Raw genomic sequence first — 144,179 nt, forward strand, 5'->3', positions numbered from 1 at the left:
CAGATTACAAAGAAAAGTAGGGGCTAGGACAATGTCTAGAATGCAAGGGATTTGGGAGACATCTTTTATTATTCCCATTTCTAATAGCAAAGTTAATAGAAATCCATAGCAATGAAATCAAGAGAAGTCAGAACTTCAGGAATGAAATTTTGGGCCACAAAAAATTCTAATAGATAAATAAATACATATATGCAGGCATACATAAACAACAAGGCAAAACAAAACTCCTTAACCTGATGAGATCATGACAGAAGATTGTGGCCAAAGGTAAAGGAAACAAGGAATGGAAGTAAAAGAAGAAAGTTAGAAATACCAGTTATGTGATAACAACCTTGTGATCAGCGTTAGTAATGAGGACAGTAGCAGTATGCATATGGTCTTCCTTGATTTTTATGTGTGTTTGTGTGTATATACATTTCAGTTCCAGTTTCTATTGGTATCTCATTATCTATCCATCCATCCTTATTTACATTTGTGTTTTTTTTCATTTGTATTGAATATTTTTCTTCTCCCTCCTATTTCCTCTTATTTTATACAAGTTTTATTGAGGAATACATTTGTAATGTAGTATTTGGGTAACAAGATATTTAGATGTTCCTGAATTTAAGGGGGAATATATATATTCCAGATGCTGATCTAATGATTGTTGGGATTTTGCCTCTCCTCATTTTGGGGAGAGGTTAAGAATATCTTTATTTGTAGAAAGGCAGTTGAATCCTAAGTTGGAAATGAAACTTGCTTGTTGTTCTTTTGAAGTTTAAACATGGAAGTGTGTGTATATATGTTTTGCAGCCATGAAGCCAAGCAGGACTCTGCATGGCCTTCCTAGGGACAGACCCCACCCCATGCCCCCTTTGTCTCCCCAACTCTTATTTATAGAAATGCTTTAGCCTCCTGGGCCTTCCCCGAGTTCCAAAGAGAAAATTTAATCAGAGAAGTGAAAAAATACAGAAACAAAGGAAAACAATCAAGCAAGACAAAATAATAATAGTTCAGCCATAAAACAAAGTCAATGACCTTTAGTTCCCGACCTCAAGGGCTATAGATAATATTCTGAGCCATATCCTTGAGTTATTTTGCAGATACTGAAACCCCCACCAGGTGGAAAAAGTTAACTACATGCACACCACAAGCACATAGGCCCCAGGTTGGTTGGAACCAGAGGTTGATGATGTTAATTCCTGAAACACAACCTGTTACCTCACCAACCAATCAGAAGGATGTACAGGAGCTGATCATGTACCCTGCGACCCCCTTTCTCACCTTGCCTTTAAAAACCCTTCTCTGAAAGCTATCTGGTAGTACAGGTGTTTTGAACATAAGCTGCCCCTTCTACTTACTTGGCCTTATGTTAGATGCCTCTTTCCCCTACCACAACCCAGTGTCCATAGATGGCTTGTAGCACACTGGCAAGCAGACCTAAGTTTGGTTCAGTAACAGCCAAAGGGTTGTGCTATGCTAGTCATTGCCTCTAAGCTTCAAAGTTATCCTTCCATACCAAGATTTTAGGTACATATTGGAGCTAGGACCTTGTAAACCACATTTCAGTTTTTCTAGCCAGATCTATGTTGGGCTCTGTCAACAGAGGGAGACCAAAAGTACTTCCTTCTTACAGTCTGTTTCCTGTTAGTTTCCTGTGGGTTTCCTATTTCCTTGTGGTTTCTCTAAGCATCACCCCCACTTTACCATTGGAAGGTCCTTTCCACTGTAATATCTGAATCCAGTTTGCAATTTATACAACATTTAAAAGTTAGTTTCATTCTGGTTCGTTTTACCTCTAAACACATTGTCATTCAACCAGTACCCTAATATGGGGCTCCTTTTCAGAAGTTAGAGACAGCAGTACCAGTTGAGCTGTGCTCCTTCTTTACAGGTCTGCCTTTCAGTTCCACAGGGCCTCTCTTCTAACTCTCTACCTGTTAATGATCCTAGACTCTTCTTTTCATTCCTTCAGTTGTAAGGGTACCAGCTGCTTCTGACAGTTATAACTTCAGTGACACTTTATAGTACTCTTTTTACACTTTGTTTCCTATTTAACAATTTTGAATCTAGCTTGCAATTCTTTATGTTATGTTTTCTCTAATCAGATATTCCTCTCGTGTTTTGTGTTGCCTTAGTGGACTCTGGATGCTATAGCTCATTTTAGGGAAAAGTTAAATTGACAGTCTCAACTTTCTATTAATATAGTTTTGGCGTTGGGTATGAATAGCATGGACAACTGTCTTTTAGATTATTTAATCTTTTGTAGAAGAACACTATGGAGATAAACTCATTATATGTTTTTAATAGTTACATAACTCTCCTCTGCAACTTCCTATTTTCAAGAGGATGGTTGGTTAGGCTTTCATAATATCTTCTTATTATGAAACCTACAGATTTTGGATAAAATATTTAAAAAGTTTTAAACAGATGAGAGTATGAGAATAAACTAGGATATGTATTTTATACATATATACATATTTATACACATATATATTGATAAAAATGTATGATGATATATATATCTCATCATCAAATTTTTGATTGAGAGTCACTTTTTAATAGTACATTTACCCAGATTGTTTCACTGAATATCTAAAACCTTGAGATACAATTTCCAATAAATCCCTTCTTTGTAAGTACTAGTAAACTTACATAATTAGGGAAATGCCCTAGTAGTTATCTTACAAAGTATCATCTCGATACGGATATAGATAAATTTCTATAGTTACTTATTTTTGTGAATGTCTAATCTTGAAATAGAAGTCAGATGAGGAAACTGAATCTATGTCTTAGGTTCTGAAGATAAATTATAAAGGAAGTATAAAGTGATTCTGAGATGGGGTTGTATCCTGAATAAGCATCATAAAATCTTATATTGGGGACGGTCTTCCTATGTTAACTTAGCAATATTGTCATAGAAGACACTAAATAAAGGAAGAATCAAGAGGAGGCATTAGAAAGATAGACACCATAAAATGTAGAAATATATATAGATGTACAAGTGACATTAATTGTTGGAGTTGTTATATATATAATGCAGAATAAAAACATTTTAAAATAGTGATAAGGAGGTATCAGAGATTTTTTTTCTTTAAAGATTTGAAGTAGTGGAAATAAAAATTTAATTGTTGAAATAAAAACCTAATAAATGGGTTAAATAGTAAATTAGACATCCTTTCCTCTATTAGAAAGTTATTTATCAATAGGACACAAAATACATGAATCATAAAATATTTTTTAAAAATAGGTGGATTTCATTAAAACTTTTAATAGTCAAAAGATATTGTTAAAATTAAAAAGGCAAACCACAGACTCAGAGAAAAATAATTCTAAACACTTATCTGATAATGGACTTGTATTTAGAATATGTAAAGAACTCTTACAACTCAATAATAAGGCAAACAAACAAGTGAAAATGTCATAAGGACTTGAATGGATGCATAACTAAACAAAAAGGGCTATGGATGACTAATAATAGACATTTGGGTGATCATATGTCCACAGAATATTGTATGTGGATGTTTATAGTGGCTTTATTCATAATCACTAAAACTTGGAAGTAACTTTAATGTCCAAAAAGGGGTGAACAGATAATGAAATTATGGTATATCCATATAGTGAAATACTACTCAAAATGTAAATAAATGAAATACTGATATGTGCAACAACATGGTTGAATCTCAAAATATTATGCTAAGTGAAAAAAACAAGACATAAATAGCTACTTACTGTACGATTCAATTTATATGCCATAATAAAATTAAAAGAAAAATAACTACTGCAATAGAAATCATATTAGTGCTTGTATGGGGCCAGGGTTAGAAATAAGGTGTACATAAAAAGCAGAATGAGGGGCAGCGCCCTGCCCACCATCCCGTACCACAAGCTCATCGACTTGCGCTACCTGAGCCACGGTGCGTCCGGCACCATGTCTTCTGCCCGCCACGCAGACTGGTGCGTTCAGGTGGCCGTGAAACGCCTGCACATGCACACCCCGCTGCTCAACAGTGATTGGTGAATTATTCTCTGTAACCTGACTTCTGCCCATGAGAGGACCTTCCCCAACAATCTCCCAACGCCTTATGAGTAGCCGTGTGGATGAAAGGCTCTTCGTGCTCCAGCCAGGAGTCAGGGCTCTGCCTCTGAGGTAGGAGAGCCAACTTCAGGACACTGGTCAACAAGAGACCTCCCAGCTCCACATAATATCAAACTGCGAAAAGCTCCACTCAACGACCAGCAAGCCACAGTGCTGGACAACCTATGCCAAACAACTAGCAAAACAGGAACACAACCCCACCCATTAGCAGAGAGGCTGCCTAAAATCATACTAAGGCCACAGACACCCCAAAACACACCACCAGATGTGAACCTGCCCACTAGAGAGACAAGATCCAGCCTCATCCACCACAACACAGGCACTAGTCCCCTCCACCAGGAAGCCTACACAACCCACTGAATCAACCGTAGCCACTGGAGACAGACATCAAAAACAGCGGGAACTACGAACCTGCAGCCTACAAAAAGGAGACCCCAAACACAATAAGATAAGCAAAATGAGAAGACAGAAAAACACACAGCAGATAAAGGAGCAAGATAAAAATGCACCAGACCTAACAAATGAAGAGGAAATAGGCAGTCTACCTGAAAAAGAATTCAGAATAATGATAGTAAGGATGATCCAAAATCTTGGAAATAGAATGGACAAAATGCAAGAAACAGTTAGCAAGGACCTAGAAGAAATAAAGATGAAACAAGCAACGATGAACAACACAATGAATGAAATCAAAAGTACTCTAGATGGGATCAATAGCAGAATAACTGAGGCAGAAGAACGGATAAGTGACCTGGAAGATGAAATAGTGGAAATAACTACTGCAGAGCAGAATAAAGAAAAAAGAATGAAAAGAACTGAGGACAGTCTCAGAGACCTCTGGGACAACATTAAACACACCAACATTTGAATTATAGGGGTTCCAGAAGAAGAAGAGAAAAAGAAAGGGACTGAGAAAATATTTGAAGAGATTATAGTTGAAAACTTCCCTAATATGGGAAAATAAATAGATAATCAAGTCCAGGAAGCACAGAGAGTCCCATACAGGATAAATACAAGGAGAAATATGCCAAGACACATATTAATCAAACTATCAAAAATTAAATACAAAGAAAGCATATTAAAAGCAGCAAGGGAAAAACAACAAATAATACACAAGGGAATCCCCATAAGGTTAACAGCTGATCTCTCAGCAGAAACCCTACAAGCCAGAAGGGAGTGGCAGGACATACTGAAAGTGATGAAGGAGAAAAAGCTGCAACCAAGACTACTCTACCCAGCAAGGATCTCATTCAGATTTGATGGAGAAATTAAAACCTTTACAGAGAAGCAAAAGCTGAGAGAGTTCAGCACCACCAAACCAGCTTTACAACAAATGCTAAAGGAACTTCTCTAGGCAAGAAACACAACAGAAGGAAAAGACCTACAATAATGAACCCCAAACAATTTAGAAAATGGGAATAGGAACATACATATTGATAATTACCTTAAATGTAAATGGACTAATTGCTCCCACCAAAAAACACAGATTGGCTGACTGGATACAAAAACAAGACTCATATATATGCTGTCTACAAGAGACCCACTTCAGACCTAGAGACACGTACAGACTGAAAGTAAGAGGATGGAAAAAGATATTACATGCAACTGGAAACCAAAAGGAAGCCTGAGTAGCAATTCTCATATCAGACAAAATACACTTTAAAATAAAAACTATTACAAGAGACAAAGAAGGACACTACACAGTGATCAAGGGATCGATCGAAGAAGAAGATTTAACAATTGTAAATATTTATGCACCCAACATAGGAGCACCTCAATACATAAGGCAAATACTAACAGCCATAAAAGGGGAAATCGACAGTAACACATTCATAGTAGGGGACTTTAACACCCCACTTTCACCCATGGACGGATCATCCAAAATGAAAATCAATAAGGAAACACAAGCTTTAAATGATACATTAAGCAAGATGGACTTAATTGATATTTATAGGACACTCCATCCAAAAACAACAGAATACACATTCTTCTCAAGTGCTCATGGAACATTCTCAAGGATAGATCATATCTTGGGTCACAAATCAAGCCTTGGTAAATTTAAGAAAATTGAAATTGTATCAAGTATGTTTTCTGACCACAACGCCATGAGACTAGATATCAATTACAGGAAAAGATCTGTAAAAAATACAAACACATAGAGGCTAAACAATACACTACTTAATAATGAAGTGATCACTGAAGAAATCAAAGAGGAAATAAAAAAATACCTAGAAACAAATGACAATGGAGACACAATGACCCAAAACCTATGGGATGCAGCAAAAGCAGTTCTAAGGGGGAAGTTTATAGCAACACAAGCCCACCTTAAGAAGCAGGAAACATCTCGAATAAACAACCTAACCTTGCACCTCAAGCAGTTAGAGAAAGAAGAACAAAAAAAACCCCAAAGCTAGCAGAATTAAAGAAATCATAAAAATCAGATCAGAAATAAATGAAAAAGAAATGAAGGAAACATAGCAAAGATCAATAAAACTAAAAGCTGGTTCTTTGAGAAGATAAACAAAATAGATAAACCACTAGCCAGACTCATCAAGAAAAAAGGGAGAAGACTCAAATCAATAGACTTAGAAATGAAAAAAGAGAAGTAACAACTGACACTACAGAAATACAAAAGATCATGAGAGATTACTACAAGCAACTCTATGACAATAAAATGGACAATCTGGAAGAAATGGACAAATTCTTAGAAATGCACAACCTGCCAAGACTGAATCAGGAAGAAATAGAAAATATGAACAGACCAATCACAAACACTGAAATTGAAACTGTGATTAAAAATCTTCCAACAAACAAAAGCCCAGGAACAGATGGCTTCACAGGCGAATTCTGTCAAGCATTTAGAGAAGAGCTAACACCTATCCTTCTCAAACTCTTCCAAAATATAGCAGAGGGAGGAACACTCCCAAATTCCTTCTACAAGGCCACCATCACCTTGATACCAAAACCAGACAAGGATGTCACAAAGAAAGAAAACTACAGGCCAATATCACTGATGAACATAGATGCAAAAATCCTCAACAAAATACTAGCAAACAGAATCCAACAGAACATTAAAAGGATCATACACCATGATCAAGTGGGGTTTATTCCAGGAATGCAAGGATTCTTCAGTATACGCAAATCTATCAATGTGATAAACCATATTAACAAATAGAAGGAGAAAAACCATATGCTCATCTCTAGAGATGCAGAGAAAGCTTTTGACAAAATTCAACACCCATTTATGATAAAAACCCTGCAGAAAGTAGGCATAGAGGGAACTTTCCTCAACATAATAAAGGCCATATATGACAAGCCCACAGCAAACATCATCCTCAATGGTGAAAAACTGAAAGCATTTCCACTAAGATCAGGAGCAAGACAAGGTTGCCCACTCTCACCATTCTTATTCAACATAGTTTTGGAAGTTTTAGCCACAGCAGTCAGAAAAGAAAAGGAAATAAAAGGAATCCAAATCAGAAAAGAAGTGAAGCTGTCACTGTTTGCAGATGACATGATAGTATACATAGAGAATCCTAAAGATGCTACCAGAAAACTACTAGAGCTAATCAATGAATTTGGTAAAGGAGCAGGATACAAAATTAATGCACAGAAATCTCTGGCATTCCTATATACTAATGATGAAAAATCTGAAAGTGAAATCAAGAAAACACTCCCATTTACCATTGCAACAAAAAGAATAAAATATCTAGGAATAAACCTACCTAAGGAGACAAAAGATCTGTATGCAGAAAATTATAAGACACTGATGAAAGTAATTAAAGATGATACAAATAGATGGAGAGATATACCATGTTCTTGGATTGGAAGAATCAACATTGTGAAAATGACTCTACTACCCAAAGCAATCTATAGATTCAATGCAATCCCTATCAAACTACCACTGGCATTTTTCACAGAACTAGAAGAAAAAATTTCACAATTTGTATGGAAAGACAAAAGACCCCGAATAGCCAAAGCAATCTTGAGAATGAAAAAAGGAGCTGGAGGAATCAGGCTCCCTGACTTCAGACTATACTACAAAGCTACAGTAATCAAGACAGTACGGTACTGGCACCAAAACAGAAAGATAGATCAATGGAACAGGATAGAAAGCCCAGAGATAAACCCACGCACATATGGACACCTTATCTTTGATAAAGGTGGCAGGAATGTACAGTGGAGAAAGGACAGCCTGTTCAATAAGTGGTGCTGGGAAAACTGGACAGGTACATGTAAAAGTATGAGATTAGAACACTCCCTAACACCATACACAAAAATAAGCTCAAAATGGATTAAAGACCTAAATGTAAGGCCAGAAAGTATCAAACTCTTAGAGGAAAACATAGACAGAACAGTCTCTGACATTAATCACAGCAAGATCCTTTCTGACCCACCTCCTAGAGTAATGGAAATAAAAACAAAAATAAACAAATGGGACCTAATGAAACTTCAAGCTTTTGCACAGCAAAGGAAACCATAAACAAGAGCAAAAGACAACCCTCAGAATGGGAGAAAATATTTGCAAATGAAGCAACTGACAAAGGATTAATCTCCAAAATTTACAAGCAGCTCATGCAGCTCAATAACAAAAAAACAAACAACCCAATCCAAAAATGGGCAGAAGACTTAAATAGACATTTCTCCAAATAAGATATACAGACTGCCAACAAACACATGAAAGAATGCTCAACATCATTAATCATTAGAGAAATGCAAATCAAAACTACAATGAGATATCATCTCACACTGGTCTGTATGGCCATCATCAAAAAATCTAGAAACAATAAATGCTGGAGAGGGTGTGGAGAAAAGGGAACACTCTTGCACTGCTGGTGGGAATGTGAATTGGTTCAACCACTATGGAGAAGAGTATGGAGTTTCCTTAAAAAGCTACAAATAGAACTACCATATGACCCAGCAATCCCACTACTGGGCATATACCCTGAGAAAACCAAAATTCAAAAAGAGTCATGTACCAAAATGTTCATTGCAGCTCTATTTACAATAGCCCGGAGATGGAAACAACCTAAGTGTCCATCATCGGATGAATGGATAAAGAAGATGTGGCACATATATACAATGGAATATTACTCAGCCATAAAAAGAAACGAAATTGAGCTATTTGTAATGAGGTGGATAGACCTAGAGTCTGTCATACAGAGTGAAGTAAGTCAGAAAGAAAAAGACAAATACTGTATGTTAACATATATATGGAATTTAAGAAAAAAAAAATGTCATGAAGAACCTAGGGGTAAAATAGGAATAAAGACGCAGGCCTACTGGAGACTGGTCTTGAGGATATGGGGAGGGGGAAGGGTGAGCTGTGACATGGCGAGAAAGAGTCATGGTCATATACACACTAACAAATGTAGTAAGGTAGATAGCTAGTGGGAAGCAGCCGCATGGCACAAGGATATTGTCTTGGTGCTTTGTGACAGCCTGGAGGGGTGGGATAGGGAGGGTGGGAGGGAGGGAGACGCAAGAGGGAAGAGATATAGGAACATATGTATATGTATAACTGATTTGCTTTGTTATAAAGCAGAAACTAACACACCATTGTAAAGCAATTATACCCCAATAAAGATGTTAAAAAAAATAATAATAATAACAATAATAAAAAAAAAAGCAGAATGAGGGAACCTTTGGGGGTAGTAGAAATTTTCTGTATCTCAAGTGTAGTGGTATTATATTATTGCATACATTTATCAAAACTCATCAAATTGTATACCTTAAAATGGTAAATTATATTTGATGCAAATTAGACGTCAATAAATGTGAATTAAAAAAATTATTTATACCTAATATTTTTTCCATTATTGGGACATGCATATCAGAATTTTGGTGCTATTAGCACCAGACCTATACTATACCAGACCTATAAAAAAATGGCATGAGCAAAAAAACCAATTTTTTCTGTCATCTATATCTTATTATAATATTTAGAACTAAAAATCTTATTATTTTGACAATTAAATTTGACTTTCTCAATATCACAATCTAAGCTATATGAACTTTATAATCAGACATCTCTGATTAAAAGATGTATAAACATTTTCCCTAAGATAACCTGCTGTGGTAAGATACTTTAGTATCTCTTTTAGCATATGTTTTGTCCTTTGCAATATGGTGACAATGCTGCCTGTATCACTGGATTATTATTGAGTAAATAGGATAATATTTTTCTGCTTCAGTAGAGTATGTGATGCATAAAAATCATGAAAATATAGTTATATATGTTGTTGTCATTGCTATGCTATTATTATTGGCACAGGAGGGAAGGGGGCAGCGCACAACCATTAAAAGAATATCACAGCCATTGAGGACAAAAACTAGTTAGAACCAACTAGGTCCAAGAGGGCAGAAGATTTGACTTCCAGTAGACCTTGAGCCTCATTATATGCTCATTGTAATAAATTAGCATGCTAAATGACACACCTGCAGGTGCCATGACAGTTGAGGCTGACTATAAAAGGCCAAAAAGTGGGCCCAATTCCTGGAATCCCCACCCATTCCCCAAAGTAGTGGGAATAATCCTCCTACTTGTTAGACTCTGAAACTACCCGGACCATAAAAATTATAACCCCCCAACCTGGGGCCATTCTCACCTTCTGAAACTACTGCATTCTGCCTGTGGAATGTGTATCTCTCTAAATAAAACTTGCTTTCACTTTACAATGGCTTGCTCTTGAATTCTTTCCTGCACAAGGTCAAGGACCCTCACTCGGTGGTCCCTCCCAGGAACTCGCCTGAGACCTGTGACATGGTCATCCTCTCACCCCTCATTCTCCTGCAACATTATCATTATTATAGTTACATTACTGACTTAATTCTCATATTTATAACATTTACTCCTTTTAGTTTTTCTTTAACTGTAAATAATTTTAATACTAATTGGACACCTTCAAAGCACTATTAAAACTGTACGTTGTCTGCTCAAATTCTTATTTCTGATGCCGAAAACTCAGCCTCTGTGCACCAGAATCCAACCTCAGAGACAGAGTTTTTGGTGAAGCAGAAAAGAATAGCTTTATTGCTTTGCCAGGTAAAGGGAGACACAGCAGACTTGTGCCCTCAAAACTGTGTGCCCCCCCCACCACCCTTGGGGGGAATTAGTGAATTTTATAACAATGGTTCAAGGATGGGGTTGCTGATAAGGATCGGGTTGTGTTCAGGGCTTGCATTCCTTTAATCTGGCCTCAAGCAGTTTCCTGATGAGCTTTTGTTGTTCTCAAGATTATCAAACTGTGACCTTCTCTCTGGAATGAACAGTTCTTCATCAAGTAGGTAACAGCTTCCATTTGTTGGGGGTTTTAGTTCTTCAGAAGAGCTCAAAGATGTTGTTATGTGTATCCCTTGAGGTGGAACCAGGACCCTGCCCGAGGCTGCACTATTGTTTCTTGACTGCTCCTCCCTTGTCTCTGCATCCCCTCCCTTCCCTGATTAGCAACCGTTTGAACCTGCCTTTGGAACTCAGGGAAGGTCACAGGACTGAAGCCTATTTCCCACAAACAAGAAATTGGGGGACATACAGAAAGGTTTCCATGCCCAGGAGCCTCACAGGGTCCTGCTCAGTTTCATTTGTGAATATTTTAATATATAATATCAAATTAAAGAGCTGTTAGCAAATGCAAGTTCATGTACCTGACACACAGTGAAGCCAAACAACCCAAAACATCAGAGTTTGGAACAGAGAAAGGTTTATTGCAGGGCCAAGCAAGGATAACAGGTGGGTTGTGCTCAAAAAACCCTAACTCCTGGATGTTTCTTGGGGGGATGCTTTCATAGGCAAAATTTAGGGTGAAGACTGCAGGGTATGTGGCTTTCTTCTGAATGGTTGGTGGTGAGATAACCAGGACTCTGGTACTCAGCCTAAAGTTACCATCTTCCACCTGGGTGGGGGGAGGGGGTATTAGTTCTGGTAGAAGAACTCAAAGACACTGTTATGTATATTACTTGAGGAAGAACCAGGACCCTGCCCCATCCTACACTGCTGTTTCTTGACAGCTCTTACTTTGTTTCTGCATTCCCTCACTTCCCTGATTTGCAACTGTTTGAATCTGCCCTTTGGAACTCAGGGAAGATCAAGGAGGCTGAATGAAGACTATTTCCTACAAACAAGAAATGGGGAACACAGAAAGGCTTTTGTGCCCAGGAGGACTCCACAGGGTCCTGCTCAGTTTCAGACCTGGAGAGTGGATAGTCACAGAATAGCTAATGACATTATAATTAACTCCAACAAAAAGAGGGTGATAAGGAAATAGTACTAAATAAGATAGTAAAACAATGGCTTTTGCTCAGAAAGCAACCAATGTACATCTTGCCCCTGCATATTTCAGTAACAGGCTTCAACAATGTGACATTTTTCTGAAGAATTATTGAAGACATTATTGTATTCTGAATCTATTGAATTTTTCTGCTATATGAAACCATAATTTATTCTAAGTTCAAGGAGGAGAGCCTGACAGTTCCATGCATCCCTGAGATGCACGGAAATGTCACTGACGGCCAATTAAAAAGACCAAAGATATGAACAGACAGAAATATAGCTCTCATTAAAAGCAGTAAAGAGAACCATTTGGTAAAAGGCATTTTTATCCACTTGTTTTTTACCACCTTCAACAAAGTCTTTTCATGTAAGTAATTGGGTACAAAATAAACTTCTTATTCTAAATTGATTTTTTAAATTTGTGTCTGCCTAATTTTTACACAATTTTAGAAAAATGGTGCCTGAAAGTTATTGCATGTAGCTTTTCTTTATTAGTTTTGATTTAGGTGCAGTTGAAATATTTTAAAAACTTGAACTTTAAGAAACTGAATATAAAAAGTTTCTGCAAATTAACATGGATAAAATAATCTTTCTGTGATGAATTTGGAGCTTTATTAGAACAAATGTTATTTTATGCACCTCTAGAAATATCAGATAATCATAAAGTTTCTGTCAGCACTCACAAATATCTCCTAAGAAAAGAATAAAAATGATTTTAGTGTTTACTGAGTCTATTAAAGGTGGTTCAACTGTACTGCAGCAATGTGTAGTGAAAAGTGAATTCTGAAAGACTCTTGTGGTAAACAATCACATGAATTCTATGTATGCAAAATAAAAAAAAAATAGTTGAAAAGTAATGTGGGTAATGGTGCAGTGTGCAAGTACTTCTTTAAAAAAAATACAACCACTTATCCTTTTGATGTGATATAGAAATAACACTTTTTTTTTGTTTGTGGATATATCATCGCCTCAGTATAAGAAGATACAAATGAAAACTATTAAAAGTAACTCACATACCTTAGGTTTTTATAGATTTTATTATGCATAAATACCCTTACAGATTTTTTCATAGTTGTTTAATATTGACCAGAGGCATATTAATACATCTTTTGTTACCTGAATGTTGTTGATTGGAGACGTATCAATATCACTTATGTAACAGATCACTGGCCACAGGTGTTAGTTTCTGCAAAAATCCCCCTGTCAATAATGAGTTAAAAGATGATGTAGTTGGGTCTTATTTCTCCACAGCCTTTTCCAAAAGTGCTAGTCATTATTCTGATGTCTTCTTACAAGCATAATAGTTTCAGACTTTCTAATTAGAAATAGTTTACCAGACTATTATTTTACTCAAAACTGTTATTTATTTCAGACCTATTCATTCAGTATTTTTTATTGCATAATTTCTTTTTTTTTAATTAATTTATTTTTGGCTGACTTGGGTCTTCGTTGCTGTGCACAGGCTTTCTCTAGTTGCAGTGAGTGGGGGCTACTCTTCCTTGCGGTGCGCAGGCTTCTCATTGTGGTGGCTTCTGTTCTTGCAGAGCATGGGCTCTAGGCATGCGAGAGTCAGTAGTTGTGGCATGCAGGCTCAGTAGTTGTGGTGCGTGGGCTTAGTTGCTCTGCCGCATGTGGGATCTTCCCAGACCAGGGATCAAATCCATGTCCCCTTCATTGGTAGGCAGATTCTTAACCACTGCGCCACCAGGGAAGTCCTATTGCATAATTTCTTTTATGACATTTTCAAGACCTACTTCCAGAATTAGGAGCATAAATCTTCTCAAATTATGAGGCTCACCTGTTTCTTCATCAAAAATAAACTGCATTCTGAGAGAAACTTAAAGCATAGTTTTATAGTTAATTTTCCTTTGTTCTAAATACCTACATAAGTTTTTAATATTTATTTATTTTGTTGGTACAGTGTCTGTGACATTATACTAATTTTTTTTTTTTTTTTTTTTTGCTGTACGCGGGCCTCTCACTGCTGTGGCCTCTCCCGTGGCGGAGCACAGGCTCCGGACGCGCAGGCTCAGCGGCCATAGCTCACGGGACCAGCCGCTCCGTGGCATGTGGGATCTTCCCCGACCGGGGCACGAACCCGTGTCCCCTGCATCAGCAGGCGGACTCTCAACCACTGTGCCACCAGGGAAACCCCCAACATTATACTAATTTTAACAGGAAAACCTAACTGTGAGGAAAAAATGTTATGTACATGACTCTTGTTATAGGTTCAACTGTATTAGTGTATTAGTCTGGGTTCTCCAGGGAAAGACAAGCAATAGTATACATACATACACACACATACATACATACACCAAATAATAATTGACACACACATCTATATTTACTGCAAGGAAGTGGATCACATGGTTATAGAGTCTGGGAAGTCTCAATACCTATAGTCAGCAAGCTGGATGCTCAGGAGAGCCAGTGGTATAATTCTAGTCTAAGTCCACAAAGGCCTGAGAACCAGGAGAGCCCATGGTGTAAATTCCAATCCTAGTGTTAATCTGAAGGCAAAAGAAGATTGATGCCCCACTAGAAGATAGGCAGATAGATACAGTTCTTTCTTACTCAACCTTTTGTTCTAATTTTGGCTTTCAGTAGATTGGATAAAACCTTCCCACAAAGGGAAGAGCAATCTGCTTTACTATCTACCAATTAAATGTTAATCTCATCCAGAAAAACCCTCATAGACATACTCAGAAATATGTTTAATCAAATATCTGGGCACTGTGACCCAGTCACGCTGACAAATAAACTTAACCATCGCAAATTGTTTACCTCCAAAGTTTGTATGTTGAAGTCCTGAACCCCCAAGACAGTGATCTTGCTTGGAAATAGAGTTGTTGCAGATGTATTTAGTTCAGATGAGGCTATGCTGGAGGAGGATGGGTCCCAAATGCAATATTACTGGCATCTTTATAAAAAGGGGAAATTTAAATGTGTACACAGACATGTACACACAGGAAGAACACCATTTGAACATGAAGGGAGAGATGGGTTGATGCATCAACAAGCCAAGAAACACCAAAGACTGCCAGCAAACCAGAAGCTAGGAGAGAGGCTATCCCTCACAGCTCTTAGAAAGAACAACCTTGCAGACAACTTGCCCTCAGGCTTCTAGCCTCCATAACTGTGAGACAATACATTTTTTGCTTTTTAAGGCACGCAATTTGGGGTACTCTGTTAGGGCAGCCCTAATGAATTAATACAACACTCAGAAGTATGTAAGGGTGCTGCCTCACCAATTCTGGTGTTCTCTATGCAAAGTCTGAAGCATTGCCCATGTTGCTATTTCTTTGATAACAAAAAATTGTAAATCATAAATATAACCATATAACATTAGGTTAACTTAAGTATTAAATATGTCACAACCTCAGTTTGTTGTCCACAGAAATTTAGAAACTCTGTTTCTCCAAAAGTGATATATTAAGTCATATGGACATCAAAACAGCATTTTGTGCTGTTTACACATCCACGCCTCACAGAATTCTTCTTTAATGTAGTATCTCTTCCTGATATTTCCATTTGCTTGAAAACCTCTGATCCCGATGAAATTTGGTTGGGCTATGAAATAAATACCAGGCTCCTTTTTTTCATGCATTTCCTATCTCAAAAATATCTTTATTCCTATGTTCAAGACATTAAAAATGAGTTCTCTTAAAATATAAGTACTAATATTTAAGTGACTGAAGTGTAGTAATTTAAATTTGATTTCAAACAAAATAAAGTCCATCAACTTCATGAAATCTTAAAACCAAATTTCAAATTAAAATATTAATTTTAAGAAATCTGAAAGTTCTCTGGATTATGTGGCTAATTAAGGAGTTGCAGAAATTAAATGGTAAAAATGAAGCATATCTTCAGATTACAACTTAAATTTAGGTCAGATTCACTGACAAAAATATATTTTTAAATGGTAAGATAGGTATTAAACATTCAAATAAATATTGGTATATTCACTGTGAGTAAATTGAAATTCAGGAGTGTAGAAAGGTAGAGTATATATGCATAACAGACAAAAAAAACCCACTAAAGTAAGAGTGTCAAAAAAAGGGGAATTAAAAAGAAAAGAAGAGCAAGCATCAAGGTGAAGCTTTGCCTGTTTGTTATTATTAGTTTTCAAGTTACTTGATGATTGACACATTAAGTAATATACTACCATTCTAGGGCAAAAAAAATCATTATTTTTCTTAACAGTTTCATATGAAAATGACTTAATTTTGATAGATTTGGAGAGTAATACTCACATTTGGAATAGTTTGATATGAGACAGAATTAAGGCAACACATGCAAAATTACCTTTGGAAAGCCCAGTAGATACCACAAAAGAAAGGCACTCATCCACCAAAATCCATTAAAGCTAAGATACAAGGGGTTTGTGTCACCACTAATTGTCAGATATAGTACATGCAGTTAGAAAATTGTATAGAGAAAATGGGGTCAAGTAGCCTGATATTGACAATGCAAGTATTTAGCAATGGAAATATGTAAGAACCTGTTGAATTTTAGACAAACTTTGAAGGTGAAGCCAACAGAGTTTGCTGATGTATTAGATGTGGGGAAGAGTGGTGTGTATAAATAAAAGTAAATAACTCTGAGTATTTTTGTGTTGAGCTATAAGAAAAGAGAAAGATTTACTAAAATGATGAAGCACAAGAAATCAGCAGAATGTTCAGGTTTGTGGAAACAGGGAGTTCATTTTTAGACCCATTTACTTTGAGATACCTAATAGACAAATATATTTGAGGATTAGATGTTAAATAGCGTGACTCAAAAGTTTAGGGGACAGAAACTTTTTAGTTGGATGCAATCCTACTTGTCAATTTTTGCTTTTGTTGCCTGTGATTTTGGTGTCATATCTGAAGAATCATTGCCCAAACCAGTGTCAAGAAGCTTTTCTTTTCTATTATGTTTTCTTCTAGGAATTTTATTGTTTCAGATCCTATGTTTATATTTTTAATACGCTTTGAGTTGATTTTTCATATATTGTGAAATAAGGATCCAGTTAGGGCTGGGGGAAGGGGAAAATGGGGAAATTTTGGTCCAGGGGTAGAAAGTTTAAGTTATGTAAGGTAAGTTTTGGAGATCTAATGTACAAAAATATGATTATAGTTAACAATACTGTATTGTATACTTAACATTTGTTTAGAGGGTAGAACTCAGGTGTTTTCATAAGAAATAAAAAGAATTTTCTTCTGTTGAGGTCAGCTATGGCTTAGATATTTAATGTCAGTGGGTTGAATGAAACAAATGCTTTTTTGTAGTGGTTTAAGAGAGAACGGCAAGAAGCAAGTAGAGGCAGCACATATAACAACACTTTTTATGACTGAAGCAGTATAAGGAGAATGGGAAGGATGAAATTGCTAGAGAGAAGTGTGGGGTCAAAGAATTTTTGTGAATTTGAAAGAAATTATATCAAATGTATAGTAATGCAAATGATCCAATGAAGAAGAATTAATGATATTGGAGAGAACATACATAAACATACAAGTAATTTATCTTGGATGCTTATATGTCCACTCTTTATAGATTTTATACATTTTTCTCTGCAATAATAAATATTATTATTTTTCCACCTAAATGTAAGAATTTGAAATATGTTCAGTTGCAAAAACTATTTTTTTGCAATAGGTTTGTACCAATGAAAACATTTAAACAGTTTTTTAAAATGATAAACCTTAATAAAACTAGGCAATGGAAATACCATGAAGTATGAATTTTTAAACAAGTTGCAAAATGAAGATCTATTAGAGAAATAAGTGATCCAGTGTGGTAGGGCTTGTCAAGATGTATTTCATTGAAAGATGCCTTAATATACAATTTAGATAGTTTTACACAAATGTTCTGGGAGTCAAACATTATTCTTCAAATTTTAAATTCTTATTTGCATATTTTAGCTTAAAATTGTGTTAACTAAGCTTCAAGGTACATTCGTTCTATATTCAGAAAGATATTAAATATAAGTTATGAATGCTAAATTTATTTATTAAATTTGAAATTTATGAGTAAATACAACTAGCTACAATCCTATACTGGACATTTTAATAATTATTTTGTAGTACAAACTTCTCTTTTCTCAACCTCAAAAAATAACCTTTATGTGTAAACTCTACCTGAAAGGTTTTGTTTTCTTTTGTCTTATTTTATTTCATTTTTTATTTATTTTGTTTAAAAATAATGCCTAAATAATCCAAAGATTTTGTTAGAGTAGGCCATCTGTTGATAAAATTTTGCTGTAGGTTTTCCCAGTTCTCTTTGATATGCTCTTCATAAGTGTGTGCTCTGTGCCTGAATGTATTAGAAGTATCTCATTCACCCTCAACCTTATTGCATTATGTTCACAAAGTACCCTCCCTCCTTCCATATAATGTCCCTTACACTTAGCTTTCTGATCTTAGCTTTCTAATATTAAGAAACACCTTTTCAGCACTAGAAGCTGAAATTTATCTTTAAAACTTCTGAATATTCATTGAAATTCCTTTTTCCCTTTATTTGTATATACAAATATTCATTCATTTAAATGATAGTTAAGAAAGTCTAGATGACTATGTGCTGGCATTTTAGAGTCTCTAGACTTAGAAATCCCTCTACTTTCTGACCAGGGCAGTATTTTCATCCCTCTCATTACCCCAAATCTGGTTTTAAAATACTGAATGACACTGGCAGCAAACTTCATGTCATCTACATTTTCCATTAAATCTTCCCAATTCTTTCAGTCCTTTGCCTTAAGATGGGAATTGTCAATAGTCTGACTCATTTTGAACCACAGAATAAATGTTGCTTGCTTGATCGTATGGAGGATAAGCAAGTCTGTTTTGGGTCATAGAGCTACAGCCAGGCCTCATTCTCCTGTATGGCAGATATGCAGTTTTATCTTGTAGAAAGTTGTACAGTGATATTGATCTATTATCTTGAAGTACATATTGTTTTCATGATTTAAAAAAAAACAACTTTGCTGGGCAAGGGATTTCAAAATTTTAAATGGAGATTTCTTGACCCACTGCCATAAAAGACAGCTACAAAGTAGGCATAGGGGATAATGATTAAGATATAGTTCTTGGCAGCGATCTTCCTAACTGAATACATTAAATAGACATAAATAGGTAAGTAACAACATACTTTTGTGAATAATACAACACATACATGAGTATATTTAAAATTAGAGATCTTATGCTTCACAAGTTTCATGATGGTTAAGTTAGACTTGGGGAAAGAGTAAGATTCCATAAAGAAAGAGGCTGAAGGATGCTCCAAGACAAAGCCTTAGTTTATTCCAAACCTCAAGATAAAGTCTGGGCAGTTCCTGATGAATGTGAATAAGATCAGTGAAACAAGAGTCTGAGAAGTTTGGGTGTGGCTGTATTGTGACGAAAAAAGATATCAATTGCTCTTTTAAACTGGAAGGACTTAAGATTTTTAAGAAAGCTACTGGAAAGTTTATATACTGCATCAGATTTTAAATGTTGTTATTTATTTTGAAATTTAACACATATGCATGAAGACGTATAACATTAAAATGTATAATACACCAAATGAAAGAGCATGCATGTGTTCACTGCCCAGGTCAAGAATTAGAACATTGCCAGAAGCCACGATGTGTTCTTTGCCAATCATGATCTTCTCTCCCTCATTTAGAGAAAACAAATGTCTTGATTTTTTGTTAATTTTGTTTGTCTTTCTTTTTAATTTTACCACCCAAGTGTATATTCTTAAATAGAACAATTTATACTGGTTTTGGAATTTTATATACAGTTAAGTCCCCTGCATGTGAACCTTCAAGTTGTGAACATGCGTTGGCATGTCCAATCTCATAAGTTATTTCACGTGTCTGGTGTACACTGTCACGTGCATGCATCCTCTACAAGTGGTTGTGCACTTTACAGTACTGTATAGAGTACAGTAGTACAGTATCTTTATTTCAAGCCTGAGATATCAGAATCTAGCATAAAAGCAGCAGTGATGCTTCTTAGCTGGTACAGTGATAACGATGGAAACAAAAGTGAAAATAATTGAGAGAATGGAGCAAGGTGAAAAGATGGTAGATGTCACTCATTATTATTTTTTTTATTGGCTCATTCTTATAACATGAATCATTCAACCATTGGCACAATTCTAAAGAAAAAGGGCAAGATCGTGGAACATATGAAGTCTGCTGTGCTGCCAGTAATTTTGAAGAAGTGTGGAAAAATGATGGAGGAGATGGAGAAACTTCTCAGTGTGTGGATGCAGGATCAGCAACAGCGTCGAGTCCCGCTCAGCTTAATGCTGATTCAAGAGAAAGCTAAAAGCCTTTATGAAGACTTGAAGAAGAAACACGGTGAAGACTCAGAGGGCACATCTTTTAATGCCAGCCATGGCTGATTTCATCAGTTCAAGGCTAGAGCCAACCTTCACAATGTAAAAGTAAGTGGTGGGAGGCTTCCTTGGTGGCGCAGTGGTTGAGAGTGCGCCTGCCGATGCAGGGGACACGGGTTCGTGCCCCGGTCCAGGAAGATCCCACATGCTGCGGAGCGGCTGGGCCCGTGAGCCATGGCTGCTGAGCCTGCGCATCCGGAGCCTGTGCTCCGCAACGGGAGAGGCCACAACAGTGAGGCCCGCGTACCGCAAAAAAAAACAAAACAAAACAAAAACAAAACAAAAAACAGTAAGTGGTGGGGCAGTGAGTGCAGATACGGTAACTGCCCGGGAATTTACTGAAACACTTTGAGAAATTATTGATGAAGGTGTGTATTTACCTGAGCAGGTTTTTAATGTGGTTGAGACAGGACTTGTACTGGAAGAGGGTGCCATACCAAAGTAACATCGATACAGAGGGAAAGTTGATGCCAGTCTATAAATTCAGCAAAGGATAGGCTAACTCTGTTGTTTGGTGGCAATGTTTCTGGCTATATGAAGCTGAAGCCTCTCTTAGTTCATCATTTGGAGAACCCAAGAGCCCTTAAAAACATAGCTAAGTGCTCTCTTCCTGTTGTGTGGAAGGGTAACTCCAAAGCCTAGGTTACACTGGCCATTTCCCCAGACTGATTATTCCACCACTTTATTCTGGAGGTAGAGAAATATTGCTTGGAGGAGGACGTCCCATTCAACATTCTTTTGCTGCTCCACAGTGCTCTGGGCCACACCCCATTCATGGATGACTTTCATCCCAATGTCAAAGTAGTGTATCTGCCACCAAATACTATGTCACTCATCCAACATATGGACCAGAGAGTTATAGCGACTTTCAAGAAATATTATTTACATCACACTTTTCGTCAGGCAGTAAAGGTGAGTGATGAATCAGGAACAACCTTGCGACAATTCTGGAAGGACTATAACATCTACAAGGCCATAAAAAACGTTGACTTTTTCTTGGCGTGAGGTTACGGCCATCACCAGCAATGGGGTTTGGAAGAACCTTTGCCTAGTTTGTTCACGATTTTCATGGATTTGAGAAGGTGGATGAAGAGTCCAAAGAGGTCTTCAGCAACTTAGTGACCCTCAGTGAGAAGTTGGAGCTAGATCTGCAAGAGGAGAACTTCAGTTAACTCCTTGTTGTGCAACATGAGGAGCTTACTAATGAAGACCTGATGGAATTGGAGGCCCAGAGAAAGGATGGAGGGAGACAAGAGGAAGTAACCAAAGAACCAAAGAGATTCATGACACAGAAAATGGCAAGGGGATTTTCTTTATTTGAGGAGGAACTGTTAGTTTTTGAGGCACAGGACCAGAATGTAGAACAGTACATGAAGGTTGCAGCAGCAGTTCAGAATGCAATCCAGTGCCACCGTGTCATCTATGACGAAAAAAAAAAAGAACTACTACCCAGACATCACTGGATCGTTTTTTCAAGAGGGCAGATAGAATTGAATCCAGCAAGGAACCGAAACTGTGCCGTCTTGCCAGGCATGAGTGAAATTGCAGCTTGCCCTCTGTCTCCTATTGCTGACCATCCTTCAGCTCTACCATCTCCCACCTCCTCTCCCTCCTCCAGTCAGTAACTCTTCTTGCCTGTTCACTCAGTGCCAGCCCCTGCATGCCAGCTGTTGTACTGCACTATTGTACTTTTCAAGGTACTGTACTGTAAGATTAAAAATGTTTTCTTTATTTTTTGTGTTTGTTTTTTATGTATTATTTGTGTGAAAAGTATTATAAACTTATTACAGTACAGTACTATATAGCCAATTGTGTTAGTTGGGTACCTAGGCTAACTTTGTTAGGCTTACGAACAAATTGGACTTACGAAGGTGCTCTCAGAATGGAACTCATTCGTATATAGGGGACTTACTGTAAATGGAATTACACCACATGTATTTTTTTCTCTTTTTTTCGGTAAAATTTTTGTCTGCTAGATTTGTCCATGTTTTGTAACTAGCTCTAGTTTGCTCACTTTCTTTGCTCTATAATATTTTATTGTTTGAATATACCATGGTTTAGCCAATCTCTACTGCTGATGGAGAGTTGGTTTTCAGCTATAGGTTATAATGTTGCTCTGAATATTCTTGTATGGGTGTCCATGTAGATATGTGCACAAATTATTTGGGGATATATATATAAAAGAAAAAGTGCATTTCTGGGGTAATAGGGTATAAATTTATTCACTTTTAATATAAATGAATGTTTTTGCTAGTTTACATTTCTACCCAAAAGTGAATGAGAATTAACATTTTTATAACAATATTGTCACACATTTCAATTTTTGCCATCTAATTATTGCCTAATAATCAATCACTGCTATTTTTCTTTGCCTTTCCTGATTACTAATGGGATTGGTATTGTCGTATGTTTCAATGACTTATTGACCATTATGTTTTCTCTTTCGTGAGATAAATATGGAAGTTCTTTGCCCCTTCTATATTGTGCTTTCTGTATTTTATTAGTGATTTGAATGATCTCTTTATAAATTCTGTATATTAATATTTTTTCAGTTTAATTTGTAGTAACTATTTATTTTCCTCTTTCTATGATAACTTTGTCAGACAGAAATTCTTTATTTTAATGTCAAATTAATTAATTCTGCTACAAATAATGGTTTTATTCAATCTTTTTAAAGTAAATAACCTGCAGAATAGGTATTTTAGAAAATGTACAAATGCATAAAACATATGAAAGAAAATAAAATATTTTAGTATCACGTAGCTAGAGAGTATACCTGAGTATAGGTTTGTTCACTATATATGAGGTACATATGTGTTTTCCATATTATTTTTGGTTTAAAAATGGCAAAGTAATAACTATTAAATCTACTTAATTTTATCACATAAATGAGACTCAGAGCCTGTTGGAAGCTCACATGGTATTAGGTATATTGTAGTATTAGGTATATATTAGTAGTATAACCATGATTTAAATGCAGTTTTGTTGAGTATTGTATTATGTAGTATAACCATGATAACCATCATTTAATCCCAACTTTACTGAGCTCCAAACAGTTAAAAAATATGCTACTAATGCAGCTATTTGTGTTACATGCTACCTCTTTCAGACATTTTACTGGGGCCTTAAAAATCACAACATAAATGTAGACATTTTACTATCTGTCTTCCCAGAACAATAATATCCATGTATGTTTTATTCACACTTTAACCCAGAAGGTACTCAATAAGCATTTAGGGAATAAAGGAATCAATAACTCTATATAAAGGATCAGGACTGAATCAGAATAATAGGAGACATGATAACAATTCACATTTCCCTCAGTGACATGCTGAATTACTCTTGGGTTAATTTGCTATTGCAAATTATTCATCTGTAAAACTACAGATGTGATCACTTAAATATCTTGAGATAACTCTTTTAGAAATAGAGAATGTTCTCATAAATATAGTGTCCGCTGTTTCTGTTTTATTTTCATGTTTAAAAATATGTTTGGAATATGCATAGCCTTTGATAGCACAACACTAAGATAGTATTCAGGAGAATAAACTATTAATTTGACTATTTTTAGTGAGAATCTAAAATTTATACTATTTCAAACTCTGAACATTCAGAAATAATATGAGCTAGTTGGTATTGTCTACTCCTAAGAAACCTTCAAAATAAATGTTATTTTTAAAGGTTTCTGAAACAAACACATTTAATTTTCTTATTAAATTTATCTCTTCTTATGATATTGACAGACTCCTATGACTTTTTTTTTTTGTATTCCTTTTATTTCTTTTTCTTCTCTGATTGCCGTGGCTAGGACTCCCCAAACTATGTTGAATAACAGTGGTGAGAGTGGACATCTTTGTCTTGTTCCTGATCTTAGAGGAAGGGCTTTCAGTTTTTCACCATTGAGAATGATGTTTGCTGTGGGTTTGTCATATATGGCCTTTATTATGTTGAGGTAGGTTCCCTCTATGCCCACTTTCTGGAGAGTTTTTATCATAAATGAGTGTTGAATTTTGTCAAAAGCTTTTTCTGCATCTATTGAGATAATCATATGGTTTTTCTCCTTCAATTTGTTAATATGGTGTATCACATTGATTGATTTGCGTATATTGAAGAATCCTTGCACCCCTGGGATAAATCTCACCTGCTCATGCTGTATGATCCTTTTAATGTGCTGTTGGATTCTGTTTGCTAGTATTTTGTTGAGGATTTTTGGATCTATATTCATCAGTGATATTGGTCTGTAATTTTCTTTTTTTGTAGTATCTTTGTCTGGTTTTGGTATCAGGGTGATGGTGACCTCACAGAATGAGTTTGGGAGTGTTCCTTCCTCTGCAATTTTTTTGAAGAGTTTGAGAAGAATTGGTGTTAGCTCTTCCCTAAATGTTTGATAGAATTCACCTGTGAAGCCATCTGGTCCTGGACTTTCGTTTGTTGGAAGATTTTTAATCACAGTTTCAGTTTCATTGCTTGTGATTCGTCTGTTCATATTTTCTGTTTCTTCCTGTTTCAGTCTTGGAAGTTTATACTTTTCTAAGAATTTGTCCATTTCTTCCAGGTTGTCCATTTTATTGGCATAGAGTTGCTTGTAGTAGTCTGTTAGGATGCTTTGTATTTCTGTGGTGTCTGTTGTAACTTCTCCTTTTTCATTTCTAATTTTATTGATTGGTGTCCTCTCCCTCTTTTTCTTGATGAGTCTGGCTAATGGTTTATCAATTTTATTTATCTTCTCAGAGAACCATCTTTTAGTTTTATGGATATTTGCTATCATTTTCTTTTTTTTCTATTTCATTTATTTCTGCTCTGATCTTTATGATTTCTTTCCTTTTGCTAACTTTGGGTTTTGTTTGATCTTCTTTCTCTAATTCCTTTAGGTGTAAGGTTAGATTGTTTATTTGAGATTTTTCTTGTTTCTTGAGGTAGGCTTGTATTGCTATAAACTTCCCTCTTAGAACTGCTTTTGCCACCTCCCATAGGTTTTGGATTGTCATGTTTTCATTGTCATTTGTCTCTAGGTATTTTTTGATTTCCTGTTTGATTTCTTCAGTGATCTCTTGGTTATTTAGTAACGTATTGTTTAGCCTCCATGTGTTTGTGTTTTTTACGTTTTTTTCCCAGTAATTGATTTCTAATCTCATAGCATGTGGTCAGAAAAGATGCTTGATATGATTTCAATTTTCTTAAATTTACTGAGGCTTGATTTGTGACCCAAGATGTGATCTATCCTAGAGAATGTTCCATGCCCACTTGAGAAGAAAGTGTAATCTGCTGTTTTTGGATGGAACGTCCTATAATATCAATTAGATCTATCTGGTCTATTGTGTCAGTTAAAGCTTGTGTTTCCTTCTTAATTTTCTGTTTGGATAATCTGTCCACTGGTGTAAATGAGGTGTTAAAGTCCCCCACTATTATTCTGTTACTGTTGACTTCCTCTTTTATAGCTGTTAGCAGTTGCCTTATGTATTGATGTGCTCCTATGTTGGGTGTATATATATATATATATAAAATTGTTATATCTTCTTCTTGGAGTGAGCCCTTGATCATTATGTAGTGTCCTTCCTTGCCTCTTGTAACATTCTTTATTTTAAAGTCTATTTTATCTAATGTGAGTATTGCTGCTCCAGCTTTCTTTTGATATCCATTTGCATGAAATATCTGTTTCCATCCCCTCACTTTCAGTCTGTATGTGTCCCTAGGTCTGAAGTTGGTCTCTGCTAGACAGCATATATATGAGTCTTGTTTTTGTATCCATTCAGCAAGCTGGTGTCTTTTCATTGGGGCATTTAGTCCATTCAAGTTTAAGGTAATTATCAATATGCATGTTCCTATTATCTTTTTCTTAATTGTTTTGGGTTTGTTTTTATAGGTCCTTTTCTTCTCTTGTGTTTCCCACGTAGAGAAGTTCCTTTAGCATTTGTTGTAGAGCTGGTTTGGTGGTGCTGAATTCTCTTAGCTTTTGCTTGTCTGTAAAACTTTTGATTTCTCCATCGAATCTGAATGAGATCCTTGCTGGGTAGAGTAATCTTTGTTGTAGGTTCTTCCCTTTCATCACTTTAAGTATATCATGCCACTCCCTTCTGGCTTGTAGAGTTTCTGCTGAGAAATCAGCTGTTAACCTTATGGGAGTTCCCTTGTATGTTATTTGTCATTTTTCCCTTGCTGCTTTCAATAATTTTTCTTTGTCTTTAATTTTTGCCAGTTTGATTACTATGTGTCTCAGCATGTTTCTCCTTGGGTTTATCCTGTATGGAACTCTCTGCGGTTCCTGGACATGGGTGGCTATTTCCTTTCCCATATTAGGGAAGTTTTCGACTATAATCTCTTCAAATATTTTCTCAGGTCATTTCTCTCTCTCTTCTCCTTCTGGGACCCCTATAATGCGAATGTTGTTGCATTTAATGTTGTCCCAGAGGTCTCTTTGGCTGTCTTCTTTTCATTCTTTTTCTTTATTCTGTTCCGCAGCAGTGAATTGTCTTCCAGGTCACTTATCCATTCTTCTGCCTCAGTTCTTCTGCTATTGTTTCCTTCTAGTATAGTTTTCATTTTAGTTATTATATTGTTCATCTCTGTTTGTTTGTTCTTTAATTCTTCTAGATCTTTGTTGAACATTTCTTACATCTTCTCGATCTTTGCCTCCATTCTTTTACTGAGGTCCTGGATCATCTTTACTATCATTATTCTGAATTATTTTTCTGGAAGGTTGCCTGTCTCTGCTTCATTTAGTTATTTTTCTGGGTTTTATCTTGTTCCTTCATGTGGTGCATAGCCCTCTGCCTTTTCATCTTGTCTATCTCTCTGTGAATGTTGTTTTTGTTCTACAGGCTGCAGGATTGTAGTTCTTCTTACTTCTGCTGTGTGCCCTCTGGTGGATGAGGCTATCTAAGAGGCTTGTGGAAGTCTCCTATGAAATTTTGACAGACTCAAAATAAAACTCTTATATAGAAGGATATAAACATTTAATAAATGAATAATAGTAGAGACTTTAGCTCTGTAATAGCTTTATTATTTCATAAATATAAGCATTTTAAAATATTAATTAAATATTGTGCTTCATTTTTATACCAGATGTATTTGTCCTCTAGGATGGTCTAAGAACACTTGGTCTTTTATTTTGAAAAAAACAGGTAATTAGAACTATAACAGGGACTGTCCTGGTGGCGCAGAGGTTAAGAATGTGCCTGCCAGTGCAGGGAACACAGGTTCAAGCCCTGGTCCAGGAAGTTCCCACATGCTGCAGATCAACTAAGCCCATGCGCCACAACTACTGAGCCTGTACTCTAGAGCCCGTGAGCCACAACTACTGAGCCTGTGTGCCACAACTACTTAAGCCCACACGTCTTGAGCCCATGCTCCATAACAAGAGAAGCCATTGCAATGAGAAACCTGCACACCGCAATGAAGAATAGCCTCCACTCACCGCAACTAGAGAAAGCCCACGGGCAAGAACAAAGACCCAATGTGGCCAAAAAATATAAATAAATATATAAATAAATGAATAAAACTATAACAATTCCTTTCAATGGAGATAGTCTGTATCTGTGGAAACCCAGAGCCATGTGAATCAATGTATTCACCTCATTGCAATTCCATTTTAACATAGTTTTAAATCTATGGTAAAATTGTATTTATCAATTTAATCAATATTTATCAAATATTTGATATGTCAGGCATTTGTCTATGCACTGATGATAAAACAGTGAACATAGCTGACAACACACACTGCCGTCCAAGTTTATAGTATGGAAATATTGGAGAGAATACACCCCTGAACAAATATGAAATTGAAATATTTATCATGTCTTATATTAGTGTTATAGACTAGAAACCTTAACACAAATTGTGAGGGCCAATAAAGTAAACTATTTTCTGCTCCTTACATTTTTTTTTCCTACTAGTCCTCTCCCAGTACAAACTTAACTTGGTATACAAAGCAATCCAGAATTTGTGGGAGAAGTAGAAGCTTAAAGAGAGTGAATGAAATAAAAGAGAAATTGGTTATTCCCTACCCCCTCTCCCCCTTCCCCCTGATTACAGGCTCTGGCTTGAAGCAGGCCTAGGTCAGTGGAGGAGAAAATTTTAACTGAAGTTCTGAGCTATAACTATTGAAATGGACTGGATATTTTAATTACTGAAGTGAGAAAAATTTGGGAGCTAAATTGGATGGAACTTCCTTTACCTGCAAATGACTATAAAAGTCTGAGACCCTCTTTAGATTTCAACAAAGGAACAGGTAATTACTACATCTCAGAGTAAGAGACAAATAAAGGTTTTTACTTCTTTCTGTATGTTCTATTTATTCAATGCAATGCTAACAGATGAAAAAGTGGTGTCAAGGATTTCATCATAGAACGTGTGACTATCAAAGTAAAAGCAATAATAAGAACCACAGGGAATCATCTGATTGAAAACCATAAAAAGTGTAAAAGAAGATATAAGCAGTGAAGGAGTACAGTGAGTTGGAACAAAATCTTGGCAAGTAGAGTTATTAGGTTATCCCAGACATTTCCAGGTAATCAGTGGGTCTTTCCAGCTCCATGTCGAGTTCCATGTTTAAATTTGTAGGTTAGTTGTGAAACATGGTCACTGAGTTATCTATTATATCATAGGACTTATCTATTATATCATAGAAAGTGTTTTCAGTCAGGGGCCTCAACAGTCAGACCTGCTTTAATACCTGATCCATACAGTATGGCAGAGAAACCAATGTGAAGATATGCTTGTCTACATGAGTCCAAAAGAATAACAATATTTCTGGTGGGTTCTCTACATACATTTATAATATATGGCTGGGCTATGTTCTGAATTATGCATTCATCAGTGATATTGATGAATCAGTTCATCAGTGATATTGGCCTGTAATTTTCTTCTTTGTGGTAGCTTTGTCTGGTTTTGGTGTCAGGGTAATGGTGGACTCATAGAATGAATTTGGGAGTATTCTTTCCTCTGCAAACTTTTGGAATAGTTTCAGTATAGGTATTAATTCTTCTCTAAATGTTTGATAGAATTAGCCTGTGAAGCCATCTGGTCCTGGCCTTTGTTTGTTGGGAGTTTTTAAATCACAGTTTAAATTTCAGTTCTTGTGATTGGTGTGTTCATAGTTTCTATTTCTTTTTAGTTCAGTCTTGGGAGAATTTGTCCATTTCTTCCAAGTTGTCCATTTTATTGGCATATATTTGCTTGTAGTAATCTCTTACAATCCTTTGTATTTCTGTGGTGTCCACTGTAACATCTCCTTTTTCATTTCTAATTTTATTGATTTGAGCCCTCTCCCTTTTTTTCTGATGAGTCTGGCTAAATAAAGATTTATCAATTTTGTTTATCTTTTCAAAGAACCAGCTTTTAGTTTCATGGATCTTTGCTATTGTTTTCTTTATTTCTATTTCATTTATTTCTGCTCTGGTCTTTATGAATTCCTTCCTTCTACTATCTTGGGTTTTGTTTCTTCTTCTTTCTCTAGTTGTTGTAGGTGTAAGTCTAGGTTGTTTATTTGTGATTTTTCTTGTTTTCTGAGGTCAGATTGTATTGCTATAAACTTCCCTCTTAGAACTGCTTTTGCTGCATCCCAGAGGTTTGGATCATCATGCTTTCATTTTCTTTTTTCTCTAGGTATTTTAAAAAATTTTCTCTTTGATTTCTTCAATGATCCATTGGTTGTTTAGTAGCATATTGTTTAGGCTCCATATGTTTTTGTTTTTTACAGTTTTTTTCTTGTAGTTGATTTCTAATCTCATAGTGTTGTGTTCAGAAATGATGCTTGATATGATTTCAATATTCTTAAATTTACTTAGGCTTGCTTTGAGATTCAGCATGTGATCAACCCTGGAGAATGTTCCATGTGCACTTAAGAATGTGTATTCTACTGCTTTTGGATGGAATGTTCTATAAATATCAATTAAGTTCATCTGGTCTAGTGTGTCCTTTTAGGCCTGTGATTCCTTATTGATTTTCTGTCCATTGATGAAAATAGGTTGTTAAGTCCCCCACTATTATTATGTTACCATCAATTTCTCCTTTTATGGCTGTTGGTATTTGCCTTATATATTGGGGTGCTCCTATGTTGGGTGCATATATATTTATAATTGTTTTATCTTCTTCTTGGATTGATCCCTTGATCATTATATAGTGTTCTTCTTTGTCTCTTGTAATATTCTTTATTTTAAAGTCTGTTTTGTCTGATATGAGTATTGCTACTCCAGCTTTCTTTTGATTTCCATTTGCATGGAATACCTTTTTCCATCCCCTCATCTTCCATCTGAATGTATCCCTAGGTCTGAACTGAGTCTCTTGTAGATACCATATATATGGGTCTTGTTTTTGTAGCCATTCAACCACTCTGTGTATTTTGGTTGGAGCAGTTAATCCTTTTACATTTAAGGTAATTATTGATATATGTATTCTTATTGCCATTTTCTTAATTGTTTTAGATTTGTTTTTGCAGGTCTTTTTTTCTTCCCTTCCATTCTCTTGTGATTTGATGATTAACTTTAGTTTTGTGTTTGGATTTCTTTTTCTTTGTATGTATCTATTGTAGATTTTTGGTTTGCAGTTACCGTGAGGTTTTCATATAACAGTCTATATGTAAACGAGATTCTTTTAAGTTGCTGGTCTTTTGATTTCAAATACCTTTCCAATGTCCTGCATTTGTGCTCTCCTCTTTTCAGAATTGCTGGTTTTGATATCATATTTGTGTGCAGATGATTTCGTATCTTTACTTTATGTTTGCCTATACCAGTGAGCTTTTCCATTCGTAATTTTCTTGTTTCTAGTAGTGGCCTTTTCTATCTCACCTAGAGAAGTTCCTTTAGCATTTGTTGTAAAGCTGGTCTGTTGGTGCTGAATTCTCTTAGCTTTTGCTTACCTGAAAAGCTTTTGATTTCTCTGTCAAATTTGAATGAGAACCTTGCTGTGTAGAGTATTCTTGGTTGTAGGTTCTTCCCTTTCATCAATTTAAATATATCCTGCCACTCCCTTTGGGCCTGTGGAGTTTCTGCTGAGAAATTAGCTGATAACCTTATGGAGGTTCCCTTGTACGTTATTTATTCTTTTTCCCTCATTGCTTTTAATATATTTTTTTTTCTTTAATTTTTGTCAGTTTGATTACTATGTGTCTCAGCATGTTCCTCCTTGGGTTTATCCTGCCTGGAACTCTCTGTGCTTCCTGGACTTGGGTAACTGTTTCCTTCCCGTGTTAGGGAACTTTCCAGCTATTATTTCTTCTTATATTTTCTCAGATCCTTTTTCTCTCTCTTTCCTTCTGGGACCACTATAATGTGAATGTTGGTGCTTTTCATGTTGTCCCAGAGGTCTCTTAGACTGTCTTCATTTCTTTTCATTATTTTTTCTTTATCCTGTTCCAAGTCAGTGATTTCCACCATTCTATCTTCCAGCTCACTTATCCATTCTTCTGCCTCAGTTGTTCTGCTATTGATTCCGTCTAGTGCATTTTTCATTTCAGTTATTGTATTGTTCATCTCTCTTTGTTTGTTCTGTAGTTCTTCGAGGTCTTCTTTAAATATTTCTTCATCTTCTTGATCTCTGCCTCCACTCTTTTTCCAAGATCTTCGATCATCTTCACTATCATTACTTTGTATTATTTCTCCTGTAGGTTGCCTATCTCCACTTCTCTTAGTTGTTCTTCCTGGGTTTTATCCTGTTCCTTCATCTGGGACATATTCCTCTGCTATCTCATTTTGTTTAACTTTCTGTGGTTGTGGTTTTCATTCCATAGGCTGCAGGATTGTAGTTCTTCTTGCTTCCACTATCTGCCCTCTGGTGGATGAGGCTTTCTAAGAGGCTAGTGCAGGCTTCCTGGTGGGAGGCACTGGCCCACTGGTGGGTGGAGCTGGGTCTTATCCTTCTGGTGGGCAAGGCTGTGCTCAGCAAGATGTTAAGCAGCCTGTCTGCTGATGGATGGGGCTGTCTTCTTGCTCTGTTGGTTGTTTGTCCTGAGGTGTCCCAGCATTGGAGCCTACAGGCTGTTGGGTTGTTAGGTCTTGGGGAAGAAGTGGTGGCCTCCAGGAGGGCTCATTCCAATGAGTACTCACCAGAGCTGCCGCTGCCAGTGTCTTTGTCCCCTCAGTGAGCCACAGCCAGCCCCTGCCTCTGAAGGAGACCTTCCAATACTAGCAGGTATGTCTGTCCCAGTCTCTTATGAGGTCACTGCATTGTTCCCTGGGTCCTGGTTTGCATGGTACCTTATGTGCACCCTCCAAGCATGGAGTTTCTGTTTTCCCCAGTCCTCTGGAATCCCTGTGATCAAACCCCACTAGCCTTCAAAGCCAGATTCTCTGGGGGCTCCTCCTCCTATTTTCAGACCCCCAGGCTGGGAAGTCTGACATGGGGCTCAAGACTTTCACTCCTGTGGAGAACTTCCATTATAATTATTTTCCAGTTTGTATGTTGCCTACCCAGAGTGTATGGGATTTGATTTTACAGTGATTGCACCCCTTCTACCATCTCGTTTTAGCTTCTTCTTTGTCTTTGGTTGTAGGGTATCTTTTATGGTAGGTTCTTGCTTTTTTTTTTGTCTATGGATGTTCAGCAGTCCATTGTGATTTCAGTGTTTTTGTAAGAAGGGGTGAGCTCCCATGCTTCTACTTTGTCATCTTGCCAGCCAATCTGTGGTATTTATAACTTAATTGCTGCAGACAAGATACACTTTGAAGTTAATATGCATTATTAATATTTTCTTCATCACTTTCTTAAGCGCATACAATTAACAAACAGTGAATCAAGCCCTAACCGTGTTTTTTTTTTTTTTTATGGTTTTCTTGGTGCCAACACTCCCATTATAGCTGATCTCAAGTAATCAACATAATGTTGCCAAAATGGATTTGTGAAGAGAAATGCAGTAGCACCCCAACATACTGTATTTCCACTAGATAGATACAATGGTCATAACCTCAAGAACACAAATAATAGAAAAGTAGTAAATAAAAGTAAAGTAATTAGAAATATATATATATTACTAAAAATGGTAGAGTCTAGAAATAATACTGCAATAACATAAAACAATAATATATATGAGTTTAAATTTTGTCAGCATTTAGAGAATTTAACGATGTCACTTAGAGTAGACAAAGAGAATACTAGGAAGTAAGATAACTTGATTTGCATTAAAAAAATAATCTGTGGTTTGAACCAGAAAGAGTGTTGCTAGAAAGACAATTCAAACATGTATTAATTCATGGAACATAATAAGCAGAATGAAATATTGTTCTTAACACTGTGGTCAGGGTAAAGAGGGAGATAGATCTCACTATCTGCTAAAAACAGCATGGCAAAATATGAAAGACAGAAACATCAGTATGATTTGATTGTGTCTTTTAAACAAAAATTTACAGTGAAGAGAATGGAAGGTTTATAAAAATGCCATTTAAAAGTAATGAATGTTACTCTTAGGAAAAAGCAAATTTGAAAGCATTTAAATCAACTCAAAAATTAATCACTTCCTAGGGCTTACTTAGAATCATTTCAGAACTGTTGCAATGGTAAGGAGTATCAACACTGGACAAGTGATTTTGTTTTTATGTTTATCCTTTCCCACTCAATGAATCTGGAACGTGGAAAATTTACTTACTCTCTTTGAACAATTTCTGCTTGGGAAAGTGAATGCACAATCTAGTGTGGCAAATGACAAATGATTATTTATTGTTATCAGTAAATGTTATTATAAGTTGAAGAGAATTGAGCAAGTGTCAGCAGACTGGATTACAAAAAAAGAAATAAGACAGAGAACCTACCCTCTGAGTTTGTAGTGCAAAGAGGTTGACAGTTAAACAATAAATTTTACCAGTGTGTCAAATGCTATGACATGTGAAATATTGAACACTGCCAGCTGGTCTGGTAATAATGAGTCAGGGAAAGCTTACTTCAAAAACTAATGTATATGCCTATAATAATTTTGCAGTTGCTAGGCCTATATGGGAGCCTGATCTTGTCACTCAGTAAGGAAATGCTTTTATACAATCTTGAATCAAACTGTCTTAGGTCATATTTTTATTCATATTGCTTGGTTTATAATTTTAGTAAGTTTTCTTTTTAGCATTGTCAATTAATTTCATGTTATAAATTTTAAAAATTAATGTCTAAATTGAGGACATGGATACGAATTATCTAGAAGAAACAGTTGTCAGAGAGAGGGTGGTGGTTCAGGCAGAAGGTATATATTACATATAACTTGAAGATCCAAAGAAATGATATTAAACAGTAAAAGCAAAAGTTAACAACTGAGACTACATGAAACTGAGAAGTTTTCTGCACATCAGAAGAAACAATCAGCAAAATGAAGAGGCAACCAGGCTTCCCTGGTGGCTCAGTGGTTGAGAGTCTGCCTGCCAATGCAAGGGACACGGGTTTGTGCCCTGGTCCGGGAGAATCCCACATGCCACGGAGTGGCTGCTCCCATGAGCCATGGCCACTGAGCCTGCGCGTCCGGAGCCTGTGCTCCGCAATGGGAGAGGACACAACAGTGGCCCACGTACCACAAAAAAAAAAAAAAAAAAAAAAATGAAGAGGCAACCTATAGAAATGGAGAAAATATTTGTAAACTATATATTGGATAAAGGGAAAATATATAAAGAACCAAACAAATCAAAAAGAAGAAAAAAGCCGAACAATTCTATTAAAAATATGCAGAGGATCACAAGAGATTACTACAAATAATTATACACCAATAAAATGGACAACCTAGAAGAAGTGGACAAATTCCTAGACATTTACAATCTCCCAAGACTGAACCCGGAATAAATAGAAAATATGAACAGACTAATCACCAGAAGTGAAACTGAATGAGTAATTAAAAAAAAACTCCCAGCAGGATCAAACAGCTTCACAGGTGAATTTTACCAAACATTTATAGGAGAGTTAACACCTATCCTTCTCAAAATATTCCAAAAACTCTCAGAGGAAGGAGTGCTTCTGAGCTCATTCTATGAGGTCAGCATCATCTTGATACCAAAACCAGACAAAGATAGCACAAAAAAAGAAAATTACAGACCAATATCGCTGATGGACATAGATGCAAAACTCCTCAACAAAATATTAGCAAACAGAATCCAACAGCACATTAAAAGGATCATACACCATGATCAAGTGGGTTTTATCCCAGAGATACAAGGAATGGTCAATATCCACAAATCATTCAACTTGATACACTACATTAACAAATTGAGCAATAAAAATATTGTTATCTCATAAAGGCAGAAAAAGCTTTTGACAAAATTCAACACCCATTTATGATAAAATCTCCCCAGAAAGTGGGCATAGAGGGAACATACCTCAACATAATAAAGGCCATATATGACAAACCCACAGCAAACATCATTCTCAATGGTGAAAAACTGAAAGCATTTCATCTAAGATCAGGAAAAAGACAAGGATTTCCATTCTCCCCACTATTATTCAACATAGTTTTGGAAGTCCTAGCCATGGCAATCAGAGAAGAAAAAGAAATAAAAGGAATCCAAATTGGAAAAGAAGAAGTAAAACTGTCACTGTTTGCAGACCACATGATACTATACATAGAAAATCCTAAGGATGCCACCAGAAAACTAACTAGAGCTAACCAATGAATTTGGTAAAGTTTCAGGTTAAAAAATTAGTGTACAGAAATCTCTTGTATTCCTATACACTGACAACGAAAAATCAGGAAGAGAGATTAAAGAAACAATCCCACCTACCACTGCAACAGAAAGAATAAAATACCTAGGAATAAATCTAACTACAGAAGTAAAAGACCTATGTTAGGGAAACTATAAGACACTGATGAAAGAAATCGAAGATGCCACTAACAGATGGCACAATATACCATGTTCATGCATTGGAAGAATTAATACTGTCAAAATGACCGTACTGCAAATCTGTAGGCAATCTACAGATTTATTGCAGTTCTTATCAAAATAACAAGGGTGTTTTTCACAGAACTAGAACAAATAATTTTAAAATTTGTATGGAAACACAAAAGACTCCAAATTGCCAAAACAATCTCAAGAAAGAAGAAGAAAGTTGAAGGTATCACAGTCCCTGATTTCAAACTATGCTACAAAGCTACAGATAGAGAAATAAGTCAGAGAAGGAAAAATACTGTATGGTTTCACTTATATGTGGAATCTAAAAAATAAATATATTACACATATTATTGACTATATTAATGAGTAATAGTCAATATATAATTAATAATTATGTGTAATATAGTCAATAAGTGTGTGTAATATCTTTGAGTGGTGACATAACTAGACTTATGGTCATCATGTTGAAATGTATGGAAGTATTGAATCACTATGTTGTGTAACAGGAACTAACATAGTGTTGTAGGTTAATTATTCTTTAAAAACAAACAAACTCATAGAAGAGATCAGATTTGTGTTTACCAGAGGTGAAAGGTGGGAGGGGGGAGTTGGATGAAAGAAATCAAAATATACAAACTTCCAGTAATAAGTAAATACTAGGGATATAATGTACAGCATGATAAATGTAATTAACACTACTCTATGTTACATATGAAAGTGGTTAAGAGAGTAAATCCCAAGAGCTCTCATCACTAGGAAAATACTTTTTTCTATTTCTTTAATTTTTTAAATCTGTATGAGATGATGGATGTGCACCAAACTTATTGTGATAATCTTTTCATGATGTATATAAATCAAATAACTGTGCTGTACACCTTAAATTTATACAGTGCTGTATGTCAATTATATCTCAATAAAACTGGAAGAAAAAAATGGACAGAAGAACAAAGCACACATTTCTCCAAAGAAGGCATACAGGTAGCCAATAGGCACATGAAAAGATGCTCAACATCACTAATCATCAGGGAAATGCAAATTAAAACCACAATGAAATATCATCTCACACCTGTCAGAATGACTATCATTAAGAACACAAGAGATAACAAGTGTTGGCAAGGATGTGTAGAAAATGGAACTCTTGTATACTGTTGGTGGGCCTGTAATCTGGTTTAGCCACTATGAAAAACCGTATAGAGCTTCCTCAAAAAATTAAAAATAGAAATACCATATGATCCAGCAATTCTACTTGTGTATCCAAAGGAAATAAAAACAATATATGTGAAGATATATATGCAAGCCCATGTTTATTGCAGCATCATGCAAAATAGCCAAGATATGGAAACAACCTAAGTGCCTGTCAGTGAATGAATAGATGAAGAAAATGTGGTGTATACATACAATGGAATGTTATTCAGCTATGAGGAAGAGGAAATCCTGACATTTGTAACAACATGGATGGACCTTAAGAACATTATGCTAAGTGAGATAAGTCAGTCAGAGAAAGACAAATACTGTATGATATCACTTATATGTGGAATCTGAAAAAGCCAAACTCATAAAAAAAAGGGTAAAATGGTGGTTACTAGGAGCTGGGGTGGGGGAATAGAAGAGATGTTTAAGGGTACAAACTTGCAACTAGTAGACAAGTAAGTCCTGGAGATCTAATGTATTGTATAGTGAATATAAGACAACGATGTTATATTAGAATCATCAAACTTGCTAAAAGACTAGATCTTAACTATTACCACCGCAAAAAGAAATGATAATTATGTGACATGATATCACATTAATAACAATTCTATTAAAATATGTAATTGTACAAAAAATGGAACATAGAATATCTGATGGGGAAGGGCAAATGTGAATTGTAGAAATATAAAAGTCATACAAAAATATTTGTATTTTATTCTAAAGTCTTTGGAAAGCTAGAGTATGGTTTCAAGCACGTAATGCCACTTGGATGCAACAAGGAGCATGGAAAACCTGGAGGCAAGGATGCCCATCAGGATGTGCCTGCAGTAATCTGGGTGGGAGATAGCAGTGCCCACGATTAGAGAACTGTCCTTGAAAATTAGGAGAAATAGATGAATGAATTTCATATATACTTAGAAAACAGACATAAGAGTCTTATTTGAATGTGGAAGATGAAAAGTGATAAAGGAATAAAGCAAGAAATTTCTGTCTGTCTTGAGAACACAAGAGAAGCAGTATGAACATGCCTTATATATTGTTGTCTCAGCTACCATATTCCTGCAACCAGAAAAAATAGTTAAAATCTCTGGCCATTAGTGAACTTATCCAAACACTAGATGGAACAAAATGATAAATACCATCTTCTGCTTTTCCAAATTTCCATTATTGTTCAATTCAATAAATGTATGGGCTTATCAACCGCTGTATTCGGATACTGTGATAAATAAAATTGCACAGCAGGCGAATACGATATGATCCTTATCCTTTAAAAGCTACCATGAATTGCAGCTCTAACAACTGAGAGTAAGAGTTTGAATAGTTTACAAAAGGCAGTTTAACATGGGGACACATGAGAAACAACTTACTCCAATGTAAAAATTTTCAGAAGGCTTCCAAAGAAGCAGTAACATATATGATATAAATGAAAAAAGATGAGTTGAAAAATGGCATTTCCTTCTTATATATTCTTGAAAATTGGAATTTTGAAATTGTGAAAATACAAATATCAAACAATTTCCCACTTCCCTGCCCCACTTGGACAGGCAACCCAAGGGAAATTTTGGCAGTTAACAGGAGATCACTTTCTTCCCTGATAAAGAATTCTCTGGTATAAATGTTAAGGGTACTGAGGTTAAAAAACACCGCTTTAAAGTTACTTAATGAGGTTGAAAGTGTAATTTTAAGTTTAATAAGAATAGTTGGTCTCAGTTCTTTCGACTTTTCTACTCTGTCCAGTTCTTACTATGTAGTGTTACAAATAACTTTCCTCCAGCACTGTTAATTCCTTTAAATTCTTGTTCAAAATGTCAGTGACGAAAGTAGTCTAACAAATTAATTTTAATATTTTAGCCTAATATTCAAAGCATTTCACACATGATTGAGTCAAATTCACTTTCTATTCCAATGTTTACATTAATAGATGGATATTAAAGGAGTAAACAGAGGGATAAGTGGCTTTTATTTGTTCAGTTAATCATATTTTATGCTACCACTTACCACAGTTTACCTGAGTATCTCAACTGATATTTTTTTCTGACACATAAAATGTTCTTTCAGTTAAATTAGGGTTTACTACATCAATATTTTGTTTATTAAATCCAACAATTTACATTTCGTAATTATAAAATGGTACTGAATATTTCTGGTTTCAATAATCAAAATACTATCATTGAAAGTTATGGTACATCTGTTATGAATTAAAAACTCTAGTTCAATTAACTTTGTAAGAAAAAAATTATTTACTTTATTATGTTCATAGTTATTGAATCCACAGTTATTTTCCCTTTAATTTGTCATATTTTTATTAACAATTTACCAGCTGTGTTTAGTGGCAATATTTTTTATTAATTGTCCTTCAGGGAACTTATTTACTTCTGAAAGAACAGATGTTGCTCCATTAATGAAAACTACTCTGTCTCTTCAGAGAGAATGTATGATGTTTATAAGCCTTAAGAAATGGATTAGGTGAATACATCTATGTTACTAAATCATTGTTTAATATATATATTTGGAGTGATAACTCCAGGAAACACAAACTTTTATAGCCTATGTTTTCATCACATTTAAAATGAAGGTAGGTACCTTAAAGTATAAATTGTGTATTTACATTTCTTTACATTATATATTTTTATCATTATCAAGTAGTTTTAGGTGCTTACCTGCACATTACTAAATCCTAGATATTTTTCAATATTAGGAATATGAGTAAATATTTCTCTGCTTTATTAATTTATTCATGCAAGTAACAAGCATTTATTGAACTCCTTATTTAGTAAATATTTTCCTCTTTATTTCATTGAGGTAACAGAAACAATTTAACATACTTCTTCCCAAATCTATAACTTCCCTGAAATTATTGGCATCTAGTTTGGCTTTGGTCTTATTGTAATGAAGGAAACCGCTGATCATGTTTTAATTTATTCATTCATTCAACAAATATTTATGAAGTGCATACTATGTTAGATTTTTTAGTATATTGAACATAAGGTAAACCTACAGAAAAAAAATCTATGATTTCATGAAGCATATATTGTAGAATTAGCAAATAAAGTAAATCAATAAACATTATAATATATTAGTTTATCAGTCAGAATAAGACAAGCTATTTTAACACTAACAACAAAATTTAAAATGCCAGTGGCTTAGGGCAACAAAAGTTTATTTCTAACCATAGCTACTAATAAGACTTGCTTCTTGTCTAAGTTTTTTTTTTTTTTTTTTTTTTTTGTGGTACACGGACCTCTTACTGTTGTGGCCTCTCCCATTGCAGAGCACAGGCTCCAGACGCGCAGGCTCAGTGGCCATGGCTCACGGCCCCAGCCGCTGCGCGGCATGTGGGATCTTCCTGGACCGGGGCACGAACCCGTGTCCCCTGCATCGGCAGGCGGACTCTCAACCACTGTGCCACCAGGGAAGCCCTTGTCTAAGTTTTAATCAGGCTCCTCAAAGCTCTCTGGGCCTCAGCCTTATTTGTCCTTGTTGGGCCTAAAGTGCCCAGTTGTAGCAAGAATCTTGCTACATCAGTTTAGAGAGAACCCAGCTATAGATATCTGATCACCCTCAATAGATATCTGATCAAATTTCTCATTCCTTACCACCCTGATGTGATATCTGATCACCTTGGCCTGCCTTCAAGCATCCTGTCAAGTTGGTTTAGCCAGAATCCCCCTTTTCCTTGAGATATCCTTTTGTTACTTTTCTCTCTGCTCCTTATAAAGTCCCAGTTTTCCTTGTTATATTTGGAGGTGCGCCCAATCTCTCTCCCCTACTACAATAGCCTATAACAGTAGTCCCTTGAATAAGGTCTTTCTTACCATTATTAACCAGTGTCAGAATGTTTGTTTTCCATAACACTACTTATTCAACCTGAATCTTCAAAAAAGCACTGCTAATCCTAATCCTTTAAGTAATCCATTAGGAAGTCATTCTAGCATTTGTTTCAGTGATCACTATGGCAAGGGGAAGACTTAGTTAAACTTAATAATGCTATCAATCAACTGGATATAATGGACATCTGTAGACTACTTCATCCAACACTGGGAGAATACAAATTCTTCTCAAGTTCACATGGAACATTCACCAAGATAAACCATATTCTGGGTGATAAAACATGCCTTAATAAATTTAAAAGAATAAAAATCATACAGTGTTTGCTCTCAGACCACAATAGAATTAAACTAGAAGTCAGTACCATAGAGATAGCTAGAAAATCTCAAAATACTTGGATAGTAAATGAGTAGTGCTGGACCAACTGGATATTTTCATGCAAAAAAATGAATCTAGACAGAGAACTTACAACTTTCACAAAAGTTAACTCAAAATGAAAATAGACCTAAATGTAAATGCAGAACTATAAAACTCCTAGAAGGTAATGTAAGAAGAAAAACTAAATGACTTTGAAGCAACCATGATGTCCTTTGGTAGGTGAATAGATAAACTAGAGTACATCCAGACAGTGGAATATTATTCAGTGCTAAAAAGAAATGTGCTATTAAGCCATTAAAAGATGTGGAGAAACCTTAAATACATACTACTAAGAAAAATAAACTGATCTGAAAAGGTTACACATTGTATTATTCTAACTATATTATATTCTGGAATAGGCAAAACCATGGATACAGTAGAAAAATCAGTGGTTGTGGGGAGAGAGAGAGAGAGGATTTTTAGGTTATTGAAACTATTTTATATGAATTTGTAATGGTGGATACATGACATTATACGTTTGTAAAAACCCATAGAATGTACAGTACCAAGTGTGAATCCTAATATAAACTGTGGAATTTATTATGATAATGATATGTCAATGTAGATTCATCAAATGTAGGTTATTCAATGTAGGTTCATCAATTGTAACAAAATTGTAACACCGTTCTTGAGTGGGATGTTGATAGTGAAGATGTCTGTATATGTGTGTGACCAGGGTTATATGGAAAATCTCTGTACCTTCTGCTCATTTTTCTGTGAAAGTAAAATTTCCCTAATAAATAAAGTCCTCTAAAAAATAAATAATTCACATAATTTACGATAACAGCAGGATGAATGAGAAAACCATATCATCAACACAATGGATGCATAAAAAGCATTCACAAAGAACCAAAATCCATACAGATAAAAAGTTTTCCATACACCAGAAATAGTAGATATCTTCCTCAATCTTATTAGGCTCCTTTACAAAAACATACAGTTAACATAGTACTTAAGGGTTAAATATTGAATTTTATAAACCTTCAGTCTGAAAAATGGCAAAGGGGACTGCTTTCACCACTTCGATTTAACTTATACTGGAAATATCAGTCATTGGGTTGGGGGAAGGGTGAAACAAGGATAAGAAATTAAAAGAATGCTTTTTGGAAGAGGAAAGCAAAATTCTCCATATTCGTAGATGACATCTTTCCTTAGAAATTTCTAGGGAAGTGCTACTACAACTAATAAGTGAATTTAGAAACTTTGAAAGGTTCAAGATCAATTGTATTTCTGTATAGCAGAAACAAATAATTAGAAAATATACATTTAAAAATACCATTTAAGATAACACAAAAACATGAAATAGGAATTAAGTTAACGAAAATGGGCTAATCTATAAAGCACATGGAGAGAAATAATCAAGTCCTAATGGGGGAAGTAAAAGGGAAAGTATATTATGTTTTTGGATTAGAAGATTTAATATTGTTAAGATTTCAATTTCCCCCAAATCATCAAGTAGATTTAAAATAATCGCACCATGATTTTTATAGATATTGAAAAGATGATTCTAAAATTTATGACGCCAAAATATTCAAAATCATATTGAAAATGAACAAAATTGGAGCATTTATACTTATGATTTCAAGACTATGAATGGTGTAATCATGTTAGTGTGTTATTGGACTAAATAACAAAAAGGAGAATGTAGAAATATACCCTCATTTATATAGAAAATGATTTTTGATAAATGGCCCAATGTAGTTAAATGTGTGAAGCCCTTTTTTAAGCAAATAGTTCTGGAAAGTCTGGATATCTATTTAGAAAAAAACAAACAAAAAACTCTTTCCTCACACCATACATAAAAATTAATTCAACGTGGAACTTAGACATGGAAAAAGCTAAACTATTAATTTTCTAAAATAAAACAGAGGAGAATGTCTTTGTGAACATGGGTGGAGAAATATTTATTTTATGCTTCAAAATAAGCACAAATCATAAAAGAAAATAATGATTAATTGGACTTCATCAAAATAAAAAATTCCTGTTCTTTGAAAACCCTATTAAGAAATGAAAAGACAAGCCAGAGTTTAGGCAAACATGTTCCCGATGTGTATCTACAAAAATGACTTGTATCTAGACTACATAAGAAATGCATAACTCTTAATAAGAAGAAAAAAGAAATGGGAAGACTTTTGAACACTCATAAAAATATACATGTCCAATAAGCACATAAAAATTTTTTCTACATAATTATTCCTCAAGGAACTTCAAAATAAAACTACGATGAGCACAATTACACACAGGAAAACCAAGTTTTAAGTGTGGAAAAGATACAGTACATCTGGAAATCTCATACAGTGCAGTTGAGAATTTAAATTATCACCACCATTTTGGAAAAAAAAATTCAGTTTCTTATGAAGTTAAACATATACTTATCATGCTAATACAGTATAATTTATAGGTAACATTTATAATAAATAAATATTATTGAATAAAAATATAAGCAAATGAATAAATATGTAAAGTCTCTGCTCTCATTTGTTTACTGACAAATTAAGTGAACATTCCATTTTTTCCAAAACCTAGTAATTTAAACACTTGTATAAACAACTACTGGCATTCTCAAATTCAATTTCTTAAACACACATTGTGCAAGTTTAATAAATTAAATCTCTGTTCTATATATATTTCTGTTGTAAAGCAGAAAGCACTAATAGAAATATATACTAAGACAAATGAACTATCATGTTGCCTATTAGAATTTCAAATCAGGTCAAAATTAAATGTCTAATTAAATTAAGTAACACTGCATAGACAAAGATATAACAAATTTTAAAGAGGCCAAGTAATGTGCACTTCTTATGTGCATGTTCTATAACATCTTTCTACAGAAAATAAAATTAAATAGAACATGGACTCAATCATTCAACCGTTAATGCTATTAATTAAAAATGTGATATTTTAAAGAATTTAAAAAATATGTTTATAGCTTGGGAACCCCTCAAGGTAACGAAGAGTCAACTAAAGGCCTACCAATTATCATAAGCATTTCTTTTGTTATCTGCAGTAAATTTCCTCAAGGCTTTGAATGCTACATTGAAGTTTTAGATTCTTAATCTTATGTTCTCCTGAAAAAAAAGTATATATATATAACATGTATGCACACATACAGACATGCACACACTCATGAATTTGACAGGATATACTATTATTAGAGGAAGTGATTTTTTCCTTGTTTTACCTAGTTATTTTGCTATGATTTCATTTAATGTTGTCTTGAAAATTCCTTATAGTCAAAACCATCTGTTATCTGTGAAATTCAAACTTTGTTTTAGTAATCAGTAAATGATAAGCAAATGCAGTATCTTAAGCCACTCACCCCCATGCCAAAAACAAAAAATTCATTGATTGCATGTTGTTCTATTTGAAATACAGTGATGAATTTATCACTTTTTATCTACTCTCAAAATTTACTGTATTTAATGATAAAATATCATCGAAAACAAAGTACAACTATGGAATAATAGTGTAGAACCCACTATATTAATGTTTTGAAAGTCATTAAAAGTTAAATTGGGAAGTGTTTAGGAAAATTACTTACTCTTCTGACTCTATATATGAAGCAAATAAATTATTGTAAGCCTTCAGGAATTATGAGAGGTGCTTTTAGTAATTTAGTAAACAGTCTCCCAGAGTGGACAAGTAAATCTAGCAATAAATAGGAAGTGTCAGATAAGTGCCACAAATCCTATGTATTTGTGAGAATTGTCAGTAAGGCTCACAGTCAACAAAAATAATTCATTGAACTGTATGGTCAAGTAGAGATGTGCTTTAGCTAGAAAGTTTAAATTTCATACATATTAAGAAAGAAAATAGTTTTAAGGCATCAGAATTTTAAAGAAATGAAAATTTTTTGTTGTAAAATCTATATATTATTTTTTCCACTGTTAACTTATAGGTTTTGTGCTAGTTATTATATATATATGTATGTATGTATACACACACACACACACATGCATGCACACAAACGTTTTTGTGTGTATATACATATATATAAATATATTTATTTATATATATTTATATAAGCATAGTTGTAAATTAACCCAGGTTACAAACTACACTAGAGAAGAGTGTGGAGAATCTTTTCAACAAATTATAGTGAAATAATTTGATAGATGAAAAATAGTTATTTGACTTCTATATCATACTATAAATCAAAAATCAATTTTGTGTGGCTTATAAGCCTAAATCCAAAAAGCAAAATGATATGGTTCCCAGTATTATAGAATATTTTAATGATTTGTGAAACGAAATTAAAAATCTTAGACTATAAATATAATAAACATAACAGAATACATTTTACAACATGAAAATGAAGAACTTGTGTTTATCATAAGATATTAGGAAAGTGAGCATGCAAGTCACACAATGTCAGGCAGTATTATTAACAAATATAACTGATGAAGAAATTGTATCCAGAACAAAGAAAGAGACTATAAATCTATAGGTAAAAGGAAAAATGCAACATGAAAATAAAAATACAGTATAAAAATGGACAAAACCTATTAATAGGCATTCTAAACATGTAGATATGGAAATGACCAAAAAGCATTTGAAAAGGAGCCTTCCTTATTAATTGCAAGGGAGTAGCAAAAATTTTACACAGATACAATATGAAGTCTTAGTAAAGCATGTGGAGCAATGAGATTTATCATACAATGCTGGTAGAAACAAAAATTATACACCTATTTTGGAAATACTTGATATTACTTGCAACAGTTCAAAATATGCATACCTTGTAACCCAGCAATTCTTCTTTCATTATACACTCATGAAATATATTGGCACATGTATATAGAGAAACATGTACAAGAATGTTAAAAGTAGTATTATTTATAAGGGTAAATATAAGAAAAAAACACAATTATCCATTTATGTACTGGTTAGATAAAGTCTGGTAGTTCATAAAATGGAGTATTATGCAACAGTGGAAGTGGATGAACTATAGCCACATGCAGCAACAAGAATGAATCTCAAAAAAATAATGTTGAGGAAGATCAGCCATACAGAAAACAGTAATGTTGTATAATTATATGCATATAACATTATAAAACTGCCTAGGTACACATGTTTTACATCTAAATATGTAAAGGAAAGAAAGAAATGGATTACCATATAATTTAGATAGTAATTATTTTTAGAAGGAGGGAAAAGAGTGATGAAGGAGGAACTGGGAGAATGCCGTCTTGGGTAATAGCAGAGGTCCTTTTCTTTTTTGAGTGAGGGTTGAGTAAATGAATTTTTGTTAAAACCATTGAGCTTTCCACTTTTAGCTTGCAATTTTTCTGTATGTGTACCATATTTCACAATGGAAGTGGTTCAAAAATTTAAATTGCTAAACAATAACCAGTCATTTGTAAACAAATGGATTTAGCTCCATAAGCTTCTTTCATTGTATTTAATTTGTTTCAGATTTTCCAAATGTTTGTCTTTTAAAATTTTAATAGTAATGCAAAATATATTCATGTAAATAAATCTAAAGTACCTTGTGAGAATACCTTCCGACCCCCCCGCAACTCCACCTCTCTACTTCCTTATACCCTGGCACCTCAGAAATTACAAATAAAATCCCTCTCTTCTGTCTCTTCTTGGTAATTACTATACCTGTTTCTTCAGATCTCATAACATCTTCTCAATATTGAATAATAGAGCTTATTAAAATCTTATTAAATCGGATTAAATCTTTTAAAATCTGATTAAAATCTTGGCCATGATAACCTCCAAAGTAGGGAGAGTTGAAAAAGTCTAGAAAGGACTCTGAAAAAATCTATCTACAACAAGACTAATTAATTCTAGAGTAGAAAAAAAAACTTATACAGTTCATTAAATGTCAAAAATAAATAACTCGACAAAGGTACAGTGCTAAATATTCTCAAATCTACTGGAAGTTCATAGGAACAGAAGTAGAGTTATTATTGGATTTTATAACAAGGATGTCATCAGTGACTTTTGTGAACATTTCTAGTGGAGCAGGGTCAGAATACAGAATGTATAAGACCTCACTTTCTCCAGTCTTCCATTAGTAGTATCCATCTCTGTTGCTATGGCGGTGTGCCTTTTTGAGAGCACTGATGTAGCCAATGACACAAGCTAACTGGTACCATATAGGTGAGTCATCATGTCCATTTTGTTACTGTTTCTTTTGTGGTATCTGATATCTGGTGAGGGATAAGTTGCCATAAAAAGATCTTCACACTTAATGTCACCTCCAGTAGGATGATCCATTTATCTCTTCCCTAGGCTTTATTGTCCTCAATTTTCCAGTCTTTACCCTTCCAGACCACAGATCAGCTTAGTCATTTGCCACTGATCGTGACTCAGTGTATGCGTTTAATTCAGGTCATTTCCCTCTCCTGAGAAATGACCAGGTAAATGTCTAAGGCTCTGATAACACAGAGAATTTCCTTTCATTAACTACCTTCCATGGCAGTCCCTGAGTAAAATTGTGTTTCAACAACAGGTCATTCTCACCTTTCCACCTACATCCCCAAGCAACACATGAATAAACTAAGCCTGGGATATTTCCTCTTCTGTCAGTAATTCAAAGAAACCATCCAGGAGACCAGAGGTATGAGCTGAGTTTGAATCATGAGTACAATAATGCTAGGTTACACAGAGTTCTGTGCCACCTGCTTATGAATTTTACTTATGTGAGACAGCCATTAAGGTGCATGTGATTTATTTGCAGATTGTTCATAAGGGAACCATGTACCCCAATAAGGAGTAATGCAGGAATGTGAAGAAGGAAAAAAGTGGGCAAGAATATTGTTCCAAATAAAGTCTACCCATGGCTAGACAAATTCAATGTGGTGGCCATAGATATGTTGTGAGCCATCGTTGTAGTGCTGCATTAATTCTGTGGTGAACAGACTGATTCTAGTTGAGGAAAATTCTATGGGGAGGTCATGTCTGTAAGCTCTTAGCTGCAAAAAATAATAATAGCAACTGGGGAATGGGTGCATAGGCCTGGCTAAGGGAATCTGATCATGATAGTGACATCAGCCATAATGACCTCTGCACACACTATGGTTTCAATATCTACCAAATGTAAATTTCCAGCTCATATCTCTTCTCTGAGATCATAACTCATGCATTCAGGTACCTGCTTGATGTCTCTTTACAGATCTATCAATGGCACTTCAAACCCACTATTTCCAATATTGGGCTCTTAATCTGTCTTGATACATGGTTTTCTGTTGTTAGTAAAAGGCATATATATATACACACATACACACACACACACACACATATATATTCAGTTGTTCAAAATATAAATCTTGAAGCCATCTTCGATATCTTCTTCTACAAATCTATATCCAACCTAATCTTGTAAGAGATGCTGTTACTTCTCTGTTCATATTCCCATAGCTGTTATCATTCTTATTTATGGTCTTGGCTATTGCAAGTACCTGTGACTCATCCCCCAAAGTCTTCCTCTGGCATATTCAGACCATATGTGGGGCAGGCTAGCAGTGGTAGATAGTGAATAATTTAGAAGAAACTTTCAGATAATGATGGGTAGGATTTGGAAGATTAATTCTCCAGTATCCTTTACCCTTTCATAAGACAATGATGAAGAATTCTCTACACTGTCTTCTAGAGAACCCAGCAGCAATAGGCTCCAGGTGCCCACAGTGGAGTATTTTTTAATAAAACATCTGAAATGGTTTTCATTCCTCTCTCATCTCATCTCCTACCTCAGTGTTTCTCTGAATCACATCTAAAGAAATTCTTGCACTTAAATCTTTGTCTAAGGATTTACCTCAGAGAAAACCAAACTAATAAATGTATAAATCTTACCAATCTTATTCCCTTAGTGTTTTAAAAATCTGTGGCGTCTTTAATTTACATGGTCATACCATAAATACAGTTTGCTATAATTTCTCAGCTTTAACCAACATTGAAAAAACTTCTAAACTTCTTTTTAGAATCCATTCTGCATCTCTTTAAGCCATTCTCCATACAATAAACCCTGATAGTTCCAAAAAGCAAACCTGATAATATATTAAAGCTACTTAATAGATTATATGACTTTAGGATTAAAAGTCAGCATATTGATATTTTGCATACTGTACAGTTTTTGGTGTATTGTCAGTCAGAATCCATTCTCAAACAGCTCCTAGCACCTTCCTGACCTGCAGTGAATCTAAACATTACATTTCATAGGTTAATTAGCAGTGTGGCTTAATACAGGAATTGTGCTTGGTCACTGAGACATGCTTCTGTGAAACAGGAAGGGAGTTTTGAGGCAAATACTTTAACACAGCCTGATGCTGTGATGTTGACAAATAAGTTTTGAGAGACTTTAGTGTTTGTGATGACCAGTGTGGCATTTCATGTCTAGATACATGTTTAATTGAGGCAACAGTACTAGTGTCAGAGGCAGCGTAACCTTCTGGTCTTTGGAAAGCTGCTGTGAAGATGAGCTGCATTGTCATGTGGCAACATGTCTGACTGATATTTCTTCAGTGACTCCAAGAAATTTTAAAGCTCCTAATTTCCTCTGTTAACTCTCTTCATGCTTGAAATATATTGGATGATTTCTGTTCCAAGCACTGAAACTTGATGATAAAATAACCTGGCAGTTAGTTGATTTGTATCTACTTCCCCAGCTCTAGCATCCACAGATCTCTTTATTTTCTGCATTTTAGTCACCCTGAACTCTTCTGGAACTTAAATTTTAGTATTAGGTTGCAAAATACAGACAGTTAACACAATAATAAGGAAATTATGTAGTTGATTAGAAGAAAATTTAATAAAAAAAGAAGACAACACGATACCGAGGTTTTGATGTTTAGAGACAGGCAATGGGTAGAGTTGAGAGGGAACATTACAATTGTAAATAAGGTGCTTATAGTGTGCTTTATCAAAAAGGAGAACTACCACTAATGAAAGGAGATATAGAAGTTAGCCACGTGAATGAATGGCTGGGGAAGAACTCATTCCAGTGAGAGAACATTGCTAGTCAAAAACCTTGTGATGGAGTGAGCCTAGTGTTTTCAAGAAATAGTAAAGAGTCTGATAGGTATAACTGGAGCAGAGTGATCAAGAGAGAATGAGGATGATGAGATAAGAGATGTAACCAGGATGTCAGGATACTCAGAGCCTTATAAAGCAGTTAAAGGATTTGTTTTTACTCTGGGTTGAAATGAGGAACCTTTCAAGGGTTTTGAGCTTATGAGCAACTTGATCTGACTTATCTTTTAGAATGCTACTCTGGCCGATACTGGTAGTAGGTTAGTTAAGGTAATACAGATGATTTGGAATATTATTGCATTTGCTGGTTTTTGGCTTAAAGAATGTGTGGTTCCAACAATTCCTTTTTGAATGGGTTGACTTTCTCAGAGCTTCAGAGAAAGTCTCCCACTCTCATTAAAAAGCACTACCTAAACACATTGATTTACCTCAGAAAAGCCATCTCTTTGCAGGTAAAGTGGTCAGTTCCTAACTATGTCCCTAGGAATGCACTTGCCTCAGGAAATAAATAATCAATTTCTAAAGTGTCTTGTTCCTGTAGAAAATGTCAGTATTTTCTACTGATAAGATGTGTGCAGTTTCAACAATGCAGTGAGGATCTAAACCACCTATCTGTCAAGAAGGTTATTTATGCTCACTTTGGCAGCACATATACTGTCAAGAAGGTTATCTACCAAAGGCTCCACAGAAAGAAGTTGCTGGCCTAGTAGATGACTTAGTGCGTTTAACCCTATGTTACCTGTTGGATGTAGAACACATAAGTAGTCTTTCAGATATAATTGCATAAGAAGATACAAATAGGTCTATTATAAAGAAAACACAAAAATTTTGAAATTTATCTTTTTATATTTCACCTTCAATTTCTAAATAATAAAAAGCAATGAATACAAAGTAATTTTAAAAAGAGAATCTTCTCTAATATGAAAGTAATTAAAACAAAGGAAGTGGAAGAAAATACAGATAAATTAAAAAAATAAAATTTCATCCACTCAATATCTATTTATGATAAAAATCTCTCAACAAAGTGGGTATAGAGGGAACATTCCCCAACCTCATAAAAGCCATATATGATAAACCAACAGCCAACATCATACTTAATGGTGAAAAGCTAAAAGCTTTTCATATAGGATCAGGAACAAAAGAAGCATGCCCCCTCTCACCATTTCTATTCAACATAGTGTTGGAAGTCCTAACCAGAGCAATTAAGCAAGAAAAAGAAATAACCTTTATCAATTCAAATTGGAAAGGGAGAAGTAAAACAGTCACTATTTGCAGATGACATATTGTATATAGAAAACCCTAAAAACACCAAAAAAAACCTGTTAGAACTAAGCAACAAATTCAGTAAATTGCAGGATGCAAAATCAATATGCAAAATTCCGTTGTGTTCTATACACTAATACCTATCAGAAAGATAAATTAAGAAAACAATATCACTGGTAACTGCATCAGAAAGATAAAATACCTTGAAATAAATTTACCAAGGAGGAGGAATTTCCTGCAGTCCAGTGTTTAGGACTTGGTGCTTTCACTGCCAGGGCCCAGGTTCAATCACTGGTTGGGGAACTAAGATCCCTTAAGCCATGCTGCATGGCCAAAAAAAAAAATTACCAAGGAGGTGAAAGACCTGTACACTGAAAGCTGTAAGACAGATAAAAGAAATTGAAGACATAAATAAATGGAAAGATAGTTCATGCTCATGGATTGGAAGAATTAATATTGTTAAAACATCCATGCCCAATTATAACCATTACCTTGTAATAGATTTTAATGGAGGATAATCTGTTAGAGTACTGAATCACTATGCTGTACACCTGAAACCAATATAATGTTGTAAACCAAGTCTATTTTTTTTAAAAAATCCATGCCACCGAAAGCAATCTACAGATTCATTGCAATTTCTCCAACTCCAAAATTCCAATGTCATTTTTCACAGAAATAGAACAAACAATTCTAAATTTTATTTGGAACCACAAAAGACCCAGAGTAGTCAAAGCAATATTGAGAAAAATAACAAAGCTGGAGGCATTATGCCTTCTTATTTCAAACTATGAAACAAAGCTGTTGCAATCAGAACAGTATGATATTGTCATAAAAACAGACATATAGGTCAATGAAACAGATTAAAGATCCCAGAAATAAATTACACATATATGATTAATTAATTTACAACAAAGAAGCCAAAAATATACAGTAGGAAAGGACAGTCTCTCCAGTAAGAGTTGTTGGGAAAACTGGACAGCCACATACATGCAAAAGAATGAAACTGGACCACTATATTACACCATACACAAAAACAGACCAAAATGGATTAAAGACTTGTACATAAGACCTGAAACCATAAAAATTCTAATAGATAACATAAGCATTAAGCTCTTTGACATTGGTCTTGGCTATAATTTTTTTGGATTTGACACCAAAAGCTAAGGAAACAAAAGTAAAAAAAATAAGTGGGACTTCATCAAACTAAAAATCTTCTGCCCAGAAAAGAAAATCGTCAACAAAATGAGAAAGCAACCTACCTAATGAGAGAAACTACTTGCAAATTATGCATCAGATATATCTGATAAGAGGTTAATATCCAAAATATATAAATAATTCATATAACTCAATGGTTTAAAAAAATCTGATTTCAAAATGGGAAAGGATCTACATAGACATTTTTCCAAAGACAACATAACAGATGACCATTAGGTACATGAAAAGGTGCTCAACATCACTAGTCATCAGGGAAATGCAAATTAAAACCACAGTGAGGGAATTCCCTGTGGTCCAGGGGTTAGGACTCTGTGCTTCCACTGCAGAGGGCCTGGGTTCAATCCCTGGTCAGGGAACTAAGATCCCACAAACTGTGTGGCATGGCCAAAAGAAAAAAAACAAGAAACAAACAAAAAACCCACAGTGAGATATCACCTCACACCTGTTAGAATGGCTATTGTCAAAAAGACAGGAAATAACAATTAAAGGCAAGGATGTGGAGAAAATGGAAATTGTGTGCCCTATTGGTGGGAATGTAAGCTGGTCCAGCCACTATAGAAAACAGTATAGAGGGTCCTCAAAAAATTAAGAATAGTGCTGCTATATAAGCCAGCAATTTTATTTCTGGGTATTTATCCAAAAGAAACTAAACACTAATGTGAGAGATAATGGAGAGAAGTGAGCCAGAGATATCTTATACGTTCCTAAATTGGTTAACTAGATAATTGAGATGCTGATGAAATATAACTAATTCATTTTTTTGGACCCACCATATTTGAAATAAATTGAACATTCAAAAATTACAAAGTATTGGGCTTCCCTGGTGGTGCAGTGGTTAAGAATCTGCCTGCCAATGCAGGGGACCGGGTTTGAGCCCTGGTCCGGGAAATTCCCACATTCCACAGAGCAACGAAGCCCCTGCGCCACAACTATTGAGGCTGTGAGCCGCAACTACAGAAGCGAAGCCCATGTGCCTAGAGCCCATGCTCCGCAACAAGAAAAGCCAACGCAATGAGAAGCCCACGCACTGCAATGAAGACTAGCACCCGCTCGCTGCAACTAGAGAAAACATGCATGCAGCAAGGAAGACCCACCGCAGCCAAAAATAAATTAATTAATTTAAAAAAAAAAAGAAATACAAAGTATTGGTCCGGAGTTTGGAGGCATAGTTTTCAGTCTTTAACACTAGGGCTCCAGGGATACAAACAGAAAGATAAACCAGTAAAAAGCACAGCAAAAACTAAGGTGAGTAGTTTGAATGGAGCCAAGAAAACAGACTTCCAAGAATTAATAAGAAGCCAGCTGTGTTATATGCTATTAAAATCAAAGAGAAAAAGTAGTGAAGTGCTAGAGGTTTACATACTAGGTAGTCACTGATATCCTTGACACAGCAGTTTCTTCAGAGTGGTAAGGAGAAATTGTGATTGGAAAGGTTAAGAATGAATTTTCAGTCACAAAGGTTAAAAAGTATTGTTTAAAGGTATTTGTCAGAATAAGAAAGGATAAGTAGAGTGTTATTTTGAAAAAGGGATAAAGATGAGAGAAAGTTTATCTTATAATTTTATAAAGCAGAATTATTATGACATATAAAGTTAATACACTATTTTGGCCCTGTTTAGTCCAGTGTAATTTACTTCTTTTATTAAATAGGCTAATTTGGTGCTATTTGAATTATGCATTAATTCATTATATAAATTTAACAACTCATACATTTATTGCTTCCTTATTTAGAATAATTTAATGTTAGTGATGATAAAAATGTTAAATACTTATGTTTAGCCACACCTAATGTATAAAAATGGCTTATAATACTGTATTTATGATGCAGTCCTGAATTCTATGCAGATGTTTAAAACAAGTAAACTATAAAATAAATTTATTCATCGAAAAGAATGTTTGAAACTTCACTTTAGCAGGTGCCAAGAGCATAAGAAGGTTTCCTTTATAATCATCTTCAGTATTAAACTTTGGTTTATTTTGTTGAAAACTTTATTTAAATAAAAAGGAAGAAAAGTGAAAAGAAAACACTAGAAGGAGGTATTATATTCACCGTCTATAAAGAACTTTAATAGACAAATGCTCAATTGTTATTTCACCTTTCTGTTTTTTTTAAATTCTGAAAACCTAATCATTAAACTAGCAAACAAGAAAATCAATAATGGAAATTGCACTATCAAAAATTTAGTTGCAGTTCTCTGAGGAGTAATCAAAATGTTTGTATAGTAGTATTCTTTATGTAATCCATAGCTCCCCACAAAGTGTGGCAAACTGGTGTACAGGTTATGAGTTACCAATGTGCCAAGGTATTGATGGCCTCATCATTTAGAACACCAGTCAATTAGGCTGGCAGCTATTAGCTTCAGGCAGCTTTGCTAACTTAATATTCCCTAAACTATCTTTCTCTAAGTGTGCCACGATGCAAAAAGTTGGTGCTTTAACCAAAGTCTTTGTTAAATACTACCAATTCAATGATTTTTTTTTCTTGAAGGAGTTAAAGAAAAATGAAATAGCAGCTATTTTAAGTGCAGTATGATTTGATTGTTTCAATCTTTTCACAAGCTAGTTACCTCAGTAGTAGAATATTAAAGCTAACTAAATTTCATTGAAATGTGTTTAATTATGAAAAAACACATTTATTAGATATTTCCATGAAATTTTGCATTTTACTTAGATTTATATTTTTTCCAAAAGATAATCTGGTTAATATAAAAGACAATTTGATTAAGGTCCCTAAACTTCACAGCATCTCAGATAGATAGTGGTATGAAAACTTTTTTTTTTTTTTTTTTGCGGTACGCGGGCCTCTCACTGTCGTGGCCTCTCCCGTTGCGGAGCACAGGCTCCGGACACGCAGGCTCAGCAGCCATGGCTCACGGGCCCAGCCGCTCCGCGGCATGTGGGATCTTCGCGGACCGGGGCATGAACCCGTGTCCCCTGCATCGGCAGGCGGACTCTCAACCGCTGCGCCACCAGGGAAGCCCAATATGAAAACTTTTGATGAGCAGTGTTAGCTTATATGTTATGTTTATTTAATTCAAACAATTGTATTAATAACACATCCGTATTTGATAATTGTCATTCTGAATGTAATAATTCAAATAATTGTGCTAATTTAAAGTATTGGGTCTTTACCATTCAATGGTACAAAGGAACTTAAAGCCCTAGTATATTATGTTAATGATGATAAACTAGTATCAATGATAAAGAAACAGCTGGATGTCTAATCGATGGAATAGTAGTGAACTACATAAGGAACAATTGTAGAAGACACCAGAGAGACGTTTGATGGACACATATGTCAACTTACTGCACTCATTATATATAATACACAGTTGTTATAGTCATTCTTTCTAAGGCTACAAGTACTATAAAAGTCTCATAATTTAAGTTATATAAACCAGAAAGAAGGTGACGAGGAAATGGAGAAATCAGTGTTAAATCCTAGATATCTGTCCTGACTGTCTGAAAAATAATGTTTCTGTGGGGGAGGAAAAATAGATTTCCTGTGCTGGAAACACTAATTTTTGTTTTAGAATTAAGTTTGACCTGCATATGAGATATCTCAGTGGAGCCAAGTAGGCAATTGAATATATTAGTTAGGAGCTAAGGAGAGGTCTTGACTAAAGATGAAAATTTGGAAATGATCAGCATGTAAATGGTATTTAAAGCATGGAAATGAATGAATCATTTAAGGAGAAAGTTCATCTAGAGAAATAAGGGTATATATAATCAATCTTCTCAGACAGTAAGAGTATAAAAATATATGTGTCTAGTAATAACTCTTCCTGAATAGGAAAAAAAAATTGATAGAATCCCTATAGGCTTAGTAGTGGTATTGAGTTTATTTGATATGATTTTTAATCATGCCAATCCATTTTGTTGTGTTTTTTTAAAGAAACTTCCAATTGATTAGATGCAAAAGTGAGAAAATTGACATTTGAGTTGAAACACTATTGTGATTTCAATAGATAGGTAAGATGAGATGAGAGAGATATTGATATTAAGGCTGTTTATAAAGAAGTAGTTAAAATGATAAATCATGTAATTTCAGTTGAGCAACAAGAGAAGTGAAGACAGTTGTGTAGGTCTATAGGTTGGAGAATTACTGAGATTGAAGAACTTGTGCAATGAGATATTTGAATAAATGTGCTAGAGGGAGAGGAGTACAGTTTGAATAGTGAGAAAATTGTTAACAGGACTGAATGTGGAATGTTTGTAATATAGGATAGGTCATCGAATTGGGTTACAAAAGTGCAATACCTGTAGTTGACGGTTCTGTGTTAGGGGGAGAAGAAAGATGCAAATAACCTGCACTTCTGCTATCAGAACAGTTAAGAAGCACATATGGAAATTAATTTTACCCCAAATATTTCATTCGGCATGTTGATACTCGGCAATCTTCAGCAAATTCTTTGGGCACTACCTACAAAAAATCTGGACTCTATTTATTTATACTTTCACTGCTACCACTGTGGGCAAAGTCTCCATCATCTGTCAGATGGATTTCTTACTAACTGGTCTCCCTCCTTCCACCACTGTACCTTTCTACATACTTCTCTCCAGATCAACTATAGTTGTATTTTTAAAAGCCCGATTTTACCTTTTTTTCTGCTCAAAATCTTCCAATGATCCCTATCCCACTCCGTGAAAAACCAAAGTAATAGTGACAGTCTGTTACCTCTTTTCTCATCTTAATTTCTCTCTCTATAATCACTGCTGCAACCAGACTGACTCTTGGACAATCTCCTAGCTCACTAGGCACACTTCTGTCTCACAACATGTGCATTTGCTAATATCTGCCTAGTGCTCTCTACTCCCCAGGTTGGCAGGGTTCATTCTCTTATGCCATTCTAGTATTCACTCAATTATCACCTTCTCAGTTACAACTCTATCCACTCTATTTAAATTGGAACACACACTTATTTTTATTCTCTAACACTCCTATTTTTATTCTCTGTTTTATTTTCTCCAGAACACTTGTATGTAATAAATTATGTCATTTATTAATTATGTTTACTATCTCTTTATCTATACTAGAATCTAAATTCAATAAGGGCAGTGTTTGCTTATTCATTAAATTTTAATGTTTCCTTTACATTACTGTATCATCTGGATCTAGGATGTTAGGATAAAGTTAGTTTACAATATGTACTTATTATATGAATGAGTGGGTGAATTTATTGTGCTATATCAAGTCTATATAAGTTAAGATACTTTCCAATAAGGAACAGTGATATTTATACTTATATCCTGAGCATAAAGTAAAAAATCAATACACTATTTAACAGGGGAGACATTTTGTGGAAAAAATGACTTTTTCATCTGCCTTTCACATGAAAGTAGATAGATGATGACTACTTGAATTACACTGCTTTTCTATTTGAACTTAATGTTTCAGCAAAGAGATTTTATAAGCTGAATTGTATGAAAATATTCTGCTAAAATACTTATACAAATATACAAACATTAATATGTTCAGCTTTAGTAAAACTCAAGGAAGTATAACAATAAATGATGCCCAGTTTATCAATTGTGATTTGGATGTTTTAAAACACCTTGGAATTACCCAAAGTAAAACTGAGGCCACTATCATTCTGACAAATGAACTTTTTTCAATTAATATTTTGAATAAACGTTGTCTGTCTTAGAAAAATCTCCAAAATGCCATGAATGAATTCATAGGCTTATGGCCTAGATTCATTTGGCATTTCTCTTGGAAGCTAAATCTTATTTTCATAATCAAGGCCTCCCACAGAAGACTCTTCTCACATTGGATACATGCCTGGTTCATCTAGATGCAAGCCAACTAATTGCTGGGACAACAGATGGGTCTATTCAATCAATGTGCCTATCTGCCAAGTAAAGCTTAAAAAGTCTCAAACTAAAATAAAGTAACCCCCAAATCAGTGCTTGATCAAGTTGGACATATAAATATAGAAAATTTTAATTTTTATCTTTTCATCTTTCTTCATTATAGAAAATTAGAAAGAGGAAAGTGTCTAGGCTGGGACAAAATTCTGCAGAATCCTGCTACAGGGAGAATGATGGAAACTCAAGCAATAAAAATAAACCATCAATTCCAATGTTAATTTTGTGACTGTCAGGCTAGTCAAAAGTTTTTTGCTTTTTTTAAAAATTTAAACTGTAATGGAAATATGATAGCCAATGAGAACATCACAGTGGTCTTAACCAAGTGTTTGACTCTAAATAATGTTGTTGTTGCTGTTTTCCCATTAGTGACTCTTTTTAGCATCTTATAAAAGGTTCACATAATTTACCTTGCAAAATGCTACACTCTCTCAAATTTGTTAATGCAATCTTGAGTCAAGAGGTCTGTGATGCTCATTCATTTGTCCTTGAACTTTGGTCAGGAATTACTCATTACCCACTAGAGCCTGAATTTCCAAAATAACAATTCTGAATTATCTGATTTTGGTTATTAAAGCTTAAAGTCTGTGCCTTTAACAACAGATTATGAAGAGTGGATGAAAAAATTTGATTTTTCCGAGAAATTAGATAAAGAGATTGGGGAAGGAAGAGTTAGTTAAAAAAAAAAAGAAGAAGAAGAAAACATGCTGAGGGAGACCAAAAATGAAAAACTCAGAACTGGAGGAGTGGGGTCAGAAATCAGAGATGTATCCCACCCAAATCCCAGTCTCTGTATTTCCTGAAGCATAGTGGAAATTAGCTACACTAATGTAGCTGCAAACCAGACAGGGAAACTTGTACTGTTGCTACCATTATTGCTGCCCTGAAAATGGGATCTCCCAAGAAAATTGCTGGTGACCAAACACTATAACACAGAGCCTGGCACCAATAGATACTCAGGTCTTCTCTCAGTTTTTTGCCAGCAGTTACTGAGGAAAAGAAAGTCTGTGTTCCACTACCATCTACTCAGTATTATCTGATTGTCTCTCATTAGTAGAATCTTATATGCATCAAGAATAGGCAGAAGACCTAAATAGACATTTCACCAAGGAAGACATACAGATGGCCAAGAGGCACATGAAAAGATGCTCAACATCACTAATCATTAGAGAAATGCAAATCAAAACTACAATGAGGTAACACCTCACGCTGGTCAGAATGGCCATCATCAAAAAATCTAGAAAAAATAGATGCTGGAAAGTGTGTGGTGAAAAGGGAACCCTCCTGCACTGTTGTTGGAAATGTAAATTGATACAACCACTATGGTAAACAGTATGGAGGTTCCTTTAAAAACTAAAAATAGAACTACCATATGACCCAGCAATCCCACTACTGGGCATATACCCTGAGAAAACCATAATTCAAAAAGAGACATGTACCACAATGTTTATTGCAGCACTATTTACAATAGCCAGGACAAGGAACCAACCTAAATGTCCATCAACAGATGAATGGATAAAGAAGATGTGGCACATATATACAATGGAATATTACTCAACCATAAAAAGAAACAAAACTGAGTTATTTGTAGTGAGGTGGATGGACCTAGAGTCTGTCATACAGAGTGAGGTAAGTCAGAAAGGGAAAAACAAATACGTATACCAACGCATATATTTGGAATCTAAAAAAAAAAGGAAAAAAATGGTATTGATGAACCTAGTTGCAGGGTAGGAATAAAGAGGTAGGCATAGAATATGGACCTGAGGACATGGGGTGGAAGGGCAAAGCCAGGGTGAAATGAGAGTAGCATCGATATATATACACTACCAAATGTAAAATAGTTGGCTGGTGGGAAGCAGCAGCATAGCACAGGGAGATTGGCTCGGTGCTTTGTGATGACCTAGAGGGGTGGGATAGTGAGGGTGGGAGGGAGGCTTAAGAGAGCAGGGATGTGGGGACATGTGTATGCATATAGCTGATTCACTTCGTTGTGCACCAGAAACTAACACAGTATTGTGAAGCAATTATACTCCAATAAAGATCTATTAAAAAAAAAAAAAAGAATACTAGCTGCAAGGGTACTCTGTAAATGTAGCTTTAAATTTTCCAGCCCATCAAATGGAACTGATTCTCAGTCAAAATCTAAACTACACCTTAATCTTCTCAAATCACTTGGTCCTTGACCCCATGAACTAAACTCCCTCAGTAGGCCATGCTCTCCACAGTTATCTGGGCATAAGCATGCTCTGATAGCACATAGTTTACCCTTGGGATCATCACTCTTGTTAGTATAGCAGTGTTTCATAATTTGATATTTCATGCTGGGTATTTTGGGGGCTGTATGTTTGTGTATGCATGTATGTGTGTGTGGATGTGCACTATATGATTATAGCAATGTCACAGAACCTGAAAAACATAGCCTGGGATTTGCTTATCACCCCCTTCCTAACTTAACCTTTTGTCTTTCGTTAGATTCCCTTTCCTTTACGCCCCCATGTCCTAAGAAGGGGTTACATATTGCTCGGCATATATGCCTCTTTAGTGTGCTCGAAATTACAGTATCTCATATGTTACCTGTTGTGCATATGAGTATCAAACTATAGAAAACACTGAAAATATAGCAATATTTGGGGGGAAAAGTAGTCATTTAATCAAGTGTGACCATATTATCTTCATTATTTCATAGGAGATATGGCTGTTGGGAATGTTTTTTGGTAAATGGAATGGTGTATGGCTGATGATAGTGATTTACCAAATATGTGTTAAATAAATGAATGAGTATAGTATTTATTTTTAAAATTTTATGTAGCTTTTAGTATTTTTAATTTTATTAATTAATTCATTTATCTTGGGCTGTGTTGGGTCTTCATTTCTGTGCGAGGGCTTTCTCCAGTTGTGGCAAGTGGGGGCCACTCTTCATCGCGGTGCGCGGGCCTCTCACTATCGTGGCCTCTCCTGTTGCAGAGCACAGGCTCCAGATGCACAGGCTCAGTAGTTGTGGCGCACGGGCCTAGTTGCTCCGCGGCATGTGGGATCTTCCCAGACCAGGGCTCGAACCCATGTCTCCTGCATTAGCAGGCAGATTCTCAACCACTGTGCCACCAGGGAAGCACTAGTGTTTTTAATTAAGTAAATAATTTTTCAGTATTTAACTTTTTGTACATTTACATAAATGAAGGTAATATTCATAAATCTGTTAGTGGAACAAACAGAAGAGATATGTACTTTCCCGTTCATCTTCACCACAGACCCCACTAGACCATCTTTGCTATACATTAATGACCAGGCTAATGTAGATATTAAATATGAAACCTTAGTAAAAACCACTATTTCCTGTTGATATTTAAGTTGTAAGAACTTTACATCTTGATCAACTCTATATTCAATATCTTAGGAGACTGGGCTATCAATAATACATATTACTCTTATTTTTATATTTTGGCTTTTGGAGAAACATTTTTATTGTGTCTAAGAGAGGAACTTTTATCTGAGGAGTTCATATCGCCTCTAATTCTGATGCATCGTATAATAACACTGTTTCTCCCAAACGCAAGACGTTGAAGAAGTCAACTTTAGTTCTGTTGCCTCCATCTTTCACTTTCTAAGTTCTTCAAGTCTAATGGTGGTTCCATACCTCTCTCTGTCTCAAACATCAGAGGGAATATTAGATTTCTCATTTCCTGAAATATCTGAAGCAAAGAATCAAATTCAAATTGAAGGATAAATGAAGCAACTTGAAACCCCAAATATTGTATTATCAGAGGCACTTGCAACCTAGCAAAAATTTGAAACTTTAAAATAATAATAAATTGTATAACATCTGACTTTAGTTTTTAGGCAGAGTTCTATTCAGTACCTCTGAAGTCACATGATATGACTTCACAAGAGTTAAATAAGGCCTATCTGCTTAAGTCATAGAGGCTGTACATGGCTGCATTTTTTCAAGCCCAAACTTAATACTTTGAAACATTATACAAAATAGTGTCATTATTTAATGAGGATCACAACAGCTAGCCATCATGCTTAAGAAATAACTACATGTGTTGGTGCAGCATTCATGGAGTTAGAAAATTCAACCAATTTACCTTGGCAAATTTCTTTGTATGTCTAACAGATGACATTTGGAATAATTAAATAGTATTTTGTGTAATTTAAATAAAATAGTTAAAATCATTCTGAAATTGTCTTATAAATGTACATTCAAATGAGTTTTTAAAAATCCACTTTAAACAATTCTTATGTCCAGAAATCTCTAATATTTCTAATCCCAGCACCTGTTCTGCAATACTTAAGTGAGGTTAAAAATAAGAGATATGTAATTAAACAAATAAGAATGTCAATAAAAAGAGCTCATCTTCCTTATTAAAGTGAGACTTAATATTTCCTATCATTTCTGTTATAATGTTGCAATGCAAATATTTTAAGGATCATAATAGCATGGGTGAACAAAGTGAAAGCTTTTGGGAAACTTTTGCTTAGCTTATGGATTCTTAACTATTTGAGAGCCTGGTATAGAGGACAGACTAAAAAGTATAGGAAAGTCATGATATATTGTGTATGCGTAGTAGAAGTTTATAATATAACTCTAAAGATATTTTTCAAATTTAGAGTAAATATTACTTAGTTACTATTATTCTGAAATAAACCTATAAAAAGTTAAAATACTTTAGTTTAATAGTCTGAGTAAAGAAGAATGATAAAGATGTAAAAATTAATTAAAGATATAATCTATCACATTAACAAATAGTGAACTCTATGAGTTTATAGAGTAATGTTGAACCACATGACTGTATCTTGAAACAAACAATTTCATGAGGTGGACTTTAAGATAAATTCTCTATAAAGTATTTCTGAGATATGAGAAAAATGGAGTACACATTATATTGAAAACCCATAGGAACATCTCAACATTCTTGAATAAAATAATAATAAATTAATAGTTAATATATGATTAGAAATAGGCAATCTTGAACGATTTGACATCAATAATACATAACATAATTTTCAAGGGGAATGACCAGAGTTAATGCATTAAAAATATTTTTAAAGGGCTTCCCTGGTGGCGCAGTGGTTGAGAGTCCGCCTGCCGATGCAGGGGACACGGGTTCGTGCCCCGGTCTGGGAGGATCCCACATGCCGTGGAGCGGCTGGGCCCGTGAGCCATGACCACTGAGCCTGCACGTCCGGAGCCTGTGCTCCGCAACGGGAGAGGCCACCACAGTGAGAGGCCCGCGTACCGCCAAAAAAAAAAAAAAAAAAATATATATATATATATATATATATATATATATATATTTTTTTTTTTTTTTTAAAGTTCGAGAGACGTAGGCAAGATATCATTCAAACTAAGATATGGGAAATTACATATATGTATATTTTAACGTTTTAAGTTAGCCACTAAAAAGCATAAATGGAAAGTATAATTTCTAAACCAATAGAAATGAAATGGTAAAATAAGTAGAACATATTTTATTGATTCATAAAATGAATTTAAAAAGAGACAAAAGAAATATATAAAAATGAGCTCAAACATAAATATGAATAGATATGTCATTAAGGAAAATACATAGAGTAACATGCCTGTTAAATGATAAAGATTAATACTGAGTTGTTTTAAAACATACAAATCTATATGCTGTTTAAAAAAGACACATCTAAATCATAAAAATATTGAGAATAAAATGATGGAAAATTTTATATCAGGCAAATACTAACCAAAAGAAAACAATTATAGCTATATTTATAGCAGAAAAAAATATTCTAAGACAAAAACATCATGTATAGTAGAGGGGATCAGTACTTGATAACAAAATGCCTACTTCAGAAGATCATATAAAATTTTTTAAGTGTACATACCTAATGGTGTACTATTTATACATATCATTCATTGTAATTAAGCCAAAGAATATAAAATAAGTAATGTTATGGCAAATCACAACTATCAAGCTTTATCTAATAAATTTCTGTATTAAATTGTGTATCTAACACTTACATGGTAAGCATTCATTTCAAAGACTCATGAAACTCTTAAAAATGTCACTCAGGTCAAAAGATTTTGTCAACACAGCCTCAATATTAAGTATCACTGAGATCATTACTATGTTATCATGGAATTAAATCAAAAGTTATAGGGGCTTCCCTGGTGGCGCAGTGGTTGAGAGTCCACCTGCCAATGCAGGGGACACGGGTTCGTGCCCCGGTCCGGGAGGATCCCACATGCCGCGGAGCAGCTAGGCCCGTGAGCCATAGCCACTGAGCCTGCGCATCCTGAGCCTGTGCTCCGCAACAGGAGAGGCCACAACAGTGAGAAGCCCGTGTACCGCAAAAAAAAAAAGTTATAAACAAAATGATAAAATTTAAAATACTATTTATTAGGGACTTACAAATTCATGAGTCAAAAGACGAATCTTATTGGAAAACAATATATATGCCTATATAGCTTACGTATGTATAAGCATATCTACCTATCCATCTATCTATTATCTATCTATCTATTTGCAACACATGTAGAAAGACTATTATCTCAAGCCTGAGGAATGTAGCAAAATAGTGCATTGAGGGAAATGTATTGAACTGAAAATTTATAAATAAAAAAAAGAAATAAGTATCCAATGAGTAATCAGGAAAATGGTAAAGAGAATAAACACTAAACAATAAAAACAGGTAATTTTTAAAATAAGAATATATTTTGATTAAAAGTAAAATAAAACTAAATAAAGAGAATCTACGAAATCAAATATTGTTATCTGAAAAGAGTAATAAACTAAACAAACCTTTGGTTTGATTAATCCGGAGAAAAAAAATAAGGCAAAAATATTATTAATAAAAAGGGATAAACAGCAGGATATAGAAAAACTTTAAAATAGAGTACTTATAGTTGAGGCAAGATGTAAAATCTTATATAAATTGTCACTAAACAAAAATACCAAGCAAAACTGAATTGAATAAAATGAAACCTCATTATAGCTTTATTTAATTTATTTTTTTATTAAATAAAAGTACTTATTTTAATATTTTTTATTAATAAAGCATTAAATTTAGAGGGTTTTATAGGTTGGTTTCACCAAAATTTTCAGGGACATATTTTCATCTTATCCAAATTCTTTGTCTAGGCAATAGAACAACAACAAAAAAATATTCTGTAATCATTCTTTTTTTTTTTTTGTAATCATTCTTAAAGTTTGTAAACAGTGGTGTGTTAGTTTCTGCTTTATAACAACGTGAATCTGTTATACATATACATATGTCCCCATATCTCTACCCTTTTGTGTCTCCCTCCCTCCCACCCTCCCTATCCCACCCCTCTAGGTGGTCACAAAGCACCGAGCTGATCTTCCTCTGCTATGCAGCTGCTTCCCACCAGCTATCTATTTTTACATTTGGTAGTGTATATATGTCAATGCCACTCTCTCACTTTGTCCCAGGTTACCCTTCCCCCTCCCCATATCCTCAACTCCATTCTCTAGTAGGTCTGCGTCCTTATTCCCATCTTGCCCCTAGGTTCGTCATGACCTTTTTTTTTTTAGAATCCATATATATGTGTTAGCATACAGTATTTGTTTTTCTCTTTCTGACTTACTTCACTCTGTATGACAGACTCAGAGTCCATCCACCTCACTACAAATAACTCAATTTTGCTTCTTTTTATGGCTGAGTAATATTACATTGTATATATGTGCCACATCTTCTTTATCCATTCATCTGTTGATGGACACTTAGGTTGCTTCCATGTCCTGGTTATTGTAAATAGAGCTGCAATGAACATTTTGGTACATGACTCTTTTTGAATTATGGTTTTCTCAGGGTGTATGCCCAGTAGTGGTATTGCTGGGTCATATGGTGCTTCTAATTTTAGTTTTATAAGGAACCTCCATACTCTTCTCCATAGTGGCTGTATCAGTCTACATTCCCACCAACAGTGCAAGAGGGTTCCCTTTTCTCCACACCCTCTCCAGCACTTACTGTTTCTAGATTTTTTGAAGATGGCCATTCTGACTGGTGTGAGATGATACCTCACTGTAGTTTTGATTTGCATTTGTCTAATGATTAATGATATTGAGCATTCTTTCATGTGTTTGTTGGCAATCTGTATATCTTCTTTGGAGAAATGTTTATTTAGATCTTCTGCCCATTTATGGATTTGGTTGTTTGTTTCTTTGATATTGAGCTGCATGAGCTGCTTGGAAATTTTGGAGATTAATCCTTTGTCAGTTGCTTCATTTGCAAATATTTTCTCCTATTCTGAGGGTTGTCTTTTCGTCTTGTTTATGGTTTCCTTTGCTGTGCAAAAGCTTTTAAGTTTCATTAGGTACCATTTGTTTATTTTTGGTTTTATTTCCATTTCTCTAGGAGGTGGGTCAAAAAGGATCTTGCTGTGATTTATGTCATAGAGTGTTCTGCCTGTTTTCCTCTAAGAGTCTGATAGTGTCTGGCCTTACATTTAGGTCTTTAATCCATTTTGAGTTTATTTTTGTGTATGGTGTTAGGGAGTGTTCTAATTTCATTCTTTTAGATGTAGCTGTCCAGTTTTTCCAGCACCACTTATTTAACAGGCTGTCTTTTCTCCACTGTATATTCTTGCCTCCTTTATCAAAGATAAGGTGACCATATGTGCCTGGGTTTATCTCTGGTCTTTCTATCCTGTTCCATTAATCTATATTTCTCTTTTTGTGCCAGTACCATACTGCCTTGATTACTATAGCTTGTAGTATAGTCTGATGTCAAGGAGCCTGATTCCTCCAGCTCTGTTTTTCTGTCTCAAGATTGCTTTGGCTATTAGGGGTCTTTTGTATTTCCAAACAAATTGTGAAATTTTTTGTTCTAGTTCTGTGAAAAATACCAGTTGTAGTTTGATAGGGATTGCACTGAATCTGTTGATTGCTGTAGGTAGTAGAGTCATTTTCACTATGTTGATTCTTCCAATCCAAAAACGTGGTATATCTCTCCATCTATTTGTATCATCTTTAATTTCTTTCATCAGTGTCTTATAATTTTCTGCATACAGGTCTTTTGTCTCCTTAGGTACGTTTATTCCTAGATATTTTATTCTTTTTGTTGCAATGGTAAATGGGAGTGTTTTCTTAATTTCACTTTCAGATTTCTCATCATTAGTGTATAGGAATGCAAGAGATTTCTGTGCTTTAATTTTGTATCCTGCTACTTTACCAAATTCATTGATTAGCTCTGAGTAGTTTTCTGGTAGTATCTTTAGGATTCTCTGCATACAGAGTCAGCTTTACTTCTGCAAGTAAATCATGTCATCAGCAAGCAGTGACAGCTTTACTTCTTTTCCGATTTGGATTCCTTTTACTTCTTTTTCTTCTCTTATTGCTGTGGCTAAAACTTCCAAAACTATGTTGAATAATAGTGGTGAGAGTGGGCAACCTTGTCTTGTTCCTGATTTTAGTGGAAACGGTTCAGTTTTTCACCACTGAGGACGATGTTGGCTGTGGGTTTTTCATATATGGCCTTTATTATGTTGAGGAAAGTTCCCTCTATGTCTACTTTCTGGAGGGTTTTTATCATAAATGGATGTTGAATTTTGTCAAAAGCTTTCTCTGCATCTCTTGAGATGATCATATGGTTTTTCTCCTTCAATTTGTTAAGATGGTGTATCACATTGATTGATCTGCATATATTGAAGAATCCCTGATTCCTGGGATAAACCCCACTTGATCATGGTGTATGATCCTTTTAATGTGCTATTGGATTCTGCTTGCTAGTATTTTGTTGAAGATTTTTGCGTCTATGTTCATTGTGATATTGGCCTGTAGTTTTCTTTCTTTGTGACATCTTTTTCTGGTTTTGGTATCAGGGTGATGGTGGCCTCATAGAATGAGTTTGGGAGTGTTCCTCCATCTGCTATATTTTGGAAGACTTTGAGAATGATAGGTGTTAGCTCTTCTCTAAATGTTTGATGGAATTTGCCTGTGAAGCAATCTGGTCCTGGGCTTTTGTTTGTTGGAAGACTTTTAATCACAGTTTCAATTTCAGTGCTTGTGATTGGTCTGTTCATATTTTCTATTTCTTCAGCCTCAGAATATTGTGCATTTCTAAGAGTTTGTCCATTTCTTCCAGGTTGTCCATTTTATTGGCATATAGTTCCTTGCAGTAATCTCTCATGGTCCTTTGTATTTCTGCAGTGTCAGTTGTTACTTCTCCTTTTTCATTTCTAATTCTGTTGATTCGAGTCTTCTCCCTTTTTTCTTGATGAGTCTGGCTAATGGTTTATCAATTTTGTTTACCTGCTCAAAGAACCAGCTTTTAGTTTTATTGATCTTTGCTATCATCTCCTTCATTTCTTTTTCATTTCTTATCTGAGATTTATGGTTTCTTTCCTTCTGCTAACTTTGTGGGTTTTTTGTTTTTCTTTCTCTAATTGCTTTAGGTGTAAGGTTAGGTTGTTTATTTGAGATGTTTCTTGTTTCTTAAGGTAGGATTGTATTGCTATAAACTTCTCTCTTAGAACTGCTTTTGCTGCATCCCGTAGGTTTTGGGTCATCGTATTTTCATTGTCATTTGTTTCTACGTACTTTTTTATTTCCTCTTTGATTATTCAGTGATCTCTTGTTGTTAAGTAGTGTGTTGTTTAGCCTCTATGTGTTTGTATTTTTTACAGATTTTTTCCTGTAATTGATATCTAGTCTCATAGCATTGTGGTTGGAAAAGATACTTGATATGATTTCAATTTTCTTAAATTTACCAAGGCTTGATTTGTGACCCAAGACATGATCTATCCTGGAGAATGTTCCATGAGTACTTGAGAAAAATGTGTATTCTGTTGTTTTTGGAGGGAATGTCCTATAAAATCAGTTAAGTCCATCTTGTTTAATGTATCATTTAAAGCTTGTGTCTCCTTATTTATTTTCATTTTGGATGATCTGTGCCTTGGTGAAAGTGGAGTGTTAAAGTACCCTACTATGATTGTGTTCCTGTCAAATTTCCCTCTTATGGCTGTTAGTATTTGCCTTATGCATTGAGATGCTCCTATGTTGGGTGTATAAATATTTACAATTGTTATATCTTCTTCTTGGATTGATCCATTGATCATTATGTAGTGTCCTTCTTTGTCTCTTGTAATTGTCTTTGTTTTAAAGTCTATTTTGTCTGATATAAGAATTATTACTCCAGCTTTCTTTTGATTTCCATTTGCATGGAATATCTGTTTCCATCCCCTCACTTTCAGTCTGCATGTGTCCCTAGGTCTGAAGTGGGTCTCTTGTGGACACCATATATATGGGTCTTGTTTTTGTATCCATTCAGCCAATCTATGTCTTTTGGTGGGAGCTTTTAATCCATTTACATTTAAGGTCATTATCAATATGTATGTTCCTATTACCATTTTCTTAATTGTTTTGGGTTTGTTATTGTAGGTCTTTTACTTCTCTTGTGTTTCCTGCCTAGAGAAGTTCCTTTAGCATTTGTTTTAAAGCTGGTTTGGTGGTGCTGAATTCTCTTAGCTTTTGCTTGTCTATAGAGGTTTTAATTCCTCCATCAAACCTGAATGAGATCCTTGCTGGGTAGAGTAATCTTGGTTGTAGGTTTTTCTCCTTCATCACTTTAAATATGTCCTGCCACTCCCTTCTGGCTTGTAGAGTTTCTGCTGAAATATCAGCTCTTAACCTTATGGGGATTCCCTTGTATGTTATTTGTTGCTTTTCCCTTGCTGATTTTAATATTTTTTCTTTGTATTCAATTTTTTTTTTTTTTTTTTGTGTGTGTGTGTGTTACATGGGCCTCTCACTGCTGCGGCCTCTCCCATTGCAGAGCACAGGCTCCGGATGCACAGGCTCAGTGGCCATGGCTCATGGACCCAGCCACTCTGCAGCAATTGGGATCTTCCCAGACCAGGGCACGAACCCATGTCCCCTGCATTGGCAGGCGGACTCTCAACTACTGCGCCACCAGGGAAGCCCTTTATTCAATTTTTGATAGTTTGATTAATATGTGTCTTGTTGGGTTTCTCCTTGGATTTATCCTGTATGGGGCTCTCTGTTCCTCCTGGACTTGATTAACTATTTCCTTTTCCATATTAGGGAAGTTTTCAACTATAATCTCTTCAAATATTTTCTCAGTCCCTTTCTTTTTCTCTTCTTCTTCTGGGACCTCTATAATTCAAATGTTGGTGCATTTAATGTTGTCCCAGATGTCTCTGAGACTGTCCTCAATTCTTTTCATTCCTTTTTCTTTATTCTGCTCTGCAGTAGTTATTTCTACTATTTTATCTTCCAGGTCATTTATTCGTTCTTCTGCCTCAGTTGTTCTGCTATTGATCCCTTCTGGTGAATTTTTATTTTTATTTATTTTGTTGTTCATCACTGTTTGTTTGCTCTTTAGTTCTTCTAGGTCCTTATTAAATGTTTCTTGTATTTTCTCCATTCTATTGCCAAGATTTTGTATCATCTTTACTATCATTATTCTGAATTCTTTTTCAGGTACAGTGCCTATTTCCTCTTCATTTTTTAGGTCTGGTGGGTTTTTGCCTTGCTCCTTCTTTTGCTGTGTGTTTCTCTGTCTACTCATTTTGCTTAACCTTCTGTGTTTGGAGTCCACTTATTGCAGGCTGCAAGTTCGTAGTTCCCTTTGTTTTTGGTGTCTGTCCCCAATGGCTAAGGTTGGTTCAGTGGGTTGTGTAGGCTTCCTGGTGGAGGGGACTACTGCCTGTGTTCTGGTGGATGAGGCTGGATCTTGTCTTTCTGGTGGGCAGGTCCATATCTGGTGGTGTGTTTGTGGGTATCTGTGGCCTTATTATGATTTTAGGCAGCCTCTCTGCTAATGGATGAGGTTGTGTTCCTGTCATGCTAGTTGTTTGGCATAGGGTGTCCAGCACTGTAGCTTGCTGGTCATTGAGTGGAGCTGGATCTTGGCGTTGAGATGGAGATCTCTGGGAGAGTTTTCCCATTTGATATTATGTGGAGCTGAGACGTGTCTGGTGCACCAGTGTCCTAAACTTGGCTCTCCCACCTCAGCAGCAGAGCCCTGACACCTGGCTGGAGCACCAAGAACCTGTCCTCCACATGGCTCAGAATAAAAGGGAGAAAAAGAAAGAAAGAAAGAAGCAGATAAAATAAAATAAAGTAAAATAAAATAAAGTTAATGAAATAAAAAATAAAAATATTTATTAAGAAATAAAAATTTTATTGTAATAAAAAATAATAATAAAACACACAGTTAGAACCCTAGGACAAATGGTAAAAGCAAAGCTATGCAGACAAAATCACACACAGAAGCATACACATACACACTCACAAAAAGAGAAAAAGGGAAAAAAAATATATATATATATAGTTAATCCCAAAGTCCACCTCCTCAATTTGGGATGATTCATTGTCTATTCAGGTATTCCACAGATGCAGGGTACATCAAGTTGATTGTGGAGATTTAATCCACTGCTTCTGAGGCTGCTGAGAGAAATTTCCCTTTCTCTTCTTTGTTCGCACACCTCCTGGGGTTCAGCTTTGGACTTGGCCCCGCCTCTGTATGTAGGTCGCCTGAGGGCGTCTGTTCTTTGCTCAGACAGGACAGGGTTAGAGGAGCAGCTGATTCAGGGGCTCTGGCTCACTCAGGGCAGGGGGAGGGAGGGGTACAGAGTGCGGGGCGAGCCTGCGGCTACAGAGCCCATCGTGATGTTGCACCAGCCTGAGGAATCCATGTGTTCTCCCTGGGAAGTTTTTCCTGGATCATGGGACTATGGCAGTGGCCGGCTGCACATGCTCCCGGGAGGGGAGGTGTGGATAGTGACCTGTGTTTGCACAGAGGCTTCTTGGTGGCGGCAGCAGCAGCCTTAGTGTCTCATCCCCATCTCTGGGGTCTGTGCTGATAGCCGCGTCTCGCGCCTGTCTCTGGAGCTCCTTTAAGCAACACTCTGAATCCCCTCTCCTCCCGCACCAGGAAACAAAGAGGCAAGAAAAAGCCTCTTGTCTCTTCGGCAGTTCCAGACTTTTTACTAGACTCCCTCCCAGCTAGCTGAGGTGTACAAGACCCCTTCAGGCTGTGTTCACTAAGCCAACCGCAGTTCTCTCCCTGGGATCCAACCTTGAAGCCCGAGCCTCAGCTCCCAACCCCTGCCCACCCCGGCAGGTGAGCAGACAAGCCTCTCGGGCTGGTGAGTGCTGGTCGGCACTGATCCTCTGTGTGGGAATCGCTCCACATTGCCCTCAGTACCCCTGTTGCTGAGCTCTCCTCCATGGCTCTGAAGCTTCCCCCCTCTGCCACCGGCAGTCTCCACCCGCGAAGGGCCTTCCTAGTGTGCGGAAACCTTTCCTCCTTCACAGCTGCCTCCCACTGATGCAGGTCCCGTCCCTATTCTTTTGTCTCTGGTTTTTCTTTTTTCTTTTGCCCTACCCAGGTACATGGGGGAGTTTCTTGCCTTTTATGAGGTCTGAGGTCTTCTGCCAGCATTCAGTAGGTGTTCTGTAGGAGTTGTTCCACATGTAGATGTATTTCTGATATATCTGTGGGGAGGAAGGTGATCTCCATGTCTTACTTTTCCACCATCTTCTATCATAAAATCTTTAATAACTATATGTGCCTGTCCATAAATATGAAATAAAGAATCTTGACAATTTACTTCAAATTCACAAGTATTGTCTTTCTGCAATCCAAAATCTTATCAGATAAAATAACATTTTTATAGATTAGATTTTGTAATGTTTTAAATTCTTCCCAAAACACTAGCAGATATGTTAGTTGAAGAGCCTGAGCAAAGTTTATGCTATATGTTCTAAGTACCAAAAACCTACAGGAAAGTGGTTTTTTTTTTTTGCCCCTGAAAAATTCAAGCCTAGGAATTCCAACAAATTTGGAAGTGCTTCCTGTAATATACCAAATTCAATATACATATCAATATAAGATATTAAGTTTTCCAAAGTGGGCTCTAAGAATAATGTATTTCAGATGCACTTCGTATGTTATATCGAGTACTAACATTATTACAATGACTTTTCTATATTATAGGTTTATGAATTTTAAAATCTTTAAAAGGTCAGTGGTCCTCCAGAATTAAAATAATCTTCTAAAAAACAATTCTCAAAAATTCAGAATAACTTAAAATGTAAGCAGCCATAAACACTATAATATGGAATGAAAAAAAAAGACCTTGAGAATTTTTTTAGAATGTTTCTAGAAGAAACCAATATATTTCTTCAGAGGAACACATAGAAGAGCCTACGAGTCAGAAGGACATTTTTTGTGCTTATTTTCCCTTAAATTGCTGCTATTTCTATAATTATTTCACATTGTATTTCAACTATCCTTTTGATCATCCTTTAAAGAATATCAGCACAGACCTGCCCACTATTTCTTCCAGTAAAAATATAGTTTTATACCTGTTTTACTAGCTACTGATCTCACTGGATTTAAGTAGATAAAGTTTAACACCCAAAGTTTTGAAAACTGTAAGAGCTGATTGATTTACTAAAAATCACTGAATTGGGCAGAGCAGCTCTACAAAGTATTTTACAAGATCAGAATTATCATTAGAAACTGAAGAGCTAAAATGAAGTGTGCATTTTATTTGAAGATAGAATTGATATCTGTATAGATATTTTAATACTCTTTATAAAAGTTTTCTAGTTCCATTGCTCAATCTCTATAGCATTCTGTTTCATGTCTAAAATTAAATTTCATTTTCCAAACCCTAAAATATCATGTAGTGTAATTTATGAGTAGGAGTATTTACAAAAAATTTTAGAAATATTAGAATTCAAAGATGCAAATATAAGACAAAAATTCTACACTGCCCCTTCCCGTTGTTAAACCTTAGCATCCTAAGTGTGTAAGTCAACAGTTTCCTTCCTTTTCTATAGCAGAGAGAGGAGTATCAAGATTTGTTTATAGAAATACAGGTATTAAGTAACTACATTCATGAGAAACCAAAAAGAATTTGTCAAGGATGGAGAGGTGTGAGGAGACAGTGAGAGAGAGCAAGAGCAAGAGCTAGAGGTGGAGAGAGAGAGAAAGAAAAAGAGAGCAAGAAAGAGGGACAGAGGAAGGAAAGATGAAGAGGTAAATCAAGGGAAAATAAGAGGAAAATTCTAGAAATTTCCCATTCTTGGAACCACATACAAAAAAAGAGAAATTGTAAGAGTACTGTTGAATTTAACCAAGTGAGACTAATGTTTCAGAAAATGTGCATACATCAGTTGTTGTCCCTAAGAAGGGGACATCTATGTTATGATAATGACATTATAATGAGAAAAATACACATGCAGATGTGGTAAACAGTAATTAGAGTAAATAGTAATTAGCCTCACCTAGTCTAATTTGATCCATCTTTAGAGAAAATATGTGATCAAGTTTGTCAAAGATTTGTGCCAAAGGAGTAAAGTGCTGAGCAAAAGAATTTCCATTATGTATCAAAGAATTAAGTAACAGAAGAGAAATTCCAAAACCAGCAAAAACCTATTTTTTTTTACCACTGATTTTTCTTTAGGGCCACCCCAGGCTACTGTCTTAGTCGGTTTAGGCTGCAATAACAAATTATGATAGACTGAGTGGCTTAAACAACAGATTTATTTCTTGCAGCTCTGGAGGCTTGGAAGTCCAACATCTAGATGCACTCAGATTCAGTGTCTAGTGAGAACTCTTTCCTGTTTGACAGATGGCTGCCTTCTCCTTGTATCCTCATATGATGGAAAGCAGAGAGAGCAAGCTCTCATTTTCTTATAAGGGCACTAATCTCACCCATGAGGGCACCTAGTCATTCATGAGGGGACCTAATCACCTCCTAAGGACCCCATCTTCTTAATTCTATTACATGAGGATTAAGATTTCAACATGTGGATTTTGTGGAGTGCACAAATATCTAGGCTATAATAGCCACACACATGTTAAGTAGTTTTACTCCCAGGGATTGCTCCCTAAGGTGACACTTGCACTGGAGAAAGAGAGGGAGGGAGCTCTCCTGATTTGGGGTTGAAGAGAATGGGGTGTAAAATTTAGGAAAAATAACAGCTAATATCTTAATTTGTGCCTCTTAAACTTTTTCCAGGGAACTCAAATTCAGACATTCCTATTCTCCAAAAGTGACTGGAGAATGTACATTTTAAAAAAGTAAACAAAGAGGAAATTGAACAATGAGTGTTCAGGGGATTAAGCCTAAAAGAGGTAAAAAGACTCTCCAGTATGAGAAGAATCAATGGAGATTTGGGGAAAAGAGATAGGCAAAAGAGGCAGAGATCAGATTGAAACCAATCAAAAAGGCTCCAAGTAGAAATTTCTTTCTATTAAGGATGACACTATCCAAATTTCTGATGCATTTGAATGTATCAAGATAACTTAGCAGTGAATCACAAGCTGAAACTGTACTATAAGTACACAGAATGCTAATTACATTCTTTAAAATGTAGATAAAACTAACTTCAGATAGGTAAGGAAAATTATATGCTTCGTGTAAGCGGCATTCACACCTTTGTATTATAAACTCTACTTTGATCTTAAAAAAATAAAATAAAAGATAAATACTTTCACTCCAATCTCTACCCTTCAGTTTACATGCTCTTACTGGCTAATGTTTGAACCCTATATTTTTGGCCCACCTTTTTGCCTAGATGAACTTGTACCTGTGTACAGTATTTCTTTATTCTCTATTTTTTATACTTTCATAACCTTTTTCTTGGGATGATATTCTGTATCTTAATATTTGTTTATTAAATAACTCAGTTTTTTAAAAAATCTGAAAATATAATAATTTCATATTTTTGAAATATAATTTCACACATTGTTTATGAAATTCTAGGTACACCATTAGTTTCCCTCTGAAAATATTTCCCACTGGCTTTGGCTTCTATTATCACTGTTAAAAGTCATCTTTGAAGACAACCAAACTATTGCACTTGTTACTTTGAAAATAGTCTCTATAATTTTGATATGCAGTTTTACAAGTAAAATAGGCATAGGTTTACATTTATCTATGCTTCTTAGGATTTACTGTGCTTTAACTATATATATGTATTTATTCTTAAAAAATGTTATTATATCAGCATTCTCTCTCTATCTTCCTCCTGGAAGTTTCATTATACTTATGTTAGTCCATCTCTGTATATCTTTCATGTATCTTCACTTCATATTTTCCCATAGGCCATTAGCAGTCAGCTTTGGATTTCATTCCTCTTCACCAAAACTGTTAAAAATTGATTAAAGAAAACAAGTTAAATGATACAAACAAACTATTTAACACTTCATGAAGTGGGCAGTCTCCATTTGGAGAAATGTGAAAAGGAAGCTCTTATGGGATAAAGAATAAAGAATAAGGAAGAAAAAATAGAAAATATCTGATTGGTTGGGGTCACATAGTCAACCATATTTGGGGTGAGAAGGCTCAGAGCTGGCTTGGCCTTTGGGGATTGGTGGACTGGATACAGTAAGTTCCCTACATATGAACAAGTTCCATTCCAAGAGCACATTTGTAAGTCCAATTTGTTCGTAAGTTCAACAAAGTTAGCCTAGGTACCCAACTAACACGATTGGCTATATAGTACTGTATTCTAATAGGTTTATAATACTTCTCACACAAATAATATATAAAAAACAAGCAAACACAAGAAATAAAGAAAACATTTTTAATCTTACAGTACAGTACCTTGAAAAGTACAGTAGTACAGTACAACAGCTGGCATACAGGGGCTGGCATCAAGTGAATAGGCAAGAAGAGTTACTGACTGGAGGAGGGAGTGGAGGTGGGAGATGGTAGAGCTGAAGGATGGTCAGCAATAGGAGATGGAAGCCAAGCTGCAGTTTCACTCATGTCTGGTGTTGATGGCACAGGTACTGGTTCCTTGCTGGAACCAGATGCATGTTTGCATCATTGAAAGTTCACAACTTGAGGGTTCATATGTAGGGGACTTACTGGTGTTCCTGGTCAAACACAGGGTTTACAGGGACACGAAAGTTATCTAAGTTTCAGTTTGCATATGTGGCACCCTGGGTAGAAGCAGCTTTTTCTTGGACCTAGAAATTCATTTCAACACCAAGCAGGAAATTTGATTTTTTAAAGAAAAACTGAATTTCCTAGAAAACTACTACAATCTTACATTTAGAGCTGCATAATGGCCATCTTGGATAATGTTCTTTCATTGGAAGAGTGACTGAATTTTATTTCCTGTGATGCTGGAAGGTGTTTTTAAAGAACTTTTGTGTATAATTAAAATAATGTGTCTTTCAAATATATGTAAAAAGTCTTGTCTTCAGTGTGAAAAAGAAACATAAAATGGCAAAACAGCCTAAATGAAGTGATGTAAAATTTTTATTTTTTAAATGAATTCACATAAATTCATTAAAAAATGATATCATTTGGAGAATAAAATTCAACTAAAGCATGGCTGCTACACTCAAATGAAGATGAGAAAGTGTGAAGAAATTCTAGAAACCTACTCCAATCAGTGTTACAAAATAACTATTTAAGGGCTTCCCTGGTGGCACAGTGGTTGAGAGTCTGCCTGCTGATGCAGGGGACACGGGTTCATGCCCCGGTCCGGGAAGATCCCACATGCCACAGAGCGGCTGGGCCTGTGAGCCGTGGCCACTGAGCCTGTGCGTCCGGAGCCTGTGCTCCGCAACGGGAGAGGCCACAACAGTAAGAGGCCCACGTACCGCAAAAAAAAAAAAAAAAAAACTATTTAAAACTGATTGTGTGGTAACAGATGTATTTCATAGTTATACTACTATGCAGTAACTATTTAGAAAGATAATATGTATTTTCAAACTTTTTTCCGGGTTTTAAATCCAAAGAGGTGAATAAAACAAAATCATTAGAAAGCATCTTGGCTTCTTTTTGTCTTAGCCAATCAAGTGTTAGGGGAACCACTGACCAAAACCGCCTGCCCTGGCCAGGCAAAATAGTAGCCACTAGCATGAGTTATCTTACAACAGGAGGTCCTGGTAAGGAACGCGGAACTAACAAGCTACCACCAACCGGAAGAATTCAGGAAAGGTCAAACGGAGAGAGGACACCAGTCCATGTGTCCTACCAAACTCCTTTTTTTTTTTTCTAGTTGTTCTTTATTTATAATGTAGGCCGAAGCAACTGATACAAGGTAAAAGGGAGACACATTACACAATTGTTATTTATACAAGTTTAGAACAAAAAACTGCACAGGGAGAGGTCAACTCTCCCTGGAATCCATCTTGCCTGAACGATGCAAGCCCCACCAAGAAGGACCCTGAGTTAGAATGATTGGCCAGAGACAACCAGGAAACTAACTTCATCACCATAAAACCCGAGACTGCGAGCCACGTGGCAGAGCAGTTCTCCTGGATTCCCTTACCCTGCTGCTCTCTGCCCGGGCACCCCTTCCCAATAAAGTCTCTTGCTGTGTCAACATGTGTCTCCTTAGACAATTCATTTCCGAGTGTTATACATGAGCCCACTCTCGGGTCCTGGAAGTGGTCCCCCTTCCTGCAACAAAAGCAACCAAATGGCAGTATCTGAGTTTTATTTCATCTTTCTAGAAGTTAAGAACCTACAGTGCTTATTCCAAAAAATGGTACATAAATATTCATTTTTCCTTTTAAATTTAATAATATTTTCAATTCATATGTGATAAAATACTGTAGATAATCTTAAATTATTGCTTTATTTCTTTATGAATTGTTTAAATCTTCATATACTATGTCAGAAAGAGATAAGTACTTTGGAGAGAAATAAATTTAGGTGAGTGAAATGGAGAATTATGAGAGACTGAGGTGCTATTTTATAGCGTATGGTCAATAGAGACTTGATTGACAAAGTGATGTTTGAACAGAAATTTGAAGGGAGTGAAAGGAAGAGGCATTTCAGATATCTCAAGGGTGAGCATACAGGGAGAGAGAACAATAAGTACAAAGCCCAGAGCCAAACACATGATTAGCACGTAAAAGGAAGAGAAAGGAGGCCAGTACTGGTGGAGCAGAGCCTAAAAATGGGTGAAGGAACAAAGAAGGATAGGTGAGGTCAGAGAGAAAGCAGAGGCCTTAATAATGTATGGTCTTATCCTCCCTAATAAGGACTTTGTTTTTTATCATATTAAAAGTTTTGAGGAGTAACATGAATGTGACATACATTGAAAGGAATAATATGGCTATTCTGTGAAAAATAGATTTAGAAGAAAAAGGATAGAAACTTGGAGATCAGTTAAGAGACAATTGAATAATCTTGGCAAGATTTGATGGCAGCTGGCAACAGGGGAGGAGAGGAAGAGTAGTGAGAAATGGCTAGATTTGTTGTAGTAATGAAGTATCACAGACTGGTGATTTTATCTTTTAATACTTCTAGAGACTAAAGTCCAAAATCAAGATGTTAGCAGAGTTGGTTCCTTCTAAGGGCAGTGAAGGAAGAATCTGTTCCAGGCCTCTTTCCTGGCCATCCTCTCCCTATGTCTGTTCACACTGTCCTCACATTATGTTTGTGTGTCTGTCTCCAAATTTTCTCTTTCTATTAGGATAAGAGTAGTATTGGATTAAGGACACCCTAAAGACCTCGTTTTAACTTGATTACCTGTATAAAGACTCCAAATAAGATCACATTCTGATATACTGATGGTCAGGATTTTAATATATGAATTTTGGGGGAAGACAGTTCAGCCCATAACAGGGTCCATTAAGAAACGGTTTTGATGAAGCAACCAGAGGAACAGAATTAGTGGTTATCTTAAATACTCTTCAAATTATCCATTCATTCAGTATTCAACAAATACTTACCAAGTGGTTTGCTGTGTGAACACTGTTCTAAGCACAGTGAAAAAGATACCCAAACACTAAGCCCACATTAATTCAACATTTTAATGAAACATTCCGTGGGCATACAATTTGCCTCTCCTGAAGGACCTGCAATTCCCTTAGTACTCCAATTAAAATACTTCCCAAATGCTCACAGAAAACTAAGGGGTAAAATTTCCTTTCCTTTACTTGTCAGTTTTGGCAGGTCACTTATCTCTGTGAGTCTCTGTTCCTTACTCTGTATGTTGGGGAGATACATCCACCTCACAAGATGGTAGGGTTAAATAAAATATTATATACCCAAGTTATGCTCAAACATTTAAAGATGTTACTCTTGATGATGAACATCCTTATGGACATTTGATTTTATTGACCATCTAAATGACATGAGTAAATTGCCAATCAGTTTGAGATAAAATTATGTCTGTGCTCTTGAATAAAACGTTTAATAAGAGAAACCAGAAGGAACCTCCACATCTTTGAGTTTGAGGGGTTAATAATTAGGTATTAGGAAAGAACGATTTTGTATCCTCAGAGCCTGGCATAGCGACAGCATAAATTTCAATTACTACACACAAAATTACTTATAAATGTAGGAGAGGGGTTGATCTCTCATTCATGCCCACATTTACTACCTGTGCCTAGATCAGGCCTACCAGAAATCAAGAATACAAAATGTTTGGAAATGAAGCATTTAGGATATTGATAGGACAAATGAGTGGCATATTTGTTTTCTCTGACAAAGGATTCCAGGGCAATTACAAGATGAGAGAATAGGCTATGCTAGGGTTACACAGGAGGCTTTGTGAGATGCATGAGTACTGAGATATTTCCTTATTCATGCAGCAAATACAGAGTGATGACACAGCACCCCACTAGGGATGCAAAGTTGAGTAATATGTGATTCTTACACATAATTAGCTCATATTCTGGTCTCAGAGACAAATATATAGTAATAATAAATAGCACATATTGACCTCCCAATATGTGTCAGGCATTGTTCTAAGTAATTACATGCATTAATTCTTTAACACTGAAAACAACCCTATGAGAAATGAAGGCAGGTACTAAGAGCTTAGGAAATGTGCCTAGGTCATATACCTAGTAAGTGGTAGAGTTGAGATTTGAACCCAGGCAGTCTGGCTCCAAAGCCTGCACTTTTAACCACCATGCCTTTTTGTTAATGCAGTTCTAATGTAGAGTAGTAAATAAATAATAAAGTTGTAAATAAACCTATAAATTAAAAAAGGAAAAGTGATCACATCCATCTGTGAGGTGCTTAAGAAAAATTTCACTGAGGTGGGAACCACAAGGTAGAATTTTGAAGGCTCAACAGGAATTTTCCAGATAAAGGAGTGGTATAGTGTCTTCAGATTAAGGATGTTGAATTTAACACAAACTTTAAATCTGCTTCCTCCCTGGAGTCTACTAAAATAAATGAGATTTTAGTAAACAAAAACTCAGAGGTTTTTGTTCTTTGCTAATTTTGAGTATGGAAGGTGGCTTAAACCCAGAAGGACTAACAATAGCAGAGAAGACAGCAGAAACAAACTGATAGAAGTATGAAAACTCTATTGGATAAGTGGAAACTGTGTTAAGAGACCTAAAAAACCAAAATTTTTGGTGGGGAAATCTGAGAAACACCTGATTTCTTTCACACAAACGTCCTAATGTCCAGAATCTGATGTACCAGTATGGTAGATTGCTAATGGCCATGTATATAGTGGTAATTATTTTCCCACTCCTTGAATGTGGATGAGACTTGTGATTTACTTTGACCCCAGATGTGGCAGGAGTGACATGTTTGAGGCCTGAGCATAGGCACAAGAGACCACAAAGCTACCACTAGTGTCCTCTTGAAATGCTGCTGACGAGTGAACAGGCCTGTGCTAAAGAATGAGATATCACATGGAGAGCTGGTCCAGCTGAGGTGCAAACAAAATAAGGCCAACCAATAACACATGCATCAGAAATAAGCCATTGTAATGGAGCTCCACCTAAACTATTGAGCTCAGAATCATGGGCAAAGAAATGTGTGATATTTTAAGTGATTTTTGACAGAGCAAAAAGCTAAGTGATTCAACCAGCTTTCACTGTAAGTAGAGATGAAGCAAAAGATAAAAACAGGATTGTTTGGAAGTTTATGTCATAAACAGTGTATGCACAGATCAATCCACTTCACATAGGGGGACAGAAGCCTGAGGTTTTATTTTCTAGAGTGAGTGAAACAGAGAATCTTTGGATCTGGCGACACCAGACACAATCAAAGATATAGGGACTACACTAAAATACAATTAAGACAAAGGCGATATATTGAATGTAAAGACTTGGAGGAATTTTATGCGTTTCTCTTTCAAACTCTAGCTCCAGGCCTCTATCCATTATTGAGAAGATCAGAAGAACATTCACTGGAGAATGTGACCAACTCAAAGGAAAGATCCTAAAAATACTACCATTATGTTATGTAGCTATAATTATTGTTCAACAAATAATAATCTCCTTGTCACTATCATCCCATACTACCATCAAGGTTCCTGGTCTTTATGAGAGGAACACATGTCTTCATCCTACTGATGCTGAATTTGCCAAGGGACTTCAGTGTTGTTTGTCACTTGGGTATTTTGGTTGTTTGCCATATAACAATAACTAACTTACACAAAGTGTTCTGTGAGGATTGGGCCCAGAAACATCATCCTAGAATAAGATAAAAAGAGTAGCAGTATAAACACTGGGTCAGCTGTTTTGAAGAAAGTCACAGGGATTGAGAAGAGCACTCTCAGGAAATGACATATCTTCATATTTCTTGATGTCACAAAATATGTCATTGAATGGAAAAATTGGGACATTAAAAATACTGAGTCAGGCACTTCCCTGGTGGCGCAGTGGTTGAGAGTCCGCCTGACGATGCAGGGGACACGGGTTTGTGCCCCGGTCCAGGAAGATCCCACATGCCACGGAGCGGCTGGGCCCGTGAGCCATGGCCGCTGATCCTGCGTGTCCAGAGCCTGTGCTCTGCAACGGGAGAGGCCACAACAGTGAGAGGCCCGCGTACCACAAAAAACTTAAAAAATTAAAAAAAAAATACTGAATCAGAAAATGTTTCTGGAATATATGACTCTGAATAAGAAAGAGTTTTAGGAATCTGTTTACCAGTTTATTTTCCTATTAATATATGCACAAGAGTAAATAAATGATTAAACATATATATGAATATGTATATAAGACCTCTTTTTAAAGTATAAAATGAAATGTTTAAGTGATGAGAAAGCCATTTGTCATAGTTTAACTGTGAGCTCTTTTTTTGTCTTAGTACTACATAAACTAATAGAATTTCTTATAATTAATAATGTCTTAAATTTAATAAATTATGTAAATGATACGTCAGAAAATTAGTGCTATGAAGAAAAATTCAGTTAGGCAAGGCAGTTAGAAGGACAGTGAATAGGAATTACTTCTTTATAGAGAGTGATGTGAAAAGATTTCTCTGATATTATGGTCTTTGAGCAGTGACTTAAGAGGTGTAAGAAAGAATTATTTCAGGCAGGTCGATCAACAACTTTTGGGGCAGGATTGTGAATGGCTTGCTGGTTTTAGAGAAATGAAGCTTTGAAGAGAATAATTGCAGGGAATGTTATAGGAGTTGAGGTCAGAGGGTTAGTAGAGATAGAGTTATTTACTAACTTATGGGCAATTATTAACCTTTTAGTTGGTTAATATGGCAAGTATTTGGAGCACTTGAATTGAAGAGTGACTTGATCTGACTCACATTTAAATGGAGCCGTCTAGCTAATGTGTCAAGAATAGGCCTCGGGATTTCCCTGGTGGTTCAGTGGTTAAGAGTCAGCCTTCCAATGCAGGGGGCGATGGTTCAATCTCTGGTTGGGGAACTAAGATCCCACATGCCGCACAATGTGGCTAAAAATTTTAAAAATAAATAAATAAAATAAAAGTAAACAGCAATAAAAACACTTAAAAATTTAAAAAAAAAAAAAAAAAAGAATAGGCTTTAGAGGAGCAAGTGTAAAGTCATGAAGACGAGCTGGGAGACAACTGCAATATTTCCAAACAAGAGATCATGAGGAGTAGGGTCAGAGAAATAGCAAGTCAGTAAGTAGTTATGTTTCAAAATTGAAATGAAAGTTTTTGCTGATAATTGAGTGTAGGGTATGTGAAAAAGAGAAGAATTAAGTAAAACTCCAAAGTTTTGGCCAAACAACTAGACCAAAATACATTGCCATGTACTGAAATTGAGAAGACATCATGAAGGAGATATTTGGAGGTGGGAAATTAAGAGTTCCATTTATCACTTTCTTAATTATGAGCAGTTTTATGAGGTGAAATGAGTTTCCTGAAAATACTATTATCGTATATGTTTGTGGACTAGATATTTAAGATTCAGATCTTTTTTTTTTTTTACGCGGGCCTCTCACTGTTGTGGCCTCTCCCATTGCGGAGCACAGGCTCTGGACGCGCAGGCTCAGCGGCCACAGCTCATGGGCCCAGCCGCTCCGTGGCATGTGGGATCCTCCTGGACCAGGGCACAAACCCGTGTCACCTGCATTGGCAGGCGGACTCTCAACCACTGCGCCACCAGGGAAGCCCCAAGATTCAGATCTTTTAACAAGTTACACAAAGTTGGTTTATGAGAGCCTCAACTCCCATAAAGACACGCACACACACACACACACACACACACACACACACACACGTATACATACATACATATGCAGATATTAAGGTCAAAAATTAAATATAATGATCTACATTTGGATGAACATACAATTGTCAAGTTATTAGCTTAGGTGAGAGTGTTTCATTCAGGCACATAGAGACCACTGTTTCCCAGAATCTCAGTTTTTCTGGAATGCTATGTGCACCAGATGGTCTTATAACTTGGCTGCACAGTGAGATGATGTGTTCAGAGGATGGGCTGGCAGAATGCAAGACAAAGGGAAATGCCTGGCTCACTTATTCATGATCATGGTCTCTGGGGGAAATAAGTGCATAGAATTACAGGTTCCCATCTCTGCCTATGACATGTTTCTTTGCTCAGTTGCTCAATCTGGGTAAAACCAGCCAAATTTCTAAACATAAATGACTCACTTAATTTCTCTTTTCACATGACAGAAAATTGTTTACCAGGATATCTTGCATTGGGATTCCACTTTAAAGATGGAATGGTTGATTCATGACACTGCTGACAACTCTTGTAACTAAACACCTGTGTGGCATATTTTTCTCCTTATTGCTGAAAACAAAAGGTTCAATTAAGACTAAATTCATAAATTATTGGAACATTTCATTTTGGATACAAGTTTATATATTTTTTTTTAAATTTAGCAAGAATATTTGTATATAAATTTCAGGGCAGGAATTTTAATATCTGTAAGTGTTCATGCAAGTATATTTGAAAATGTAGGTTGTAGTATTTTCATTGCTTTGAGATAAAGGAAATGGGTTTCCTTCCTTCCCCAAATCTTTGGTTTTACTTCTGAAGACCATTATCAGGACACCCATTAGGTTAAAAAAGCCACTGATAGGCACAGTGCCTGTGACAAAGGATACTTACGTTTGTGAAGCTGAACTTACTGAATAGAATGCAATATAGCTCTGAAATAACTGAATGCCAATTGTTGGTTTTTCAAATTAATGATATGTTTAGGTATGACATTATTTAATGATGTATAAACGTGTTATAAACTTTGGCACAGAAAAAAATGATAAATTGTAACTGCTGAATTTGATTACTTTAGATTTACTTTAATTCTTCTGATATGTTCTTAAATATGGAATTTGGCTTAGATGTTTTTATCTTTTAGAAAGAATAAAATCAAATATGAGCAAGCTTTATAGGACAGCTTCTAGTGTTAGCATAATATAGCTTCCAGTTGTTCACCAAAGCTCAACAGAATTGAAAGCTAGAAAAAATTATAGCACTACGCTCTTGATTGACAGGGCAGTACAATTCAAAATCCTAATTTGATGGAAAATGGTGTACATATTTTAAAAAACAAATGTTTGTAGGGAGATAATACATATGTGAATAAATTAATATAATATGAATTTACCTGTTTCTTAAGAACTAAAATATGTATTAAGGTAAAATTGTGTTTCTCTCATATTTTTCCTGCCAGAAAGAATAGGTCATTAATTATATATATATATATATCTCTCCCAGGCTTAATGTTTCATCTTCATATGCAAACAAAAGAAATCTCATGGTATTTTATTTTTCACAAAATGTAAGGACTCTGTTTGAAGTTTAAGAATTTTAATAATTAAAAAAAATAATTTATGTTTTCAGTCATCTAAAGAATATAGTTAATATTTTTATATTCAGCCACAGTGAAATACCACACATTTTTAAGAATTCAACTAATGATATTTCTCTTAAGAGACCGAGGAAACAAGGTACAAAATTACCTGTTATAATTATTCAAACCTAGGTAGAATCACTGCCATATTTATTTTACCATATAGTAAAACACTTCTATAATACTAATCATCAAAATTTTGACCATTTATATTGTTTTCTTTAAGTTATTATCTTAGGTACATAATTCTCTTATGCTAATTAGATTAAACTTCAAAATCAGTGAGATGATTAAGAGTTAAACTGAGTAACCAATACAACAATATTTATTTTTCTGCTTATGCGTAACACATTTTAATATGTTATATAAAGGAATTTGTTGAACATATATTCTGAGATATTTTTTCAACAAAATATCATGTACATGCTTGCATAAGCATAATAAATTGGAACAATGCAATGAATCTATCTTGCCTCTAAATATAATTCATATAACATGAACATTTAAGAATATTCAGATAGGCCTCCTGCAGTTATAGTCACTAATAAGTAATTCAGGTACTTACAAAATTTTAGCACCTATTTTCTCTGGATTTTAGAAAGGTTTTAACTCACTATTGGACTTTAAGAAAAGTTCTGTGCAGGAAATCAGAAGGAAAACAATTATTTTTATCTGTTATATACTAAAATATTGAGTTAAGTTATTTCCCTTATTTTAAAAATGTTCTTAATGATAGTTGATAATAATAGCGTTATTTATTGACACGAGTCTATGGTTACAATAGCAATCATCAGTTGTCTTTATATGCCTCAAACTTGTTTATATGCTAGTAGAAATCACTGTGTTTTTGAAGTTACTGAGGTAGTGAACTCTACTTTAAGATAGATAAATACAGAGACATTAATTAAAGTGCTTTTGTTCCCCCAAATTTAGATTAGGTTGACACAAATCTATGCAGTATGCATTCTCAGTTTCAGTATAGTAAGGCAATCTAATTACAGAGTTTAAATATTTCTAATATTTAAAAAAGAAGAGAGCCACACAGAATGTAAAACAAATCACTAATTCCCTTAATGTTTTATATAAATATGTGCTAATGCTTTATTTGCATTTAGCACTCTACATAAGCAGCAAGGAAAGCAGAGTATTTAAACAAATTAGTCTTCAGAGACCTTTAAAGTAGTTTAGTTTGAACACAATTTCTTAAATTTGAACAACTCTTAAAAAAACTTAGGTGCTGTAAAAACTCATATGAAGATAAAATTATTTTTCTGTATTTAATTTATACAATGTAAAAGACTCTCCATTCTTATATACTAGATATGTATTTTGTAAATGACATAAATTTGGGTTCTTTTAATTTTGTCTGACAATCTTTATTTCTTCCAAAGAATCTTTTAAGCTATTTACAATATGTCATTACTCACATAATCATATTTTTATCTACTATCTTACCTCATTTTTTGTTGTTGTTTTTGCTCTTTTTGAGGGTTGGAGGGTCATTTTTCACTATTTTTTGCTATCAATTTGGAAATTATATACTCTGTTATTATTCTTTTATTAACTAGTCTGAAAAATATAACAAATATACTTACCTAGGTTTGACATTATTATCTATATAGCTATATTATCTGTATTATCTGGAACAATTTGAGTGTTACAATACTATTACATTATAAACAAAAAAACTAAAAACCATCCATGACTCCATATGGATATTCATAAGTGATTAAATAAATAAATGAATGGGAATTAATAAATAATTCTTCCTTACAGAAGAATTCCAATTAATAAATGTAGAAAGAATAAAGGAAATAAAAAAGAAATCACCACTAGAAAGCCTCATTAATGCTGCTATCATGATGCAACAATGAATGCTAAAATTAGTGAGCAAACCCTTGAAGAAAAATAGATATTTGTAGAACCTCAACATATCCTTTCTTCCCCCCAAATATGTTAATTCTGGTGGTAGATTTAATACAATGTCAACAAATTATTTGATACTCTTCCCTCTGGCAGGTAGAGCTTAATGGCTCTTTTTATTTCGGGCTGGACTTAGTGACTCACTTCTAATGACTAGAACATAGACAGGAAAAAAAAGGAAAAACCTGGTTAGTACCATCTTAACCAAGTGGTCGATGTTAATACCACCAGTAGTAATAAACATATTGGTAATATACACCCCCTGCTGTGATATTATGAGGGCACATCACTTCTGTGATGTTCTTCCCAAATTGCATAACTACAGCTTAATCATACATAAACATAAAACAAATCTATTTCAGTGATCCTCTACCCTCAGGTGGATTTGTTTATGTTTACTTATCTGGTACTTTTAAGAAGTGCCAAGTCATGAATACAGAAAAGGAGAGAATGCAGAACTGTTAGAGTTTGAAGGAGATGAAGAAGACTCAACAACTTAATGCAATGTAATATCCTGGATTGGATTCTGAAGCAGAAAAAGGATATTTGTAAAAAAAAAAAAACAAAAAAACTGGGAAATCAGAATAAAATCTTTAATTTATTTAATTGTAATTACATTTGATAATTACACCATGCATATGTAAGATGGTAACCCCTTAGGCGAAGCTGGGTGAAGCATGCATACCCAAGCATGTACTATCTTTACAACTCTTTTTAAGTCTAAAATTATTTCAATATATAAAAGTTGTAAAAAAAAATAGAATAGGTTACTAAAGCAAAATCTGGTTCTTTCAAAAGGGCAAAACATAAACATACTTTGGCACATTCAACAAATAAAATTAAAGGACACTATATTAGGCCAAGAGAAAATGCATAAATACAAAGGTACAGGGTAATTTTAAACCATACAACACTTCTATGTACAAATTGATTTTGATTTATTTATCAATGAATTAATGTTAATGAATTAAGAATAAAGAGAAAAAGATTAGGTAACAAGACAAGGTGTAAATAATTTTTCAGAGTTGTGATTCTACTCTATTCAAAAAAGACTTTTTCTTTTAGCTTCCTCATCCTTATGGAAATATTAGCATATATTACAGAACACTTTTTATTTTATTTTGTGGAACTTCTTTCACTAATTCCTTTTTCTTTATTATTTTCTACTCTTCTTCCTTCTTTTCTACTCCTCTTTTACCTTCTTCCCACACCCATTTTTCTGTTTCTCATTTGCCTTCCTTTTCATCTTTCCCCTCCTTCATTTTCCTTTCCTCCACTCCTTACTCTCCTTTGTCTCGTGTCCTTCTCCCACTTCACTTTCTCCTATTCCTTTTTATACCATATACTCTTCTACTTTCTCCTGCTTTTCAATTTTCACTTTCTCCTTTTGATTCTCCTCTATTTGGTTGGCCAAAAAGTTTGTTTGATTAGTGAATATGCTGTTCAATAAAGTTCTTGGTGAAAATGAAAAACATGTCTTTTATTTTTACTTAAAACCAAACAAACCTTTTATCTCTTCCTCTTTCTGTCCCATTTTCTCTTTCTCATTTTCTTCCACCACGTCTTTCTTCTTTGCTTTTTCTTTTGCCTCATCCTAATTTTATGGGCTAAAATTAGCTGAGAAAAGTCTGTGTCACATTTACATATATGGTACCTTTTTAGGACAACTATTGTGCATCTCTAAATATTTATCACCAAGATCAAAACTTGATTTTAAGGGGGTAAAGTGATCTGGTTGGTAAATTATTTGATTTAAAAAAAATTGAAGACAAATAAAGTTTATGATACAGTGAATAGTAGAACAATTGTAATTTATTTCCTCTCAAGTGGAATTTAATGTGTTGATGGCTGTTGAGGGTGATTTTGCTCCTTTAAAATTTTATAACAACTCTATGTAACAAATTTATAATTAAATTTATAATAACTATTATTTTATAGTTCTCAATGTATTGCATCAGTGAAAACCATTAACAGTCTAAAATGTCTTGTCATGAAGAGCCAATTAAAGGCTTAACATCAAACATTTTTCTTATTCTGAAGAATTTGCTATTTTTATGGACTGTTACTTATTCACTGCATGTGAAAATTAAGCTAATTTCTTTTACCTGGTAAATTAGAACATATTCTCATCTTCACCTAGGTTATGACTAATGGAAACCTGTTGAAAAAGTACATTCCAAAGTTTGTTATACTTAATTTAAGAGAATAGCTTGTGAAAGACAATATTGTTAGAAAAGAGTGACCTCCAGAGATAATTTCTCACTCAAGAGATGAAGATGGCTGATTTTTTTCTATATGTGAGTCATTTAGAAATTATTAATTTTTCCACTTGAATAATTAAGTCTTGAAGTTGGGTAATGTCAGTCTTCCAAATACAAAGTATAGTATTGGTGAAAAAATATATAAATGGAACTGAATTCATGGCCCAGAAATATACTCGCATAAATATAGGCAACTATTCTTTGACAAGGGAACAAAGGCAACACAATAGACAAAAGATAGTATTTTTAGCACATTGTACTGAAAGAACTGAACATCCACATGCAAAAAAAAAAAAAAAAGAATCTAGACACAGACCTTACACTTTTCACAAAAATTAACTCAAAATGAGTTAAATGTACATTTATAGACCTAGATGTAAAACAAAGAATTATAAAACTCTTAGAAGATAAAAGAAAACATAGGTGATGACTATATGGTGATGACTTTTTAAGGTATCACACCTAGCATGAACCATAAAAGAAATAATTGATGAGTTCGACTTCATTAAAATTAAAAACACTGCAGAACATTGTCAAGAAAATAAAAAGACAAGCTACAAGCTAGGAGAAAATATTTGCAAAAACCATATCTGATAAAGGTCTGATATCCAAAATATACAAAAACTCTTATAATTCAATGATAAGAAAATTAAACAACCCAAAGGCTGCAACACCCATGCATATCTGGGCAAAAATAATGAGCCAGTTGCTGGTCAGGATTGCCTGGCAGGGTTTTCCCTACTTTTTTACTTGTTGTTGGTGAAGCATTTCTAGGGTGGCCACATAATAGCCCTTACCTTTGTTTGGTTAAATGGCACCTCATCTGGACCGGCTATCATTCATATCTGCAGTATTTGTTTCTCCTGTGTCTGACCCACTAACCTGTGAGCATCTGGAGGTTAGAGATTGAATCTGCTTCCTTGGATCCTAGGGGGCCTAGCACAATTCCTACCACTTATTTGACTCTTAATAAAAGTTTGTGGGAAGAAAAAAACCCAACTATAAAATGGACCAAAGACCGTAACAGACACTCATCAAGTAAGGTATACAAAGTAAGGTATACAAAGACAGATAAGCATATGAAAAGGTGTTCCACATAATATGCTATCAGGGAAATGGAAACTAGAACAATGATATACTACCATCTGTTAGAATGGCCAAAATCCAGAACACTGATAACACCAAATGCTGACAAAAAGTGGAGCAACAGGAGCTCCCATTCATTGCTATTGGGAATGCAAGATGGTACAGCCAATATGGAAGACAGTTTGGCAATATTTTTTATAAACTAAAACTAGGTATTATCTTTATATATAAAAACTAAACGTACTTTTACCATGTCCTGTAGTGATTGCATTTTTTGGTATTTACCCAAAGGGGCTGAAGACTTATGCCCACATGGATGTTTTTAGCAGCTCTGTTCATAATTAGCAAAGATGTTATTTAGTAGGTGAATGGATAAATAAACTGTATGTCCAAACAATAGAATATTATTCAACACTAAAGAGAATTGTATTATCAAGCCATGAGAAGTCATGGAGAAACTTATATACATATTACTAAGTAAAAGAAGCCAATCTGAAAGTACAAACTTTCAGTTACAAAATATATGAGTCACGGGTATGAAATATACAGTGTGGGGAATATAGTCAATAATTATATAATATCTTTTTATGGTGATAGATGACAGCTAGCCTTGCAGTGATTATTTTGAAATATGTAGAAATATCAAATTACTATGTTGTGTACCAGTAACTTGTATTGTAGATCAATTATACTTCAAAAACAAATACACAAAAAAACAGACTAGTAGAAAAAGAGATCAGATTTGTGGCTATCAGAGGCAGGGGTTTGGGGAAGGGTGGATTAGATGAAGGTAGTCAATATGTACAAACTTCCGGTTATAAGATAAGTAAGTGCTAGGGATATAACATACAAAATAATAAAGATAATTAACACTGCTGTATGTTATGTATGAAAACTTTTAAGAGAGTAAATCCTAGGAGTTCTCATCACAAGGAAAACATTTTTTTATTCCTTTAATGTTGTATGTATTTTATTTATTTACTTTTGGCTGCATTGGGTCTTCATTGCTGCATGCGAGCTCTGTGCGGGCTTTCTCTAGTTGTGGTGAGTGGGGGCTACTCTTCATTGCGGTGCGCGGGCCTCTCATTGTGATGGCTTCTCTTGTTATGGAGCATGGGCTCTAGGCGCATGGGCTTCAGTAGTTGTGGCTCGCAGGCTCTAGAGCACAGGCTCAGTAGTTGTGGGCACAGGCTTAGTTGCTCCATGGCATATGGTATCTTCCTGGACCAGGGCTCGAACCCATGTCCCCTGAGTTGGCAGGTGGATTCTTAACCACTGCACCACCAGGGAAGCCCTTTAATGTTGTATCTATATGAGATGATGGATGTTCACTAAATTTATTGTGGTCATCATTTTATGATGTATGTAAGACAAATCATTATGTTGTACATGTTAAGCTTATAGAGTGCTATAAGCCAATTTTATCTCAATAAAACTGGGGAAAAATAAAAACAAAAAACAGTGCACTGGTCTGGATAATTTGTTATGTGGTCGTTGTGAGTATAGGAGAGAGAAAGATGTTTCCTAGGTTTAAAAAAATAAAAGCCAATCTGAAATGTCTACTTACTGTATGGTTCTCATTATATAACATTCTGGAAAGGCAAAACTATAAAAACAGTAAAAAGATTATTGACTGTAGGTAGGGAGGAATGAACAGGTAGAGCACAGAGATTTTTAGGGCAATGAAACTATTCTGTATGATACTATAATAGTGGATATATGTTACTGTAAATTTGTTCAAATGCATAGAATTTGAAATACTAAGAATGAACTCTAATGTTAATTATGGAATTTGAATGATAATGATGTGTCAGTGTAGGTTCCTCAGTTATAACTAATGTCTCAGCCTTGTGCCGGATGTTGATAGTGGTGGTTTTGCATGTGTCGGGACAGGGGCATATGGGGACTTTGTGTACTTTCTGCTCAATTTTGCTGTGAACCTAACACTGCTCTAAAAATTAAAATCTGTTAAAAAATAAGTCTGAACTAATTACTCAGTTATACATTTTAAGTTAGAATTTTGTTTTTTCCTTTAATGGCTCAAATATCTTAAAATTACAAATACATATATTGTAAAATATGTCCCAACATGGCTATTCAACAAAATTGTTAATAACAAAATTTTAATTGCCTTTCATTCATAATTTATTTTGAAATAATTTCATAAGATGACATTTACTCTTGTCCAGACTCAGCACATGCATTTTTGGCAGAAATGCAACATGATTGATAATGTGTTCTTCTGAGCCCATCACATTAGATGCAAAAAATGTTGACATATCTTTACACTGACGATGTGGTTTCTATTAGGTGTCTCTTTCATAGAGTCCCATTTTCGCCTTGTATATAATAAGTGTTTGACTGAAAGATATTTTGAAATTATATGTATATTTTTTCTCATCAGGCCTCCACACAGCAAGTTGAGTATAACTATTAATGATTCCAGAAATCAGCCATCCCTATGACAGTTGTCATAGGGTGAATTTCTATTTCTATCATCTTTTCTACATTTATTTACTGTTATCTTTCTGGAAACAAGAGACTTTCTCTCCCATTTATCTCTTAGTTTATTTATTTGTTGATTTCTATCACTGTGGACTCATGGCATCCTATTTTATTCAATGAATTACGCTCTGTAACTATTATTTTTGTGGTCAAATTGTCCTAGATTTGTCCAGTGAAAACCTCTTCAAGCTAATATCTGTGTCTATTTGACATGGTCTTTGAGAATTTCTTTATATTCAGGTACAGTATGTCCCAGACTCGTTTTGGAAAATTTCTGCCCCAGCCCTAGAATCACTCATTTCTCCAAGGAGCCCTGGTACACTTTAGAGGAGAACAGCTTTTGAAAACTTCTGAAAATACATATACATATGTAAATGTTAGCATGTCACTTTGAAAATAAAGCAATTCCCAGTAGGGAGAATGGAACAGTTAAGATGTTTCATCTGAAGAATTAGGCTCCCTTAGAAAGAAATGCCATATTTGTGTTTTTATCTTGTTTTGTTCTTAAAATAATTTGTAAAATTTGGTGTTGGATAAGACATTTGATTCCCTTGAATTTGGTTCGACATTTCAGAATGTTATGATGAGCTAGTAACTAAGGTATTGAGATGTTAAGTAATTTCCTTTAATAGCTGTATATCTTTTATGCTCCCCAAATATTTAGAATATAGAACTATTTTACAATCAAAATACCGATATTTTATCCAAATCTCTCTTAAAATTAATTATTGTGCTTTGTTAGACCAAGTTAAATATATAGGATAAATTAAATGTTCTAAAGAAAAACTAGTTCTTGAAATTATAATATACCCATTATCAATTGTCAAAAATACTCTTCATGAATAGTCTTTTACAAATGCTGTATGTTCTGGAACTATTTTTAAAACTTGTTTTCATTATATCTTAATGACTAAAATCACAGTAGCTTCACCTCCTTTTTTTTTTTTTTGTAAATATTACCTTGACCATGTCTGTCACATCTGGCACTTAAATAATCCTTGATTTTATTGTAGAGCACTATAAAAGAAAACAAATAATTTATTTATAGACCTTAAACCAGCTCTTAATTTTTAAATTTCAGCATGCCACATGAAGGGATTCTCAATGGTACTTCTAAGCATTTTGTGACAGTTTTTGTCTGGGATTATCTTTTCAAATTTAAAGATATTTACATGGAAAACAGCCTTAGAAAATAAACACAAGCGTCTCATTCTAGGCCAGTGGGCAGATTAGTTAACTTCTTAACAAGGATAATGAAAACAATGTCTCCCTGAGGGACAGAGGCTGGGCAGTGTGTTAGCAGATCTCTCATAAGACAGGGTCTTTCCTAAAATTGGAGTTCTTCAGCTGTGCACATCTCTATAACATAAACTAGAGACTTCATCGGAAACACTCAAGTCTTTAAATGATATTATATTGAATGTCAGTTATGACACATCATTTTATATATGAATGAGAGGATTCATTAGTGGTTAGAATATTACCATTACTTGAAATTTATATAATGATTATGGGTAAACTGAGGTTTAAAATTTGTCTAAGGATGTAGTCAATTATATATGAACCAATTAGTTGCTAGTTCATAAGTGGAAGTCAGTTTGACCTGCTAAAGGCTGAAAAACCAGAGTAGCAAAACAAGAATATTGAGGTTACTTGATTTAAAGACAATAAAGTCTTTTTGCAAATCTGTATTTATTCACAGTAGTTTCCTTTATAATGAAGATAATAAAGAACATCGAATAAAATGTTTTATATTAGTAAGCAGTGAAATTTTTTGTTCATTTGCTTTGACAATGAATGGACATATAGCCTCAGGTAATTGGATGGTCTACTTGTAAAATTATCCAAGAACATTTTGATTAGGCTTTTTTCATCCTTGTCAGGATACGAGAGAATGCTGATGCTGTCATATAAGTCTCTGGATCTTAGTCACAGAAAGATAATCTTTGTTTTAGAGTGTATTCTTTTGCAATTCTGTACTGGTTGATGTTTTTGTATATTTGATTGTGATATGAGCTGCCCAAAGAAGCATCATTTCCCTTAGTTGAATCTTAGGATTTTTTTTTTTTTTTGCAATACATACCTAAATTATGTAATTAAAGAATATTGTGTTTGTCTATCATTTACTGTTGTGTTTGTCTATCATTTACTGTTGTGTTTAAATTAAGACTGTATATTTCCCTCATTTTTCTCACTGTTCTTTGGCACGTTAAATTGACTCTATGAAATTAAATCAAGAGGGTACCTACATTTTATAACATCTGCCAAAGGGCAAAATATTGCTGGGTGGTATTTAGGTGCCAAATGATAATGATGCAGGCACTGTGACTTTTTCTGAAATTACGAACTACTTTTAGTGGAGAGCTAAATTACTTAACTATTACTTCTGAACTTTCTCTCTTTAGTATGTTTCTAAGAAAATTTAGAATTTATCCATATCTCCTTCTTATTTAATTCTTTGGCATGATTTAGTTAAAATTTAACATTGTAATTAAATATTACAAAATATTAAAATAATACATTCAAGTCAAATGCTCTACCACACAACATTACAAAACAGGTGTAATGTGAGAATTTAATTGGAAAAAGGACCAAATGGTCACTGAGGCATTTGGAAGTAAAAGAAAGCATATGTGGCTACAAGAGGAGTTATGGAGAGTAAAAGGTAAGAGAACTAGAAGAATAGTAGGTAATGAACACACTGTGCGAACAACTTGCAGTGCATTTGTCATTTTCGTGAAATTATTGGGAAACCATTGAAGGATTCTAGTGACATGAATAGATTTATTTTTTAAAATATAGACTTTGGTTTCTAATAAGGGAAGTGATTGGAACAAGATCAGAGTAGATGCTATGGAACAATCAAGTACCTGTTGGAAAATTCTCTCTCTCTTTCGTGTGTGTGTGTGTGTGTATTTATACATGTATATGTATATATGAATACCTGTTGATCTTTGAAAAACATGGGCTTGAACTGCACAGATCCATTTACACTAGGATTTTTTTGCTAAATAGTACTACAGTACACATATATGCATAGATAGATAAATAGATGAGAATATTGAAACTAAATATTAAAAGGCAGGGAGGCCAAAGGATGCATTATACTGATGGAAATGACCTTCGTGTTCCAGGTTAACAGCATGGAATACAAGGAGTGGGTCAGTCAAAGGCAGCCTGTTCCGTCTTGATAGATGAATTGGGAATGTGAACAAGAAAGAGGTCATGTCGCACTTTAGATGCCTGCAAGAATACCAGGACATTGTCTTCTAGGAGATAGGAATTTATTGATTTATTTTAAGTGAGGACATGACATACTAGGTTTCATGCTTTAAAAAGCTGAATGAATTTAAAGCAACACTTGGATCAGTGAAACCAGTTAGAAAGCCACTGGCTTGGTCTCAGTGAGAGATAAGAGGCTAAAATAATGAGCATTTTTCTTCTATGTCTTACTACTTGCAACTAAGGGCAACAATAGTGCATTTCCTCCATCAGTTCACTAAAGAACAAGTTTTAGTTACAGTAGTACAAAATGTTTATATTTGTAAGATTATAAATTCATAATACTTCAGAGAAATTTGTAATATTTCAAGTTCATAACACTTTAAAACCCAGATTTTAAGATTGGTATGTGATTACACTAGGAAAAAAAATTTCATTTAACAAGTAGGTTACAAACTTATGCTTTGGACATGTATGAAATATATTTTTAAATTGTATAACTTAGTGAATTAACATTAAAATGTAATATCTGACAGGAAATAAGAGAAAGAGATAAAATTTACTTATTTTCCCTCAGAACAAGTTTAAACTGTACTTGCCCTTTTATTGATGCAGACACTTATAAAGGCAAATCATATTAGCAGAGTTAGTGATTTGGAGTGCCTGAACCTAACAGATGCAGAATGCACTGAGCAGTTCTCCACGTGATGATTAAAAATTCAGTGAAGTAATGTTCCTGTCACATTTAATGGAAGGCAGCATTCAAGATAAGCAGATTCATATGCACATTTGTAATATTTTCCTTCTCTTAAGGAAGGACTGCAACTACAGCATCTTCATATTGAAGTAAATATGATTCAATGAAAGTTCACACTTAAGCTTGTAAATTACTGTTCTGATCCACATGCCAATTTGCATAGGCTTTTGGAAACTCTATGCTGCTTAAATAAGCAAAATATAATCAGAATGTTGAAAAATATCCAATTTAATTAGTCAAAATTTTGGAACTGCTAACTTCAATTTGGTTTTTCAATATAATTTTATCTGATATGAAGAGTTCTGGGAATCATACTTTAATAGGGACATAAAATTTAGAATTGACCAATCCTGATGAAAATTCAGAATATGCTCATATAATAAAGTCAAAGACCTCATTATGCTTCAGTAAAGAAGGGGTATTGGAGTTGTTTTCAAATATACAAATATCTATAGCTTGGCTAAGATATTCAACTTCTTCTCTGGCAACTTAAAACAAAGAACAATTACTAATGGATGAAAACTTCAGGGTGACTTCAGTTCAAAATAAGCAAAGGTTTCAAATTCTCATTGATATCTAAATAGAGAAGTTACCGTCAACAAGAGAGTGAATTGCCTGTTGCTGAAGGAGTTCAAGGGCACAGTAATTGGCATTATAAAAAGAAGAGCCAATCTACTCTTTTTCTATCACTTCGTTCACTTAAGTAGATTCCAATATTCAGTGACTTGAGTTTGGAGTTTAATTACCCCAGGATGATCTAGCCATGGAAGATACAGGATATTATCTTCTATCAGGTGAAAACCTGAATCCTAAGGAATTTCCTGACTAGCAGTAATAATTATTTTACTTTGGGTTCCTAGAGCTTAAATTATATTTGGGGGTAGAACTACTGAGGATTTCATAAACATATTTATGAAACATAAACAAAATATTTCATAATAATATTTCTGGTTACCAAAGATTAACAATGAATCAAATGTTTATGAGTAATAATTTTAAAGTTTACTCTCAAATAGTGTGAGAATTATTAGGAATGTAAGCATCGAAGTTTTGAGGTTTGTTTTCCCCTTAAGCTACTATTATTGTTCAGGGGACCGCTGCTCATTTGTGAATGAGATGAAAATTGGGGGCTGGGCCAAAACCCCTCAATTTTATTTCACTTGATTTCATTTATACTATTTATACTGAGCAGGGATTTTTACCTTTAACTCTATCCATTTATATTTTTTTGAATTTTCTTGCATTTTAAGTCATTATTAACTTTATTTTTAAAATTTTTTTCTGTACTTAGAAAAACAAATATGTACACAAACACATATATATTATACATATATATATGTACTACATATATATTATAGTTTGAAATCATGGAATTAATAAAATAAACTTCTTTGGTAATAGCGTTCAATGTGTCTGTCACAGACTATGTTCCTAATAAACAATTGTTGAATGGATAAATAATATATTGTTTGCCATCTCCCTGTACTTTTGTCAAAAATGTTAGATTTATTTTACTTCCTGTATAAAGAGGTAAAAGACTTAATCAGACATATAAAGTTTAGTCAAGAATTAATGAATTTAGAAAAAAAGCAAACAATTTAAGGGAAAAAATTCTATGTTGAGTAGTACCAGAAATGACTGGAAGGTTATAAAAATCTTTTCATATTTTATTTATTTGAATGTAATTGTTATAATCTAAGGTTTGGCCTGAGCTTTATAAACACAGAGATTTGATTTCATTACAACAAAATAGACCCACATTAACATAGTCCAAAGAAGAAAAGAAAGAGTATGTATGTGCCCATATACCCCCCCCACATATATATATGGATAATATGAGCAGCCAAAGTATGGGTAAAATGTACATGTTTATCAGCTAAGTTTGTTTAAAAACTCAGCTCTGGGTCAAAGATTTAATGACCTGTTATCTTATTGACTCTATCCAGGCTTGGCCCTTTAGAATCTTGTTTGAAGATACACCACTGTCTTTGTAGCCTCCGTGTAAAAATTCAGGGATGCTTCTCTTCATCACCGAAAGGTTACATAATCAACTGTGTGAAGAACACTGTAAGCCCTATGAGGAAAATAAGTGGTATATCAGAGAGTAAATAATAATATTTTATTATGTATTGAGCATATTTTTATGTACTTGAGGCAATATATTTTGTTTTGTTTTTCCCCTAGAGTGCTAACTGTTTTCTTTACTTGGGAGATTAGTATGTTTAGGTGAAAATATGTTTACATAATACTTTGATTATTTATTTTCTAGAAAGAGTTGAGGAAGGCAGAAGAAAATTATGTAATGAACTAAGGGCCAAGAAATCTCTGGACTACAGAGCTCAGAGGCTACTAGTTGTGTAAACTCCTATGTGAGAAGCCTGCTATAGTTGTATAACACAGGGCCCTGAACATACCACATCAGTGTTTTACAAAAATTAAATCTTAAATGCCTTGCTAAAGAATTGAGAGGTTAAGTTTTCAATATAATAGATACTGGAGTACGTGGACAAACATATTTGATATAACATTTTAAAAAGGATTGGAAATTAAAGTATTTCAATATACTGAACTAAATGCTCTAATAAAATGAGAAGCAGAGAGATAAAAGCTACAGAGAAGAGAATGCAAAAGGGAAAAAGATAATGCAAATATCACACAGTACAAAACTGACTGCAAAACATATTGCTGTACGAAGCTTGGAAAATGGTTGTGAGCTTGGAACTTTGAAGGCAATTATTTAGAATTTATAGTCTGGCCTTTTATAGTGATAGTGTCAAAATAAAACTTTAAAGCATTCTTTCTGCCTGGTAAGTATGATAAAAAATACCAGTTCTGAAATAAATTTATGATTGTGCAGCATTTCTGATATATCTTCCTATTTAATGTTTCCTTGGATGCAATGTTATTTTGAAAACTCTCAACTGAAGGTCCATAAATTGATAAAAATGTCAAACGGTTTTCTGAACAAACATTTTGAAAAAGAAAATTTATATCCTGGATGTAGTCATTTACTTTTCAAAATTCATATTTTTATTTTGCTTAAGTAGTGTAAATCATCTTAATTCTCTAAAGTATCTATTGCTTTCAAATAATTTTAGTTTTATTCATGTTTGCTTCTGAAAAGTATTCTTTAAAAAGCTAGTTTATTACTTGTTATCAAACACTTAGATGTTAAATTCAATGTATTTTCACATGAGCGAATAAAGGAGTAGAGACATTTGAAAATAAATTAAGCTTTTATTGAATATTTGTGAACTAAAGAGAGAAATGTTAATTTGTTGAATTCATATGTTCTTGGTGTCTCATCACCAGATCTACTTGCCTTGGAATATTGTGATGTAAATGCAATTTAGTAAAACAGAAAGCAATATTGAAATAGTTTTTTTAATGATATAAACTTTATCTCATCCCATATGAAACTTTTCATGAAAAACTTTGTTAAGATTTTTGTCAGAAGTTCTAAGAACAGGAGTTAACTTTCCAAAACCAATGCGCATTTTAAAAGCTCTATGACCTATATCTATTATTCATAATGTATGCAGGCATGCGAGAGCTATGATATTACCTGAATCTATGGAATTATTTCTTATATTTCACTATACTATCATCTTGAATAGCAGACTGGTGCTCAACAGTATATTTTGAATTCTCCTTGCTATATATTTCTTTCAAAGTAACATTTATGTGGATATATTTAAGAAATGGGTTCTCAACTGGCATAGAAGTGCATTACAAAGTTGAACTTTACTTACAGATATACTTACATTTCACTAAATATGAATGAAAAAAGTGATATTGGATTATTTTATGAGCAATAGGTCTCAGTCTTCATAATAGGGTGAAGTTTCCTCACAAGGCTGCCTACTTCTTCCCTGAAGTATTGGCTTGGCCAAAAAGTTCATTCGGGTTTTTCCAAACAATCCTATGAAAAACTTGAATGAACTTTTTGGGCAACCCAATATTTTGTCTACTCACAGTTTCTAGGTGATAAGAAAAATAATGCCTCAAAGGAATGCATAATAGAGATTTCTGCTGTAATTATATACCTGACCTTTCTTAATTTCTTTGATTCTGAATTAATAAACCTTCCTTTATTGGTAATTTTATATCTCTCTAAATACAGTGCTATTGTACTTCTCTTTTACCTTATGATTGGTGGACCATTGTTACATAATGGACAAATAGCTTAGTAGTGTAGACTATAGACCCTAGAGACAGGGGCACTGGGTCCACATGGCAGGTCTACAACTTGTTGCTGTGCAACTTTGAATGAATAAATTAATAGTTTGGTGCCTCAGTTTCATCTGTAAAATGAATATAATGATAGTACATTTTTCATGACTCCCATAAAAATTAAATATGCCCATCACATAGTAAGTAACTATATTTTATGTTTGCAATCATCATCATCATCATCGTGATGCTGATTTTATGCCTTCTGCAATAGTGAAATAATAGCTGACAACAATCACACACATTGAGATCTCTTTTCAAAATGACACCATCATTAGACTACATGTATGTAATAGAAACTGTACTATTTTCATAAAGCTTTTGTGAGGTAATTTTCACATACCATAAATGAAAAATCCATAAAGCCTTAAAAACCATTATAATCAAGTTTTACAACATCTCATCACTGTTGAAAGTTTCCTTATATTTCTTTGAATCACTCATTCTCAGCCCAGGCAACTAATGATCTGAAAAGATGGAATTTCATATACATGACATCATACTGTATTAATATTTTTTGCCTTCATTCTATTTCCTAGCACAGTATTTTTGAGATTAATTTATATTTTTGTGTTTAATACACTTCATTCACTGTCACTCCTGAGGAGTTTCTAATTGAATGGATATATTACTTTTTGTTCATCTATTCATCAGTTGATGAACACTGGGCTATTCTGGTTTGGAACCATTATTGGCCTACTGGCTTTTGTATGTTTTCATTTATGTTGTGTGGATACATCGAAGTAGAATTGCTGGACCGTTAGTTGCATGTTTAACTATGTGAAAATTTTCTGAGTTATTTTCCACTGTGTCACTAATATTCTGCATTTCTCCAACAACAAATGAGTGTTTGGTAGGTAACAATCCCACCAATCCTTTAAAGTGGAATATGTTTTTTCTTTTCTTTTACATGAAGTAACATTGGTTTATAGCATCATATAAGTTTCATTTGTACATTATATTTTTATTTCTGTTTACACTACACTAAGCTCACCACCAAAATAGTTTCTGTTTGTGACTGTACCGTTGACTTCTCCCTTCACTCTGGTAACCACTACTCTGTCCTCTGTACCTATGTGTTTGTTTTTGTTTGGTTTGGCTTGTTCATTTATTCATTTACTTATTTTAATATTTTGTACATGAGTGAAATCATATAGTTTGTTTTTTTCTGTCTGACATTTCATTTAGCATAATACTCTCAAGGTCTATCCATGTTGTTGCAAATGGCAAGACTTTATCTTTTTTATGGCTGAGCAGTATTCCAATGTATGTGTGTGTGTATATATGTGTGTGTGTGTGTGTGTGTGTATGTGTATATATATATATATATATATATATATATATATATATATAATCTTCTTTATCCATTCATCTGTCCAGGGGAACTTAGGTTGTTTCCATGTGTTGGCTATTGCAAATAATGCTGTGATAAACATAGGGGTGCATATTTCTTTCTGAATTAGTGTTTTTGCATTTTTCAGATAAATACCCAGAAGTGGAATCATTGGATCCTATGGTAGTTTTATTCTTAATTTTTTAAGGAGTCTCCAAACTCTTTTCCAAAGTGGCTGCACCAATTTACATTGCTACCAACAGTATTTGAGGGTTCCTTTTTTCTCCATATCCTCTTTAACACTTGTTATTTGTTGTCTTTTTAATAATAGCTGTTCTGACAGGTGTGAGGTGATATTGCAGTTTTGATTTGCATTTCCCTAGTAATTAGGGATGTTGAACATCTTTTCATGTGCCAATTGGCCATCTCGTATTTTTTGAGGGGGAAAAATGTCTATTCAGATCACATTATTATAGAAATTTTATTGAAAACCTAATGTGTTCACTGGCAAACACTGATGTCTCCCTGGCAGACTGTGAACTCAAGTCTTTCCTTCTTCAGTAGTAGGGAAATAAGAAAAAATTTACATTGTTTCTAAGAGGTTTTTGACTGAGGTTTCCAGCCTCCTGCCTCATACATCTTTAGAAATTGGTAAAGGTATATTTACCACTTCAAAATTATTCTGTCATAAGTAGTATCAGCCCCTTTAGTTTATGTTTCTTCAGTACTTCCCTGTGGCCTTTTGCTCAAATGATTTCAAATTATATTCACTTTTCTATTTTTTTCAATATCTTTATTAGAGTATAATTACTCTACAATGGTGCGTTAGCTTCTGCTGTATAACAAAGTGAGTCAGCCATATGTATACACATATCCCCATATCCCCTCCCTCTTGTGTCTCCCCCACACCCTCCCTATCCCACCCCTCTAGGTGGTCACAAAGCACTGAGCTGATCTCCGTGTGCTATGCAGCTGCTTCCCACCAGCCATCCATTCTACATTTGGTAGTATATATATGTCCATGCTACTCTCTCACCTCATCCCAGCCCACCACTCCCCAACCATGTGTCCTCAAGTCCACTCTCCACGTCTGTGTCTTTATTCCTGTCCTGCCCCAAGGTTCTTCAGAACCAATTTTTTTTAGATTCCATATATATGTGTTAGAATACAGTATTTGTCTTTCCCTTTCTAACTTACTTCACTCTGTATGACAGACTCTAGGTCCATTCACCTCACTACAAATAACTCAATTTTGTTTCTTTTTATGGCTGAGTACTATTCCATTGTATATATGTGCCACATCTTCTTTATCCATTCATCTGTCAATGTACACTTAGGTTGGTTCCATGTCCTGGCTATTGTAAATAGTGCTGCAATGAACATTGTGATACGTGACTCTTTTTGATTTATGATTTTCTCAGGGTATATGCCCAGTAGTGGGATTGCTGGGTCATATGGTAGTTCTGTTTTTAGTTTCTTAGGGAACCTCCATACTGTTCTCCAGAGTGGCTGTATCAATTTGCATTCCCACCAACAGTACAAGAGGGTTCCCTTTCCTCAACACCCTCTCGAGCATTTATTGATTGTAGACTTTTTGATGATGGCCATTCTAACCAGTGTGAGGTGATACCTCATTGTAGTTTTGATTGGCATTTCTCTAATAATTAGTGATATTGAGCATCCTTTCATGTGTTTGTTGGCAATCTGTATATCTTCTTTGGAGAAATATCTTTTTAGGTCTTCTGCCTATTTTTGTATTGCATTGTTTGTTTTATTGATATTGAGCTGCATGAGCTGCTTGAAATTTTGGAGATTAACCCTTTGTCAGTTGCTTCATTTGCAAATATTTTCTCACATTCTGAGGGTTGTCTTTTTGTCTTGTTTATGGTTTCCGTTGCTGTGCAAAAGCTTGTAAGCTTCATTAGGTCCCATTTGTTTATTTTTGTTTTTATTTCCATTTTTCTAGTAGGTGGGTCAAAAAGCATCTTGCTGTGGTTTACGTCATAGAGTGCACTGCCTATGTTTTCCTCTAAGAGTTTGATAGTTTCTGGACTTACATTTAGGTCTTTAATCCATTTTGAGTTTATTTTTGTATATGGTGTTAGGGAGTGTTCTAATTTCATTCTTTTAGATGTAGCTGTCCAGTTTTTCCAGCACCACTTATTGAAGAAGCTGTCTTTTCTCCATTGTATATTCTTGCTTCCTTTATCAAAGATAAGGTGACCATAAGTGCCTGGGTTTATCTCTGGGCTTTCTATCCTGTTCCATTGATCTATATTTCTGTTTTTGTGCCAGTACCATACTGTCTTGATTACTGTAGCTTTGTAGTATAGTCTGAAATCAAGGAGCCTGATTCCTCCAGCTCTGTTTTTCTTTCTCAAGATTGTTTGGCTATTCGGGGTCTTTTGTGTTTCCATACAAATTGTGAAATTTTTTGTTCTAATTCTGTGAAAAATACCATTGGTAGTTTGATAAAGATTGCATTGAATCTGTAGATTGCTTTTGGTAGTGTAGTCATTTATACAATGCTGATTCTTCCAATCCAAGAACATGGTATACCTCTCCATCTGTTTGTATCATCTTTGATTTCTTTCATCAGTGTATTATACTTTTCTGCATACATTTCTTTTGTCTCCTTATGTAGGTTTATTCCTAGGTATTTTATTTTTTTGTTGTTGCAATGGTAAATGAGAGTGTTTCCGTAATTTCTCTTTAAGATTTTTCATCATTACTGCATAGGAATGCAAGAGATTTCTGTGCATTAATTTTGTATCCTGCTACTTTACCAAATTCATTGATTAGCTCTAGCAGTTTTCTGGCAGCATCATTAGGATTCTCTATGTATAATATGATATCACCTGCAAACAGTGACAGTTTTACTTCTTCTTTTGCGATTTGGATTCCTTTTATTTCTTTTTCTTCTCTCTGCTGTGGCTAAAACTTCCAAAGCTCTGTTGAATAATAGTGGTGAGAGTGGGCAACCTTGGCTTGTTCCTGATCTTAGTGGAAATGGTTTCAGTTTTTCACCATTGAGAACAATGTTGGCTGTGGTTTTGTCATATATGGTCTTTATTATGTTGAGGAAATTTCACTGTATGCCTACTTTCTGGAGGGTTTTTATGATAAATCAGTGTTGAATTTTGTCAAAAGTTTTTCTGCATCTACTGAGATGATCATATGATTTTTCTCCTTCAATTTGTTAATATGGTGTATCACATTGATAGATTTCCAGATATTGGAGAATCCTTGCATTCCTGGGATAAACCCCAGTTGATCATGGTGTATGATACTTTTAATATGTTGTTGGTTTCTGTTTGCTAGTATTTTGTTGAGGAGTTTTGCATCTATGTTCATCAGTGGTACTGGCCTGTACATTTCTTTCTTTTTGACATCTTTTTCTGGTTTTGCTATCAGGGTGATTGTGGCCTCATAGAATGAATTTGGGAGTGTTCCTCCCTCTGCTGTATTTTGGAAGAGATTGAGAAGGATAAGTGTTAGCTCTTCTCTAAATGTTTGATAGAATTCGCCTGTGAAGGCGTATGGTCCTGGGCTTTTGTTTATTGGAAGATTTTTAATCACAGTTACAATTTCATTACTTGTGATTGGTCTGTTCATTTTTTCTCTTTCTTCCTGGTTCAATCTTGGAAGGTTGTGCTTTTCTAAGAATTTGTCCATTTCTTCCAGGTTGTCCATGTTATTGTCATATAGTTGCTTGTAGTAATCTCTCACGATCCTTTGTATTTTTACAGTGTCATTTGCTATTTCTACTTTTTCATTTCTAATTCTATTGATTTGATTTTTCTCCCTTTTTTTCTTGATGAGTCTGGCTAATGGTTTGTCAATTTTGTTTATCTTCTCAAAGAACCAGCTTTTAGCTTAATTGATCTTTGCTATTGTTTCCTTCATTTATTTTTCATTTATTTCTGATCTGATCTTTATGACTTCTTTCCGTCTTCTACCTGGGTTTTTTTTTTTTGTTCTTCTTTCTCTAATTGCTTTAGGTATAAGTTTAGGTGGTTTATTTCAGATTTGTCTTGTTTCTTGAGGTAGGATTATATTGCTATAAACTTCCGTGTTAGAACTGCTTTTGCTGCATTCCATAGGTTTTAGGTCGTTGTGTTTTCATTGTCATTTGTTTCTAGGTATTTTTTAATTTCCTCTTTGATTTATTCAAATCTCTTGGTTATTTAGTAGTGTACTGTTTAGCCCCCATGTGTTTGTATTTTTTACTGTTTTTTTCCTGTAGTTGATATCTAGTCTTAGAGTGTGTGGTCAGAAAAGATATTTGATATGATTTCAATTTGCTTAAATTTACCAAGGCTTGATTTGTGACCCAAGATATGATCTATCCTGGAGAATATTCCATGAGCACTTGCGAAAAAAGTGTATTCTGTTTTTGTTCGATGGAATGTCCAGTAAATATCAATTAAGTCCATCTTGTTTAATGTGTCATTTAAAGCTTTGTTTCCTTATTTATTTTCATTTTGAATGATCTGTCCATTGGTGAAAGTAGGGTTTTAATGTCCCCTGCTACTATTGTGTTACTGTTGATTTCCTCTTTTATTGTTGTTATTATTTGCCTTATGTATTGAGGTGCTCCTATGTTGGGTGCATAAATATTTACAATTGTTATGTCATCCTCTTGGATTGATCCCTGATCATTGTGTAGTGTCCTTCATTGTCTGTTATAATAGTCTTTATTTTTAAATCTGTTTTGTCTGATATGAGAATTGCTACTCCAGCTGTCTTTTGATTTCCACTTGCATGCAATATCCTTTTCCGTCCCTTCACTTTCAGTCTGTATGTGTCCCTAGGTCTGTAGTGGGTCTCTTGTAGACAGCATATATACAGGTCTTGTTTGTGTATCCATTCAACCAGTCTATTTCTTTTGGTTGGAGCACTGAATCCATTTAATTTAAGGTAGTTATTGATATGTATGTTCCTGTTACCATTTTCTTAATTGCTTTGGGTTTGTTATTGTAGGTTTTTTCCTTCTCCTGTGTTTCCTGCCTAGAGAAGTTCCTTTAGCATTTGTTGCCAAGATGGTTTGGTGGTACTGAATTCTCTTAACTTTTGCTTGTCTGTAAAAGTTTTAATTTCACCATTGAATCTGAATGAGATCCTTGCTGGGTAGAGTAATCTTGGTTGTAGGTTTTTCCCTTTCATCACTTTAAGTATGTCCTGCCACTCCCTTCTGGCTTGCAGAGTTTCTGCTGAAATATCAGCTGTTAACCTTTTGGGGGTTCCCTTGTATGTTATTTGTTGTTTTTCCCTTGCTGCTTTTAATATTTTTTCTTTGTATTGAATTTTTGATAGTTTTATTTATATGTGTCTTGGCATGTTTCTACTTGGATTTATCCTTTATGGGACTCTTTATGGTTCCTGGACTTGATTTTTTTCCTTTCCCATATTAGGAAAGTTTTCAACTATAATCTCTTCAAATATTTTTTCAGTCCCTTTCTTTTTCTCTTCTTCTGGGACCCCTGTAGTTCGAATGTTGGTGCGTTTAATGTTGTCCCAGAAGTCTCTGAGACTGTCCTCAATTCTTTTCATTTTTTTTTTCTTTTTTCTGCCCTGTGGTAGTTATTTCCACTATTTAATCTTCCAGGTCACTTATCCGTTCTTCTTCCTCAGTTATTCTGCTATTGATTCCTTCTACAGAATTTTTAACTTCATTTATTGTGTTGTTCATCATTGTTTCTTTGCTTTTTACTTCTTCTAGGTCCTTATTAAATGTTTCTTGTATTTTCTCCATTGTATTTCCAATATTTTGCATCATCTTTACTATCATTACTCTGAATTCTTTTTCATGTAGACTACCTATTTCCTCTCCATATTTTTGGTCTGGTGGGTTTTTACCTTGCTCCTTCATCTGCTGTGTATTTCTCTGTCTTCTCATTTTGCTTAACTTACTGTGTTTTGGGTCTCCTTTTCACAGGCTGTAGGTTTGTGGTTCCTGTTGTTTTGTTGTCTCCCACCCAGTGAGTAAGGTTGGTTCAGTAGGTTTGGTAGGCTTCCTGGTGGAGGCAACTGGTGCCTGGGTTCTGGTGGATGTGGCTGGATCTTGTCTTTTTGGTTGGCAGGACTGCATCCGGTGGTGTGTTTTGGGGTGTCTGTGAACTTAGTATGATTTTAGACAGCCTTTCTGCTAATGGGTGGGGTTGTGTTCCTGTCTTGCTAGTTGTTTGGCATGGGTGTCCAGCACTGGAGCTTGCTGGTCATTGAGTGGGTCTGGGTTTAGTGTTGAGACAGAGATCTCTGGGAGGGCTCTTGCCAATTGATATTATGTGGGGCCGGGAGGTCTCTGGTGGACCAAATTCCTGATCTCATTTCTCCCACCTCAGAGTCTCAGGACTGACACCCGCCTGGAGCACCAAGACCCTGTCAGCCACCCAGCTGGAGAAGATGGGCTATGAGTTGAGTGTCAGCCACTGCCTTGCTCTTGCTCTGGCTCAGCTGTCTCCAAAGGTTACCCAGATACATTGAGTTTTCCACCATTCCTCAGTACTTGCACATGCCAGTCTGGGATTTGTAAATTTCCTCCTGATAGTCTTCATTTAAATACCTTGCATTCATAGTGGTGAGAGATATGCTAATAGTGTTGGTTGTCTTCAGTTCAGAGACTGAGACAGTCTGTGCCTTCACGTGGCCAAGTCAGGTGCAGCTGGCCAACGGTCCCAAAGTGATAATGTCAGATTCCGAGAAGGCTTTCTGTAGCATCTGAGCAGTAGTCCCAAGCAGCCGCTTCACTCAGCTGCAGTACTCTGACCGGGGAACTCGGTGGGACCCTCAAACGAGGATTTCTGCTAGCCCTAGAGCCTGACTTGCCCACCCAGGCAAGGAGCTGAGGAGAGTGTCTCCTAGTCCTGTCTCACCAGAGGAATAGACACCTGGAAGCTTCATTTTTCTATTATTTTATTTAATTATTTAATTTTCTATTATTTTATTTTTTTCACTGGAAGATAAGCTATACTGTAAGCTATTTTATCTTCTCTGGAAATAAAACAATCATCAGGTTGATAATATCCAATAGTTTGTCAGTAGAGCTCATATGATAAGATCTCTTATATATTTTTTTCCTTATAGATATATATTTTGTTCATCTCCATGGTTATTTTTATTAGAGTTTCAAGGAGAAAAATAAGTAAACTCATGTGCTTAAAACATCATCTTTAAGCATCATCCATGACCTTTAATATTTAATTAAGGAATGAATTTCATACTGAGTCCTTATGCTAACTATAAAGTATAAAATCTCATATTAGAATTAATCTGTGATTAATTGTTCTATGTGAACCAAGTCAGTGTGATTAAAGAACAAGGTCACATGAAAGTAATTTTCAACTTATAACATTATATTTATTTTAATCTTCAAAATAACTAATATATCTCACTAATCTGTGCTCACAGCAGGAAATATTAATCAATTTTATAATAATGTATGCTTAAAATGAATATTGGCCATCAACATGGATGTTGAAGGTCTGGCTTTTCCTCTGCGATCTGTTCATGCCATTTTTGATAGCTAAGAGAAAAGACATTTTAGTCAACTTAGTCTTTAGTCAACTTTGTGAAATTAACTTCAGTCTAATATTGAAAGTATTGACCAATGTAGACAAGCATGTAAAAATATAAGTTACTTAAAGATGTTTAGATATGACTGGACCTGAGCAAAATTCTAAAGCTAACTAAAGTGCCTTTCTTAGCATACAAAATATTTATCTTATGATTATTACCAATGTCCTACGATGATTTATTGCAAATTTTTGACTTTTAAATTTTGTCTTTTGGTCTAATTCAGTATGCTTATATATTTTCTAAATATCTTTTTTCTAAAATCAAAATATGTGTTCTATGACATTGTTTTATTGATGCATATTTTATAAAATGACTGTTATATGGTCTAAAAAAATGAATATATTTTTATTTCACTTTTTAGTTTAATATTTACCATTCACATATCAACCTCCATAGAGAACACTTTCCTATCTCTTCCAGTACTGGAGTAGTTTATATTTTCATATCCTTTTTTAGACTCACATTGGTTTCTGAGCAACAATAAAGGTTTTTTTTTTTATTTTAAGTTCCTGAGTTTGGGTGTGTTTTGTTATATAACAGTAGTTAATTAATAGAGAAGCCTATTCAATAAGTGCTTATAGAATAACTAAATTAAGTAATGAATCAATTATACTTATGTTGATTTAAAATTGTTTACCAGAGTATTTCTAGAAAATCTCTGTCTAAATTAATCCAAAATATAATAACAAATGGCATGAAAGAATTTTAAAACAAAGGCAAAATTTAACTTATTAGTAAAAATTCCAAATTGATTCTTTGTATAAAATAAATGTGAAGTATATGCAACCTTTAATATAGATTGTAATATATACAAATATAATATGTGAACTTAAGTAAAAGGAATGGCATGAGTACTTGTGTGTAAAAATGAGCTTTAAGATATTTCACTTTCATGAAAGGTTCATCAAATTTCTTTCTACTGTGTATAATTATTTATAAAGGAAAAGGTAAATGAGTTACCACTACTCATCAAAATGTTGCCAAAATTAGTTAAAAATATATGTCAATTAGGAAACAAGTCAATTTCAAGGTAAAATAATTAAAAGAATGTTTACTTACAAAAGTCCAACTTATAAGATGGGATAAGGGGAGCACAAAGGATAGTTAAGTAACCTCAAACTAGTAGCAAGTAAGCTGTCTCCATTCTTAAGTCTGATTGTACAAAGGAAGGGAGAGCTTCCCAGAATCTGGATGTAGCGGGGAGAGCAAGAGAGTCAACCTCAGGTCTTCAAAGAGAGAAGACAAGAGGGTTAATATAATGACCTCCATCCAGTCACCATAAGTGGCTATGTACTGACAAACTGATCAGCAAGCCAGAGCATAAAACCTGTTGATTGAATCCACAGAGATCAGTTTCCCAGGGCTAGACTAGTTCAGAGAATGGTAAAGAATAGATACAGAGAGACAAACATAGGATGTCAAGCAAAAATGTTTATATAGATTTTTTGTTGATGGTCACTTTTATTGTGAATCATCATAAAAATAAAGTAGCGTATATTTTCCTTATCAAAATTTCATAATTTCATTAATATCACATATTAAATAAAACCTGTTTATTACTAATAAAAAAACAAAGACAATTTCTGTAAGAAAATTATGAGGATTAGAGTCCTATTTAATCAGCTATACAACTGAAATCAATTAAGTTTGGTCATGGAATGCACTTTTGCTTTCATTCATATATAATGCTTAGGTTTAAAATTAGTTTTTAATATTGAAGCTTAGTATACTCCCAATGATAAACATAAATTCATTAAACATGAGCCATCAATAATTTCAAGAGCATGAGATTTTCATATTTTAAATTAATCCAAATGGGTAATAAATTACTCAATAAAATATTTTATTAAGTTACATCACCTATTCTCAGTTTTACATATCTTTTTATAAAAGTTGATAATTATTAGAGACTCTGAAAGTGCCAAAAAGACGTAGATTTTATTCTAATGCCAATCTTCCTAAATTTAATTTTCAAAGGCTTTCTTCTCTTTTCCTTTTTTATTTTGGACAGATTCTATTGCTGTGACTTCAAGTTCACTGATCTTTCATTCTGCAATGTCTTAATTGGCTGTTAAATTTAGCCATTGATTTTTAATCTCAGATATATATTTCATCTCTAGAAGTTCCACTGGGTCTTTTTCATGTCTTCCACATCTCATCATGATCATGCCTTCTATTACCTTAAATCTATGGAGTATAGTTATTTTAGCAGTCAAGTTATTCTAAGATTCCTGTAATTTAAATCTGTTCCTATTGATGAAATTTTCTCCTTGTTGTGGGTTGAATTTTGTGGGTTTTGTTTTTGTACACTGGCTAATTTTTAATTAAGAGCCCAACCTACTGAACTTTATGTTGTCAGAAGCTAGAAGAGTTTTTCCTTTAAATAATTCTGGGTATTCTTGTTCTGAGGCACAGTTAGTTTTATTTAGAATCAGTGTAATCTTTTGAAGCTTACTTTTAAACATGATTTGTCTAGAACAATCTTTAGACTAGGGCATATTTGGCTCTACTATTGAGGCAATATCCTTCTCAGAACTCTATGTGATGCTCATGTATTTTGAGGTTTTTCCACTCTGGTTTGTTGCAAAAAAATTATTCCCTTTGTGAGCACCAGGGATATTGCTGCAACTCCTTTCTAGTAATTCTCTCCTTGGCTTCAGGTAGTGGCTTTCCTACAGGTGCAAATCAGTAACAGCCAAAAACTCAAGGGGGCACTTTTACAGACCTCTGGAATGCATGCTTTCTCTCTCTCTCTCTCTCTCTCTCTCTCCCCCTCTCTCCCTCTCTCCCTCCCTCTCTCCCTCCTTCCCTCCCTCCTTCCTTCCCTCTCTCTCCTCTTACTCCTCTTTCCAGTACTGCACCCTGCAAATTCTAGCCTAAGCTTCACTGTACTATGAACTTTATCTGCTCAATTAAGCTTTATGTGTGATCTCCCTCCCTGTGCTGCTGCCCCAAAAGATTTTTAGTCATTGAGTCAATGGCTTGGCTTCTTGTTGGTCCAATTTCTCTCAGAGAGCACTGTTCTGCATTGAAAAACATTTTTTACATACTTTGTCCAGTGTTCTAATTTTCATTTAGCGTGGGTTAAATACAGTCCCCGTTACTTTATTCTGGCTACAACAGAAGTCCTAGCAAGACTTTTTAACTCATCAAAATTTAAACGTCTTAACCAAACAAAAATGAAAATAAATGAATTTATTAAATATTATTTGTTTAAAAACAAATGTATTAATTAACTTAATAAAAATGCAAAAATCATACCAGAAATTTAAAATTTATCTGATTTTTGTTTTTTCTTTAAAACATCTTCAACTATGTAAAACAAAATTGATAGGGAGCTTTTCACTGATGATAACAGCATATTAAAATAAATTAGTCATAGAAGTTGGTATTATTTTGATTCATATATTACGGAGACTATCAATGAAGTAGTGAAAGTCCAGCATAACGGGTAAATTATCTGGTTGACATATATTTGAAAATAGAGCTTTGTCAAAATATTAGCAGCTGGAGTCTATGTGAAAAGCTAAGGACATTATGTTTTTTCTTTTGATTTATTTTTTAAGATTATTGCCTTGAAAGATAGTATATGAGTATAGAAAAAGTGTATATTCTCTGAGGAATATATTTTCTGTAATAGAGTTATACAACCCTGGAGAACATGAAGTTAAATTTTTAAAAGCTTTTTGGAATAGCTTTAACTCCAGAATTTCTTAATGAAATAAAAATAATTGCTCTTATTAGTATAACTCATGTCTTGGCCCAGTGATTATTTCATATGCATATTTCTTAAAAATGAATGAAGATAAATCAACTTTTACTAAAATTGTAATGATTTCCAGACTTATTATTACATATTAAATTAACAATAGTGCCACCAGTAATAAAAATTAGGCTCTGAGTCTGATCTCGTTCAGTATTATTATCTCTGTCACTGTAGTTCAATTTGACTCTACATTATATTCTAAATATTATGTTAAATTAAAGAAAAAAGTTAGATACATTGTTACAGAAGCTAAATTTTGCTAAATTCCAAAACTACACATTATTAAATTAACATTTTTTGCCAATGAATTCATAGTAATTTATATCGTACTTTTTTATGTTTAATACATTATGTTTAATGAAGTTTAGTTAAATCATGAAGATTCAAATGGTTTATTGATCCACAAAGAACATTTAACTTGTTAACAATCTTCTTATACCAGTCAAACTGAAGTAGCTCAGTTCTATCATGTATTAATTTCATATTTTAATCTGAATAGAAATATCTGAGGCAGGAATAATATAATTGCACAAACTGGTGCTCAAAATAAATACTTAGAAGCTTGATATATTTAAAAGCCTGATGGGAAAAAATTTGGATAAACGTTCATTTGTAAGGTGATTTCACATTCTATTCAGTCCTCACAAGTTTGGATCCGAAATCTATTTATTGATTGATTGTAATGGACAGAATAATGCCCATCCACCCAATGTCCCAACCCTAATCCTGTGACTATGTTACATTATGTAGGAAAAGGGACTTTGCAGATAAAATTATTATGGATATTGAAATAGAAAGATTATACTGGATTATCTGGGAAGACCCAATGTAATCACGATAGTCCTTATAGGAGGAAGAGAAGAGTATCAGAGTGAGGATTGCATTGATGGAGCAGAGGTCAAAGACAAATGGAGAGTTGAAGATGTTATACTGCTGCCTTTGAAGATGAAGGAGAGGCCAGAAGACAAGGAATGCAAGTGGCCCCTTGAAGCAGAAGAAGGCAAGGAAATATTGATATATTCTCCCCTAGAGCATTCAGAAGGAATACAGCCCTGGCAGCATCTTGATTTATTATCTTACAGAAATGTAAGATAATAAATTTGTGCTTTTTTAAGTCAACAATTTTGTGGTAATATACTACAGCAGCAGTAAAAAACTATTACAAATTTTAGTATCATAAGATGGGTGCTGCTCTAACAAATAACTGAAATGTGATAGCTTTGGGATTGGTCAATAGGAAGAAATTGGAAGAATTTTGAGAAACATGAGAGAAGCCTAGTTTGCCCTTAACTGTTAGTAAAAATATGGTTCTTATCAACTCTGCTAGTGAAGACTCAAAAGAAAATGAGGACAATAGCAGAGATATATAATCTTAGAGAATATCTAAATCATCATAAACAGACTGTTGGTAGAAATATGGATGTTAAAAAGGCTGTTGGCAAAGGCTCAGAAAGTAATGAGGAACATGTTATTGAAAACGGAAGGAAAGAGCATGCTTGTTATATATTTTCAGAAAGCTCTGTAGAATTTTTTCCTACAGTTATGTGGAAAACAGAATTGTAAATGATGAACTTGGATATTTAGCTGATGAGATTTCTAAATGAAGTGACCTCCTCTCTTTTTCATGCTGCTTATAGTAAAATGTTATAGGGAAGAACTCATTTTGAGATAACTGTTAAGCAAAAAGAAACTGGGACATAATGATTTAGGAAATTCTTGGTCCATCCAGAATGCAAAAGTCAGTAAAAGTAGGAAATTCGCTGTCAGAAAAGCATTATCTGGGAAGAAAGCAAAAGATGTGGCTAGGCAACCTTTTGTTAGTGCCTTGGAAGAAATAAAGGTTCATGATATTCAGTCACATGGAGGGGGCTCTTTGAACAGATTAGGCATCTCACTCATGGATATCTTCAGCCATCTCATTAGTAGCCAAAAAAATGGAGATGGGATTATCTAAGAAAGACCTGTGGAGTAGCTTTTAGTATAACTGAGTGCATCTCCAGAACATACCATGACATACATGGGAGACTGACAATGTCCTTGAGAAAGTTAAAATGACAGGAAAACTGCTAACTTGGACCGGAAAGCTCAGAAAGAGCATGAAATGAAAGAAGACTCCTGGACTTCAAATATTCTAAAGGCAGAAAACAGTCTGATAAACCTATTTAGTTACAAACACATAAAACACAACCTTCACGAAGAAAAGAAGGATGACATCTTGGGTTGGGTAGAGATGGGAGCCCAGGGGACACAGGGTAATTCTCAAGTCTTGAAACATAATATTGTTTATTCTATATGAATTTTGAAATTGATTGGAGCCAGTGATTCCTTTTTCCTTTCATGATCTCTTTTTTCAAACGGGAATGTCTAAAACTGATATCCTATTATTGTCCCACCACTGTATTTTGGGAGCAGATTTCTTTTTGCTTGATTTTCACAGGTTCAAAGATGTAAAGGATTTTTTTCCCCAAAACTGATTACTCACAGAACCTCACCTATATCTACTTTAGATAACTTAGATGGTGAGATTTTGGACTTTTGAGCTGCAAAGATTTAGATGAAAGTTTGGACTTAAGCCCTTAAACTTGTGGTAATTTGTTATAGCAACAATGCAAAACTAGCACAATGATATAAAGTATATGAGTTTTTGAATGTATGATTATTATTTTCCTTTTAAACAGTGAACTAAACCACTATTTAATTTACCACTTTAATGTAAATATACACTGACATCTTCCAAAAGAAAATTAACTCGTTATCTTTTAATTTCAATAGTCCAGAAACAATTAAAAAACAATTAACAAACATAAATGATTCACTTCAATAATAGACAATTTATGTAGGACTTTTTCATGGACATTTACTCTGGTAAACAAGAAGAAGCTTGCATTACACAGCTGTTTAACTTCCTTGGTCATATGTAAATGAAAATAATTTTCAGGAATTAATTATAACTATTTTTGGGCATGTAAAAACCAGCATGTATTGGTGAAATTTAAATCTCTTTGTATTAGGATATAATAATTGTTACCAATATAATATTTTAATTTTATACTTTAAAATAGTGACTTTCATTTAAAACAAAATGAAATTCTTTTTTAAAAATCAGGCAATATAAAAATTTAGAAAGACAGAAATACAAGAGTAAAAAACTACTGAAAATGTTAAATCAATTCAAAAAATTAGATTAAATTTTTCATCTATTAAGAAATTGACAGGGATATTTTCATTGTAAAATATGTTAAAAGGATTTTTTGAAATATGTAAAAATATTGATGTACAAAAAACTTAATTGCAGTTTTATTAAAATAGCAATAAGTAATCAAAACGCCAGTATTTGTTAAATAAGATATTATACACTCATAAGATGTTTTTACCTTTGAAAATTGTTTTCAAAGAATATGTAGTGATAGAACAGTTGTATATTATATAAATTTATAAAGTTGCAAATATGCCTACTATGCAATACACCTTAACAAGATATTTATATGGCTGAAATTTAATATTTAATTCATATTAATAAAATTGATGTGAGACCAGTACTGAGTTAGATCTCTAGTCTTGTACCCTCTGGGAAATCTAATACTTGCTTCCTAAGGAACCTTCCTGGATATCTTCCTTTAGTTTTTCTTTTACTTAATACCAATATATCCTCTATTCTCTTGACACATGAGACTTATTCAGCAGAACAAGAAAAAGTAGCAATCAGTAGGATCATCCAAGAAAGATGAAATAAAATGGGATTTATCAATCTTATTTACTCCCATCTTCTGTTTCATGTAGGTCAAACTTTTCTCCACAGAAGACTCCTGCCTCTCACTTCCTGGTGGCACCATTTGACCTCTGGCTGGTCACTTGGAAAGCCAGATACATTGATCCCCCAAGTGTCACTTCATCCTAGTGTATGAAGGTATCCATCTACAGCTAGAAATGCCCAAGATTTGTGTCTATAAAAGCAGTTTTCCTTCCTTGAACTTGTACATCTCTTCTACCTTATTTTGCTAATACTAATAATTAAAGCTCTTCCAAAAGGTAGTTTACATTCAGTACCTATAATATTTAATCTGTTTCATTCATCAGTATTCAACACAATGCAATTTACCTTGTGAGTCTGTCAAACTCTATCTCATTACATTTATCTATTACTGTGGGCTTGTGTCTCTCTCCCCCAAATTCATAAGCTGAAGTTCTAACCCACACCTCAGAATGTGACTATATTTGAAGATAAGGTCTTTAAAGAGGTAATTCAGTTAAATGCTGTCATTAAGGTGGGCTCTAATCCAATATGATTCATATCTTTATAAGAAGAGATCAGGACACAGACACATACAGAGGGAAGATAATGTAAAGACAGAGAAGATGGCCATCTATAAGCCAAGAAGAAAAGCCTCAGAAAAAAATCACCTTTGCCCATACTTTGTTCTCAGACTTTTAGACTCCAGAGCTAGACAAAAACAAATTTCACTTGGTTAAGCCACCAGGTCTGTTAATTTGTAGCAGCAGGCCTAGCACATAAAGATAACTCTTAATGTCCACAGTGGACAAATGAAAAATTTTCAGTCTTCAAGTCACCTGAAATCTCTAGCATTTTTTTTTTTTTTTAATTTTTGGCTGCGTTGGGTCTTCGCTGCCCGCGGGCTTTCTCTAGCTGCGGCGAGCGGAGTCTACTCTTTGCTGTGGTGCGTGGGCCTCTCACTGCGGTGGCTTCTCTTGTTGAGGAGCACGGGCTCTAGGCACGCGGGCTTCAGTAGTTGTGGCACACAGGCTCAGTAGTCGTGGCGCACGGGCTTAGTTGCTTCGTGGCATGTGGGATCTTCCCTGACCAGGGATTGAACCCCTGTCCCCTGCATTGGCAGGCGGACTCTTAACCACTGCGCCACCAGGGAAGTCCGCTTTAGCATTTTGAACTGATGATTATAAGCTTTCCTCATGTAAGTCTCTTGTCACTTGGCTTCCAAAATAATTAGGTTGACCATGCATTCTCATTGTGACTAAGGGCAGATTGGGTTTACATCTTCTGCTTTGGTGTAATTATTAATAACACTCCCTATCATTCTAAAATATTCAACATTTTAAATGATAGATTGTATGTTCATCCGATGATAGCATAACTTCCTATTTGTATTCATCCCACTCTCAGTCTTAGTTTCTTTTTCAGTTCGTTTTCATCTGTTCTTCACATTAATATTGGATTTGTTGCAAGAGGACTTTTTTCTCTCATATATTCATCATGTAAAATTCAGTATGCAAACGTTTGATTTAATTGGCACTACATACCATTAAAAAGCCTTGAAGAGTCTCAACACCTAGCATAGCTCCCCTCATGTAGTAATAATTGAAAACAAAATCCAGGCATTCTCCCAAGTTTCAAAAATTTCAAATTTAACCTTATTAGAATTACCCTCACATCTGCTCTGAAACTTGAATTTTCTTCTATGGTAAAAGCTCCATTCTTCCAGTTGTACATATTTAAACCTCAAAGACATTCTAGTCTCCTTTTCTCTCACCTTCCATATCCAACTGATCAGTGAGTTGTATTATTTATTTATTTATTTATTTACTATTGTGGAATCTATCTCTTTATTCCTGATACCAATCAAAGTTTCATAAAAATCCCTCCAGTATTACTGCAATAGTCTTTAAATTGTTGTCACTGTCCAAATCTGTCTTTCTCAGACAATCCTCAGTACTGCTGATGTACAACATTTATAAATATTTAAACATTTAATTATTTCAATAATCTCTTAATGAAACATCCAAGCCCTTTCCTTATAAAGTTCACTCTCTCAGGGTCATTGCTTGTCCTGGTGTTCTCCTCTAAATTTTATCAGTATTTCAGAGCTACTTGTAATTATTTAAGTGGGCTAAGCTGTCTTGTCCATTGCCTTTTTACTTGTTACTATACCAATAATTCACCCTTCACTCATTCTTCCATCTGTTAGTCAGAACCTATTAGATGTTATTTATTTGAGTGAATGCTGAAAAGCCTTTTTAACTCCTTTCTGTCCCAGTAAAGCCCATGATAACCTTCAAATTTAGCTTCATTATTAAATCATCTAGAAAAAATTTTCTTTCACTATTTCCCCATACCAACTTGTTTATTCTATTTGTTTCTCTGTACTCCCACACATCCTGGGAAAATGTTTACCACAGTACTTATCATGGTGTATTGTGATTTTTATTGTTGTTTATGTAGTTTGAATAAATTATGGAAACTAAATCTGTTTCCCCATCCAGGTCTAACTCTTCAGCTAGTTAAATAATAAGGCACTTGAGACAATCAAGGATCATCAGTGAAAACAAACAAACAAATAAATAATGTAAAAACATTTTTAAAACTTGTGTATTGATTAATTTTATATAATCACTTTATATTTTTTTTTAAAATTTATCTCTACACTTTTGGAGATTAATCAGTACTCAATACTCATGTACTTAATTTTCTTACCAATGTAGTCTCCTGATTAGGAATACACATTGGTAATTCATTCTAAATTAACTAAGAACTATCTTTTCTTGCAGTTTTTAATCCCAATATATAGTACATTTAATTATTTTGGGTGTGTAATGTGTTGATCATGACTTTTGTCATGGAATTCCCTTATCATTTATTTTGTATCCGTAATGAAAAAATTATTAAATTAATTTTAGATTAATCATTTAAAAAGCTTAATTATGCCGTTTTTGAAAATGTCACGTATGTACAAAGCCATAGTTTAATAGCTCTGTAGTGGACAAGAATATAAGAGAAATCTCTCTGTCTAGGGCTGTGCTGTTATTTATTTTATATTCTGAAAGGATCCTTTCCTGGCTAATAACTGTAAAATCACATTTTAGTAGCAGCACATGCCAGTATAATAACCTTTTAAAGTATCCCTCCATGGCCACAAAATTCAGCAAAATAGCATATTTTAAAACTTGGCTCATGATGGCAGCTCTCCACTAAAAGCCAATTATTCTGGAATATTCTAGTACTAAAATGAATCACAAATGCTCGTCATTCACTGGAGTCTCATGAAACACTTTCAAGGCAGAAATGCAGTTTAGTTGAAATAACAGATGGAATAAATAACCCCCCTGAACCCAATTTAACAAATATTGTGGTTGCCATCCTGCTTATGATACTGCTTTGCTCTGCAAAGCTTTTCTTAAAATTTGCCGAGTACTTGGAATCAAACATGGTTGGTTTTATTACACTAGAAATGTACAGTCATGGATATGAGATAAATTTACACCAAAAACTTGATTCTCAGCTGACAACACTCAAGAAAAACTGACAGAAATTATTAATTAAAACAGTCTCATTCTCTTTAGTTTTGTTTTGATCTTTTACACGTCTTAAGTTCTGTACTGCACTATTCACGCCGATTATTCTATTGTTTATAGTTAGACTGTATCTCTTCATAGAGTCTTTATAAGTAATGTTAACCTATTTTTTCATAATTATCAATTGATAGGGATTTTTTTTTGATAATTAACATACTTCTGATTGTAGCATGTAAATATATATTTAAGAGCAAATATTTTTCTCAGCTTTGGTCCTTCTATTTTTTTTGAGGGGGGGGTTTCCCTTAAACTTCTTATTTTTGTAACAGAGTTTTTAGAAAAAAATTGTGAGGCAAAGAACTAAACTGTTTTTTTAAGATCTTCCTATTGTTCTGGTGCTTAATATGTATTATTTCAGTGTATCCTCATATCAGTAAAGTAGATTGTAGACTTTTAGTTTGCATGAGGAACATGAGGTTCAAAATCTTAACTATGTTTATACTATGATCGAAAGAAAAAAAAAAAGATTGAAGATTCAAATCTACTCTGGTTACCCCAAGCATCTCAATAAATGCATGCTAAAACATTTAGAATTGCTGTTACTGAAATAAAAGGAACTTGCAAGTCTCCTCTTTAAAACTAGGAAGCAAAAATCATGGTCCTTGGGCTGAATTTGATATTCAAATGTTTTTTTTAAATAGTTTGTTGCTGTTGCTTATAGTTACCCAAGTTTAAAATCAGATGTCTAATTTTATTTCAGATTTCAAGCTTCTCTTGAAAAAGTAATACATAGCAACACAAGGCAACAAATGAGGCATGCCCTCTAATAACATCAGTCGTCCTTAATTTGCCTCATTTCAGGATCTATTTGTGCAATTTACTTATTTGCCTGTAGGTTTCCAGTAAGCATTCGGGTTTTCTACCCTTGTGTAAACATTCCTTGTTTCCTCCTGAAATCATTAACCTCACTTCCACCAGATGGCAGGTTATGCTTCTTTCCCTGACTGGAATAAGGCAGAGAAATTGGTGAAGTTTATGACGCTTAAGTTTAAATACAAAGCAGAACATCCCAGTTTGACAGCACTTGCACATTATCTTCATATTCCAGGGTGTGGTGTACAACTTTGGAAGACAGATAATTTTAATATTTTTTCCTCTGTGATCATGATCTCAAACTCTTTGTTACAGCCAGAGAAAGAAAGATGCCAATTAAAGAAAAGGAACAAAAAGAAAGAAAAAGCAAAACACAGAGACAGAGGCAAAGAGAGAGAGAGATAGCATTCAAAATCTTTTCATATCTATAGTTTTCTCGAAGCCCACATCTGTACTTTTCTTGGGGTTTGGTGATTTGGCCAATGAAGCCTCAATACAGTTTAATTTAATTTGAATTGAGGTGTTTTGTTTTGTTTTGCATTTAAAAATAAAAATAATTGTCAAATATAGGCATAAATAGGTAGGGAAGAGGGGAGTAGTGTCTAGGGATCCACTACTGAGGACTGTTTAAACATACAATGACATAACCATTGCATGCAGTATTACAAGTTCAGTTAGCCAAAAATATCTTGACTAATACTATTTTCAGTCATCAGAATGAAGTGGAGAATAATTTCAATGCACTTACTGTTCTATATAGCTATTAGGTGAAAAGCAGGTTACCAGACAGGTAATACATTAGTGGTGATAATGGCTAACACAGATTATTACTATATTTGTCAGGCACTATTCTAAGTGTTCCATATTTTAATTAATTGAATATTTACAAAATTCTATGTGATTGATTATATTATTTTTTTCCATTTTCCAGATAAGAAAAATAAGACACAGTGAGATAAAATAATTATAAGTCCCCAGGTTGCTGAGGAAGAAAGTAGCAGAGCTGGTTTAGCACTCCTTAGCTCAGGAGCCCTTGATTCTAATCACTCTATACTTCTACTTCTCATTTTGAGTCAATTCATCTTAAAAATAAACTACACTTGTAAATGGGTAGAAGTAAGGACTGGAATTAGTATACACCAAAATTTTAACATTGATGTTTTCTGGGTGTGGAATTATAAATGATTATATTGGTGTGTGTGTGCGTGTGTGTGTTGACATTTTCAAAATTCATGATATTTGAAAGGTAAAAATGTTAGTGTATAATTGGTTTTTTTAAACATGTTTACTGAAAATGCTGTTATTACAATTGTTAACAGCTAATTATATCATGATGCCTCATAAACACAGATATGACTGAAAGAAATTACCAAATGCTTTTAAAATTTGGTAATATTTCCCACTTGGAAGGGACCTTAGATTTCCATTAATATCTATGGACTCAATAAATGTTTGATAAATAAATGAATGGATAAATGATTAACAAATGCTGAAAGCACGTTACTATTGCATTGTCAATACAATAGTTGTATTGAGTTGAGTTGTCAACTCAAAGGGAAAAGAAAAAGAAAATTATCATTTCACTAGTAGTTTAGGAAATGATACAATTGTGAAACATAAAATAAAGTTAGTATTTTCTGTGGTTTTATGTATTTAGAAAAACTAACAAGTTTTGATTACTAACATCACATCTTGTGGTAATCAAATCATATCCTCTGGCTGTTCTTTCTTATTTCTCTGGAAATCGGTATTTTGGAAAGAACACTGAACTGAAAAGTTGAAGGTTTTTATTGAGATTCAATTGCTTTGAAAATTTGAACCAGTACTTCTGAATCTCAGTTTACCTATCTTCATTATTTTACATTAAATTAGGTACATTTTGAAAGCCAAAGGCCTAACACCTATATTACAATTAAATTTAAATTTTTGTTACTACTATTATAAATCTTTGTTAATAAAAGGCTTCAGGTTGACTACCTTTGATTTATCTTTTTCTCATGTCATTAAAGATAGATGGAGATACCACAGTAAATATTTTATCTTACCTTCTTCTGCTCTTAGCTATGGCCATTTTCTCTTATTTAAAGAGCAGATACTGTACAACTGTTGTTTTAGTCAAATTATTTTCTCATTAAATATATGTGTAAATTTATATAGAAGGAACTAATTTTCTCACTTATAACTTGCTTGTTATTTAATCAGGTTTATTACAGTCAGATCTACAGTTTTGTATTCTTAATCTTCTATTCTTACACTAATACTTCTTGCTTCTTGATATAGCCCTCACTACTGGAAGAGTTGTGATTAAAATAAATGTACTTACCAAGAAACAAACATCTGAAGCCAAAGGAAATGATTTTGACTGGCTTCTATGCTAAATAGGGTACAGTAACTGAAATCCGTCAGTGCTCCATAAAGAAATTCAAACCCCATTTGCCCCGTTGATTTTGTCCAGGCATTTAATTGACATCTAATAACAATCCTGAGTTGGAATAAGTTTACTAGTAACATTCAAAATGTTCTGAAAATTATGATCACCTCCTAAGACGCCAGAACCACAGATCATCTCTGGCAGGGTTGATCATCTCTGGAGACCAAGTTACCTTAAATAGAATTTGACAAGCTATTACATGCCATTATAGGAAAGATTACTCGAAAACTAACCTAAAACATCAATACTGGGGAAGTATAAAATAAATATCTGAGGATGTTCCTAGTACATTCCCTAGAGGTGAAGAATAAAGTCCTGAAGATTATCTGAAAAGATTGCCGCTTTATTTGGAGACAGGAACCTGAGCCTCGGAAGTCTTTTGAGATTTTGTATTTGGATTATTCAGTTTTCCCCATCCCAAAGATTCAAATATGTTCCAGTGATTGTAGGCTTATTATCTCAGGTAGAAGCTTACACTTGACTTCAAGGACTAAAATGTTACTCTTAACCCTGATGGCTGTTGATCCCCTATACTTTCCATATGTTACTGGGACACTCCTGTGATTAGGAGCCAGTTTTATAATCCTTGAATATAACATCTTCCAAAAAGATATGGTCAGATATTTTAGAGGATAGAGGACTTATACAGTACTAAGCTTTATAATCAATATGCTAAATTGGAGATTTAAAAAAAAAGTTTCTCCTGAACATCTTCATGGGACTTTAGCCTGGATCCTAGACACTTCATTTAATGGAAACCTCACCAGGAAGAAAACAACAACAAACTATTACAGATGGAAGGGACCATATCAGGTTCTGGTAGCAACCAATACTACACTACAGTAAAAGTACAAGTTACTGATCACTGGATCCATCATTCCCATCTCAAATTATGATATGCTAATAAACTGAAGGAAGATTTTTAGCAGCTTACATCTTTCCTCAGGCTGTCTCAAACTGTGCCCTGCTGGAGGCAGGAAAAGTGGGCCATGTGGTTCAAAATATGCCCTGGAACTTTAGCTCAAAAAAAACTTAGAATTTTGTAAACCTTAAAAAAAATTAGCATAGGAAGTATTTGAAAGGAGAAAAGCAGTTGCTCAAAATAGGGCATCATACCAGCATCTCAGCAAAGTACCTACACATTGGTATGAGAAGGTTGTTACACTTTTGTTCCCATACATTTATCAGAAGTCTGTAACTTCACTACAGAAATAAATGACACTGCAGAGAAACTAAATCTGTAGATTTGGCTAATATACTATTCTCTGGATCCTCATTGTCTAGTGGTAGATGGGATCATTTTCTTGATTGGATTTAGAAAATGTCAGAGCTTGTTTCAGAGTAAATTTCAGAGTTTGATAATAATTCACTTTCTCGCTGTTCTTGCCATCACATTTATCAATATGTCTTTCCAGGGGGTTAGGTGCTACTGCACAGGCTGGCTATAACCCAGATAGAAAAGGCTAAAGGAATGCTAGTGGTCACCATTGTACAAAAAGCCTCCCATACTATCATAGGATTGGCCCAAAGACTATGAGTTCTTGGACAAAAAAAGAAATGGTCATGTGTGATAGTATTTTTGATGTCAAAGCACCTAGAAAATTCCCCATATAAAGTAACTTTTTTTCATTCAAGTGAAATAAGAGCTTGGCAGACCTTTACCTTTAGATATCAACCACATCTCATGCAAATGTAATCTCACAATTATCCTCAGATTTCTGCTCCCATATAATGTGGTGAAGTGCATGGAGGAGCAATAAAAGTAGAGGAATAATGTCATGGTAAATCATATCCTAAGATTCTACCACTTGTTGCAGCCAATCTAGCCATGTGGCAGGATCAAAGATGTCTATGCAGACAAGGATACTGACTATTCTATTTGGGTAGAAAATGTCTCAGTATTTTTTAAACTTTACAATTACTAGATGTGAATTAGAATGCATGGTTCTGAGATACTTTAATAAAAATATCTGGTAATTTAGGAATTGTATTGATGGTAAATGTATAATAATCATGCATTTTAATTATTATTTAAGAAAAAAAGGTAAATTTCTATTGTTTTCATATAATTGTTACTAAATACAATAAACTATTTTTTCAATAGGCTATTGATATAGGTTGAATTCTGTGCTCCCCCAAAAGATGTGTTGAAGTCTTAATGTCCAGTAACTCCAAATGTGATCTTATTTGGAAAGTGGATATTTACAGAGGTAATTAGTGAAAGTGAGCTCATTACAGTGGGCTCTAACCCAAAATGACTGTTGTTCTTATAAAAAGGGGAAATTTGGACAGAGATACAAGGTGAAGAAACACAATGAATATTGTCATCTATAATCTAATGAGAGAAGCCTGGAACAGATCGTAACTAATATAAATTTTGGTATCGGAAAGTGTAATGCTGCTGAGGGAAGTGGATTTGGAATTAGGTAGGGTTAGAGGCTGGAAGAGTTTTGAGGTGCATGATAGAAAAAACCTAGACTGCCTTGAAGAGACTGTTGGTAGAAATGTAGATGTTAAAGGAGATTCTGTTGAGAACTCAGAAAGAAAAGAAGAGAGCTATAAAGAAATTTTCTGCAGTCTTAGAGAATACATATATTGTCATGAACAGAATGTTGAGAGAGAAATATGAATGTTAAAGATGCTTCTGGTGAGGTCTCAGATGGAAATGTGGAGCATGTTATTGGAAACTGGAGGAAAGCCGATCCTCATATCCCATAAAGTGATATGGGAGCCCCAAGACTGTGGGACCAAACCCTTTTGTAAAGCTCCAATGAGGGATACAATTAGTTTGGAAGAATATAAAAATGTAAGAATTGATTAGATTATGATGAAAATTGGAATATTTAAACATACCTTAGGTAAGAAGTTGTGTCTCCTTTTTTTAAATGTTTTATGTGAATGGATATCATGTCATACTAGAGACCATTCCTCTACCTAGTATTGTAAAATCAAAACCTATTGATGAAGTTCTAATGGAGGCTACAGATAGGAACATAAGTGTTGATGTGATTAAGGCAAAAGTTTGGAGGAGAATTGGTACATTTGAACAGGCTTTATAGGAAATGGTTATATCTCCTTTACCAGAGTATATTCTGGGGATAGACATCATGTCTGACTGGGGGACATTTCCTCTATCTAGTATTATAAAACAGAAGGTATGTAAGTTGATCATTCAATAATATTAATTGTACATGCTAAATGAGAACAAATAAGATTGCCCAAACCCACACAGTGTAGAATAGAAGCTGGAATACAGTGCAGACAAATTCTCTGTATAAAAGTTGTATATGGAGCAAAGGCTGGAGATTATCGCAAAATCCTGTGAGCAACTCTTAGTGAAAACTACTGGGAATTTGGACTAGAGGATTTCCATTTGAGGGTCACTTAGCAGCTTGCTATTGGACATTAATTGAAACTACTCTTATAACTGAAGGACATAAAATAATATTGAAATGTGAAATACCCATAATAGTTTTGGTGATTTAGGAAAACGCTGTATTAGGGAAGTCAGTCCCCGGTAAAGATCCATAATAAAATGGAAATGGTTTATACAGAATTATGCTACTTAAGGAATGCAAGGAGGAGGTATTCAGGAACAGGGAGCCTATTTTCCCCTAGGACTGACTTTGGAACTGAATGAGGAGTTGCAAGATTCTATCATCACTTGGACAGTGATGGACAAACAGCTCTCTACTGACCAACAAAGAGCTGCTTGGTTTGTGGATGGGAATTCCAAGGTGAATGGACAACAACCCGTTTTTAAGGATGCCATTCTGATCAAAGAAGGAAAAATATCAGCTTGGTGGGCTGAATTGCATGCAGTAATCCTAGCAATGATGAAGGAGTTTAAAAATGGCAAAAAGCCCCCATGTTTGGGTTTTTACTGACTTATTGACAATGGCTAATTGTCTGACCATATGGTCAGATAGAAGGGCAATAGAGAGCTTGTCTATTAAATGGATGCCTATATGGGACACAGCCCTATGGAAATGTAAGGGGTGCAGTAATATAGGACATATTGTTACTCAATGGAAGAACTCCCTTCCAGGCTCAGAAAGTGATGGGAATTGACAAGCAGACGTCCCCATGTACTCCCTTAAGGTAGCCATCTGGCTCCATGAAATGCGTCAGCCTGGAGGTACTGCAACAATGCAGAGACGGGCTGAATCCAGACATAGTCTTCTTACACCTTCTGAAGCACAAAATATCAATAAGAACTGTTTTGTCTGTCAGCAGAAAAGATGGGAGACTGCAGATGGCTGTGTGACAGATTTCCTGTGAGGAAGACCCTGAACATAGCTGGCAAGTGAAACTGATGCTGGTAGCCCTGACGGAATATAAACAGTTCTTGACAGGAATAGACACTAATTCTGGACTGGGCTTGCTTAAGGGGTGGTAGATGCAGAAGCTCAGAGTAATGCAAAAGAACTAGAATAGAATTTACTGTGCCAATTTGGATGGCCAGCCATCATTTATTCAGACCAATGAACATAACTTTACAGCCCATAATGTCCATCAAGGGGCAGAGTGATATCCTCCTCAGAGTAATAGTTTGATAGAGAATTAGAATGGATGATTGAGACACTGGTTGTCTAAAACAGGAGGAGATAAGCATAAAGGGCTGGCTTACATGCTTCATCATGGTGTGCTGACACTCAATGTGGGGATGAGTAAGAGGGGGTCCACACTGGATAGATTTTTCTGTTTTTCTAGTGGATCCGAAGCACACATGGGGAGGATGCTGGTATAAGTATGCAATTCTTGCCAAGAGTCGGGGGATGCTAGTATAAAAACTATACTTTTTCTTTCTTCCTCACATCACCTCCACTTTTTTTTCCCCCTATTTGATGCAGAGGTCATAGGACCAAGGCTGTAACTATAAGTACTGGAAGCAGGGATGATTCCTAAGCAAGAAATTGAAACTATATTTTAAAGCTTTATGTCAGAATTCCTAAGGACTTGATGGGGCAAATTATACCTTTGTCACATCTGGCAAAATTGGAGTTAACAGTGAATTCAGTATTATTGCCTGGCAGTAAAGTTATCCCACTCTTTCTACACATATGTAACCTACCTATGTGAATGGGAGTGAACTCAAGGAGAAGAACTTGCTAGATTAATATTACTGCCTGAAATCTAGACCAGCACAGTGGCTTAATTTAATTTCTTTTTCAAAGGTGGAAAAGTTTTAAGTATAAATGGGGAAAATGAAAGAGTGACTGGGGATAAAGGAATGAATAAATTTGTTATGTAATAAGAGAGATTTAAATTTACATTAATGCCTCAAAAGGAGCTTACAGCAAGAGATGTCATCTCAGAGCTCAATAAGCAAGAGGTGTCATCTCAGAGCTCAATTATACCAAATTCCTGAAAGGAAGGTGAACTCTTATGTTTCTGAGACCATTTCTGCTTTTAGAATCTGACAAGATCAAATGGAAATGTGCAAAACTGAGTCTTGCCCTGGGAGACCTTTCAGTATGATATGATGGTGGACTAGCTAATTATTAATGACTGAATTGGATTCTAGTAATGTACCAGTGTCTTTTGACTTTTATGATCATTTTGCTGTAAGGAGTTCATGACTAGAGACCAGTGGGTGGACTGCGGCATAATAAGAAATATAATTGGTTTCTTCCCCTGGTTCCCAACATAAAGCTCCTAAAACCCTTGGAATTTCCTGAGTGATAGAACTGCTTGGAGCATCTTTTGTTTTAAAATTTGGCCTTGGACCCTGATTCTAGTTAAAGAGCTTCTAAAACTCTTATTATATCCTGACTCATAGGGGTGCTACAAACATCTTTTGTTCTGAATTTTGGTTTTGACCCCGGTTCCTGACACAGAGCTCCTAAATCCCTTGGTGTTTCCTGGGTGATAGTAGTGTCATTTGTTCTATTGAAGTGCCTCTTGGTGGGCCCCGGATGGCTTCAGGATGGGGACTGCTCACCAGAAAGACCAAGCCATGATTAGAAACTGGAACTTTCAGCCCCACCCTTCATCCTCTGAGAGAGGCTGGAAATTGAGTAAATAATGGATCATGTATCCATAATGAAGCCCCCATAAAAATCCCTAAACTACAGGGTGGGGAGAACTTCCCAGCTGTGCACTCCCACTTCATGGGGACAGATGCTGCTGCACTGGAGACCCTTTCAGGGGTTTCCTTTTACCCTAACTCTAAGAGATGATACAAATTTTGTACGGTTGTGCCAGAAAGATGTAAACAAAGATTTTTAGCAAATAACTAAAAATTTCTGGCACTGTTATTTATATTTATATTTAGATTTAGATTAAATGCAAACAAAATAGCTTGGCTTGTAAGTTCTAGGTAACAGAACTATAAAAAAGATTGAGGCTTTTTTTTTTTATCATTACTGTTATTCAGAGAATCAGTTCACATTACTTACTAAATTAATCTTTTTTAAAGAATTCCTAGTTTAAATTATACAGACCAATTACTTTTTAAATTTCTGTATTAGAAACTTCTTTAAGTCAGTTACTATAATTAAAGAAAGTTCTTTGTCACAGTCAAGAAGAACCTAAAAAAGCAGGATGACTAAATGTAATGTCATGTCCTGGATGTGATCCTGGGACAGACACAAGGACATCAGTTAAAAATTATGGAAATCTAAATAAAGTATAGATTTAGTCAATAATAATATATCAATATTTGTTCATTAATTGTGACAAGTTACCACACCATACAAATGTAACATGTTCATAATAGGCAAAACTGGATGTGTGTTATATGGGACATGGTATTATATTTGCAATTTCTTCTGTAAATCTAAAACAATCATAAAATTTTAAAGTTGATTAAAAAAAGAAAATCTGTGCTTTCAAAAAGAAATACTATATAAAACGACAAATCCTCTTGATAGCCTTGGAATATATTCTGAAAATACATCCAGTATTTTTGGAGCTATAAGAGAAAGCTGTTTGATTATTTATTTATTTATTTCTGGCTGTACCACAAGGCTTGTAGGATCTTAGTTTCCCAACCAGGGATTGAACCCTGGGCCCTCAGCAGTGAAAGCGCAGAGTCCTAACCACTGGACTGCTGGGGAATTCCCTGATAAATTATTTTTAATCCGTAGAATCACCAACTTAAGAAATATCTCCTTGATTATTTATTACAGTCCCTGAAATATTCCCAAAGCTATTAAAATTCTTTAATTTGTATTTTATTTAATAAATTTGAATGGATAAACTTAAGGTGTTTTCTTTTTAAATTTTCATAGTATCTAATAAAACTATTTCTGCTTTGTTCATTTTTACAGGATATATATTCTTCCCTTTGGTAATTTTATTGTATAAGTTGCAATGATCAACTTGAAGTATTAATATAGAACTATATTTCTTGACAGATGGCATTTAAATGCATAAAAAATCCATTCACCTGAGAATAGTTCTCACATTTGTAGTTTTCTGCAATGAATTCTCTATTTTTTCCTTTGTTAAATAAAATATTTGTAATTTATAGAATTTAAATTAGTAATTGATTTCAAATGATTCTACTTCTGCATTTAAATGTTACTAGATTAAAATAAGAAATGGACAAGAAAGGGAAATAGAAGAAATACACTGGGTGGAATGAATTATTTCAATGACTATTAGAAACATTCTAGCAGCTGAGAAAATCTGGAAAAATTAATAAGTTATCTTGTTCAAAATCCACTTATACAGTAACCAACAAATTACTTTGAGTTCTTCAAGAAAAAGAAGTCTATATAAAATTAAAAGTGGTATCTAAATGTCAAGTTCTCTGTTTCACGCAGGTTTTTCTTAACCTCTTAAAGTGACAACTTCCTACATTGTTGAATTGTTTTCAGAAAGGACAAGAAGAAAAGATTCATCAAAATACCCCTCTAATAATTAGTTGTTTCCATTATAACAGAATGCAAACCTTATTGCACCATTATCAGATACCATTTTTAATGATTTCTTTGTTTCTGCCCTTAATAGCAGCTTAGTTTTCTTCTATCATAGCATATTTACCAATTAGGGAAGAGTATACTTTCACATCTCTTAAAACATATTTCTTTCACCAAATTCATTAAGATTCATTTTTGCAAAGATAACCTTTTCTCTAAAGCATAGGGTGTTAAACACTTCTTTGTACAAACTAATGTGAAATATAATTTACCATGGTTAATTTTTCTTCAGTTGCTCAGAAACTTATGTTCTGTGAATTATTAATTTCAATATAATTTTATAGCACAATTATATTTCCACTTGGCTAGTTTTCTTTTATTCTTCTAGACTTTAAATAAAGCTTTGTAATTTTTACCACTGTATATTTGATACCTAGAACTGTTTGAGTCAGTGATAAAAGTTTGATAAATATATGTCGAATTTATGTAGAAAAATAGAAATCTCATTCTCTTTGCATTAGGATTCCTTCCAGGTTCTAACCTACTAGATAATTTGGGGGCTGGTTGTGGGTAGGGGGAGAAAAATGTTCTTGTATGAGGCATGCTTCAGTACCAATAAAATTGGAGTTTAGATGATATGTTTAGCCAACTGTAGGGCGTTGCTTTGAAGAAAGGGCGAGTTGAACTTAAATATTCTGGTTAATAAAAAAGTAGTCTGTATCTTTTAAAGAGAAAGGGGAAGACACATTTTTAGAAATATGAACCTTTGATTAAGAGTTTGTATTAAGCTTCTATGTTCTATTAAGCTTCTATGTCTTCCCTGAAAATCTTTATTAGAGGACGCATTTAATTTCACCATTACATACATATATAGGTAATATATAAATATATAATATATTATATATATATATTTCTGAGGGTGTTTTAAAAACTTAATCTTACTTAAAGGTGAATACAGAGTGAGAACACTGGACACTTAAGAAGAAATGAAATCACCTTTTAGCTACATTTATTTTAATAAATTAATAAGGTGACTTGCTAATAAGATTTAACAACATATTTAAAAATAGGATGAGTTTAAATAATATATAATTTCAATAAAGCAATAATGATATGGGCTCCAAATTGGGGGAAGTGCATAGCAGTAACCAAAGGATCATTTTTCAAAATACTATTCATCATTTAAGAGAATGTTAACATTTGCAGCTATGAGTTTTTTTTAAAAAAATTATTAGTAGATATTATTTTGGAGCAATTTAAGGTTAAAGAGAAATAAGTGTAAAATGCAGAGTTCTCATAGACCCCATCCACACATCCCCGCCAGGTTTATAATAGGTGGGTAAGATATATATAAGCACTAAGTACACTAAAAGCTTATTCCCCTTGCAGTCTCAGTCGTATCTTAGCTATGCAGGAGTTTTTTAAATCATTTTTGCCTATGTGTTCCTCCCCACTACAATCTTGTCCAATTGGAATACCTTAACTATTGTTTGCATATATTAGCATGGTATACTATAGATTTAATAATGCAGTGATTCTCTATTTCCTGAAAATAAAAAAGTTTCCTGTTCAGGCATTTCCATCTACCTGAAATCTAGATACAACCAATGTTTCCAGATGTGTAACCACTGATTTCCTATATATATATAAATAGTATTTTCTAGTAGAGAAATGTTTGAATGTTGTGGATAAATTGGTTGGGTGTGAGTCTAGTTTTACTTGCCATATTAGTTCAGGAAGGTTATTTCCTCTTTGTTGGTGTCAATTCCTTCATTTGTAAAATGAAGCTAATAAGATACAACCTTTTGATTGAGTTACTACCTCAAAAGCACTTGAACATGTGTCTGGGATATTTAACTCTGAAACCACTTTTGTTTATATACAATCCATAATTTTTGACAATAGCTTTATACTGTTCTTAATACAATAACCCAGAAAAAACTGGCTCTTGATATTTAGTTTTTTAAGTGAGAATATTAGTGATGAATTTGAATGGGGATGCATTTTAACACACATGATCACAGAATTCTCTCCTTGAGAGTAAATTTATAAGAAAAAAGACATCATGCCTCATACATAGTAATATTTTGAGCATAGTTTGGTTGTTTTCAAGTGGGAATAATTTTAGCTGATGTTTTTCTTCATGTTTAAGTTTCTTGTCTTGTTTATTTCGAAGAATTTTATAGCTCTTTAGTGTAGACTTCATATTTTGCTTTTGGATTTGAAGAACTTTATTGATAATTTGAAAGAACATTATTAAAATGACTAAAATATAAATTTTATTACTATATTAAGGGACATTTACCTTTTCCAGATAATTCCTTCTTTTCTGATTTGGGGTGACAGATTGTTAACAGTTCCCACCATTCCATTTACAAGTATCTTAATTTTAAAAAATTATTCTTCAAGGAAATAAACCTGTATAGTCAAAGATTCTAAGATTTTATGGTAGTAATTTAATATATTATCCATGTGCAGTTGCAGTTTTAATATATTATGCCCTTTTTTACATGGTGAAATTAACAGTTTTCTTAGGCCATTGCAAATATTGTCCCTGAAATGTTGATTATTTTTGACTGAGACATTTGAAATCCAACAATACTGCATAGTTTTATGCAAATACATGTTTCCCTTCTCTACTAAACTTGCCCCCAAATCTCTATAATAAAATAAAATAAGAGGACCTCTGGGTATTCAGTAGGAGTGGATAAGTTTGACAGATAGGAAATCTTTGTATAGAAAACCATCTTAAAATGTTCCTTGTTAAGAAAATAAACAGCCATTCCCATAGTAACATATTAAAGCATTCTCCTTCAATTCTATGTTTACATTCTGCTGTAAAAATTCTAATGATTGTGTTTATAAGCCCTAAGGACATATTAACAATTATACAAAATCATGATACCTAACAAAACTCTGGCAAATAATACTCATTCTATATATTCTGGATACTTGTAAGGATATGATACCATTATTTGAAAATTTGTGTTCAGAGAAAGGCAGCTCTATTTTATACTTTGTGCAGTTTAATATATATATTCAAAAGGTGTCCCTTCAGATGGTTAATATACCACAAATAACCTAATATGTCTAAAACTAAACCTTTAAGCACATTTGGGAGAACCTTTCTAGAAGTGTAATAGCAGATTTTTATTAATAGATTTATATAACTAATTTCCTAAGCCAATGTTTAAATCTATCTGTCTTAGGTTTAATTCTTAAAATTTTAGTTTCTTTTGAACTTGCTTCTTTCACATTCACTGCCACTAACTAGCCTCCTATTTGGCATTTTTGAACTTGTTTTTTCCTTTATTTTTCTTCTTTTCCAAAGAAAGTTTACTTTTCTTCCTTGTTGAATGCATTTAGTGGTTATATAGTGATTCGCCAATGGGATTAATTCTCTTCATAAATTGAGGAAGTTTAAGGGATTTGATATATAAGCTTGATAGCAAGATTAAAAGCAACATGGCACAATCACACTGTTGATAGTTTATTTTGTTTTCTCTATGGTGTATATACACAGGGATTCAATGAAAAATCTGAACTCAGTAAAACAACGCAAAAAAGAGGTCAGTTGAGAAGTTATTTAGGTCTGAGAGCTGTAATCTGTGGATTAGAAAACAGTGTATTACTCAATGTTGGATCAATAATCTTTCTTAGGTCATAGGATTAGCTTCAGTAGAGGCTTCACCTTCTGATAAAAAGGACTTTACTTCTGGAAAGAGTTAATTGACTTGATCATAATGAATAATAGATCTCATTCTTGACAGCAAACCCAGGATTAATCTATTTTGTAATTAATTAGATCAATACATTTTAATTTTCTCCCTGTTCCTGTTCTACAGTAATATGCCTCCTTTCACATATGCCATGACAAACATGCAATAATCCCTTACAAGAAAAAAAGTGAACTACAGATATATGTCCTAATAACAAAAATTAAAATTACTGTAGAGAAGACTGTCATATTAACGTGTTGATCAAAGAATGTGCCTTATTTTCCGAGAACACTGATGGTTTATTCAATAAGACAAATTATAGCAACAAGCAAATGATATCAAGCCATGCTGATTTAACTTGCATGGGCCATATTCAAAACCAAACCCATATGCTTCGTTTCAGAGAAAAATAGCCACTTTATGAACATACTTTTAAAATATCCTATATCTATTTAATTCTGGCTTAGGTAGAGATAAGACTTTATTATCCATGTGTATGCTTTTCCCTCAGTGGGATTAGGGAGATAAGCATTAATTCAATCAGTAATATATATATATATATATATATATATAAAGTGTGTGCTCTATAGCTGTGATTATGCCCTGTATCTGGCACTAGGAGAAGAAGAATAAAGTTTTCAACAGGTTTCCAGTAACAAATGAAAATAAATTTGAAAAAGCTTTGAAACTATAATGAAAGGAAAATGTATAATCAGATATTCTTTAATGAGGAGAGGTAGAATTCAGAAGTTTAGTTGTAAAGAAATTGACCTGCATGATGAGCATCGAATAATCAATATTTTATACTGGGCCGAGAATTGGAAAAGTCATTTTAGGCAGGAGTTTTATGGGTAAATTTATAAAATTCTGAAACGTTAAGGTATATTCTGAGTGCCCTAAGGAATTCATTATTACTGGATTTTAGTACTCTCAGACGTAAGGCTCTTTGCTGACTAGTGTTCCTTTTCTCATGCTACATATTTTGGTTTTGGAAATCTTGCTCTTGGAAACCTCTCACTTTGTTTCTTACTCTCTTTTCTCTTTGTATCTCTCCCCATATATCTTGTACCATAGATTTAATATCATCTCTATATTAAATTCATACCTACATCTCACTTCACCAATAAACTTATAATTCATAACCACCTAACCAATTGCTAATTGTACCTAGATGTGTGATAGGACTCTCAAGCAGAATAGATCTAGAAAATAGTTTCTACTTCTTCCCAGATTGCCATGACCCAGTTAACAGCCCTCTATCCTACCCAGTTACTCAGACAAAGCCAGTAAGTCATCTTTGACTTTATTTTTTTCTTTCACCATCTATGTCCAAGTAATCATCAAGTCTATTCTATAATATCCAGGTTATGTAGTAAATTTGTCTGGTCCTTCCATCACTTCTACGATCCTGGTACAGACCACTTTGGTTTCTCACATGGACAACTTCAATGGTTTCCCATCTCTCTTTCTACCTACACTCTTGCCCATCTCCAATCCATTCTCTCCACTGTAATCAGGATGAAAATTTTAAAACAGGAAAACATATCAATTTTCTTCCTTGCTTAAAACCTTAGTAAATTGTGACTTGTCCCTTCCATTTTTTCTTGGTTAGCAAGTGTAGAGGTTCATCATTGCTTTTTCATACATAACTTTCCAAAGAACAAGTCTGGGGTCTTAAAGAAAGATTGGTTTTCTTTCTCTAGTTTCTTAAGGCAGAAACTTTTATTGATTTTAGAATTTTTGTTTTCTGAAATATGCAATTAATGCTGTTAATTTCCCTCTAAGTGCTGCTTTTACTATATCCCACAAATTTTGATAAGTTATGTTTTCACTTTCATTCACATCAAAATACTGTTTTTTAAAAATTTCTATTTAGACTTCTTCTTTGACCTATGTATTGTTCAGAAATTAATCACTTAATCAACAAATATTTGGGATTTTACAGTTACCTTTTAAAATTGATTTCTACTTTAATTTCAATGTGTTCTGAGACTATACTTTGTGTGGTTTCTATTATTTTACATTTATGTTTTAAGGTAAAGAATGTGCTCTATCTTGGTGAAATGTCCCATGTCACGTGAGAGAATATATTTTCTGACTTTGTTGAATGGAGTATTCAATAAATGTCAATTAAATCAAGTTGATAAATAGTCCTGTTCAGGTAAGCTATATTCTTACTGATATTCTGTCTGCTTGGTCCATCAGTTACTGAAAGAAGATGTTGAAGTTTTTAGCTGTGAAGTAGATTTGTTTATTTCCTTTTGCTGTTCTGTTGGTTTTTGCCTCATCAATTTTGATTCCTTGTTGTTAGGTGCATACATGTTTAGAATTATTGTCATCTAGATAATTGACTACTTTATCATATAATGTCCCTCTTTACCTCTGATAATTTTTCTTGTTCTGAAGTCTACTTTGTTTTAAATTAATATAAGTACCACAGCTCTCTTTTTATTAGTGCTTATTAATGTATCTTTCTCCTTCCCTTTATTGTAATCTTTGTGAGTTTTACATTTAAAGTAAATTTCTTACAGGAAACAAAAAGTTTGTGTTTTTTATAGTCTGTTAATCTCTGTCTATAATTGATCTATTTAGACCATTTATGTTTAAAATGATTTTTTACATCATCAGTAGATTAATATCTACCATGTTTTTAATTTATTTTGTTTTTTTCTTTCTTTCCTCTTATCTGCTCCTTATTAAATTTTTAGTGGTTGCCCTAGAGTTTGCAACACACTTTTATAACTAATCCAAGTCTATCTCCAAATAATTCCATAACACTTCAAATGTAGCGCAGGTATCTTATAACCAAGGATACCCAATTCCTCCTTCCTGCCCATTATGTTATTGTTTCATTCATTTCACATATTCATATGCTGTAATTGAGACTATAATTACTTTTTTTAAAAAGCTATCTTTTAGGTCAGTTGAGAATAGGAAATATAAAAGATTTTACTTTACCATCAATTATATCCTTACGAGTGTTTTTTGTTCATTTGTTTGTTTATCCTGCAGATCTGTGTTCCTGAACTACATTATTTTCCTTCTCTTTGAAGGGCTTCTTTTAATGTTTCTTGCAGGGCAAGTCTGCTGGTGATGAATTCACGTGGGTTGTTTTCTTTTTCTTTTTTTTTTGTCTGCAAAAGTGTTTCTTTTCCTCTTTTGAACAATAATTTCACTGGCTATAGAATTTTAGATTGGTAGTTTTTATGCCTTTTACACTTTAAATATTTCACTTCACTCTTTTTACTTGCATGGTTTCTGATGATGTCTGCTGTAATTTCTAATGTTATTCCTCTATTGGTAGGATAACTAGGTGGACATTTTCTGATATTGATCCTTCTTGATGTTCTCTGAGCTACCCACATCTAGGTTGGTTGCTGTCATTTATTTTGGAAATTTCTAGGTAATTATTATTTCAAATAGTTCTGCTCCACTCCTCCTTCTGTTATTCCAATTATGCATATCTTACACTTTTTGGAATTATCAGTTCTCAGAATATTGGTATTATGTTTTTGTCACGTTTTTTTCTCTTTAAATTTCAGTTTAGAAAGTTTCTATTGATGAATCTTCAAAATTACTGATTTTTTCTTCAGCTGTTTCCAGTCTGTTGATGAACCCATCAAAGGTATTCTTCATTTCTATTACAATATTTTTCCTAACATTTCTATTTGATGATTTCTTAGAGTTTCCATCTCTCTGCTTATATTACCCATCTATTCTTTTAAGTTATTACTTTTCCATTAGATCCTTTAACATATTATTTTATATTCCCTGTCTGCAGATTCTAACACCTATGTCATATCTGAGTCTGATTTGGATGCTTACTTTGTCCCTTTAGACAGTGCTTTTTCTTGCCTTTGAGCATGTCTTATAACCATCAAAATCCAGACTTGATATATTGGGTAATAGACACTGAATTAAATAGACCATTAGTACAATTTTTTTTGCCCTGTTTTTAAAATTTAGATAGGAGAGACAGGAAAGTTAGAGGGGGCTAGAGTGGGAGAAATATCTTTCCCTGTGGTGGAAAAAACCTCTGGTAAAGTCTCTTCCACTGTAGAACAGGCCTTATTATGGAGAATGCTCCAAGTGTTTCATAATGGTTACACTTCCTCTCCACCTGCTAGAACCACAAGGGTATCTTTCTCACTTTTCACCAAAAGAACATGGTGAGGTTCCTGAAAGTAAAACCCAAAAGGAAACCCAGTTTGGAGCCCCACTAAGTCTGCAGATCTGAGGAGTTTCTCACTCTTACTGTAGTCTACACTCAGCTTCAGCAGTTTGTTAAAATTACCATTTGAGTGTTCCTACCAATTTATGGTTCCAGTAGCTTCTGCTTTTGTAAGCAGACCTCAGATGTGATTGTTTGGGTTCTTTTGCCTCTTCAGAGTTTGGGGGTGGGGTGGGCAGTTTGCCCTGCAACCTCAGTTTTCTGATGAGTACAAGAAATAGCTAATTTTAGGTTTTTCAGCTTTTCATTGTTGTAAGGATGAAAGTGACAACTTCTAACTTTTTACATGACAAAACTGCATCTTGAACTCTAGAACATTTATTGTTTTAATTTTCATATATAAACCTCTTATCCACCTGGATTTCCTTTTTACTTATAACACAGGGTATAATCAAGTTTAATTTTTTAATAAATAAATCCAATTAACCTAGTAATATTTCTCATTACAATACAGAGCTCCCTTTGCCATAAATCAGAATTGCCATATGTGTGTTAGTCTATTTTTCACTTCTGCTCTGATGGTCTAACCAATGTCCTACTGTCTTAATTGTTGTAACTTTAAAATAAGTCTTGATAAATTGTTGTATTAATCTTTAGCTTTCTTCCTTCTCATCACAATCATTTTGGCTAGTTTCGTCATTTATATTTCCATGTAAATATATAATTCTCATATCAATGATGGGATTTTGATGATAATTCTTTTGATGACAGAGTAATTTAGCTACCACTGTGAATAAATCTTTTGAAAATCATGTTATAGTTCTATCAGACAGGCTCCTTCATAGCAATGGGGAATTTTTACAACTAGCCAGTTCTATGAGCATGAGTCAATAGCTGCACTTCCATATTTTGTAAAATGAATTATTTGTTCAGAGACAATGCTGTGTGGACATGCTGTAAGTCTGCAGTTTCTGATTTTTGCTGAAATATTGAGGTGAGAAAAGTACTTTTTATAGGGCCATTAAGACTTAGGTCTAACTCAGAGCCAATTTAGAGAGCTGATTAAGTTTCTGTTCCTTTAAATTATTTCTAGAGCATTTTTTTCATTAAAGTTTATTCAGAGAAGCGCATCTCTATCAATGATATCATAGACTTATTAGTATTACACTTAACTCAATTTTGAGAACTGGTGAAGAAGTCCATGTTTTCCTCATGTCTGGTTCTTAGTATGGTAGGTATAGCAGACAGACATGACTAGTTTTCTGAGATATTATTGAAGAGTCTCTCCTTGGGTGGTGAAGAGGCTGCTGTAAGGATTTCAACATCTGCTAAATTGTCTGTTGTAGATGGTGAATGAGAGTAGCACAAGTGGTGACCTCTCGTAACTGAGCAAAGATGGGGTGTGGCGATAATGATATATTTTATCTCATGTACTGGAAGGTCTTTATTATTGGTTCCTTACTTTTCCTGGAACTATTCTTTCCAAACTAAAGAATTCATGACACAGTATTTCTCATTCTCTATGAGTAAGTAAGAGCGTTTCCAATATTCAGAAAGGATGTCACTTAGAATATTAATGTAAGTTGGTCTAAGTAGATTTAAGAGAATATTCTCATTACTTTATCAAGTAGTAATCTTCCAGATCAAAACTACAAAGCACTGATAACGTAGGTAGGTAGATTGGTGATTGGGTAGATGTCAGGTAAAAATTCATGTAGTGTTTTCCCATATATAAAACAGTATATTTAAAGTGTAAGTACCTAGTGACATGGTATCAAGCTCCAGCTCATTATTAATAGATCTTCCACTCATAACCCTTCATATTCTTGTGAGAATACAACCTCACTCTGCTACTATACTTCCTGGTAGGTTTTGCAGCAGTAGGGAAGGCAGCCATAATCCATGAATTTAGTACTGAGTGGTTGGTAAGGACTG

This window comes from Orcinus orca, chromosome 4 (assembly GCF_937001465.1).
Source record: "Orcinus orca chromosome 4, mOrcOrc1.1, whole genome shotgun sequence".
Taxonomy (NCBI): Eukaryota; Metazoa; Chordata; class Mammalia; order Artiodactyla; family Delphinidae; genus Orcinus; species Orcinus orca.